Source organism: Dermacentor albipictus, unplaced genomic scaffold, assembly GCF_038994185.2.
Source record: "Dermacentor albipictus isolate Rhodes 1998 colony unplaced genomic scaffold, USDA_Dalb.pri_finalv2 scaffold_111, whole genome shotgun sequence".
Taxonomy (NCBI): domain Eukaryota; kingdom Metazoa; phylum Arthropoda; class Arachnida; order Ixodida; family Ixodidae; genus Dermacentor; species Dermacentor albipictus.
Window position 1 is genome coordinate 6,525 of NW_027225665.1, and position 144,179 is coordinate 150,703.

Consider the following 144,179-nt stretch of genomic DNA (forward strand, 5'->3'; position numbering starts at 1 on the left):
CCAAGATTTCTGTCTCCAGTGATAGCTGTCGCACCAACAGCGACCAAAACAACACTCTTTCTGAGAAGTGAGCGAAAAGTAATTATTTTAGTGAATATTTCTCAAATCACAGCACCTACCGGCCTCCTCCGAAAGCTCTGGCAAAACCGGATATCACGTCACGCTTACCCACCTCGAGGCCCATTGCGAGCGATCGTCCACACTGAGCGCGCGAAGGGGCGAGTTGACGTTTGCAACAACGCGCTTTTTTTTTGTTCGACCGTCCTATTCGTACCGCTTCTTCGTGTGAGCTGTTCGAAAACCTCGTCTTTCATCTCGTGGATTTGTGGTTTGATGTGTGGAGCAGCCGTGTCAACGCCGCAAAATGCCGAGGGTCTGCTGTGCGCATGTGAAAACGGCAGGCAGCGGTAGTCTTTTTCTCGCGTACGTGTTCACGCTGTAGTCTTGCGCACAGGTGCCCTTTGACCGTAATTTGTCGTTTGTACGACGTTCTGAGCCAGATGTTTGGCCAATTCTGCCAGAATGAATCGAAATCCGCATCGTCTAAAGCGACGGCTGACAAAAAAAAATTGCCGACATGAGACTGGTGGCGCCATCTCGTACGTACCAAGCGAAGGAGTGCTGGGCTACGATGAAACAACGGAACATGACGGAACGCCGAAACCGCTGCGCATGTACTGTGAACAAGACGCACCTGCTTACAGAGGCGCATTTCAGTCACTGCACATGCCTGGCTTCATAGTTCACCCGTTGCTTAATCGCATCTATTCTCAAAACAGCTACTTGCGCGCATCAAGCACCTGCCGCGCGAGAGTCGGCAGCCGACTGTTATGCTCACGCCAACACACCTGCTCCGATGGCGTAGGTACAGGGAGGTCTACACGCGTCAATATCTTCAACGATTTCTACGTTTTTTTTGTTTTGTTTTTTCACAGTGTGTACTCAGGGCACCTGTATTGTGCATTGGTGGCTTTCATGTTTTACGCGCTAGCAGCTACCCATCCAAGCGGGCGGAGCAAGCCGCTTTGCGCAGAACGCTGAGTAAATTCCTTACGTCGCCTGACATTGCATAGCCTGAGGCATAAGCGTCCTCGCTCTGTTGAAGCCAAACATGGCAAAGCGTTTGCGCGGGCGAATCACGCTGGGCGCACCGCCACGGATGCAACACTGTCAATGAGGCGTGCGCCTCTCGTCTCGCTAACTCATTCGTGACAGGTGCGAGCTTGCGATCCGAGCCGCAGGAACCGCGTTTATATTGCGCTAGCGCCATAGAACTGTTTCATGGTGGGCAAAAGAAGCACCAGAAGGGACTTGTCTTTTCGCACTTGTGTCTTTTCGTCCACCATGAAGCAGTCGTATGACGCTACCGCAAACGTGACTCAGATGCAACTGCTGGCCATGTCATGAACACAGCCATGAGTAGCTGTATTCTATATTTTACCCAGCGCGGCGCTATTTCATTGACGGTGCGCGCACCACAAAAGCCACCCGTGAAGATTGCGGCTACACTCACCTGCTTCTGGCCGTCAGTCGATCACGTGTACCACACACAATATGGGATATGTGACGTACCCGTGACGTAACTATGAAATCAAACACGCATTTGCCGTAACGTGTAACACAAGACGTGTACATAACGCTATAACGTAGGTTGCCTTGTTCATCGCATCTAGAAACGCATCTACTACAGAAAATATAGGATCAATACACCAAATGGCGCAAGAGAGCTTTAAATGTCAGTTTCTGTTGGATTCTGCTGCTACTCATGTAGGAATTCCCGCGAATTGCCGCGAGCAGCTTTTATGGCAGCCCATGCCAAAGATTTGGAGTTGCATGATGCTGGCCTACCTTGGCAAGATTATAAAGCCACTTTAGAAATAGCAGTTGAAAAATACTGGCAGAAATGAATGGAAACATATTATAAAACCTGTTTTACGAGAACGGCGGAGTTCTCGCCAAAGAAAAACATTTTACGAGGTTATTTTATGTTGCTTGAAAATTGGTCACACAACCTCATAGTTACTGAATATAACCAACCACAACGAACATGCGGCGAATTTTCATACGTGTTAGATTTTAATACCATGTGCCGGAAATAAAAATGGAGGCAAAGATATTTTACTATTTTCTTGTGAAAAAAATTGGAGGACGCTTAAGCTTCGCCTTCAAGAGTGGGACGCGACAGCGTTCCCGTCGACCCGCCAAGGGGTATAAGACAATGCGCTACGGCACAGCAATCACTTACGATGCGCCCCGCATCGGACTTAGCGCCCACCTATCACGCGGTGAGCGTCAAGCAACGTAGCGTTCGGCGCGGCGACGAAACGTGCGCCTGAGCGAACGAAACGAACCAAAGAACTCGGTGTCTCGGAGGGGAAACGATCTACGCCACGTCGTGATCGGCACGGGCAGAGAGATAGATAGTAATCTAAACCGGAAGCACGGCGAAGCGTCGTCAGGGGAGAGGGAGTCCCGCGACGCGCCTGGCAGCGGTCCCAATGCGCGCGCGGCGCTCCTCCTGTCGGGGCAGCGCCGTACATTGAGAGGAGGGGGTCTTCTGTGTTTGCCGCAAGATGGCTCTGCGTGTGCGGAAAGCGCAGAAGAAATGCAGCGGAAACGCACTTCGCAACTCGTGTAATTGTGACTTCTGTACGTTACATGTTCATAATTACCGATATACACCGCAGTATAACTTTCCACGGCTCGTTTCGAAGGCAACACCGCATTCACTAGAGGCGCGTTTGCACCGCTTGGAAGCATCGAACTCGTGGCTGAGTGGTAGCGTCTCCGTCTCACACTCCGGAGACCTGGGTTCGATTCCCACCGGGCCAATCTTGGAAGTTGCTTTTTATTTATGAAGCGCCTGCCGTGATTTATCGCTCACGGTCAACGCCGCCGACGCCGACACCCGACGCCGACGACACCGGCTTTTCTGCGACACGAGCTCCTTAACGCTATCGCGTTAAAATAATCCCTTTCCATGCCATGTTCTTATTGAGCGATGAACCACTTGTGCCATAAGGAGATACTTTGAACTTTTTAAAAGGCACAGGAAGGCACAGGAATTCTAACTGTAGCACATTCCATCTTCTATATTTTTACTTCCACTATTTTACCGCATTTGAACAAATAAGCTAATTTGAAAAACGGCTGCTGCATCATAATCCCAAATCATGTTGATTAGCTCTTACAAAAATCAAGCATCCGTACGGCCCGTCGGAATACGCCGTTTCGTTTTATAAGCCCCTCCTATGCGATCTGCATTTCTTCCACCATTCGCACATGTATAGCCGTTAAAGGTGGCTCGCTCATGCACAAACCGCCCCTTCCTGCAAATTGAACGAGCGTCCTCGCCTGCTGCAGATACCGCGGGAGCGCTCCCATCTTCGATGCTCGAACACGCAGGCGATGATGTAGTCGGCAGTTCGGCCAATAGCGTGATGCGGCCGATGCGATAGCAGAATTCGCATCAGCCTTGCCATCTTTCGTAAGGCGATTGCCATGCCGCGCCGTTAGCCGAGTGGTAGAGTGTCTAGCCGGCACTCGCAAGGACCCACGTTCGAATCCTGGAATCCTGCTCTGCAGCCAGCGACGAGCTGCAGAGCAGAAGGGGTTCGGCGTGGTCCGCCACTTGGACGGCGCAAGGGACAAGGGGATTCTTTGTGCTTTTAGCACAGTCTCCTCTAGCGTCCCCCGGGTACCCGAAAGGGCAGGTGCCCGGACTTTTTATTTCAAGGTCAAATTTTTATTTCCTGATCGCTTGGTTTTCGCGCTAGCGCCATACAGCTGTTTTATGGTGGACGAAAACATAGCGCGAAAAGACAAGCACCAGAACGAGGCTTGTCTTTTCGCGATGTTTTGTTTTTCGAAACACATGAAACACTTGTATAGCGCTAGCGCAAACGTATGAATCACACTGGCCATGTTTATGAACAGATCTGCGGTATTTAATTTTACCTAGCGCGACGGTGCACGCACCACGAAAGCCGCTCGTGAAGAACACGGCTGCACTCACCTGCTTCTGCTGGCGCCAGCAATCGCACTGAAAGCGATTCAAGGACAGAACTCCTGCACTGGTTGACATTAAATGTTTTGTACAGCTACGTTCGGGTGTTAGTTAAATACCCACATGTATGCTGGGAGTGGCCAGTGTTCACCAAACTAATTTACTTATTGGCGGAGTACCTTCTACTGACTGGGTTGTTTGGAACTTTCTTTATGAAGTGTCTGGGCAACATATTGTAACGCAGGAAACATTTATTTTGGCTCATATAAACAAGACGAGAATGGCAGACAAAGGGTGCTCCTTTATCCCTGAATTACTGAGATACAGTTGCAGAGGAAAGCCGTCGCCTGCTTCAGTACGACATTACGCTTAAATTATTGAACATAAGCATGCTGGCCCATTTCCTACAGATACTGTTGCAGCGACTTGCGCAATTTGTCCCACGCTAGCGACATTCAAGTACCAAGCACTAAGTAATGTTCATGGCTAACTTTACGGTATTCGCTTCGCTAGAGCTAAAAGAAACGCACCGCGAGACGTGACGCAGAAAGCCGCACATACCTGGCTGAGCTGGCGAGGGCGACATCTCGTAGTGCTGACACGGACTAGGGCTCGTTCCCACGACCCCATAACACGTCACTTGCCTGCACATTTTCTTTTCAGAATCGAACCTGCAATACACGGGATCCTCATGTGCGGCGTGTCCAGAGGGAAGCGAAATGCGAGCCTGGCTGCAACGCTTGGTTAGTCTTCATAAATAAGTTCGGTACGAATGTTCTCCCTTTTGTGCAACAGACCGCTGGCTGGCCGGTCAACCGGCGAAAACAGCACGAGTTCGACGTGGAAAGCGCTCATTCACGACAAGCCCAAGGTCGATTCAAATAGGTCGCGAAGCTTCGGGCGAAAAGCCGTTCAGTACAGATTGTCAACGACATCAGCATGGGGGGTTATGGGAGCAGCGATCGAAGCGCGACTATGTTTGGAGAAACAAACATTGGGAAAGAAAAACGCGTTATTTAATTCAAACAAGACACAGTTAGATTCATTCAACGAAAATAACATTTCTAGTCAATTTTGTATATTCGTGATGAGTTAAATAAATACGTTCAATTTTATTACTATTAATAAATGCATTTCTTTTCAGCGCCCATCGCTACAGGGGGCGTTGACGCCACTATCACTCGCAGTACAATGCACGTCTTGAAATGGGCAGAAAGGCGCACTCGTATCACCTGTTGAAATACGCCCCCCTCACAATTTGTGCTTTCTTGCTTGTCGAAGTTTGTCTGAATTTGGTGACGTGGGTAGCTTCATTGCTTCTTAATCTGTTCAGTCAAAAGTAGTGAGTTACGACCGCCAGATAATTAAGTAGTTGTTTTCGTGCGACTGCGCTGGCCGACGGACTTGGCATCCGACAATAGGATCAGCACTCTACACCTAAAGCTTTCGTCGGCCTCCAAAGAAAGTATGTTGTGCGCAGGGATGCGATTTCGACAACCGCACGGCTGGCCTTTTCCTGCATCGCTTTCCACGCTGAAAGCTCGAAACGCCCATCAAGTCGAATGGCGGGGCATTTGAATATGTAGCTCCAAAGGAAGAACAACAAAACAAATTTCGCGCCTTCGAAAACAAAATGACGTCACTTCAGCTTTTAACGGACATGGCGTCACGTTATTTTTTCTTCCGCCGGAAGTGTTCCCACCACATACAGATGGCGCTAAGCCCCATGAACCGGCGATGGACCGCCATGTTTTGAACGTATGGGCTCCTATGGAAGCTTCGCTACCAGGTATATTTACCTTGACAAGCCTTTCTTACTGTCAAAGTGGGCTCAAGCGATCTCCGTGATTCCATGAGTGGCGGTACTAATTTTCACTAGCGCAACGTGTCGACACGCTGACAAGCTACAGACTTGTCTGCGCCGGTCAACCGGCGTTGCCGCCGCAAGCCGTGCTGACGCTGCCACACGATGCGCCATTTCGCCAAAGCTGTTCTTTGTCAAGTACGACACCCGCCTCTCTGCTTTATTGAATAAGACATTCCCTTTTACCTTAAATGCTGCCATTTCATTCTCTCTTCTCAGCATAAACTTAATTGATTCATTTTAGGCTACATAAACGACATCATTCATAAACTCGATTAACATCAAAATGAGGGTTAGCTACATCTACATCACTGTTACTTTTGTCTTGAGATTCTGTAGTCATCAGCAGTAAGACTGATGGAAACGTGTTAATTCATGATGGGCAAGCCATTCATTAAAATGAGATTGAGCGGCGGGCTTATTACGGAGCCCTGGATCGGCTGACAAAAATGGAAGAGTCAATGGTTATCTGATGCAAATTGGTAACAATTCCTGAGAAAAGCTCGCAACTAAGAACTTCGCCATCCAGATCCAGACATTGAGTTTTTCCGCGACATTAGAATACGTAGTTGATAACGTCAGTGGGACAATTGCTTAATAAACTTTTCGCAAAAGTTGTACTTAACCCACGCGCATATAAATTTAAGCAGATATTTTCCATAGATGCGCGGCCATCGTTGCCAAGTCTAATTTTGGTTGCATTTGTAGTTGTGTCACGGTTGAATGCGGAATATCGCATCGCTGGTAAACATCAATCACATATAGTCTGAAGTGCTCCATTACATATTTTAAGGACATTATTCAGTTTAGCCTGCAAATGACTGATGACGTCAGCCTGATTTTTTACCAAAATGTGAAGTTCGTGTATCCTGCAGCTCGAGACGCTCAGCAACATAGCGCAAACATTCGCATGTTTAAGAATTGCCTTCTTTCTATACAAAAATTTAACTTCGCCATTGACATTTACCTTTTCACACTAATTTGCCATAGGTTTCCCTACATCTTTCATAAACTTGACCTTATCGGAGTCTACTTCGGTCAAGGCAGCGGGCTAAATTATGCACGTTTCGTAAAACAAAGAGTGCTTTGGAGCTCTTGCGTTTGTAATTTAATGCAAAGGCTACATATAACCCAGGCACTTTACAATTCGCGTGCGCATCATTTCAATCTCGCCAAATAAATGACGTACCCTTTCATTTCGCCCAGAACACCGGCAAAACATTGTATGACACCTGGAAAATATGACAAAAAGCGTGTTCGCGAATTACTTGTAAAGCTTCTATTGAAGACAGAAACGGTATATTTTCGCGAAGCATGGAAGTAGAGATGCCCACCATTTGTGTAATGCTATGTTCACACTACGGTCGTAACGCGCGTAACAGCTCTTTTGGCGTATCGAACGTAACGGCTGTAAAGAACGTTACGGCAGTTAAGCCGGCACCTTTGTTCACATTTACTGCTGCTTAAATTACGGCTTTTACAGCAGGCCAATCAAATTTGGAGCTGCAGAATGGACGTCACCAGCGGTCCAATATGGCTCCTGCCAACATGCGAGCGCTGGCCGAGATCGAAGAAATTCACGCTCAAAACAAACTTATAGTCATGTATTCAATCGCCCAAAGACGACGAAGGCGACGCAGAAGGGTTTGGGTGCAGCAAGTATTTCTCGACAGGGCCACGGACGGCGATTTTCACAACCTTTTCGCCAAGCTCCGAGTTGGTGACGCTGCGATGTTTCATATCATGCGCATGTCGCCCCAGCAGTTCCGCTTCCTTGAAAACCTAATGAGACCACTCATCGAAGTTCGGAGCACGCATTTGCGGCCATCGATTTCCTCGGCGGATAAACCAGATGAACTGAAAACAGTCTCACAAGGCGCACTGCAAAAATTTTCACAAACACAGGCAATCGTGCGCACGGAATGGCGGAATGGCACTTCCCGCGCCCGGAGCTGTCTGCAGACGGGAGGACGGAAGTGTCGTCACCGGTTGTTGAAAGCCGAAAGCTTATCGGTCATTGGCTGTGTCGCAACGGTCGTAACATAACAGTCGTAAATGTTGCCGACCCTTCAACACTCTCACCCACGATTTTTGCGAGAATTGCGCACGTTGGTACCTTTACGTTCGCAGTCTGAACTAGACGCATACGCTTGTTGCGCTTCCGCTTACGTATGTTACGAAAAATCGGCACCTTACGAACGTAGTCTGAACACAGCATAAAGCGGAGTTCCATCGTGACGTAGTAGCCGACGACGGCAATGCGTCACTTGCGAATACTTACGTTAACTTCTCCTTGGGGTAGTTTATTGATATTTCACAATGCGCACACACAAGGTCGCACAGCTGCACACCCCAAACACTACTTCAAGTATTCATTTTTTTGCAAAATATCCATGTGATGCACGCACTCAACTTCGCACAAATATTTGGAATACTGATCTCCCCAATTTACCGAAGTTCTTTGTTATTGATGATGTATGGTGTTTTTTTTTTTTGTCCCAACGGTCAGGGATGGCCAAAGAGTGCCAGAGGTGTGTAGAAGTCAATGATGCCATGAGTGATAAGTGTCAGATGTAACGAGGCTACATAAAGGCCGAAAATATTCCCTGTAAGGTACGTAAACTATGAAAGTGTTTAAATGGTGTCAAGGACGTGTAATATGACAGATGACCACCACATATACAGCGAAACACGGACATATCAAACCCACATATATCCAATTATTGTCTGTATCGAACTCGTAAATTATCCCCTTGAAAATTCTGTGTTAAAGTATGGAAATTCGTGCGTTTATATCGAACAATATCTTTACCCGCCATTGGATATAAGAACACCGCGCGATCTCTGCACTCGCTGCACCCGCGAGCTCCGCAACTCCCCCGGAAGGCTCGGAAAATGTGAGAGCGAGAGGGAGGGAGGCTCGGACTGTACTCCCGCTGCGCACGCTCTCCGACTTGCGGAACCGTTTTTTTTTTCTCTCTCTCTCTCTCTGCCAATGTCTCATCCTTCCCCCGCGTAACCATAGTGATCGGCTCGGAAGTGAGTGAGTGTCAACTTTATTATTAGAAGGGGTAAGGGATAAGGGAGGCTAAGCTACGTAGGCTTCCAGGTTGTGCTTCACGATGGAGTCTTCAGCTCGTGCCAGGACCCGTGTTTGGATGTCTCGGTCGGTGCTGGAGAGAAGAGCCTCCCATCGTTCGTCGGTGGGGGTGACGAGACGAGGTCGGCGGGCGGGGGATCTTCCGGGCAGCCCCAGAGGATGTGGTTCAAGGAGGCAACGTCGCCGCACAGGCAGCAGCGTGGATCAATGACACCAGGGTGGATGTGCGAATACACTAGGGGGCACGGAAAGGTGCGGGTCTGGAGGCGACGCCAGGCGATCTCGGACCGCTTGGGAAGACTGCCATGTGGAGGTGGGTAGGCGTACCGTTCCAGGCGATAGTGCTGGGTAATGTCGTGGTAGGTGACCAGGGGCTCCGGCACCGAGGCGTCCAAGGCGGAGGGGCCCACCGCTCGGTCGACGAATCCTCGAGCGTGTTGGTGAGCCGACTCGTTGCCGGGGTGACCCGAGTGGGCGGGGACCCAGACCAGTTCAATGTGACACGGCACGTCCTCCAGTAGAAGTGGGCGAAGGAGCCGTAAGGTGGAAGGCGAGACGAGACCTCGGGCGAAATTGGAGATGGCGTGCTTGGAGTCGGAGAGTATGACGCTGGCGTTGGTCGAGGTGGCGGCTAAAGCGATGGCTGCCTCCTCAGCCTCGACGACGTAGGGCGTTCGAACGGTGGCGGCCGTGATTGTCGGCCCCGAGGGTGCCGAGGGTACCGAGGAGGGCGAGACGGAGACGACTGCGAAGGCGTCCCCGGGCGAGGCGTATCTGGCCGCATCCACGTAGGCGATGGCCGGGTGGTTGGCGTACTTGGCGTGAAGCATGGCCGCACGGGCTTGGCGACGGGCGTCGTGGTGTCCCGGGAGCATATTCTTGGGTAGCGGCTTGATAGAAAAGGCTGCCCGAAGAGCATGCGGTAGTGAGACCAGGTCTGGTGGGTGAGAAGAGGTGTCATGACCGATGGAAGAGAGGATGTAGCGACCGGTCGGCGAACGATGAAGGCGTTGCACCTGAGCGGTGCGGTGAGCTTCGATCAGTTCGTCGAGCGTGTTGTGTACTCCCAGGCGGAGGAGACGTGCCGTGGACGCGTTGGGGGGAAGGCCGAGAGCAGTCTTGTATGCACGGCGGATGAGGACGTCGACCTTGTCGCGTTCCGATTTGAGAAGACGAGTATAAGGAAGGCCGTACGTGAGACGGGAAACGACGAAAGTGTCCACTAGGCGGAGGAGATCGTGTTCGCGCATGCCCATGCGCCGCGCTCTGACACGAGCAAGCATGCGTGCGGTTTGCTGAACCGAAAGCGAGAGCTGGTCGATGGTGTGAGCATTATGGCGGTTTGACTGTACTATCAGCCCGAGCACCCGGAGATGCGAGACGACGGGAACGGGAGTGGAATTGGCGTGAATCGTGATGGTGGGGTGAGGCGTCTTGTGGCGACGCCGGTCGGGGGGCCACATGAGGAGGAGGGCCAATTTGGCCGCCGAGCAAGCGAGACCGGCCGCGTGCACGTGACTTGTGACGACGTCAGTTGCGCGTTGCAACGTCTGCTCAATGTGCCCGTCGGAGCCAGACGTGAACCAAAGAGTTACGTCGTCCGCGTACAGGGTGTGTTTGAGATCGGGGATACGGTCGAGCTTGGCGGGAAGTGAGCGAAGGGCGAGATTAAAAAGGAAAGGCGACAAGACAGCGCCCTGAGGGGTACCACGAGATCCAAGCGCATACGTGGGAGACGAGAGATCTCCCACGATGATTTCGGCCGTGCGGGCCGTGAGGAAGGAGCGAATGTAGTGGTAGGTGCGAGAGCCGGGGTTGATGGTGGCGAGTTCGGTAAGAATAGCCGAATGGGAGACGTTGTCGAACGCCTTGTGAAGGTCGAGGCTAAGGAGAGCCTTAGTGTCCGAGAAGGTGGGCGGATCGAGAAGGTCGTGGTGGAGTTGCAAGAGGACGTCTTGTGTGGAGAGGTGGGGGCGGAAACCAATCATGGTGTGGGGAAGGAGGTGGTGAGCGTCGGTGTACGTTTGCAAGCGAGCTAGGACGACGTGCTCCATGAGCTTGCCGACGCACAATGTGAGTGAGATGGGCCGGAGGTTCTCGATTGTGAGTTTCTTGCCCGGCTTCGGGATGAAAGCCACGCGAGCGTGTTTCCACGACTGGGGGAGGTTGCCGGAGCGCCAGCACTCATTCAGGAACGAAGTGAGGGCAAGGACCGAAGGGGCATCAAGATTTCGGAGTAGTTTGTTGGGAATGCGATCTGGACCGGGGGCAGAGGTGGTGCGGAGCTTGTGTAGCGCCGCGTAGACTTCAGCTTCCGTGATATCGGCATCTAGTTCGGGGTTGGGGGCCCCGGAGTAGGACGGGAGAGGGGGAGAAGAGGTGCCAGGGGGTGTCAGCTGGAGGTATTTGGCGGCCAGGTCTGCTATCAGCGACGGTGTGTCGCCGGGGTAGGCCCGGACAATGCGTTGTAATTGTTGCCGAGCGACTGACTTGGCGGAAGCAGGGTCGAGGAGGTGGCGGAGGAGATGCCACGATTGCTTGCAGCCCAACTGACCGGAGATCCCTGAGCAAAGCTGCTCCCACTGTTGGCGGGCGAGTACAGTTGTGTGATGCTCGATCTCGCGATCGAGGTATGCGATGCGGCGGCGCAGGCGACGGTTGTGACGTTGCTTATGCCAACGGTTGGTGAGGCTCGTGCGAGCGGCTAAGAGGTGGGCAAGGCGGGAGTCATCGGCTCGGAAAAGATAGCCAGGAACGAAGGCGCCGGCGGCCTCCTCCTGCCTTTTTTTTTCTTGTTGCTTTTTCACGAGTTTTGCTCAGCCAACCACAGCTCGTGCCTTTCGTACGTCGCTGTCGCCCTTGGAGGGGGCCTTCGCGAGCGCTTTGTTGGCACAGGCTGCGCACGTGAATTCTTGTTTTGTTCGCGTTCTTGTGTTTCGTGTTCATTATTGTTTTGCATGCGTCTCACGACACGCATGACTGGATCGTGGTGGGCTGACGCGGAAGCAATGGCTGCAGCAAGCACAAGCAGCGTCAAGAAGCGCAAGAACCTGGACTTTGCGATAAAGCTCAAAGCCATGTTGAGGCGGGCGAGAAAAGTGTGACGGTGGCAGACGACTTCGGGATTCCTCTGAGCAATCCAAGCACCTTGTTAAAAAACAAGGTGGACATTGTCGAAATCGGCGGAGCAACGAACGTCCGGAGCTTGTCGTGTGCGCGCTCTTGCCCACGCGGAAGTTGAAAAGGCCCTCTATGCGTGGTTTTTAGAGGTGCGGGCTAAGAACATTCCGGTGCATGGCCCAATGCTAATGGCTAAATGGTTTGCCGCTGCACTCGGTGACGACAACTTCGCCGACAACACAGGGTGGCTGGAGAGGTTTAAGAACCGCCACAAGATAGTTGGCAAAACCATTTCTGGGGAAAGCGGAGCCGTCATCAGCCAGGATATCCAGCAGTGGATTTCGAAGAAATGGCTGGAAATTTGCGCGAAGTTTTCACCCGCGGAAATCTTCAACGCCGACGAGACCGGGTTGTTTTGGCAGATGCTGCCCATCAAGACGCTCAACGTCCGGGGCAGCACGTGTCACGGGGGCAAGATGAGCAAAGTCCGCGTGAGCGTTCTGCTCGCTGCAAGCATGGATGGCTCACAAAAGCTCCAGCCCTTTGTGATCGGCAAAGCAAGGGCACCGCGCTGCTTCAAAAACTGTAAGCAGCTCCCCGTTCGCTATGCCTTCAATAAGGCGTGGATGACGCGTCAGCTGTTTACAGAATGGCTGCAAGCGTGGGACGCTGAACTGGGCAAGTCGGGGCGTCACGCATGCCTTCTCGTCAATTGCTCGGCCCATCACACCACCTGCGAGCTCGAAAACATCGCGCTCAAGTTTCTGTCGGCGAACACGACAGCGAAGTGGCAGCTGCTCGACCACGGCATCATTAAGTCGTTCAAAGTCGGCTACAGGAGGCGACTCATTGATAGGCTTTTGGTGAACCTCCGCATGGGCACCGAGCTTAAGGCTGACCTGCTGGGGGCCATTCAAATGATGACGGGCACCTGGAGAGACGTGAAGCAGGATACCATGGCCAACTGCTTCCGGAAGGCAGGCCTCGTGACGGCCAAACTTCCCGAAACCTGCGAACACGGCGACAGCGACGAGTGCATGGACGACCCGTTTCACGAGTTGTCGTCCCTTTTCTTGGCTGCCGTTCCAGCCGAAGTGTCTGCTGACGATTTTGTGAACGTTGACAGCAATGTTCAGGCTGCTGCGAGCCTCGCCGACGAGAACATTGTAGCAGCAGTAGCTGGGACCCAGGTCGACAGCTCGAGTGACGACGAAGATTGTCTGGACGAGGGGGCGGCTACACGCTCGTACTCCACTGCTGAAGTGGCGGCCAGGTTCAGCTTGATTCACCGTTGTTGCGGCGACATGGAAGGAACCGGGCTTTCGCACCTGAACATCCTCGATAAGATCGAGGTTGGCGTCTTTAATTTCATTTGACGGCGAAGAAGCAGCCCAACATAAGCGATTTTTTTCAGGCAAATAAAGCATTACGTTGCGTCATGTGTGCGGAAATAGTTGTCATTTTTTAATGCGCCGATCGGTAGCTCATCGTCCGCCACAGGTAGCCTCTGGGCCTGTATTTTTTTATATCGAATTTTAAAATATCGAATTATTTCGTGATCCCCTTCGAGTTCGATATATCCGTGATCGACTGTATTTTGCAATGAAATACCATGAAAAAAAATGTGTCGATTCACTAGCACTACTACCTCACTAAGGCCCTTGAGCACGAGGGATTGGAAGCACGTGCTCTATCAAAAGTAAGCGTCTAGGGTATATACCCTCTGTCTAGGGTTATATACCCTAGACAGAGGGTATACGGCTGGTGTATTGCACTGCATATTAGCCCGAGGGCTACGGATCCCTCGGGCTAATAAAATGAAGCAGAACATCACTTAAAAAGTTAAGCACTGCCTTGGTTTCAAACAAAGGTTCTAGACAAAAAAAAAGTGCTGGAAAAGTGAAAAAGAAGAAAAATGCCCCACTCGCTCTGCTTCTGCTTCCCGGCATTCCAGCAAGACACAGAGTGCTAAATCATACACATCCTATTGTCACTGTCACTAGAATGCAATGTCAACACTGCCATGCCGCAGTAAACTCCTGCCAGTTCTAGTGTAATCTAGTGTTACCAACTCCTAGTGTAATTGCATTTCTCGGCAGCCAAGTTACCGGAAGTACCCACATACTCTCCGCCGCTCTTTCAATTGCAACACTTGTTGGCAGCACGCACAAACATGACTTGAATCTCATCAATTTCTGTCCATGCAAGCGTAGTTGTCGCAGCACGAAACGAAACCACCGATACGAGAACCAGTGGCATCCCATTTGCTTGAATATCCTTAAAAACTACCACATGTCCTTGCATAGTGCACGTTCCATATGAGCACAATGAGAGGCCGCCGTTAAAACACAAAAGCAGCCCTACAGGCATACGAGTGAAACGACCCTCTACCAATGTGATTCGTCTGTGTCGCGCGGGAATCGTACCAGGGTCGCCGGAGCGTGAGACAGAGACGCTACCACTGAGCCACGAGTACGATGCTTCAAAGCGATACAAAAGCGCCTCTAGCTCGTTGCCTTAGAAACGAGCTGTTTCTAAGGCTCAGGCGTGCGTCGCTTGCTCAGGCGCACATTTCGTTGCCGCGCCGAACGCTGTGTTGCTCGACGCTCACCGCGTCCAATGCGGGGCGCGTAGTCGCTGCGCCGTAGCCCATTGTCTTACACCCCTTGGCGGGTCGACGGGAACGCTGTCGTGTTCCACTCTTGCAGGCGAAGCAGAGTAACGCATGAGTTGTTTCTTTGTCTAGCCGAACCAAATATAGCCAAGCAACAGCAGTTCACCAGGCTAAACAGTGGTTCAACAACTAAAATAAAGGCTAGTATGCTTCACATCCTGGGCTTAACCTTAGCTATGCCACAGCCATTTTTTAGACCCACTCTTCTGCTTTGCCTCTCCAGGTCAGTGAGCGTGCATTGCAGTTGGTCCCCTGAGTTACTAAGCAAGGCGAATCGCAAGTTACTAAGGTATTCTCCATTAACTCTTATCCCCATTTCTTCCCAATCCAGGTTTCTGAATACCTCCTGTAAACACGCTGTGAATAGCATTGGAGAGATCGTATCTCCCTGCCTGACGCCTTTCTTTATTGGGATTTTGTTGCTTTCTTTATGGAGGACTACGGTGGCTGTGGAGCCGCTATAGATATCATTCAGTATTTTTACGTACGGCTTGTCTACACCCTGATTCCGTAATGCCTCCATGACTGCTGAGGTTTCGACAGAATCAAATGCTTTCTCGTAATCAATGAAAGCTATATATAAGGGTTGATTATATTCCGCACATTTCTCTATCACCTGATTGATAGTGTGAATATGATCTATTGTTGAGTAGCCTTTACGGAATCCTGCCTGGTCCTTTGCTTGACAGAAGTCTAAGGTGTTCCTGACTCTATTTGCGATTACCTTAGTAAATAGTTTGTAGGCAACGGACAGTAAGCTGATCGGTCTATAATTTTTCAAGTCTTTGGCATCCCTTTTCTTATGGATTAGGATAATGTTAGCGTTTTTCCAAGATTTCGGTACGCTCGACGTTATGAGGCATTGCGTATATAGGGTGGCCAGTTTCTCTAGAACAATCTGCCCACCATCCTTCAACAAATCTGCTGTTACCTGATTTTCCCCAGCTGCCTTCCCCCATTGCATATCTCCCAAGGCTTTCTTTACTTCTTCCGGCGTTACCTGTGGGATTTCGAATTCCTCTAGACTATTTTCTCTTCCATTATCGTCGTGGGTGCCACTGGTACTGTATAAATCTCTATAGAACTCCTCAGCCACTTGAACTATCTCATCCATATTAGTAATGATATTGCCGGCTTTGTCTCTTAACGCATACATCTGATTCTCGCCAATTCCTAGTTTCTTCTTCACTGTTTTTAGGCTTCCTCCATTCCTGAGAGCTAATGGGGATGATCAGATAAAAATTAACCAGTGTCTACAGGCGTGTGCTGGTGTGACTTGTCGTGTGAAACTTTGGGAATGGAAATAAACTCAATGTCAACAATTACTCGTTTCAAAAAAGGAGAGATAATTGCCTTTGAATATCACATCGAAAATTATGCCTGGTTGAATGTAGATACTTTCAAGTACCTTGGTGTTACAATTACACATAACTTGAAATAGCACGCACACATCGATAATGTATGCTCCAAAGCAACACAGATGCTATACTTTATAAAAAAAGAACTGCCAAGCACAAGTAGGAACATAAAGCTTATTGCTTTTCAGACGTTTCTATGACCGATACTTGAATACGCAAGTGTTGTATCGAGTTCTCATCAAGAAATATTGAAAAATAACTTATAAAGAATACGTCTTGCGACCCATTTTATATGTTCAAAGTATATAAAGGATGACTCAGTTAAAGGGATGTTAAGATTGTGCAATTTAGAATCGCTAAACAAACACACAAGTTTAAATATAGTTTAAGTTTCTTTTTCAATTGATGGAAGGCAATTTCAGAATTAACAAAAACGACTACTTGGGAAACAAAGTGCAGAGGAGTGTTTCGGCCTTCTTTCACTCGAATGAATGTGTTTCGGTATTCTTTTTTCCTGATGCAAGAGGCATGGAACAGCCTTCCAAAATATGTGGTCAATGCAAATGATGTTTCTGACTTCATGCATTTACTTCATGTGCATTTATGTCCCTGATTCTGATGATTAGCTTGAGGTTCAGCTATGGCCTTGCTGTTTGGTTGTATTACTTACTTTATAGATATACGTATATAAGTGTGTGCATATGTGTAAACATCTGCATGCACAATGTTCTCCCTCCCTGTAATGACCCTCAATATGGTTAACAGTATTTCTAAAAATAAAATAAAAAACAAGTTTTGTTGTAGTAGAAAATTCATTTCGTAATCCATGTTGATTTGATAAAACTGAGTGTTCTAAGAATTCATTTAATTCTTGAGCTGTTATGTGTTCAATAAGTTTACAACACGAAGATGTTAAGGAGATAGGGCGATAATTTTGTAGCCTTTCTTGAGTATTGGCACAACTCTGGCCGACATACAGTCATCTGTATCTGTAGTGGGCACGGCGGCAACGTGTGGGCTATGTGCTCAAACAAGTTTCTGCTTTTTCAACAGGCGCTTCTCATCTGTGCTTCCTTCCATGGGAGTGCACGGAGCATGCGCCTGACCGATCCGGCTACTGCTAATGATTCTGCCGAATTGGAACTTCGCCCGTGGATTATCAACAACCTCGACTCCAGGAACCAAGGTGCAACAGCGCCGTGGGAAGACAGTATAAAGCAAGCACCCTTGCCGGCAGCATCCAGTGGGCACGGCGGCAACGTGTGGGCTATGTGCTCAAACAAGTTTCTGCTTTTTCAACAGGCGCTTCTCATCTGTGCTTCCTTCCATGGGAGTGCACGGAGCATGCGCCTGACCGATCCGGCTACTGCTAATGATTCTGCCGAATTGGAACTTCGCCCGTGGATTATCAACAACCTCGACTCCAGGAACCAAGGTGCAACAGCGCCGTGGGAAGACAGTATAAAGCAAGCACCCTTGCCGGCAGCATCCAGTGGGCACGGCGGCAACGTGTGGGCTATGTGCTCAAACAAGTTTCTGCTTTTTCAACAGGTCAGTTCATATTCGAGCTATAGGAGCGACAATCGCTTTCTCGTAGTGCTGCCGTGCCCACGGTTGTTGTCTGCTGCTTTTGCATCACTGTGTCTGCTGTTGTCGGGGGACGTTGAGACGAATCCTGGACCTGAATTAAAAATACTTGTACAAGAGTTGTGTGAAGGCCAAAAGGCCATTCAGGCCAACCTTAGCGGCCTAGGCGAGAGACTTAAGGCGCTGGAAGAGATTGTACAGCTTTTCAAGGACCAAGCGGCAAGTCTTGCTGAGCTAAAAGAGACAAACGATAGGCTAAATTCAGCTTTGGAAAAACATGAAGAAAAACTGGCTGACTTAGAAGATAGAATGCGGCGAAACAATCTAATGGTGTTTGGGATATCGGAGAATGTCAATGAAACTTCAGAAGAACTTGAAAAAAAAGTTGTTGTAGAATTATTCAAGAAAAAGCTCGGTCTTAACTTGAAAACTATAGAGCGGATGCACAGAATCGGAAAGCCGCATAAGAACGAATCCGCAGAAGAAACCCTGAAGCCTCGTCCAGTAATACTGAAGCTTTATGATTCTAGAGAAAAAGAAAAGGTTTTTCAAAACTGCGCAAAATTGAAAGGAACTGGTATTTCTGTTGGCGACGACTATTCAAAAGAAACACTGAATAAGCGCAGGCTACTCTGGAAGTCTGCCTTGAAAGAAAAAGAACAAGGTTCGCGCGTGCGCCTGAACCGCGACAGGCTTACTGTAGATAATAATGTCTACGTATGGGATTATTCCAAGAACAGCCGTGTCAAGATACGGCGATTTCCGAAAGCCAAATTGACACACTCAAAGACTACACCGACAGATAGTAACCATTGAACCAATACCGTCTTCCAGGAAACAGTCTTTCGACTTATAAACCTTAATGCTCGAAGCCTCTCGAATAAAGTCGGCGATATAGAACATGTGCTAGCCAGTTATGACCCCCATGTAGTCATTGTTAGCGAAACATGGCTGCGACCAGAAATACAAGATAGCGAGTTGTTACCTCCAGGTTATAAGATAATACGTAATGATAGAAAAACTAGAGGAGGAGGAGTTGCAATAATAATACAGGAAAATATTGAATGTGTAAGGATGAACGGTATCCCAAATCACGAGAGCGCTTGGTGCCAAATCAAACTGGGAACTACTTCAGTCATAATAGGAGCAATCTATAGATCCCCTAACGCATCGATTGAATATTTAGAGGCCATCCAACACTACTTAGAAAAACAAAAAGAGCGAAACCAAAGGACCATAATTGCCGGGGACTTTAACTTGCCAGGGGTTGACTGGAACTCGATTACTATACAGTCACGGGAACGAGCTGACTGCGAAGTGTTGCTCGATATTGCTTTCGCTAACGATTTAACACAGGTAGTGCAGGAAAGCACTCGAAAAACGGGAACAATGCAGTCCATATTGGACTTAGTATTTCTTGATGGACGGTTTGAAAGTTATCAGGTAGCAGTTGAAGCTGGCATATCAGACCATCATCTTGTATTTGTACAAATCAAAACCAAGGTTCCGGCAACAAATCCTAAAGAATGCACTACGCAAGTTCCCAATTTCGATAAAGCTGACGACACGAGCATCATTGATTATTTGTCGTTTCATCTAGGCAGCTTGAGCTCTGACGATGACGTCAATGTGTTGTGGGCAAGATTGAAAACCATTATCTTGCACTGCGTAAGCTCATTCGTACCAATAAGGAAAAAGAGAACAAATAAAAGAAACCCGTGGATAACACGAGAGATCGTTTGCCTGAAGCGAAAAATAGGAAGACAAAGGAAAGTAAAAAATCGCGAAAAGATATCTAACCTATCAGCACAGCTTCGAATAAAGCTTTGGCAAGCAAAAAAGAAATACTACGAGGAAACCCTTCCTAACTTCATGGTATCTTCTCCGCAAAAGTTTTGGCGTCACTTGTCGCAAACCACTCAAAGCCAATACAACATTGTTGCTAACAACGAAATCATAACTGACTGTTCAACTATTGCGTCTTACCATAACCAGTTCTTCCAATCTGTCTTTTCAAATGTTTCTAATTCTACTGCTCCAACTACAGTAACATCATTCTCAGACGTGTCAGATATGCCAGATGTACGAATTAGCTATGAAGGATTACTATCGCTGCTGCTAAATATCAGAGAACATAAATCTGTAGGTCCGGATGGAATCCCAAATGCCTTTTTGCGAAGATACGCTGAATGGGTTGCTAGATACCTAGAAGTTATCTTTAACGCATCCTTACAACAAAAACAGGTCCCAGATGACTGGCTTGTGGCGAAAGTTATCCCGATACACAAAACCGGTGACAAGCAGAAAATTGAAAATTATCGGCCAATTTCATTAACCTGCGTCTGCTGCAAACTCCTCGAACATATAATATCGAAAGCAATATATAAGTACCTAGAAGATAAGAAAGCACTACATTCGAACCAACATGGCTTCCGGCAAAAACTGTCAACTATCACACAGCTGGTTGAAACCATCCACGACTTTTCAAAAGCAATAGATAACGGAAAACAGGTTGACGCAATATGCCTTGATTTCTCGAAAGCTTTTGATAGGGTCCCTCATAATGAATTAATTATCAAATTGAAACAGCTTGGAATAAATAACAATATAGTGGAATGGGTCAGGTCATATTTATCAGGTAGGACGCAGTACGTGGACGTAAACGGCTACCAGTCCGATCGTTTATCTGTCACTTCAGGCGTTCCTCAAGGGTCTGTCCTTGGACCGATATTATTTCTAGCTTATATTAATGATATTTGTTCAGATATTAATGAAAACGTAACTGTGCGACTGTTTGCCGACGACTGTTTAATTTATCGAGAGATATGTAACCACAAGGACCAAAAAATGCTCAGCGAGGCACTGGCGTCTGTTGAAGAATGGTGTGAAAGATGGAAAATGCAAGTAAATAAAGAAAAAACTGTTGTTTTACGTGTTACAAACAAGGTTAAGCACGTCCTAAATTTTGATTATCAACTAAGTTCCACTGTGCTAACTACCGTTAACAAATGTAAATACTTAGGAGTAATAATATCTGAAGACCTCAACTGGACTCAACATATCACTAATATTTGCTCTACCGCTGAAAAAAAGTTATGGTTCTTACGTCGCAAATTAAAACTCGCTCCAGCCCACGTAAAGCTAAAAGCGTATTTAACAATAGTAAGGCCTACACTGGAATATGCAAGCATTATATGGGACCCCTACCAAAAAGGATTAATTCATAAAATTGAGCGAGTGCAAAGAAGGGCGGCTAGATTCATTCTTTCAAGGTACTCCCGTACTGATTCTGTGACAGAGATGTTGGAAGAACTAAATTTACCCCCCCTCTTGGAACGCCGTCGCATAGCCAGACTTAAATTCTTGTTTTTGCTTTCTCGAAATTTATTTAACTTTGATGCAGCGCAGTACCTAATTCCGCGACAAGTCCGGAGCCTACGAGGTGACCACCACAACAACTTTCTAGTATGTCAATCTCGTGTGAATACATACACATACTCTTTTTTCCCTAGAACCATAAGAGACTGGAACGATTTACCGAACGCCATATGTGATTCTCAAACTGTAGAACATTTTGAAACCGAAGTTACAAAATATTTCCTAAATGGACCCTCATGATCTAACATTTCCCGTGTAAGTTGTAGAATCTAGTATTGTTATATGTATAATGTTTCGACGTATGTGATGTAATATGTATCATGTAAGTTGTAGTATGTAGTACGTGACGCGTTTTTCGGCTATACATTGCTGCTTTGTTTCACATAACGGTTGTTAAGTCAGATTTTGTATTATATTTATGTATAATGGCATAGCTATACATTAGCTATACAGTGCTGCGTTATATAAGCCGGGATGCGTTTTGTGCCAATATTGTACCCCACCCCTGTAACGGCCTAATCGGCCAACAGTACCTGCAAATAAATAAATAAATAAAAAATAAAAATCTGGCAATACCTCTGATAACAGAGACACGAAAAATAATAAGTATTTAGCAACGCACTTGGCAAAGCGACGAAAAAATATGTTGCGTATATTGTTGGCACCGCAAGAAATTTGTCTTGGAGTCAAGCAAGATAGCAAGGATACCAGGAAAAGAAATGAAGTTTACATTTTAAGCACTGTCCACAATTCTGGTGGGTAGAGAATCACAAGGGGCAGAAAATACACTGCGCAAATAGTCACTGAAGTATTTAACAACGGTAGACTGATCAGACGCCATTGAGCCATCAATAAAAACCTGTGATTTGGGGGGTTTTTTTGCTGATAATAACTTCTTTGGATCATTTTCTATTAAGTTTGGGAGTGGCGTATTGAAGTAGTATTGTTTGAAGGTGTGGACCGCATGTGCAAGGTTATTTAGAGTGTCGGATATAAGTTCAGGGTCACCATGCTTCTCGTTTCATTCTTTCGTTTTACGCTTTAGGTGAACGATGCTTCTCGTCATCCAGGGCATATACCGTATTTACACGATTGTAAGTCGACCCCTTTTTTTAAATTTGAAAGTCTGAAGTTGGGGGGTCGACTTACAATCGAAACCGAAACATGGCTCCGCCAAAAAAAAAGCGATACCAACGGGAGCTACAACGTAGTTAGAATTTTATGTTTGCTCTCTGGCCCTACCCGTATCTTTTCGCTATCCCGCGTGTTTGTTCGCTTTTCAGAACGGTTTTTCAACATTTTTGAGAGTTTTACAGTACCACATGCAACACTCATGGGGGGGGGGGGGGGGTGTCGATAGTTGATGGAAGCGCCGCTGTTCCCATTTGCGGCGGCACCCTCAGAACGGCGGCGCTTGCGGGGAGTATCGGTAGTTCATGGAAGAGCAGACACCGCTCGCTGGTTTCTCTTTCTCTGTTTGAAGGCATTGGTATTGACATGGTATTGGTTTGACGCGTTCTACTTGACTGCCGGCTACGTGCTACTTCTATGCTTCCCCAGTCATCATGAGTGCTCCAGGCCCACTAATCGTTCGGCACTCGTTCACAGCAGCGTTCAAGAGGGCTGCCATCCTTTACGCCGAAGAAATAAATCACTGCACAGCGGGCCGCAATTTCGATGTTTCTGAACGGGTGATGCGAGAGTGGCGACTGCAGCGAAGCGAAATTTTAACCTGAGATGACAAGTGAGAAATTTCCGACGTGCCAAAGTCTGGACGCTTTCCGGAGCTGTAGGCTAAGCTTGCGGCGTACATCGCTGAAATGCGTGATCGGTCCCTGCCAGTGAAGTGCGGAGTGGTCATGAAACAAGCCCGGACCTTCGCCTTAATTTTAAGGTTCTGCTCCGCCGTGAGTACGAGTGGCTGGCGGCAGAAGACTGCGAAATTACGCCAACCGGACCTGTCAAAAGAGCCTCCCTGACGGCTGCGTGTGGTAGAGTGCATTTGGCGTGGGCGGCTGTTCTGCAAGATGTCCTGGTGCGGTCGTTTGCCAAATTTGAAATTTCGCTGGACCACGACGCGCTGTGGCACCGCAGCAACGATGATGATGGCAGCACTAGTGAAGACGAGTAGTCCAGTGACCATGTCAGCTACTAATAAATTTTCGTTATTGAATGCGCCCTCGGGTATGCTCTCTTATTATTTTTTTTCTGGTCACGCGATATGGGGGGCTCGACTTACATTCGAGTCGACTTACAATCGTGTAAATACGGTATTTACGCACCTTGTTACGTTTGACCGGTATAACAATGAGTTTGAACTTGTCCTACAAACGGCAAACATGGGTATCAACAAAATCTATCAGACAAGTTTCTAGGTGGTCGATAATGTCTGCATCACGGGCACGTGTACAGTCTTTCACACAATAAAAGTACAGGCTCAGTTTGCGAAAGTGGCACCAAAGGAATAGAAACTGAGACAAGGTAGTGATCTCGCAGGACTTGATCAATTATCATAATGGATGTGCCAAAATCATGAGAAATACAAAACCTAAAGCATATTTAGAGGCACCTTGATAATGCATTGGTTCACAAGGTAATTGTATCGAATTGTGTGTGAGCATTATGTTAAACACAATATTGACACGTGTACTTATCTTTATCGGGCGACCACGTTTCGCCGCTTAACAACTGTAATCGCACTGCGAGGGACGCGCCTGAATGTATCCGATGTTTCTGGAAAGTTATCGATGCTTCTACCCGGCTGTCTGTTGTCGCCGAACCTTGTGTTATCTGATTTCATCGCGTAACGCGAATGGTGTAGAACTTTGTGGAAGGCAGGCGGGTCCGAACGATTAGTCTGGAACATTCGACGACTGCTCTATAAAAGCTGACGCGCTTGACCCGCTGATCAGATTTTCGACGATCGCCGACTGTGTTCGCCGCTATCGTTGTGCTTTAAGTGTAGCCTGTTTTGTGGGCACAGGTTCGCCCAATAAAAGCTAGTTTTGTCTTTCCCAGTACTGCTACTGTTTTCTTTCTTCACCGTCACTACCACGTGACATCTGGTGGAGGTGCTAGTGCGTTCATGTACCGAACGCCCCCGCAAAGCCGCGATCCAAGCCCGAAGCCCGAGGACAAAACCGACACCACCCAAGACCAGCGTGCTAGCCGCAGACTGCAAGGACTGCCCCCAGAGCACGGACTTCTACCTGAGGCGACAAAGAAGATCACGGTCAAGACAACCTCAATGGCTGCCCCAGCGTCCCCCGTTATCCTACAACAACCCCGGGACCCACCGACCTTCCATGGAGCAGCGACTGAAGACCCGGAATCCTGGCTGGAGACATACGAGCGAATCGCGACATTCAACAACTGGGACTCCGACGACAAGCTGCGGCATGTCTACTTCGCCTTAGAAGACACCGCCAGAACATGGTTTGAGAACAAGGAGTCGACCTTGACTACGTGGGACCTGTTCCGTAGCGGCTTTCTGCGCACCTTTACAAGTGTCGTGCGCAAGGAGAGGGCCGAAGCTATGCTGGACGCCCGAGTGCAGCTACCAAACGAGAACGTTGCCATTTTTACGGAAGAAATGAGCCGTCTGTTCCGCCACGCCGACCCGGATATGGCCGAGGAAAAGAAAGTTCGCCTGCTCATGCGTGGTATGAAGGAGGAACTTTTTGCCGGGATGGTACGAAGCCCACCGAAGACCGTCGACGAGTTTCTTCGCGAGGCCACCAGCATCGAGAAGACACTCGAGATGCGAAACCGGCAATTCGACCGCCGCACGAACGCGACAAACTACGCCGGACTTCAGTCACTGGCCACCGACGACCTACGCGAGACTATCCGCGCTGTCGTGCGGGAGGAGCTACAAAAGCTGTTCCCATCATCACAGCCTCAAGTGGCTTCGATTGCCGATGCCGTGCATGAGGAACTCCAACAACAACTTGGAGTAGCCCCTGAATCGCCGCAGCCCGAGCCGCAAGCAATGACCTACGCCGCCGTCGCATGCCGTCAAGGCCCCCCTCCGCGACCGCGCCAGGGCCCTGTCACGCCGCAGTTTCGTCGTCCGCCGCCGCCGCCAGCACGACCACCCGTCGCCCAGCGCACCTACCCGAGGAAGACAGACGTTTGGCGCGCTCCTGACCACCACCCGCTCTGCTACCACTGCGGGGAAGCCGGCCATGTGTACCGCCGATGCCCATACCGGGAGATGGGACTGCGAGGTTTCGCCGTTAACGCGCCGCGGCCACAGATTGGCGAACGACCTCGCGATATCGCCTACTACCTCGCCGCCACTCAGTGGAGCCATCGACGAGCTTCCCGTTCGCCGTCACCAGGCCGCTACCTGTCGCCGCAGCGCCGACCATACACTGGCCCAGCCCGCGGCCGGTCCGTCAGCCCATATCCGGAAAACTAAAAGCAGCAACCGATGGAGGTGCGGTTGCTGTTCGTCGAACTGACGAAGACCCTCCGCCGCCGAGGAAGACGACGAAGCAACCATCTCGACGACCTAATGACGACACGCCGCCGTCCCGACGAAGTCAGGAAGCCAAGACTACACCGACCAAAGACGACTTGACGACGCGACGTTCAAGCTTCAGTTCAACACGACGCAGCCGTGATCCGACGCCAAGACCCAACTGCAACGCCAGGCAAAGAACCACCGACCTCGACGTGCTTCTCGACGGACACGCGGTTACCGCCTTAGTGGACACAGGGGCTGATTACTCCGTCATGAGTGGACACATCGCCGCCCAGCTGAACCTTCTTCAGCTGGGCTGCTGAAGACTGCATGGGAAGGCCCTCAAATTCGCACCGCAGGAGGACACCTCATCACGCCGACTGGAATCTGCACGGCAAGAATAACCATTCATGACCGAACTTACCCTGCCACTTTCGTTATCCTCCAACGGTGTTCACGAGACGTCATTCTCGGTATGGACTTCCTGAACCAACACGGCGCAATCATCGACCTGAAGTCACAGTCAATAACACTGTCGGAAGATAAAGCGATACCGCCGGAGAGCCCTCGTAGTCAGCATGCCTTGAGTGTGCTCGAAGATCAAGTGAGCATCCCGCCTCACTCCAGCATTGTTATTTTGGTCGGCACCGAAACACCCGCTGACGTAGAAGGCGTCATCGAAGGCGACCAACGTCTTCTGCTCGACCGTGAAATTTGCGTCGCAAGAGGGATCGCTCGACTGCACGGAGGAAACACGAAAGTGTTGCTGACAAACTTTAGCAAGGAGTTCAAGCACATCAACAAGGGCACAACCATTGCATACATCGAGGAAATTGTGGAAACCAGCGATGCCTTTGTGCTCTCGGATTCTGTCGCATCTACCCCGACGACTGTGGTTCCCGAGCCAGACTTCGACATAAGTCCAAGTCTCCCCGTGATTAAGCAGCAACAGCTCAGAAGTCTGCTTCGACGATACAAAGGCTGCTTTTCGACGTCATCGAGGATTCGACAAACACCAGTCGCAAAGCATCGCATAATAACCGAAGAATGCGCTCGACTACTACGCCAGAGCCCTTACCGAGTTTCGACGCGGGAACGTGAAGCTATAAGAGAACAAGTCGACGAAATGCTGCGCGACAACATCATCCAGCCGTCGAAAAGCCCGTGGGCATCCCCTGTTGTCCTGGTAAAGAAAAAGGACGGAACCCTGCGTTTCTGTGTCGATTATCGTCGACTGAACAAGATCACGAAGAAGGATGTATACCCCCTCCCACGGATAGACGACACATTGGATCGGCTCTGCAACGCTAAATACTTCTCGTCGATGGACCTCAAGTCTGGCTATTGGCAAATAGAAGTCGACGAAAGAGATCACGAAAAGACCGCCTTCATCACCCCAGACGGCCTCTACGAGTTCAAGGTTATGCCATTTGGACTGTGCTCGGCGCCTGCAACGTTCCAGCGCGTGATGGACACGATTTTAGCAGGATTGAAGTGGCAGACCTGTCTCGTTTACTTGGATGACGTCGTTGTCTTCGCCGAAAATTTCAGCGATCACCTTAGGCGGCTTGCAACAGTACTCGAGGCCATCAAGTCATCAGGGCTCACTCTGAAGCCAGAAAAGTGCCGCTTCGCCTACGATGAGCTTCTGTTCCTAGGCCACGTCATCAGCAAGTCTGGAGTCCGCCCCGACCCGCAGAAGACAGCTGCCATCGCAAAGTTCCCGCAGCCCACCGACAAGAAGGCAGTGCGTAGATTTCTTGGCATGTGTGCCTACTACAGGCGATTTGTCAAGGACTTTTCACGCATCGCGGAGCCGCTAACACATCTAACCAAATGTGATGTCGCGTTCAAGTGGGAAACGCCTCAGGCCAAGGCATTTCAAGAACTCAAACGATGCATGCAGTCGCCGCCGGTACTTGCGCACTTCGACGAGGACGCCGATACCGAAATCCACACTGACGCCAGTAGCCTAGGCCTCGGTGCCGTCCTAGTCCAGAGAAAAGATGGGCATGAACACGTGATAGCTTACGCTAGCCGGTCGTTGTCAAAAGCGGAAGGCAATTATTCCACAACGGAAAAGGAATGCCTCGCCATCGTTTGGGCTACAGCGAAATTTCGCCCCTACCTATATGGCAGGCCTTTCAGAGTAGTCAGCGACCATCACGCGTTGTGTTGGCTAGCTAACTTAAAGGACCCTTCAGGACGGCTGGCACGGTGGAGCCTCAGACTACAAGAATACGACATTACTGTAACATACAAGTCCGGACGAAAGCACTCAGATGCCGATTGCCTATCACGCGCCCCCATTGACCCGCCGCCGCAAGATAACGAGGATGACGACGCCTTCCTTGGAATAATAAGCGCGCAAGACTTCGCTGATCAACAACGAGGGGACCCGGAGCTAAAAGCCCTTGTCGAGTATTTGGAAGGGCACACCGACGCTGTCCCTAAGGCATTTAAGCGTGGACTATCTTCGTTCACGCTTCAAAACAACCTACTCGTGAAGAAAAACTTTTCACCAGTCCGCGCCAACTACCTTCTTGTTGTTCCGTCGGCGCTGCGTCCAGAAGTACTGCACGCCTTACACGACGATCCGACTGCTGGGCACCTCAGATTCTCCCGGACGCTGTCGAGAATACAGGAAAGGTATTACTGGCCGCGTCTGACCGCCGACATCGCCCGTTACGTCAAGACATGCCGAGACTGTCAACGACGCAAGACACCACCGACAAGGCCAGCAGGGTTACTACAACCGATCGAACCTCCTCGTCGACCATTCGAGCAGATTGGGATGGATTTGTTGGGGCCGTTTCCGACGTCAACATCCGGGAATAAGTGGATCGTCGTGGCGACGGACTATCTCACCCGCTTCGCTGAAACAAAAGCTTTACCGAAAGGCAGCGCAGCCGAGGTGGCGAAATTTTTCGTCGAGAACATCCTGCTGCGACATGGCGCCCCAAAAGTCCTCATCACCGACAGAGGAACGGCTTTTACAGCAGAGCTCACCCAAGCCATTCTGCAATATAGCCAGACACGCCACAGGAGGACAACTGCCTACCATCCACAAACAAATGGTCTCACGGAGCGCCTGAATAAAACCCTCGCCGACATGCTAGCGATGTACGTCGACGTTGAGCACAAGACGTGGGATGCGGTCCTGCCGTACGTAACCTTCACTTACAACACGGCGGTGCAAGAAACAACACAGATCACGCCGTTTAAGCTGGTTTACGGCAGGAACCCGACGACGACGCTCGACGCCATGCTGCCCCACGTCATTGACGAAGAGAATGTTGACGTCGCTAGCTATCTCCAGCGCGCCGAAGAAGCCCGACAGCTCGCCCGCCTGCGGATCAAGGACGAACAGAGGACCGACAGACGATACTACAACCTCCGACGACGCTTCGTCGAGTACCAGCCTGGCGACCGTGTTTGGGTCTGGACACCGATACGCCGACGAGGACTCAGTGAGAAACTACTCCGACGCTATTTCGGACCCTACAAGGTCATCCGACGTATTGGCCCTCTGGACTATGACGTCGTGCCAGACGGCATTTCGCATTCACAGCGGCGCCGCGCACGATCTGAAGTGGTGCACGTGGTGCGCCTTAAACCCTTTTACGGACGCTGACGAACTTCGTCATTTTTGTTCTTTTCTTTGCTACAAGTGCTTTTGTTTATTACCTTCGTTTGTTTGCAGCATCGGGTCGATGCTTTTTAAGAGGGGGGTAATGACACGTGTACTTATCTTTATCGGGCGACCACGTTTCGCCGCTTAACAACTGTAATCGCACTGCGAGGGACGCGCCTGAATGTATCCGATGTTTCTGGAAAGTTATCGATGCTTCTACCCGGCTGTCAGTTGTCGCCGAACCTTGTGTTATCTGATTTCATCGCGTAACGCGAATGGTGTAGAACTTTGTGGAAGGCACGCGGGTCCGAACGATTAGTCTGGAACATTTGACGACTGCTCTATAAAAGCTGACGCGCTTGACCCGCTGATCAGATTTTCGACGATCGCCGACTGTGTTCGCCGCTATCGTTGTGCTTTAAGTGTAGCCTGTTTTGTGGGCACAGGTTCGCCCAATAAAAGCTAGTTTTGTCTTTCCCAGTACTGCTACTGTTTTCTTTCTTCACCGTCACTACCACATGACAATATTTGCATGACTGGTATTGGTTGATAATGTCTCAAAACATTCCCAGTCTACTCAGTCCCAGTCTACGGCAGATTAAGATAGCCAATCAAAAGAACTTTATTGTCCTGGTATTTAGACACTTGCACTTTTAATTTTAGTAAGAATTCAAGAGTTCAGTCAGGCGGTCTATATAATGCACGTAAGACGAAAGAGTTGTCCCACAAGGTTATGTTAATGCAGATACATTAAAGTTCCAATACGTCCACCAGCAAGACAGCGTCAAATTTGTGTTGGATCAGAAAGGCCACACCACCTCCCCTTGATTGCCTGTCCTTATGAAAAGCCGTATAGGAAGGCAGAACAATATCACTACTCACTCGTTCATGTAACCACACCTCAGTCATTACGGTAATGTGAGGATGGTACTGCAGCAATAAAATTTCAAGGCGCTCCGTTTTATTCCTAACGCTACGAGCTTTCAAATTAAGGAGTCGAAGTTGATCGTCGTGCGCATGGACATTACGTCAAGTTCTGGACAGTTCAGGGGTGGTTTTTGTAGCTGGTCATTTTCACCCACCTGTGTTGCACTTCGTCCCAAAAATACATATTCTAATCGATCTTTAATTTGTCAAGTGTCAGGTTGATTATTTGGCCTTGTTCTATCTCAGCATTTGTGCTGTTGCAGAGCAGAATGCGTTTTCTTAATGTTGATTTAGAATGATCATTCTTAATACAGATATTTAAGCCCTTCAGTTTGCCTGTGTTTTTCAGTATTTTTTTTCCTTACACTCTTGCAGGTGTAATTACAGGCCACTCTCCCACCTGCTTACTAAGTCAATGGATATGCACAACAGATTCGCATTTAACCTCAAGTTTGACGTGGAAAATACCCTTCACAACCTTTTTCTTTCCTTTTCTGAATAGAGTGAGGTCTCAGGTATACCATGAACAATTAAATTAGAGCATCTGCCATGGTCTTCGAGGTCTGTTACCTTTTTAGTTTGATATGACATTGCATGTTCAAATGATTTCAAAGTGGCTTGCAATTTAACAGTATTTTCATGCTGCACTAATCTCTCAGACGCCATATTTTCCAAAATACGCCTAAAGTCATGCATCTGCGGTTTCAGTTCAACAGATTGAGTTTATATTTCTAATAGTTCCTTACGAATTTCTGTCTGACCTTCAGGTAAGTGCTCATACAGTTCCTTCTGGGTAAGTCCCGAGTTTTCCTCCACGTGGCCGAAAATGAGTAGTTTGCAAACGAGAAAGCAGTCATACTCTGTTACAAAACATTGCCGTGGGCAAGCCAGAACCACTAAGTAGCTTGGAAGAACTTCTTGTTGGGCGAGTTGGTGCATATTAGCAAACAGTTCTATATCTGCGCAAACAACCACAGAGAGGGCACACAAAGACAGGCGCAGACTTGCAGCTAATCTTTGTTCAACAAAGACCACACATAAGTACATCTCAGAAATACACCACTTCATGTGCACGGAGAAACAGTAATCACTCAAAACTTTCTGTTCAAGGAACACGCATCCTATTACGTTCATCACTAAACCTCATCCCATTGTACAGATAAACTGAAGTGTTGGTGACACAATCAACGCCCTTCTTCGTAATCTGATACGCCTCGTGTATTTATCACTCAGCTATCTTGGCACCAGCACAATATCTTAACTTCAGGATCGGTTTACACTGGCATACCAAGCAATGAATAGGAAGGTGCCCACTCACTCTATTATTGACAATTCATGCCAACGCAAGCGTATGTTCACACACCTTCCTGTTTGGCTTACGTAGACTTCGCCGCATGATAGAGGAATCTGATAGACTACCCCAACACTGCAATGTACGTAGGAATTGGGGCGCTTTATTCCGTACCTTTGGGACCTATTCGTATTTCTTCCTATGCGCGAGCATAATCCAACAAGCTGGCCAGGAGCCGAAAATGCAAGTTGGCACCTGTCCTTGTATGCTCTCTGTGGTTGTTTGTTTGCACAGTTATAAAACTGTTTGCAGAACCATTAAGCTTTGACAATCACTACGTATTGAACTAAAGCGGAGACTAACCTGCAGTAAGCAGAGAAGCGTTCCGTCTAGCGACATGGCGGCTTTGGATCCGCCATGCCCACAGAAGATGAAATCATGCCGGTCTTTTATAGCGGCACCAAGTCATGACGTTAGACTGAGATACTTGAAAGGGTAGGCCAGTAGAATTGCGTCGCCAGATGACGAAAGCGTTGATCACGAACTGCCGTTGATCAACTGGTTCTTGCCATGTAGATTAAAACAGTAATGGACCCAAGACGCTGCCCTGGGGAACACCAGAGGAGACATCAGTTAAATCGGATTCATATCCGTCGACGACGGTGAACTGCTTACGAAATGACAGGAAATTACGCAACCATGAGATAGTTGAAGAATGTAAGTGCAACAACGATAGTTTAGCTATTAAGCGGGAGTGTGGAACATGATCAAATGCCTTGGAGTAGTCCAAAAAATGCAGTCAGTCTGGAAACCTTCATCCATGTTAGAAAAAAAGTTCACTGGTGAATTCTATTAACTGCATGTCACACGAATATCCCTTCCTAAATCCATGCTGGCTTGGGAAAAAAGTTATTGCATTCAAGGTAATGTGCGATGCCTGATGCGACGATGTGCTCAAGAAGTTTGCATGCGATACAGGTTAGATATTGGGCGATAGTTACTGACATGATTTCTATCACCAGCTTTAAAAATGGGAATAACTTTAGCGATTTTCCAATCATCAGGTATTTCCCCGGTAGACAATGATTGCTCGAATATGTTACAGAGGATAACGCTGGAATGATTTACGGTGTTCTTAAGTATTTTAGAATTTATGCCGTGAACGCCACAGCAAGTTGATAACTTGAGGTTATTGATTAAAGATGCAATACCAGTATCAGTTAGGTTTATAGGTTCCATGTACTGATAGAGGACATCGGTTAGCTGTGGGATACTGGAATGGTCTTCATGAGCAAAGACAGATCTAAAGAAAGTGTTAAAAACAAATGGACACTCTTGTTTACTTATGGGTGCCCCGATGTTGTCTTGAAGTAATATATTAGCATCCTTGTTTTTCGGTGATATGGTCTTCCAGAATTTTGACAGGTTATTCTTGATAACAGATTGAAGATGACGTGAATAGAATGTGTGTTTAGCTTTGCGTACAGCTTGACAGTATTTTTGATCAGCTGCTTTGTGGTTAAGCCGTGATTGTGAGGTTCTTAATTGTTTAGTTTTCCTAAATAAACATTTCTTTTTGTTCTTTAGCGTGCACAAAGACCAGTGAAACCAAGGCTTTCATATATTAACCCGGAAGGAAATTCACGGTATGTATGAGTGAACAAGGTCAGTTAATTTTTCTTTAAATAAAGTCCAGTTTTTGTTGACCGGTGTGCCAGGAAAAGTAGGAATATATGTGCGGCAAAAGTTTTCTAAACCGAGGTTGATGGCATCGTAGTCTCCTTTTTTATGATCTAAGATTTGTTTGGGCCATGTGATACGCTGATAAAAAGATGTAGTAATTGTAAATTCGAGAAGCAGATGGTCACTAAATTCTTCACAAAAAGGCACTGGGCTGATAAACTCGGGAGCACTTGTAAGGATCAAATCCAAGATGTTATCACCGCGGTTAGGTTGATTTATTATCTGGACAAATGGAAAATCTAGACTAAACTCTATGAATTCATTAGAGTCGGTAGTTTAATTACAAAAACAGCGCCGAATAAAACAACACACGAAGAAGGGAAACACGAGACAGCACATAGGCGCTAACCAACTGCTTAACCAACTAGCCCACCAACACATGCTCAGAGTCGGTAGAACAAGATGCTAGGTTTTTTCAGTTTATGTCAGGATAGTTGAAGTCACCCAAAAGGAAGATATGAGCTGTTTGGAATTTCTGTTTAATTGCACTAAGGTTATCGGTCAAGTCTGAAGTGAACGAGGTCGTATGATCTGGTGCTTTGTAACATACCCTAAGCAGGCACTTGTGCGCCTGTGAAGGAATACAAACCCACAAGATTTCCAGTGGGGAGGAAACATTAACATAAAAATGTACGATCTGTTTTTTCATGGCGACTAGGACGCCACCACCCCTTCTATTGGTCCGATCATTCCGGTGAATGATGTAATCCTCAGCGTCAAATAAAACTTCGTGATCAGCAACATTTGAGTTAAGCCACGTTTCTGCTAATAATAAGATGTCAGTACCATCGCTTTCTAAGCGAGAGCATAGTTCAGTGCGCTTGGGGAGAATGCTACGAATATTAGTGAAAGATACTTTAAGCTCCCTCCGATGGTCGACTACAAGCATTTGAAGCTAACGTACTAATATCTTGTGGACGTGTTGCCGGGGCGCAGTTCAGCTATCTGGAAGACTGTATCACAGTATTTGAAGCAGAATCATACGTGTATACCCGTTTATCAATACTCAACTTTTCAACGTTAAGCCTGAATGGCATCTTTTTAGATTTAGCATAGTCAAGAAGATTTTTTCTCGCAATGCGTGTTTGAAGAGAAAAATCCTCAAGCACGGCAAAGCCAGTGTCCTTGAATTTATAGCCCTGTTCGAAAACACGTTGCCCGTCTTTAAAGGAGGTAAATTTAGCTATGATACGCCTACGTTTATCTTCATGATACTGGCCGAGGCGTTGGGCGCGTTCAATTTGTGAAGACTGCAGATTGATACAAGATGATTCGTCCAGAGTGCTATAACTTTTTCTTAGGCTGTACACCATGACTCTGAAGCATCTTCAGAAATACCGAAGAAAAGCAAATTTGATCGTCGCATTCGGTTTTCTGCGTCTTCACAGCGGGAGTGTGGTATCCTTAGTTTGTCCGGTAAATTACAAGCCGAAATAGATGAGCTGAATTCCAAAGTGCTATGGGCGTTTTTAATCTCTGCAGAGTCAACTTCAATTGCACGGATTCTTGCAGACAGCTGCCTCAACTCGACATCTACAGATGCCTGCCAGTTCTTTATTGCGAGCAGGTCATCCTTAATTTCATCTTGTCCGGATATAATCTGCTGAACTGTTGCTAAGACCTTCGCCAAAACGTCATCATGCCCAGGGCCTGGATTTGTTTCAATATCACCAGACAGAATTCTGCCAAAACATGTACACCCAAAAATGAAACAGGAAGTGTGGCTCGGGTATTAATGCCAGTGTCTTGGTGTACTACTCGATTCAGCCGCTGGGCTCTGTGAAAGTATCCACTCTTGTTGCATTTCTTTCTCCATGTTCAACTGCCGGCCGCAATTGGTTGTAATGCTGCGGCATCCACAGCACGAAATCCAGCCATTGACAAACATAGGTCTACATAAGGTCTACACAAGTGAGTGTAGCGAATGCCTTGGAGGGTAGCGAGAGCGGGCGAACAATGTACATGTCAAAGTGATAGAAACAGGCATCACAGAGACGAAAGGAGTGCATTGGCGACTTCGTGTGTTGCGTCCTCTTGGAGCGCTGACAGTGAAGGCATTCGCGTGCCCAGCGGCGCATATCAGAGTACACTCAGGTGGCATGCTGGGTGGCATGAACCTGGGGATGACTTGCATGGTGTAGGTTATCAAACACTTGATGAAAGAGTCGGAATGGAATGAATGGCAGTGTTCGACTCCTTGACATGTTGCAAGTGGTAGCGACTGAAGAAAATGGAAAGGGGACGTCTGGAAGCACTAATGACGTTGCAGAGGACCGGAGGTCCCGAAGCACGACGTCTAAGTGCTGCACCGTAGCAATTTCTTCGATGTCAAGTGTTGCCGTGGATATTGCGTCGATACAGAAGGCATCTGCAGCTGCGTTGACCAGGCTTTCAATGTATTGTATGTCCACGGTGAACTCGGACATGAAATTGAGGTGCCACCAAAGGTTGCGAGTCCAGCTCAATGTTAACAATGGCAACCGGAATCCAGCTTGGAGTTCTGGCTGGTTTGCCCATATCTTCAAGTGGGTACGACGGCCACCAAATGTTGTGGGTTCGAGTGTCTTAACTTCTCATGGGCAGTGCCGATTCTACCTCCAAGGAAGAATGGCAGAAAAAGCTAGTTACAGCATGGGATTCCTTTCAAGGATCCGCTGAGCGAGCTGGCGCACGTGTCCACGCACACGCTGACATATGCTGTTAAGTACATTGTTAGTGCACACATCAACAATGACGTCAAATCTAGCTAACACCGAGACATTTAAACTGATCAACTATCTCTATTTGTTTGGAGTTAAATATGATGCTATTGCGTGGACAAACTGGTTTATATTTCAGCTGGAAAATTACTGCTCTTGTGTGTTTTTTTTTTCATTACCACGCATATGATTAGATTGCGACCATTTTCCCAGCGAAGTCATCGTCATATTGCACCCTTGTATGAGTTCATGAATGTTATGTCCAGATAAGAAAATGCTTGTACCATATATTATGAATCTGGCATTCGGGTTAATGTTTACAATGTCATTAACATAAATGTTGAAAAGTAGTGGCCCTAATATACTGCCTTGTGGGACACCAGAATTAATTGGTTTTATTTCTGAGTATGATTATGTATGTTGACAAGTTAATATTTTATTAGTTTTACAGCCTGGCTTCATATTCTGAAGTACCGTAGCTTCTCTAGAAGTAACTCTTCATTAACAAGATCAAAATCTTTTGAAAAGTCAAGGAATATTCCCATCACAAAAGCTGTTTTCAAATTGTGACAGAATATATCCTTTTTTTTAACAGCACTAGTTCAGTAGATTTGTTTTTCTGGAATCCGAATTTACATTTGGTGAGCAAATTGTATTTATTTATAAATTTTGTAAATCTAGAATGCCGAATTTTCTCTACGAATCCCGAGAAATTTCCCACCCCCAAAAGATATCCCACCCCTAACTAAGGTCCCAGCTTAGGCATGATAAGGCACCAGTCAGGCATGATAAGGCACCAGTTGTTATCTTGGTAAGTGTTTGGAATGCACTCATAAAATCATTAGAGTGCAACACCATCTCAAATTCGTTTAAATTCTTGAAACCTTAAATTCTTAAAACCTCGTTAAACCGTACCTCCTTAAACAGTAGTTTCGTTTTAAATGTAGTAAAGTGAAATCCCTGACTCAGTGGCCATTTAACATAATGCATTTTGTATCTGCATAAACCGTACCAGCTTATTACGTATGTATCGGTTAACACGCAGTGGTTCCACTTTTATTTATTTATTTATTTATTTATTTATTTCCAGATACTGCTGTCTCAATACATGAGACATAGCAGGAGTGGATACACCAGAGATTAGATCAACACAACATACAATGAACTTGAAACGTAATTACAAAATATGGTTAGACAATTCTTCACAAACTCACAAACTTGATTGCACAACCACAGCAGTTTGTCCCCATCGGGCAGCCTGTCAGAACAAACCTCACAGATCAAAACAACAGCCTTCAATCGCATTGTCTGTTTGTGAGTGAAGCCACATCAACATCATTTCGGTGTCGTACAGGCAAAGACTCGGGCCATGCCGAAGCTCGGAAAAAAAGCACCAGGTGCTCAGCACAGAAGAAAAATTACGACATTCGACCCACTAAAGCATATTCTAGTACTGTCAAACCCCGTTACAACGAACACCACATTAACGAACATTTCAGATTAACGAACTTTTATGAAATCCCGTGCCGACTGCTTATAGTTTCAATGTAAAAATATTTCACTACTACAAACTTCAGAATAACGAACATTTCAGAATAACGATCGTTATTTAATTTCCGTGTCATCTTAACAACACCTCAGTACTACGAACTCATATCGCGAAATGCGATGATGATGATGAAGCAACATTCACTGGGCCCGAAATAAATCGGTGGTGCACGCAGGCACCAGACGGGGTGGTTCCCTAGTTATGGGACCCATATGTTTCCAGCAGCTCCTGGCCCCTGTCCGTCAGTGCGAGCTGAATCGGTAGGGCGGGGCTGGATAACAAGGTCTCCCATCGCTCAAGGGATTGGGGATTAGGGGTATTTGGTGGGAAGGGGAGGAGGGGGGGTCTTGAGTTTTGTGCACTCTGCCAAGACGTGCGGCAGGGTGCCCTTTTCTCTTCTGCAAAAAGGACAGAGCATATCGTATTCCGCAGGGTACATGCGGTTCATCAGTACGGGATGCGCAAGCGATCCCGCCTGCGCTCGACGCAGGATCGTCTGTTGTTGCCTGGTGAGTTTGGGGTGCGGTTCTGGCAGTCTGCACCTTTCTTCTCGGTACATCCGGGTAATGTCCCGAAAGCTGGTAACCGGGTGCGGTAGCTCTTCCGGCTCGTGCTCGGCCCGGATTGACATTTCTCGGGCATGGTAGTCGGCGATGGTGTTGCCTGCTACCTGCGAGTGAGCCGGGACCCACACGAGCTCTATGGCTCTTCCCGGAGGCTTGTGCTTGGCTAGAATGGCTCGGGTCGCGGAGGAGATTACCCCCCTGCGGAAGCTTCTGTAGGCTGTCTTTGAGTCGGTGACTACGGTGTCCACGCTCGACTGTGCGAGTGCAAGGGCTACGGCCGCTTCTTCGGCAACTGCGGGGTCTGTTGTCTTCAGGGACGCGCTGACGATCAGCTTCTCTTTTGAAGTAACCACCACGGCTGCACGGTCACTGCGAGGATTCTTAGATTTCAGTGTATCCGTCACGGCAGTCGGAGCTCTAAGCTAGCAGACGGTGCAGCGCGAAGAGCGGGCCGCCTTGCAACTTGCTTCCCGCAAAAACCTGAGATGGCGCGGAAGGAGAAAGATGCGGGCGGAGACTTTTTTTTCCTTCTCCGTTGTGGAGGCAACGATGCACCAGGTTTTGTGAGTGGAGAGGCGGGAAGCATGGGCTCGTAAAACCTGAGACGGTGCGGCAGAAGAAAAAAAAAAGTAGTAATTAACGCTGAAGTGGGCCTTTTTTTTTTTTCCTGATGCGGAGGTGACAACTCTAAACCACGGCGAAGAAGCGAAAGCAGTTTTCTTTGAGCGAGAGAGTAGAGATTCTTCGCGAGATAGAAGACGGGAAGAAACAATCCGTCGTGGCTAAAGAACATGGAGTGGCGCGGTCGACGATCGCCACGATTCTCAAAGATAAGGAGAAAATCTTTAAGCACCAGCAAGAATCTTGCTGCACGTTACGGCAGCACCCGAAGACCGCGACGAGTCCGTGTCGGCCACAGATGCGTTGGACTGCTTGCGAAAACTCCGCATATTTATAGTCAAAAGCGGCACAGCGACCGAAGGCGTGCATAAGAATGCGGACGGTCTGGAATCGTTCGTGCTGCAGAGTCTGTGCTGCACCCGTCAGAATACGATTACGGACTGTTTCAAATAAATGTGCCTTGCCTGACGATCACGTGTGCATTGTGTGAGAAACGAGTTCAAGGAGGTACCGTTTCAAAGGTAGGACGCTTGCGTTACTGAAATGCTATTGTTATGGCTAATTTTTGGGCTTTCACTATAACGACCTTTCAGAATAACGAACATTTTCCCGCGGTCCCCTGAAGTTCGTTGTACCGAGATTTCACTGTACACTGTAAATACAGCTGCCCTGGCCATTCCGACAGCGGTGACAACAGCCAAGAGTGGAACCAGGGGCACCGGCCACTTACCAGGAGCATGGAAAAGTCCAGTGTAAAGAGCATGAAAATTATAAACTGTGCCCTCGCACGGCGTGCGAAATGTGAACGGCTGAACTCTCTTTATGAGAAGAATCCGCTCGCTGTTCGCAGCCAGCACTGGAGCACACATGCCAAAGGCGCTCTGGCACAGCGTACGGAGATTTCAGTCAATTTTCCGTGTTTGGCACAGGAATTGGCGTTTGTATCAAAACGGCACCATTGGCGCAGGAGTCCCACCTCTGCGTTTTCAATGCCTTGCACTGCGAAGGCTACGGTACAGTGGGGCATGCCCACAATGATCCCCCTTCTAACTGTCACCTTTGCATAAAGCTCAAGTTTAAATTTTGATGTTAACGTTGACACCACGACTTTCAATTTTGGTGCCTATGACGCAGTAAACATAAGCAAAACGTGGTTGTCCTCGAGAAGCCACAGCGCTTTTAGCCAGTGGACTCGTAACTGAAGCCTGCGGTGGTCGCTGTATCTACGCTACGTAGCCGCCCACAACAACCAATAGCAGTCGCATGTGGGAATCTGCTTTATTATGAAATAAAGTGTAAGCCTGCCTCCTTAAGAGAGTAAGGAGGCAGGTTTCTGTTGAAAAGAGTGTTCGAGAGAAAGGCGACTTCGTGGTCTGCTTGCAAGCTCCACGCACCACATACGACAGTAAAACTTGGCTGATACGTTCACAGCAGCATATGCTACCAACGGAGTATGTTATTTCACCAAGCTCGACGCGTGGTTCAGAGCCCCTTTAATCTATGTGCTACTGCTGCTATGAAGCTTGATTGTGAGACACTATTAAACACTCACTCATGTCAGAATGTAATAATGTACCGACAAGGGTAACAGAAAAGACAGGTACCATATTGAACCATTTCATAACCAAGTATGATAGGTGTTGCATAAAGGCAGGTGTCATTTTTTTTTGCGATAAGTGATCACTCGCCCATTTTAAGTGTCCCAGGTTAACATTTTAAAGAAGCAGGACTAATCTTACTTGTAGCGAGACATAAATCCTGCTACACTGTCGCAATTCTGGGACTGGTGCAATGTTGTAAATGAAAATGGCCCTGACGCAGCTTATGAGCAGTTTCTGCGCAAAGTTAAGTGGATTATGACAATTGTCTTCCTTAAGAAACCTCTAGTAAGTGCAGGAAACATACAAATCTGTCAACGAATTATGAACTGCTCAACAACATAAGAAAAAGTGACTAGATTTAGAGAGCATTTCTTCAAGTAAGATGCACCGACGGACTGAAAACTTGTACAGCATTTAGAAACCCCGTGAATGAGGATAGTGACATAGCAGAGAAAAATTATTATACTCACCTATCCAGCTCTTCTGCAGGAAGATCTGAAGAACTCTGGAAAAAATTAAAATCAGCAATTGGTCACATACCTCCACTTACTGAATTATAAAGGATGGGGCGTAGTTCAAAGGTCTCGAACTCTGATGCATTTAATGATAATTTTGTCTATTTCACCCGCTTGTCTATGAATAGCAACATACCGGCAATAAAATTTCCTAATGAGCAGACCATTTTCTTAGACTGTGTTAATGAAAGTGAAGTAGTTTCGTCTTTTATGAAACCAAATAACAGCAAGCCTATCGACGCGTCAGGCATACAATTAACACGAGTTACGTATATTATTCTTGAAACTTATTGTGCGCAACAAACAGGGACGAAGAATAGAAGAAACACAAGGACGAGCGCTTTCTAACAACTGGTTTTATTTTTGAAGATCCACCTGCTTATATACCCACAGATCTGCGCAATCTAGTCATCCATAGCACGCCTATAGCGCATATAATACACACAGATCTGCGCGAACAAGTGCTCTGGATGACTGGATCGCGCAGATCTGTGGGTATACAAGCAGGTGGATCTTCAAAAATAAAACCAGTTGTTAGAAAGCGCTCGTCCTTGTGTTTCTTCTATTCTTCGTCCCTGTTTGTTGCGCACAATAAGTTTCAAGATGAATTTGTTCCAACTAGGCCGACTAGCAGTCTTGCGTATATTATTGACATTAATTATCATGCGCTAGTTCATATCTTTAATACGTCTTGCAACAGGAAGCTTTCCACGTAAAATGCATTATGCAAGAGTCGCCGTAATATACAAGAAAGGTGACAGAAACGAACCTCCCAATTACCGTCCGATTTCTTTTTGGCAGTTGTTTCAAAAAGATTAGAGAAAATTTTACTTAAATGTTTCACATCCTTTACTGAACATAAAATTTAATTCATTTATTTATTTAAAGTACCTCACAGGCCCATTTAAGGGCATTGGGTAAGGGGGACAACAAAGTGTTTCAACAGGAGTAAACAACATAAATATCAATACAGGAATTCACAAGATAAGTAAAGCAACGTTCAATAAATGTTTGTCTACGCTAAGCTTTAGATAGCGTAAAAACAGTAATATCCTCATACACACAAAAAATACAAAAATTCAAGTGTGAAAAACAGGGAAGGAAAGCAGGTCAATAACATCCTTATACAATGTTCCTACAGGAAGCTTTGCAATTCTTCGCGAAAAGCGCCCCAATTTAAGCATGCTATGTTATCAGGAAGACTGTTCCATACAGTTATGACACATGGCAGTGCTGATGCGTTAAATGACAGTGTATTGCCAAATATGCGCATGAAGCTATGGCTATTGTTAAGGCAGCATGACGTGCGCGCTGGTACTTCAAGCGGCAACAGATGAGTTCATTAACATTCGTTAACAATTTCCTCTCGCTGCCCCAGGATGTGTGAAGATAAAATTGTCAGTAAGTTTGTTGTTTTTATGCATTTCGCTTTGAGATATCTTATGTGTAGAATGAAAGTAAGTTTAGAGTCAAGTATGATGCCTAAAATCTTCTGCTCTTTGTTCGCAGGTATTTGTTGCCCATGCATTTCCATATTGGGATCCGCAGCAAGAACTTTCTTCCTGGTGAAAAGAGTGCAAGAACTTGGGGGGTTCACTCTAAACTTATTTTCGTCTGGCCACTTAGAAACTCTGTTCAAGCACTGTTGTACTTGTCTCTAACACACTGTAAGGTTGCAGGATTTGAAACCTATCTGTATGTCTTCTACATAGATGGAATGTATGTATGCTTGTGTCGGTTGATTTGCCATTGTGGCGGCAGGTAGGTGACGTCCGCTGCGAAGTTTCGTGATTGTACCCCGCACCTTCCACCAAAATGTTGCAGGAGAAAGCAGGCCCACGAATGTAAAATAATGTATATTTACAAGTGAGGTTAATGGCGTTCAGGCAAGTGCCAGACTTCGTCTTCCTCTCGACCAATCCAACTTCTTCCTTCACTTCACCGTAACAATATTGTAGAGATAGGACAGCCTCCTGCAAAGCTCAAACTGGTTGCAGGTGATTGTTTAATTTAGACACAAATAGCTAATCATCATCATCAGCCTGGTTACGCCCACTGCAGGGCAAAGGCCTCTCCCATATTTCTCCAACAACCCCGGTCATGTACTAATTGTGGCCATGCCATCCCTGCAAACTTCTTAATTTCATCCACCCACCTAACTTTCTGCCGTCCCCTGCTACGCTTCCCTTCCCTTGGAATCCAGTCCGTAACCCTTAATGACCATCGGTTATCTTCCCTCCTCATTAAATGTCCTGCCCATGCCCATTTCTTTTTCTTGATTTCAACTAAGATGTCATTAACTCGCGTTTGTTCCCTCACCCAATCTGCTCTTTTCTTATCCCTTAACGTTACACCTATCATTCTTCTTTCCATAGCTCGTTGCGTCGTCCTCAATTTGAGCAGAACCCTTTTCGTAAGCCTCCAGGTTTCTGCCCCGTAGGTGAGTACTGGTAGGACACAGCTATTATATACTTTTCTCTTGAGGGATAATGGCAACCTGCTGTTCATTATCTCAGAATGCCTGCCAAATGCACCCCAGCCCATTCTTATTCTTCTGATTATTTCCGTCTCATGATCCGGATCCGCCGTCACTACCTGCCCTAAGTAGATGTATTCCCTTATGACTTCCAGTGCCTCGCTGCCTATTGTAAATTGCTGTTCTCTTCCGAGACTGTTAAGCATTACTTTAGTTTTCTGCAGATTAATTTTTAGACCCACTCTTCTGCTTTGCCTCTCCAGGTCAGTGAGCATGCATTGTAATTGGTCCCCTGAGTTACTAAGCAAGGCAATATCATCCGCGAATCGCAAGTTACTAAGGTATTCTCCATTAACTTTTATCCCCAATTCTTCCCAATCCAGGTCTCTGAATACCTCCTGTAAAGACGCTGTGAATAGCATTGGAGATATCGTATCTCCCTGCCTGACGCCTTTCTTTATTGGGATTTTATTGCTTGCTTTATGGAGGACTACGGTGGCTGTGGAGCCGCTATAGATATCTTTCAGTATTTTTACATACGGCTCGTCTACACCCCGATTCCGCAATGCCTCCATGACTGCCGAGATTTCGACAGAATCAAACGCTTTCTCATAATCAATGAAAGCTATATATAAGGGTTGGTTATATTCCTCACATTTCTCTATCACCTGATTGATAGTGTGAATATGATCTATTGTTGAGTAGCCTTTACGGAATCCTGCCTGGTCCTTTGCTTGACAGAAGTCTAAGGTGCTCCTGATTCTATTTGCGATTACCTTAGTAAATAGTTTGTAGGCAACGGACAGTAAGCTGATCGGTCTATAATTTTTCAAGTCTTTGGCGTCCCCTTTCTTATGGATTAGGATTATGTTAGCGTTCTTCCAAGATACTGGGCACGGTGGCACTGTCGACATGCGGTTCACAAATTGCCCGTTCGTCTACATTTTGCAGTTCGTCTTCGGCCTGCTACTCGACGCAGGCGATATGCGGCTCGGAACTACCGGGAGCACTGCGACTGCGCTGGACCGGCATGCAAGGAATGACTACGCACCGACGCTGCCGACATGGATCTTCGACTATCAGCTACATCACCTTACCGGCACATGCGCCTACCCATCTGCTGTAGAGCGCCACCAGGAGTCTGCACAATCTGCGGCTATATATGCGTTCCACAAGGGACCCCCTGTCACTGGGCACGGTGGCACTGTCGACATGCGGTTCACAAATTGCCCGTTCGTCTACATTTTGCAGGTGAGAAAACGGTTTGGGAAATGCCTCCGTTCAAGTGACCGTTTCTTGCTGGTGTTGCCGTGCCCATGGCAGTATATGGCTGTGTGTGAATCATGCATGACATACTTTAAGAAGCTATTGTTGATGGGCGGAGATATTGAAAGCAACCCCAGCCCTGGCCTCAAGCAAATCGCCAAACAACTTACCGAAATTGCTTCCGACATTAAAGATATCAAAGAAAAGCGACTAGCAGATATAGAGAGCAAGGTTGACCTCATTACGAAACTCGAAGCTGAAGTGACCACGTGTCATACTGAAATGGCTTCTATGAATAAGATAATTAAGAGTCTTGAAGAAAAAATAGACGACATCGAAAACCGTAGCAGAAGGTCAAACTTAATTGTTATTGGCCTACCAGAAATGGAAGAAGAAACAAGCGAAGCGCTAGAAGAGGCCGTAAATGAGGAAATAATCGCAAAAATCCTTGAACTCGAACCTGTGGCCATTGAGCGCATACATCGTTTAGGAAGACGAGGACCGAACAAGACGAGGCCAGTGATATTTAAATTACTAGACGCAAGAGATAAAAGTGTCATACTAAAAAACTGCTTTAAACTAAAGAAATCAGACCTCTCAATAGGGGAAGATTTTTCGCGAAAAGTTAGAGAGACCCGAAAGAAACTCTGGAACAGTGCACAGGCAAACCGCGAAAATAAAGACAAGGTGTCGTTAGCGTACAACAAACTATTCATTAACAACCGTATTTTCATCTGGGATGACGAAAAGAATGACAGGGTAGAGATAAAGAAGCATGACAAAATGGAGCAAAAAAAGAACGCGAACGTGGAAAAAGGAAAAAACGAAGTAAACCGCCCGGCAAGACGCCAATACCAGCGCAAGAAAAAATAACGTTGTTAAACGTCAACACTCGAAGTATCTTAAAGGGAAGCTGAAGCGGTTTTCAATTTCCATGAATTGCTGGGATTGGGAAGAACAGACCTAATTATTTACGGTTCCGAATTTTTTTTCTTCGTTTTGTTAATATAAGGGGCGGAAATCGCTTTCTAAATCACCCCCGCGGACACGCCCCCATCGCTTCCCGGAGCGCCGGGTGAGGAGGTTACCAGAGGAGAGAACCGGCGAGAGTGACGTCACTGGTGGGGACCGAGCTGCCGGACCAGCGTGCTGGCATGCGCTGGCATGCCTCTTTCCGTCCTGCGCTTTACTGAACGACGCTACGAGAGATTTGCCGCCGCCGCCGCTCACGTTTGTTTTGCGATTTTCGTAAACTGTTCTTTCCTTCTGTGCTGCGTGAGTGCCTACAGCCAAGGGCGCCCAACATGCCCTCGTTCTGTGCAGCAATCGGCTGCGCGAACACACGCGGGCGAGACGATGTGGTGTTTCACAGGTTCCCGAAGCACAAGAAGCTTGCAGCGCAGTGCAGTGAGGAGAGATAAGTTCGTGCCGACGAAATCAACTGTGCTGTGCTCGGACCATTTCCGCGATAGCCGGATAGCCTTACGACAAATGCGGAAACGCGTTGTTGCTAGCGTTGCTATACTCCGTTTCATACATCAGGTGCAACGCTGTGGAGGCTTGAGATACTTCTTGCAGTAGCTGTGTTCGCACTTAGAAAAAGTTCGGTGTTTCTTGACCCGATTTTTGAGAAAACTTTTCATATATAAGCTCAGTTCTGAATGAAAAAAAAAAAGAATTTACCCATAGAAACAATCCGTGCACTTATACGGCTGCTAGCACGTTCTTTTAAATCAATTTTCTTTTCGGCATTCTTTAATTGCAGCCCGTCGCGGCAGCTTCACGTGCATGCTCGCGCGAGCAAATGCCGCTGGCACGCTGCGAACCATAGACGGAAACGCGCGCAGTAATAAATTTTGGTAACCGGACTTCGTGCGTAGCTTCCACAGCGTTGCACCTGAGGTATAAATTGGAGTATAGGCTTGCCTAGTGACATTCGACGTACGGTTGCAGTTATCATGTTTAACACACGGCGGTGCTAAAACTGCCTAATATCTTTATGTCAACACTAGCATGGAGCGCGCATACCGATTCTTGATCGAGCCACAATCGCAAAGTCGTCGAACCATATTCTGAATATTGCACATATAATCCCCCTGACCATCTCGATCTGTATGTGTATGATAAGCAACTTCCATGACTGTACCTCGCAGCACTGCATGTGCGCGCTTTGAAACGCGGCACTTATGTTCGCGATCGTGTATCAACGCTCAGAAAACCACGGGACTTCAGACAAGCAGCGGCAAGGTGCTTGACATCGCGGAATTGTACCCGTGTTTACAATCTAATGAGAAGTTAGTGCTTCGGCATTCTTCCAGCAGCAAGTTCGCAGTGACACTTTAGCGCATTTTTTCTCCCGTCATTGGAACGTGCAGCTACATGAAAAAAAAAAAGCATACGTAACAGCTAAGATTTCCAGCGCGCGAGAAGGTGTACACATCGCTCTCGCTTTTGGCACACTCAACATCGTCGTTGCCGCCGTTGCCGCCATCGTTTTCCGTATCGGCTGTCGGTTCGAACATGTGCGGCGAAAATACAAGCTGTCCGAGACAGCGAGAACATTCCATAATGCTTACAACTCAGCTATGCAGCCAGAACAGAACAGCGTGCTACGCTCTCAAACGGCGGCGCCGACCGGCGACTGCCGCCACTGACGTCACAGCGGCTCCGACCAATCATGGGCAACAGCGGCGTTCGCGCGATACCCTGAGGCGCTGGTGCGCGTTTTCATGAAAAAACAGCCGCTTTCGCTTGTTTCCGCCCTTTTTGAACGAGATATTCGTGTTCAGGGGACTCAAAACTGTAGAATGCCGCAGAGAACTCATTTTTTTCGAAAAGTGTTTCAGCTTCCCTTTAAATAAGGTGCAGCCATTTGAAAACTTATTGCTCGATCGTGAGCCAGATATAGTGGCAGTCACCGAAACATGGTTATCATTGTCTGTCTCAAGTCATGAAGTCACTCCCCCAAACTACGTACTGGTTCGCAAAGATAGGCAATCATGTGGTGGAGGCGTGGCGCTAGCAATAAAGAAATCAATCCCACTGGTCATTCTTCCAGAGGTAGCTGATGCCGAGGCAATCTTTTGTAAGATTAACACTAAAGGCACAAGTATAGTTGTTGGTGGCCTATATCGAAGCCCCGTATGTGGACACGAATGCATAATTGCCATACAAGAATATTTGCAGCAACATGCTCGAAATTGTCGTGTTATTCTTATGGGTGATTTTAACCTTGCCGACCTTAACTGGTCTACCATGCAGTACACAACAAAGGCTTCAGAAGCCCTTCTCGATATGATGTTAAATTTCAACTTACGCCAAATTGTGGAATACCCCACAAGGGTGCAGAACGAGTCTCGGAGTATACTTGACCTGATCTTACTAAGTAGTAACTTTCTCTTAGAACAAGTGAAGTTAGAAGTAATAGAAGGAATATCCGATCACACTATTCCGATGTGTATCTTACCACTAGATTACAAACTATCAGTGCAAACCACAGCCCAAACTATAATCAATTTCGACAAAGCAGATGATGCCCACATACAAACCTATTTATCTCACGAATTCCAAGAGTTTTCAGCATTGGCCTCAGATCCTTTGTCTGATATAAATGTTGTCTGGATGCGTTTTAAAGACATAGTGTCCCACTGTGTAACCCATTTTATTCCTGTTAAGTCGAAAATACCCTTGAAAAATAACCCATGGATTACTCGGGAAGTAATACATGCAAAACGCCAACTCAAAAGGTTACGCAAAGCTAGCAAGGCAACAGGCAATACTCCATCTAAGACCCCTAGGCTAGCGCTTGCAGCAAAAAATTTCAAACAGAAATCCAAAGAAGCGAAACACCATTACTTCAACACCGTACTCCCCAGCTTTATAAAGAACCATCCACATAGATTCTGGAACCACTTTCGCCAAAAAAACACACTCGTAACTCAGCTCTCGTCAAGTGAAAAAGCGGATAAAGCCAACAGATATAACCAATTCTTTCGTTCGGTCTTCACAAACGATAATGGCGTCATGCCGGACTTAGTTCCACGGACTGTTTCCACTATCGACCCACTCGTTATCACAGACGCTGGTATTCTTAACCTTCTTCTTGCCCTAGACACTAAAAAAGCATGTGGTCCGGACAATATACCCAACCAATTTCTTAAAAGGTACGCACAGTGGTGCAGCAGATACCTCGGCCTTATTTTCCGTAAATCCCTATCGACATCAAAACTACCCAAAGATTGGAAAATAGCTAAAATTATTCCGATCTAGAAGTCAGAGATAAATCCGGTGAATCAAATTTCAGACCAATATCGTTAACGAGCACGGCATGCACACTACTCGAACATATAATTCTAAAACATTTAACAATTTTTTTTGAAAACGAAGGCATCCTGTCCCCTAACCAGCATGGCTTTCGCAGGGGTTTATCGACCATAACTCAATTAACAGAAGTCATACACGATCTCGCGTTGGGTATTGACAATCATGGCCAAACGGACCTAATCCTACTTGATTTTTCTAAAGCGTTTGATTGTGTTTGTCACACCAAACTAATAAATAAACTAAAAAGCATTATCGGAGACACAGAAATTGTTGCTTGGGTTCGTGGGTTTTTGTTTAATAGGTGTCAGTTTGTTATTTTCGAACATACAACATCACATATAGTATCCGTTACGTCAGGAGTACCACAGGGCTCCGTGCTTGCGCCCTTGTTATTTCTCATGTATATTAATGATATAACCTCTAACATAGACTGTAAAATAAAGTTATTCGCAGATGACTGTATCATTTATAGAGAAATTAAAAATTATCAAGATCACTACTCCCTTAACAAATCACTTAGTAGTATTGCGGAATGGTGCTCAGACTGGCAGATGATAATCAATGTAAAAAAATCGGCATGTATGACCATAACGAGGAAAAAAGAATCTTCAGACTTTTGCTACACCATAAATGGCACAGTTTTGACTAAAGTACAAAAATATAAACATCTAGGCTTAACAATAACGTCAGACGTAAGGTGGGACGAGCATATTCACCACATTGCCTCATCTGCTATGCAAAAGTTATTTTTCCTTCGCAGATCACTTCAACTCACACCCTTGTCAACCAAACTCCTAGCATACAAAACATTCGTTAGGCTGATCCTCGAATACGGCAACACTGTATGGTTCCCTCATACCCAAACTAACATGAAGAAAATAGAAACAATACAAAGGAAAGCCATTCGATTTATCCATAAGAAATTTAGATGTGAAGACTCTCCCTCTAATCTTCTAGCAATTTCTGGGCTCCTTACGCTCGAAGAACGAGCGAAACAGGCACGTTTGAAATTTCTTTATCAACTTTTGCATAATTCTTTCAAAATTGACATTTCAAATTACATTTCTTATTACAAATCTGCTGTTACCTGATCCTCCCCAGCTGCCTTCCCCCTTTGCATATCTCCCACGGCTTTCTTTACTTCTTCAGGCGTTACCTTTGGGATTTCGAATTCGTCTAGACTATTTTCTCTTCCATTATCGTCGTGGGTGTCACTGGTACTGTATAAATCTCTATAGAACTCCTCAGCCACTTGAACTATCTCATCCATATTAGTAATGATATTGCCGGCTTTGTCTCTTAACGCATACATCTGATTCTTGCCAATTCCTAGTTTCTTCTTCACTGCCTTCTCTAAAACCGCACTGATATGGATAAAGAATTATTTGACTGAAAAAAGTGTAAAAGGTGACGGTTTAACATTTTTTTCAAAAAGTTTGCAAGTACAAATTGTGAGGGCAATTAGGCAGTAACTTGTTTCTAATGTGGGGTCTTCACCTTGTTTTAAAATCAGGTCAAAGGATTCTTTACCATCTTACCGTATGCATGAGCAGTGTTTGTAATTAACCTTATGGTAAAATCCAGTATATTGTTGCGAAAATAGTATAGCACAGGCCCCTTTCTTTCCACAAATGTGGGTTCCTCGATGCGGGGGAAGTGTTTGTGTGGAAATAACCACAACAGTGCCTCGGGTATGTTCTCCCGCCCGGCCAATGCTGCCATACCTGACGGTCACTTCATGCACGTGTCGCACCCTCTTCTCACGCTCGGCTGTACGGGACGTGAAAAATTGATTACTTTTGGGCAAATTTATTTTTTATGCGGAGTATTTTCCCAACCATTCTTGGACTCTTAAACTCTGGCCCTTATTGGATCCTGTCGGCCAGCCCGATGGGTCGAAATAGGCCATTGGTGGAGAAGCCTGCACCTCCCGCCAACCCGCAGGTCCCTTGAATGCTGCGGAAACTAGTTTAAGGAATGGTCCGAGAAGTTTTGGAGAGAGCAAGGAGACAGCAGCACACAGGCGGGACTTCACCACCTGCCGGTCAGGCATGCCGTCGACGATCGGTGTGTCATCGTTTTGTTTTTGATATGAGTAGAGCATAAATCTAAATTCTAAGTTAATAAACCTAGTTATTCAAATGGGACTTCTCGTCTTCGTATCTGCGGATCTGGCCTTGCCCCTGCCTGAACTCATCCCCTCTCATTGTTGTCTCCCTGGTGAGCTGATACGTCAGAAAAGTAACAACTGCGTCACTTCGCTACAACATTCCCTAGATGTCTAAGAAAGCTAAGGTAGTTCCTCTTCACAAAAAGGGTGCCAACGCTGGTCTCTAACTATCATCCTATATGTATTTTATCTTCAATTAGTGAAGTTGTAGAAGAGTTATTGCTTTACCGTATTAACAACTACCTTAAATTTAGCTTGCTGAAACCTAGTCATTTCAGTATAAGTTCAGGAAGTTCACCTAACTTGGCTTTGCTAACATCAACTGATTATATTATTATTCACTTGATCTCGGGTACATGTGGGCTCAGCCTTTTAAGACTACTAAAACCTCTGATACAATGAACCATAATGTTCATCATCAGCAGCAGCAGCCTATTTTGTGTCGACCCCAGGATGAAGGCCTCTCCCTGCGATCTCCAATTACACCTGTCCTGCACCAACCAATTCCAACTAGCGCCCGTGAATTTCCCAATTTCATCGCCCACCCCTCTTCTGCCGTCCTCGACTGTGCTTCCCCTCTCTTCGCACCCATCCTGTAACCCTAATGGTCCGCCGGTTATCTAACCTGCACATTAAGAGACCTCTTTCTGTCTCATAACGTTATGCCTAGAATTCTTCGTTACATTGCTCTTTGCGCAGTCGTTAACTTGTTTTCAAGCTTCATTGTCAGTCTGCAAATTTCCACCCGATATGTCAGCAGTAGATAAAATGCACTGATTGCACACCTTCCTTATCAATGATAATGGTAAGTTTCCAGTCAGGAAATGACAATGTCTGCCGCATGTGCTCCAACCCATTTTCATTGTGTGAATTACGTTCTCATGATCAGGGTTCCCTGTGATTAATTGTCCAAGGTAAATGCACTCGTTCACAGACTCCAGAGGCTGACTGACGATCCTGAACTCTTGTTCCCTTGTCCGGCTATTCATGAGTATCTTTGTTTTGCACATATTAATCTTCAACCCAATTCTTACTCTCTCTGTTCAGGTCCTCAATCATTTGTTCTAACTCAACTCCAGTGTTGCTGAACAAAATGTCATCTGCAAACCAAAGGTTGCCGAGATATTCACAGCCGATCCTTACTCCTGAATCGTCCCAAATTACCGTATTTACTCGCATAATGATCGCACTCGCGTAATGATCGCACCCCTAAGTTTTGTCGTCAAAATTCGATTTTTTTTATTTCCCGCGTAATGATCGCACCCCGAACTTGCCGCAGCGATATGTCGTGTGCTAAGTCTAGCGAATAATGATCGCGCTTACCACCTGTCGAATGCTACGCGAACGACTCTTTAAGACAAGCCAAGCGGCCTGCACGCACTAAACATTCTTAAGTAGATGCCTCATTTCATTACTTTCATCACTTTCCGCACTTCTGTGACAAAATGAGGTACAACCAAACTTGCCTTTATTATGGGTTGGCTTTATAATGGCTGATGTCAACAAAAACAATAAAGGCGCATTTCGATTCTTTTCATCTGCTTTTGCACTCGTGAGCACGCAACAAATCGCGCGCGGCAATGATATTAGCCACGTTTACTCTGATACGTTAAAAGTGTACCCTATTCATACGCCGACGCTTGTAACACAGCTAAGATATTCGCCCACCCTTAGCGGAAACGTGCCGTATTAGGATAGTAGTGAAGACAGATGCCGCAGTTCCCGCAGCATGCCCGTCATGTGTTTATATGTCACTGGCAGCTAAGCGCGTCCACCTGTTTCTGTCCACTCAAAGTGGACATGGCTACGTTATTGCCGCAAACTTGCCGATATTAACGATATTATTCATCACTGATACGGAAGAAACTGTTTCAATGCACGTAATGTACTCACGAGAAGAAAAAAACATCGCGTTCGGCTTGCTCCGCCAGCCGCCATTTTTGTTTTGGTGTCCCGCACCCGCAATCTCGCATCTCGCAGCAAACGCGGGACGAAAAAAAAAAAAATTTTTTTTCGCGGGAAATTTAACCCGCGTAATGATCGCACCCCTGAATTTGCGTCAATTTTTCTGACAAAAAAAGTGCGATCATTATGCGAGTAAATACGGTAATAGCTTGGATACTTCTTCTAAGGACGCAGTGAACAGCATTGGAGAGATTGCGTCTCCTTGTCTGGCCTCTTCCTTTATAGGTATCTCCCTGCTTTTCTTGTGGAGAATAAAGGCACCTATAGAGTTTCCGATATATTTACGTAAGCGTTCAGTACTCCTTGATTACGTAATGCCTCTATGGCTGCTGTTATCTCTACTGAATCAAATGCCTTTTCGTAATTTATGAAAGCCATATAGAGAAGTTGATCATACTCTGCGGATTTCTCAATTACCTGATCGATGACATGGATGTTATCCATTGTAGAGTATCCCTTCCTGAAGCTAGCCTTTTCCCTTGGCTGGGAAAAGCTTAGTGTTGCCTTTATTTTATTGCGAGTTATCTTGGTGAATATTTTATATAAAACTGGGAGTAAGCTAATGGGCCTATGGTTTTTCAATTCTTTAAAGTCTCCCTTTTTGTGGATTAGTATGTTTGCATTCTTCCAGTTTTCTGGGACCCTTGAAGTTTGATCTCTATAGATACGAGTATCGCTTCTGCTGTGTAAACAGGAAGCTCCCCCATCGGTAACGATCTTCACAGCACAGCCGTATCTGAGTAAAGTGAATGGAGGGACACACACTAGATAAGAAAGGATTGGGAGACCTGCGTGATGCACTATAGTACTGTGCATGCACATTTCCCGAGCGTCACCACATTTTTGGATCTGATTTGATTGCAGATTACGCAGCTGAAACAAGACTTACTACAAAAGGTAAATTCGGCTAGAGATGAGTTTTACAGCTTGAATCTTGAAGAATTTATTTCTAGCGATCCTAAAAAATTCTGGCAGCATCTAAGCCAGAGAAGACAACAGATACAAAGCATTAATGTCAACGGAATTGAAATAGAAGATGCGCACTGCATTGCTGAATACTTCAATGTATATTTTCAAAGTGTGTTTACAGAACGTGATGAGTGTGAACTTTCCAGTGCAAGTAGCCCATCGGTAGATAATATTTTAATCAGTCGCGAAGGTGTCCTGGCATTGCTTCTAAATATAAACACTATTAAGAAGTCAGCTGGGCCGATAACATTCCTAATGCTTTCTTGAGGCAATATTCTGAGTAATTATCTGAATTCATTTCTAATCTTTTCCAGTTATCCTTAAAGTTAGGTGCAGTACCATCAGTCTGGAGTAAAGCACATGTTGTGCCGGTACACAAGAAAGGAGACCGCCAATCTGTTTCAAATTACCATCCTATATCTATTACTAGCTCGTGTTGTAAGCTATTGGAACATATTTATTTATTTATTTATTTCAGAATACTGCAGGCCATTGCTTGACCCAAGCAGGAGTGAATTTACATTGTTACATAACCAAGAGCATAAAATGTATACAATGTTAGCAGCACACATATATCAAAAGAATAAACCAAAAGAATAAAATTGAACAATATTAGCAGCATACGGATACCAAAAGAATAAAATTATACAATATTAGCAGCACAAGGATACAAAACATACAAAACTTAAAAAGATAGTTTCGACAGCCTCAAAAAGACTATGGTTACTGCGGCAACGTCTGAAGCACTGTACAAGCAAGACGAAACTAGTTGGTTATACTTCACTGGTGCATCCTCTACTTGAATATGGTGATGTCGTTTGGGACCCGCACACTAAAACTGATACAGAAAAGCTGGAAAAAGTACAAAAAAAGCACTCAGGTTTATTTATAATGCGTACGGAAGACAAGTATCACTATCTGATCTCCGTTCAAGGTCTGGCCTTCCAATACTGGAGGAACGCCGTAAGCTACACCGTCTGAAGATGCTTTACACGATAGTGAACGGCCAAACTAAAATGAATTTTGACGAATACTTACAGTTTAACACGTGTAGAAGTACCCGCGGAAAACACGAACTTACCCTTATTGTACCCCAGGCTAGAACTATCGCTTATCAATTTTCATTTTTTCCTAGAACGATAAGAGAATGGAACAGGCTTCCACAAGAGGCAACGAACAAACGTACTGTTGACTCTTTCTTATCGGCTATTTCTCAGTTGTGAGCGAAGTACGCAATTCCTTTCGTACCGAATTTTTATTCAACTCATGTCATTAGTTTCAGAGATATTGTTCTGCGCAGTAGCGTACAAGTATGATCTGTGAAACACTGTGTGTGAGCTTGCTGTGTTCGAATTTTATTTTGACATTTTCTTTGCTTGTACAGTATCCCTTTGAATTTTCTATGTACCACTCCTGCTATGGCTGCTAAAAAGCAGCTGGCAGTATTTCCAAATAAATAAATAAATAAATAAATATCAGGTAAGTAGATGATGTAACGCATCAGAAAAATTTTGTGAGGAAAAAACAGATGCCGGTAACGAATTCCAATCTTGTACTGTTCTAGGGAAAAAACTGTACTTAAAGCTGTTAGTTTTGGCGAAGATGGGAGCAAGTGAATGCTCATGAACGCTCCGAGTCCTTCTCACTAGAGGACGCTTAATGCACTCTGGAAGCTGGAGCTTATTTTTTCCTGTTAAACTATTGTTCAAGAATATCAATCTATTAATCTTTCTGCGGGTTTCTAGTGTATGAATGCTATTTGAGATCATTAACTGCGAAGGAGAGTCTTCCCTTTTGTATTTTCCGTTTATAAACCTAACCGCTTTCCTATTGGCTTTTTCAAGGATCATTATATCTTTTTTTGTGTATGGGTCCCACACTACTGAAGCATATTCAAGTAAAGACCGCACACAAGTTTCGTAAGCCAATTTTTTTATGTGTGCAGGGGCAGTTTTTAGCTTTCTTCGTAAAACCTATAGCTTTCGAAGTGCAGATGTAGAAATTTTATTTATTTTTATTTTATTTAATAATACTGTCAGCCCATGAAGGGCCGTTACAGGAGTGGAAAATACAAACACATACAAGGATACAGTATGACAACAAAAGCAAGTAAATGAACAGCAGAAGACATTTCAGCAGGGACGCGAATCGGTTTCGATTTTATGCACCTACAAACTTCCCCAAAATAAGAAACAAAATGAGCAGATACACCTTTGACAAAGTTATGATATACATATTAGTTAGCGGCAAAAAGAATAACATGTACACATTGCAAAAACTCCTCAACGCATGAGGCCGACATGACAGAGTCGGGGAGCGCATTCCATTCCGTAATGCCTCTCGGGACAAAGCTGTACTTGAAACAGTCATTTCTGACCTGAGGGGGTGTGATGTACTGGCTATGACGATGTCTGGATGTTTCATTTGTCGAGATTTTGAAGTACTTGTGTTTGTCGACAAGCAAGTGACCATTAATGATAAGGTAAATTAGTTTCAGTCGCTCATACTTGGTACGTAAGTCTAGCGGAGGTAAGTCGGCAAGCTTAAAAAGTTCAGTGGGGGATTGGCAGTAGCGATACTTGTTAAAAATGAACCTTGATGCTAACCTCTGGATTCTGTCAATCTTTTGTTGGTTGGATTTAGTGTGGGGATCCCATACAGCTTTAGCATACTCCAAGATAGGACGTATTAAGGATTTATAGGCAAAAATTTTGACCTCAGGTGTCGACGCACTTATATTCCGTCTTAGGCTCCAGAGCACTTTGCTGGCCTTACCACATACAGCATGAATGTGTTGATTCCATCTGAGGTCAGAAGTTAACGTTACTCCTAGATACTTACCGTAAAAACCGGAATATAGGTCGAACTTTTTTTCAAAAAACCATCGCGAAAAGTCGACCCTCGACTTATATACCGGACATTGGCGGAAAAACTACGGAAGTTTTGCAACAATGGGCGCATGAAGTAAACAGCCGCCGTCGCCATCAGCAGCAGCGCGGCGCGGCGTGGCGACGTGGTAGCATCGTCATTTTGCGTTTGCATTGTTTCATTTTGTTTAAAAATGAGCGGAAGCCGACGGCAATTTAACGTCGCCTTCAAAAAAAAGGCGATCGAGTACGCGGAAGCTAACGGCAACCTGGCGGCACAGCGCGAATTTGGAGTGTCGGAAAAAAGCATTCGCTACTGGCGGAAGCAGAAGCAGCTTTTGGTTGCTTGCAGCAACCAAAAGAAAACTTCATTTCGTGGGCGGACTGCAGCGCATCCAGAACTGGAAAACAAGGTTGCGGATTTCATCCGGGAGCTTCGTGCAAGATCGCTGCCTGTGACGGCTGAATCCATCCGTTTTAAAGCGGTAGAGATCGCGCGCGCCTCTGGACTGACGAGGGCGCAATTCAAGGGCTCGCCATCCTGGGTGCGGCGTTTCATGAAGAGGAAGGGCTTTGCACTACGGCGCCGTACTTCTGTGTGCCAGAAAGTGCCCGCAGAATTCGAGGACAAACTAATCGAGTTTCAGCGATATGTAATTGCGCTTCGGCAGCAACGCGACTACATGATCGGACAGATAGGAAACGCCGACGAAACGCCAGTGTGGTTTGACATGCCCTCAAGCCGGACTGTTTCCGAGAAAGGAGCCAAGCAAATCAAGCTTCTGACAACGGGCAACGAGCACTCGCGGTTCACTGTGATGCTCGCATGTACAGCTGATGGGAAGAAGCTGCCCCCTTTCATCATTTTTAAAAGAAAAACATTGCCGAAAGAGGAATTCCCACGCGACGTCATCGTCCGGGTAAATGAAAACTGTTTTATGAACGAATCTGATGCAGGAGTGGGTCCGGCTCGTCTGGAAGCGGCGACCTGGTGCCCTCTTTGAGCGAGCGAACATGCTCGTTCTGGACTCATTTCGAGGCCACCTCACAGCCAACGTCAAGCGGGCCCTGTGCGACGGCAAGACGGACCTCGTGGTCATCCCTGGTGGACTGACATCTGTGCTGCAGCCACTAGACGTTGTGCTCAATAAGCCGTTTAAAGATAGAGTGCGCGAACTCTATAATGAATGGATGCAGGGCGATAACCCGACTACCCCCGCCGGCCGCCTGCGACGTCCACCGCTTGCGACTGTTTGTGGCTGGGTGTCGTCGGCGTGGAAATCTCTCCCCGAAGAGATGGTGCGCAAGTCTTTCAGAAAATGCTGCATAAGCAACGCGCTGGACGGCACAGAGGACGATGCTCTATGGGACGTGGGCAGCGAGAAGCACTCGACATCGGACTCTAGTTCGGACGACTCCGATTCGGAGTAGCGCTTGCGCACTTTGTGTCCTTCTGTGTACTGCACACCCAGCCAATTTTTAACAGCATCGCGCGACCATCGACCCGCGTGTGTGTCAGCACCTTATCATCACGGCACGGAGCGGCGAAATAGCGAAAGTAAGCGCATGTGTACACATGCGCTATCTCGTTTGTTTCGCCGCTTAGAGCCGTTAATAAGGTGCTGACAAGCACGCGGGTCGATGGTCGCGCGATGCTGTTAAAAACTTAGCCAGGTGCACATGCGAGCAGCATTTAAATAAATACTGTCACCATTGTGCAACCGGCTGAGTCGCATTTGTTTCAAGGTAAGGGTGTCTTTCAGTACTTTTGCCATTGAAAAATATTTTTTTCATTTTTAGGACTGGTTAGTTGGGGGGTCGACCTATATTCCGGTCCGACCTATAGTCCGGTTTTTACGGTATGTTTATCGACTCTGCTAATAGTTATACTATTTATATTGTAAGGGTAACGCAAAATGTTTTTCTTTCTCGTTATGGACATAACAACAGACTTAGCTGCGTTTAGTTCCATCTGCCAATCGTCACACCATTTTTATGCGAAGCATATTACGAGAGCTCAACCCAGCTCCTCAGGCGCGGCGGTGTCGCCTTGAATACCACGTGACACCGTGACGTCACGACAGAGGAGAAGTGACTTTGGCTCAACTCTTGCAAGATGGGCTGGGTGGGAATCGAACCAGGGTCTCCGGAGTGTGAGACGGAGACGCTACCACTGAGCCACGAGTACGATGCTTCAAAGCGGTACAAAAGCGCCTCTAGTGAATGCGGCGTTGCCTTAGAAACGAGCTGTTTCTAAGGCTCAGGCGTGCGTCGCTTGCTCAGGCACACATTTCGTTGCCGCGCCGAACGATGCGTTGCTCGACGCTCACCACGTGCAATGCGGGGCGTCCAAGGCGAAGCAGAGTAACGCATGAGTTGTTTCTTCGTCTAGCCGAACCAAATATAGCCAAGCAACAGCAGTTCACCAAGCTAAACAGTGGTTCAACAACTAAAATAAATGCTAGTATGCTTCGCATCCTGGGCTTAACCTTAGCTAAGCCACTGCCATTTTTTAATTATTTGCAGACTAGACTGTAAATTGGCCTGATCATTACTATCCCGAATTTTATTATACATCACACAATCATCAGCAAACAGTCTGACAGGGACACTAATATTACTGGGCAAGTCATTTATAAAGATCAGAAATAAAAGAGGACCTAGGACACTTCCTTGCGGACTCCGGACACAACACGGGAAGGGCGTGATGTGCACCCCCCGAATTCAACGTATTGTTCTCTAGAAGAAAGGTCAGATGAAAACCACTGAGTGATTGCGGGGCTCTGAAATACAGAATCAATTTTTATGATTAACTTCGGATGGGACACTTTGTCGAATACTTTCGCAAAGTCGAGGAAGATTATGTCTGTTTGACCATGGGAGTTTAACGTTTCAGAGAGGTCATGTACGATTTCAATGAGCTGGGTGGTTGTTGAGAGCCGTTTTCGGAAACCGTGCTGTCCAGGAAAAAACAAGTTGTATTTGTCCAAGTAAGAAACTAATTGTTTATTAACAATGTGCTCAAGGAGCTTAGAACATGCGCTTATAATAGAAATTGGTCTGTAATTTGCCACTTCCACTGTACTGCCACTTTTGTGTATAGGTATGATTTTTGCGCATTTCCATGCTACCGGGAAGCAACCACTATCAACAGAGGACTGAAAAATTTTAGTTAGGTATTTAGAGTTCCATTCTGCATATCTACGTAAAGATTCATTTGGAATGCCGTCAGGACCAGGGCTCTTCTTAACATCAATATACAGGAGAAGATTTAAAACACCTTGTTCATTGATTTCAATGTCTGCAATGGGTGGTCTAGCAGCTGTGTAGGCTACATGAGGTGTATGACCATTATCTTTAGTAAAAATGGATGCAAAGTAAGCATTAAAATTATCAGCTTGCATTGCAGCAGTACTGCAGGATTCTGAGGATAACGGTTTTGTGGATGGGTTGACGTACCGCCGGAACTTCTGCGGCGCCTCTTTAAGGAACTTCGTAAGTGTCACATTATAAAACTTGTCTTTAGATTGTTTTATAAGGCATTTCACGTCATGGCTCATGTGTTGAATTGAGATTTTCTTATCGGGGGTTGGATTCCTCGAACAGTCCCCACGTTTTCGCCTTAATCTTCTCTTTAGATGTATAACTTCCCTTGTAATCCAAGGATTTTTCCTTTTAATTCTTTTATAGCACTTTGGTATGTAGTTTTTAATACAATCCATGACCGTTGCAAAGTAGTAGTCCCATAAATTATCTGTACTAGTATTTGACTCAAAGAGATGAACAAAATGGTCGAAAGAACGCTCTAAAAGGTCTAACACACCAACATCACTGGCAGAGGAAAACTTCAAAAATGTTTTGTGAAGAGCACATGGGTATGGTACAGGTCCTAAGTTTAGAAATGCTTGCACCATTTTATGGTCTGAAAGACCATCCTCGGTTTTACATATTTCTAGATATGGTATTAAGGAATTTGACAGAAAAATTACATCAAGTATTGATGACTTAGTCTCACAGATTCTTGTATAATCTGTCACTACCTGGGTTAGGCCTAAACTGAAAGCTAGCTCCAAAAGCTGGTCACAACTTGAAACCTCAGTCTGTCCCGGTGAAAGTGTCGGCCAATCAATGCCGGCCAAGTTAAAATCACCTAAAAGTATAATGTTATTGCCTTGATGCATGTTCGACTCCATAAATTTTCTTAAATGCAAAATAACATCTACGGGTGAGTTAGGAGCCCTGTAAATACAACCAATAAGGACTTGATGTGCACTCAACTTTGTTTTGATTCAGACCGTTTCCATCACTTTCTCGGTCTCGAGAATATCATATGGTACACCATTCTTTATCAAGAATGCTACGCCACCACCTCGACCTTCCCGATCTCTTCTGACAATTGAATACCCAGCGGGTGTGACCTCCGAATCATTTACATCCTTACGTAGCCATGTCTCTGTAATACCCATAACATCTGGTTCATGCTCCAAGACAATGCTCTCTAGGGATTCCAACTTATTTAGGATACTTCGGGCGTTGACATTAATAATACTAAACTTTGCCTCTTTTGTACGGGGATGTCAGGTAATATTAGTAATGTCAGGAAATATTAGTAATGTGAGCCGACCATTTTAACTTATTGTCGAGTGTTATGCCTAAATATTTATATTTGTCAACTTCCAAAATCATGTTGCCGCGAAGAAAGTAAGGAAGCAAAATGGGAGACTTTTTTCTAGTTCCGTAAGAGAACAGTTTTTTCACTATTAAGTTCCATAGCCCATTTCAGACACCATTCTTCAATGGCAAAAACAGCTTTTTGAACAGAGATGTGGTCATGTTCAGATGAAATTTGTTTAAACACAACACAGTCGTCTGCAAACTACTTAACAGAGACATCTTTAGAAACAACCGCAACTAAATCATTTACATATATTAAAAACAAAGGTCCCAGCACACTTCCCTGAGGAACTCCTGAATGAACATTAACAACACTAGAAGCGGTCTTATTAATTTCCACATCTTGCCGTCTGTCTGTAAGGTAGTCTTGAATCCATCGAATAATAAAAAATGGTATTGGCAGCGAGGAGTTACGGAGTCGCCATCTATCGGAAGCGCCTCGCTGGCGTAGTATGAGGGATCACGTGGCGCGTTCCTCATAGGTTTTGCTGTCAGTGCTCACTGAAAACACCACGCGCGAGCTCTCCCGGACATTTCTGTAAGTACTTTCGAAACGAGAGAAGTTTCTTACTGTCAAATAATAAGCTTGGGCAAACTGAAAGCACACAATCGTTTACAGACACTATCTCTTTACCGAATACGTACAGCGAACGTGACTGCGCGCGGTCGCCGCGATGGAGTCTCCCGAACCGGCTTCTTGCGTGAAAGGTAGGTAAACGCTGGGAGCAAACTATGTGAAATATCTTCTTATAGTGTTTGTATAACTACCGTATTTACTCGCATAATGATCGCACTTTTTTTGTCAGAAAAATTGAAGCAAATTCAGGGCTGCGATCATTACGCGGGTTAAATTTCCCGGGAAAAAAAAATTTTTTTTTTCGTCCGCGTTTGCTGCGGGATGCGAGATTGCGGGTGCGGGACACCAAAACAAAAATGGCGGCTAGCGGAGCAAGCCGAACGCGCCGAACGCGATTTTTTTTTTCTTCTCGTGAGTACATTACGTGCATTGAAACAGTTTCTTCCGTATTAGTGATGAATAATATCGTTAATATCGGCAAGTTTGCGGCAATAACGTAGCCATGTCCACTTTGAGGGGACAGTAATAGGTGGGCGCGCTTAGCTGCCAGTGACAGAAACACATGACGGGCATGCTGCGGAAACTGCGGCATCTGTCTTCACTACTTTCCGCTAAGGGTGGGCGAATATCTTAGCTGTGTTACAAGCGTCGGCGTATGAATAGGGCACACTTTTAATGTATCAGAGTAAACGTGGCTACTATCATTGCCGCGCGCGATTTGTTGCGTGCTCACGAGTGCAAAAGCAGATGAAAAGAATCGAAATGCGCCTTTATTGTTTTTGTTGACATCAGCCATTATAAAGCCAACCCATAATAAAGGCAAGTTTGGTTGTACCTCATTTTGTCATGGAAGTGCGGAAAGTGATGAAAGTAATGAAATGAGGCATCTACTTAAGAATGTTTAGTGCGTGCAGGCCGCTTGGCTTGTCTTGAAGAGTCGTTCGCGTAGCATTCGACAGGTGGTAAGCGCGATCATTATTCGCTAGACTTAGCATACGACATATCGCTGCGGCAAGTTCGGAGTGCGATCATTACGCGGGAAATAAAAAAAATCAAATTTTGACGACAAATTTTAGGGGTGCGATCATTACGCGAGTGCGATCATTATGCGAGTAAATACGGTAAATGGAGTGTAATAGAACGAAGCCTCAATGCAGCGATCGCGCAGATTCGCAGCGACCGACTGCGCGTCTGCATGCTTGTGCGCACACTGTGTCGCTTTCTCCGCGCGCGCGTTTTCACACCGTGCCATGAGCTTTAGGCCGCAGAATATGAGCATTTGACAGTATACAAGCAACCATTGTTGCGTGGGCGCTATCAGAGCTGTTAAAAAATAATTTCATTGTAGAGACTTCGACGCCTACGGGGACTGTGATGTGCCGTCGCAACGATTCAATCTTTTTTTTTTCTTCTAAATTCTTCGACCTTTCAATACTATTTCTCGAGTTGCGTCGCACTGTATGTTTATCGGTGTTCTCAGCGTGCAATTTCCCGCTGCTCCTTTTTTGTAATCCAGTGCATTAATTCATAACACAAACATAACCATATGCCATGCTTTTATAAATGTGCTTCTTACCGCTCCCTTTCCACTCCACTGAACTTGCCAGTATCTATAGCATCGACAAGTTCATCGACAAGCATCGACAGCGGACTCGGGCAAGCGTCTCAGTGCGCGTTTTCAGAACATCGCAGACCGGGCGCCGTAGCAGAAATCTTCCTCGCGTCTGTGCTTGCTGCATACCCGAGTTGTAGCCGATGACTGTTTGCCGGTTTTATGTTTCGCGAGCCAATCTTCACGCAGCTTCTTGTCCTGCGGCTACGTGTGAATAAGCCTGACACCGGCCTCCGTTACGTGCGTCCGGCCCTGCGGCACCGAGCAGTAGCCTACCATGTTGCGCGCCTTCAAAGGCAGCCACTACCTATTGTAGTGCTTTCAAGCGTTGTAAAGGAGACACTCGAAGCGGGAAAATTTCGCCACTAAACGACCGCAGCGTACGAGGGAATTTAAACTCGTTTTCAGCTCGCTTCGGCGCGCCCGAAGCAGCCGACGCGGCCGCTATATCCACGTGATCTCTCCTAGCACGTCACGCCGACGGTGGCGCCAGCTTTTCGAGTGGTGGAGCTCGAGGCCAATACCCATACATTCCATCTTATAGAGAAGTTTGCCATGTGGCACCTTATCGAATACCTTGCTAAAATGAAAGAAAACCACGTCCGTTTGCCCAGGCATATCAAGCACCCGCGCAAATTCATGTACAGACAAAACAGTCTGAGTAACTGTGGATAACCCCTGCCGAAACCCGTGCTGATTATCCGACAAAAGATTATGATCGCTCAGGAACTTTCGCAGGTAACCGGCTACAATATGCTCCAACATCTTACAGCAACTGGATGTTATGGAAACAGGCCGATAATTTGAAACAGACAATCGATCACTTTTTTTATATACGGGAACCACCCGTGCTATTTTCCATTGTGAAGCAATTTTTCCGTTTGCTAATGAGAGTTTAAAGATGTCTGTGAGGCAGCCCGATATTTGTTCTGCGTAACACCTCAAAAATACATTCGGAAGACCATCGGGTCCAGCGGATTTTTTAGTGTCCAGTTTCAAGAGCATCGCCAGAACACCCTCACGAGTTACTTCAATGCCATCCTCTGGTGCAGCCACTGCTTTTATTTCATATTCATCTAATTCTGAAAACACCTCGTAGACATACTGATTAAAATTCTCAGCTATTTCGGCAGCATCAGTGATAATCTTGTCCCTAACTTTTATTTTAGTAAGTGCATCTTTGGGTTTGCTCAAATGCTGCCAAAATTTCTGCGGATCAGTCTTTAGAAACTCTGCTAATGTGTGTGTAAAATATTTAGTCCTGGCGCAGCTCACCTTTGATAATAGGTCACGTTTGATTTCTATAAAAAGTGGCGTTGACGTCCCCTGCTTCTTACGATATCTCTTAAGGGGGGACATGGCGATTAAAAGTATCATTATTTATTTATGAACCAAACTTGATAAAAATTGGCATGCTTATTTAGTTCCTTCTCCTGATTCTAAAAATGCAGTTATTTTTTTTGTAGGTTCATTATTTCATTACATAATTAAGAAAACAATGTATTTTACAATGCCTTTTTTCTTACTACAATAGACAAATAACCGCTGCACAAAAATAGACAAATGACATATGGTCCAATAGAAGAAAGCACAAGCTTCACAACATAGGAAGAACTTTTATGATTGGATCAGTATTTCCTACTTTATAGTGCACTGAACTCCATTGTTCTGAACATGGCCTTGCATTAGTCAGACAAAAGACAAATTTTAAAAACTTTAAACAAAGAAACTTGAAAAACTGCTTCCTATGTTTGGTGCTCCAAACATCTAGCTTCATGATGCAAAAAAAATTAATACTATAACTATGATAGCTACTGATATATCACAGTAAATGTCTTGCTGGGTGGGTAAAATTAGTATTTCGAGAAAATCAAGAAAACAAATAAATGTCACATTTAATTGTGAAGGGTCACAAATGTGTGCACATACACATTCCCAAAACATTAGTAGGCTCCTGGGGCATAGTCAGTTTGGGCATTTGTGTCTCTGTGGCGCTTTTTGAAGAAGCACTGCACATTTTCTGCCGATGCATGCTTGTGTTCAGATGCGGCTGATCGGCGCCGATCTTTTTCCGCCATGCGCTGCATACACTTTTCGCCAGGATTCATCGAGAGTTCTTGCAAAATGCTTGCCGAGGTTCTCCTGCAGCCAGCATTGAACTTCATGACTGCTTCCGCCACTGCAGCCTCAACGCTGAAGAGTGATGCGTGCTGCTCCTTCGGTGCGAGCGCCCATATTAGCGAGTGCAGGCTTTCATTGTTGTTCTGTGTTTTGCCTCGCTGGCAACGTTCAAGCAGCATCTTGTCAGAGAGCCGTTGGTAGATTGGCAGTAATGCCTTGCTTACATGAGCAGGTAAATTGTAGCGGTGCTTCGGCACAGGTTGGCCTTTGGCCTTTGCAGCATTTTGCCGGCACCAGGAATCGGGACCTTCTGGGCAAAGGCTATGATTCGAGGTGACGTCATTTGATGTTACGTGATAGTAGCTTGCCATCACGGCCTTCTCCATGGCTTCAATGTCACCAGTGTGGGACTTCAGAGCCCATCCATAATAAGAGCTCAGTTTGTTGACCAAATCTCCAGTCAACCTTCCTCTTCCACCAAGTGGCTCTGAGCCAGGCCCCTTGTGCTTTGACAGGGCATTACGTAGTGCTGTCCCCATCCTCTTATGGACATGGTTGACACAATCCTCTTTGTCAACTTCTATAAAGCCATATACTTTGGCCTCCTTTAGGGCCAAGAAAGTACGGCTGTCACCGTCCGACAGCACAGTTGTGTATCTTAGGCTGTACTTTTCCAGCGATCTTTTGAATAAAATGAGGCCAGCCTCCACCTCCATTTCACCAGCCTTCTTATCCGTATTTTTTTGACACTCATGACTGGCTTTCCATTCTTCGTATGAAGGGTCACCAACTTTTGGTCCACGCTGACAACCGGCACAAAAGTTGCTCAGCACAACGTAGTCCAGGACAAGTCCCGTGAAAAGTTCAATGACGGCGCCGACACCGATGTGCGAACTGTGCCCGCGAGTCATCCAAGACCCGTCGTACGATACAGCAACGTTGCCCGGGTTGCCGAAGTTTAATTGGCTGTAAAGCTGCCGGACCGACTTCGCGCATTCTGTTGTAAGCGTCTCAGCTGCCCGGGTCGCGGCGGGCGTCAACTTCGTTTTGACGTACCCCTGCCACGTTTTCGTATGCAGCCCGCGGTGCGATATATTCATTGTTGCGAAAATATCATTGAACGCAGTTTGCCGATTGCCGGTGCTTTGCATCGCGCGCGCAGCCAGAATGTTGACGGTAAACGGATTCACTTTCTGAGTCCCATTCACACGCGGCGAGCTCCACGCTGACGCTTTGTCGCCGCATTTCGAGCATATGAGCACCAGACTTACTGCAAGGCCATATTCGCGCTCCTTCCGGCTGATTTTCGCGCTACCGCCGCATGTATTACAGTTCATATGCTCCAGAAGTGCGTTCACCGATTCCAGGCACACCACGGTGAAAACTGTGTCGTCAATCGGGCCGGCCGCGACATCGCCAGCGGACAAGATCTCCGACTTACGGCTCACTGCTGCGGTTGATGCGAGCTCTTGTAGTTTCTCGTCGGATCTCATGTCGATTACCTCCAAATCTGAAGGCGTCAGCATAACGGTGTCACGACGGACGCGGCTGGCGTTTTCGTCGCAGCTACTCGTTGTCGCACCACCTAGGCCTAGCACTCGGTCGGCTCCATCAGTTCCGTCGCTTGACGCCGTTGGTGGCTCGTCCTCAACCACTTGCGACGCGGTGGGGCGTTTTTTGAAGTTGTTGAGCATGGACTTCTTCCTTTTCTTTCCATACTTGTGCTTGGAGTCAAACTTTCGGAGCGGAGGAGGCATCGTCGCGCGTACTCACACAACGATCGTATCGAACATGGCGTCTCGCCTGCGCCTCTGCTGCGGCTAGCAGACAGCTCGGGAGTGCGCCCAGCCAATCACGTGGCGTTATCTCGTCACGTGCATGCGACAGCGAATGAGAACGCGCGTTTCACCTATTTTTGCCGCCGGTTTTTGTATTGAACCAGCAAGCCTAACGAAGCGGCAGCGCACGATATTTGAAGCCGAAACCGCGTTCTTTCAAACGAGACCAAGATGGCCGCCCTCAAGGCACTAGTACGCGAGCGCGGCGTCATTGAATGTGTGTCGTTTTCGCGTCGACACACGCGAAAAATCAGGTGCCCTATCTGTTTTTAAATTGTTCGTATGGCTGAAATATGACCTTACGAGATTGGAAACTTGGCAGATAGGGAGAATAATAGATGAATATTAGAGAAATGCTATTTTCCAAAATTCGTTTTTTTATGATATTTTGGGTCTAAAGACCCGTGTCCCCCCTTAAGTCTACGCTTAATGTGTATAATTTCACGAGTAATCCATGGATGTTTCCGCTTTTTATGTATTTTTCTGTTTGGAACGTATTTTTTAATGCAATGCCTAAGCACATTAGCGAAACTTTGCCAAGAGCTTTCCACATCATCACATGTAATCCCAACATTTTCTTCAATATAGTCAATAATCGCCACATCGTCAGCTCTACTAAATTCCTTCACTGTAGCGACATCAAGCCCACGTGTTTTTGATTTGCCGACCTTCCAGGAAAAAGAAATTAACATATGGTCAGATATGCCGGGTTCAATTGTAACAGTTCCTTGTCTGAATCCTTCACTAATGAACAGCAAGTCAAGAATTGATGTTCCGCGAGTACATTCAGTAACTATTTGGTCAAGACCAAGAGCAAACATAACATCAAGGATTCTATCGCTCGTATGCGATAATCCAAAAGATAGATTGTTCCAATTTAATAAAGGCATATTAAGGTCACCCGTTACAATAACATTCTTATTTCGCAACAACAACAAACGGTCATACAATTTACTCAGAAAGCTTTCATCAGTGTCTGGAGCACGATAAACTGCACACAAATAAAACGCCATTTCCTTCACTTTGATTTTCAAAAAAAGGCTTTCATGCTCAGCAATCTGGCTTTCTACGTCAACATCGACAAAGGATTTAGCAACCCCAGCAACACCACCCCCTCTAGATCCTCGGTCCCGCCGATATAACCGATAACCTGGTGGGACTATGTCATCGTCACTTATTTGGTCGTGTAGCCAGGTTTCAGTTATGACACACACGTGCGGATCCAAAGAGTGCAAACAATCTTCCAGTTTATCTTTTTTGTTCACAATGCTTCTTGCATTGAAAGAAACTAACCGCACATTGGACGTATCTGGCCGTTTGCTTTCAAATAAGGATCTGGTGTTGCGCTCTATCAATGTTCTAGAGTTTAGAGCAGCATCCCATTTATAGTACCGCCCATCGATCTTCAACTTGTCATAACCCAAGGAAATCTTACTTCCAGCCTTTTTTTCAAGTTTTGCACTTTGCCAAAGATGCTTTCATTTGCACAATGTTTCCGCGCAGTAGTCATTATCGATTCTACTGTTTTTTCCCTTTAGTTTAGATACATTGCTCCAGACCGCTTGCTTTTCTCTATAGTCCTGAAAGTACATTATGACAGGGCGATTAGAAGAACTTTTCCCCAGTCTGGATTCGAGCTACAGATGAACACTGCACTCCCAATTTAGCAGAAAAGAGATCATCGATAACTTTTCTGCGCAAGTCTGACTCTGATTCAATAAGATCTTCCTTTACGCCAAAAACATTTAAATTTGACCTCCGACTTCTATCTTCTAAATCATCGAGTCTGGCTTGATGCCGTGTAAGTGCATCCTGCACACCATTTAAAGCTATGCTTATGTTGTCAATCCCATCTGTTTTCATCTGTAGATCTTTTATGTTTGCCTCTATCTTATTCAAGCGATCACCAAAGTTCCCCAGTGCCCTTTCCGTTGCCTCTAAACGAGACCTAATGTCTTTCTGCCCCTCAATGAGTCTCTGAAACATTTCATCAACCGTTGGGCCTGGATTCATTTCTATATCTCCACAAACAAGCAGCATACATGAGCAATAGCAGCTATAGGCACAGCCTAGACATGTGCGTGGGCACGGTAGGAGAACAAGAAACCTATCGTCAGATCGTATGGTGCACACATAACTAACCTGTACCAGGAAAAGACGCAGCATTTTGAGCACCTTGCCCGCAGCGCTTTCGCCGTGCCCACTGAAGACGGACGGGTGTGGTGCCAAATTTATAGGGCCAAGGGCTGATGACGTCACGGTCGATGTCGTCCGATATCCATGTACCTGTGGCGTCCCCACGGAGACGGCGCTGCCAGATGTGCTATCTTTTGTGACGAATTCTTCTGTTGAAACTTGATGAAGCTCGGCGATAGTCTGCGAAGATGCATGCGCACTTGACAGCAGCAGCACCTGTGGCATGCCCACGGTGACGGCGCTGCCAGATGTGCTATCTTTGGCGACGAATTCTTCTGTTCAAACTTGATGAAGCTCGGCGATAGTCTGCGAAGATGCATGCGCACTTGACAGCAGCAGGACCTGTACCAGGAAAAGAGGTAGCATTTTGAGCACCTTGTCCGCAGCGCTTTCGCCGTGCCCACTGGGCACGGCGAAAGTCGTTGGTTTTATACAAGAGTTTTTGAAAGATCATAGCATACTATCACCTTTTCAGCATGGTTTCAGGAAAGGACTCTCCACTGTAACTCAACTCGTAACAACCGTACATGAGCTATCCCGCATACTTGATTTATCTGGACAAATAGATGTGCTCTTTCTGGACTTCAGCAAAGTTTTTGATAAAGTTCCCCATGCAAAGCGATTACATAAATTAGATAAAATTGGACTCCCATTTCGTATCATACAGTTGATATGTGCTTATCTCAAAAACAGAGAACAGTTTGTTGATATTAGGAATTGTACTTCCAGTGCCCGTCAGGTCAGCTCAGGAGTCCCTCAGGGCAGTGTACTAGGACCATTGTTATTTTTAATCTATGTTAATGACTTGATTGATGTTATTCCTGGTAATGTGTCCATACGGTTATACGCGGATGATTGTGTTATCTCCAAGGAAATTGTGTCCTATGATGATCATTTTGTGCTGCAAAGATGCCTTGTAGAAATCACTGACTGGTGTTCCAATTGGGGAATGGAGCTCAATGCGGAAAAAACTGTACTTTTACGCGTAACAAGAAAAAAATCTGCTAGCATTTTTCCGTACCAACTTGGAAATAGAACTGTCCTCGAAGTCGACAAATACAAATACCTTGGCGTTACCCTCAACAATAAGCTTACATGGTCAACTCATATCTCGGATGTTTGCTCAGCTGCGCTAAAAAAATTGTGGTTCATAAAAAGAAAGCTTAAAAATGCGCCTGTAAGGACTAAAATGTTAGCCTACAATGCAATAGTGAGATCAAAGTTAGAATATGCTTCCGAACTCTGGGACCCGCATACCATGAAAGACACAAAAGATCTTTGCGACAGTGGAAACGCAAAATGCCGGTGCCACGCCATAGAATAAAGAACCAACGCCGCGCTGCTGATGATGGCGATGGTGGCTGTTTACTTTATCCGCCCATTGTTGCAAGACTTCGCAGTTTTTCCGCCAATGTCCGGCATATAAGTCGAGGGTCGACTTTTCGCTATGGCTTTTTGAAAAAAAGTTCGACCTATATTCCGGTTTTTACGGTAGATTTTCGCAATGCCACCGGGTTATCTTCGGAAAGTTTCATGTCCCTTCTTGAATTTTATTTAAGTGCAACTTTTATCCTGTTCGAAAATAACCGTTTTATCCAGAAAAATGGTGTGTGTATTGGTTCATGTGTGGCGCCTGCTCTTTGTAATATTTTTTTATCTTTTGTCGACCGCGCTCTTAAGAGTGCCTTAAACAATGATTCGGTTCAAATTTTTAGATATGTTGACGATTTTCTTGTTGTGATAAAACAGACTAACAACGAATGCTCCGTGACAGTAGCTGATATTTTAACACTGTTCAATGACAATGGCAAAGGTTTCACTTTCACATATGAGCTATCTAGGGACGGTAAACTCCAGTTTTTAGATTTGCAGCTATCCTTACAACAGGCCACGCCTGTTGGATGTACTCGCCACGCGCACGTAAGGAACTTTTACCTTACGCATCTGCGCACTCAAAGACTGTGAAACGCGCCATTGCTTTGATGTGTTTAGAATCTTCCTTAATGAAATCTTGTCATCACTCTGCGAACATGAGTTTCATTGCACAGTTAAATAGGCTGCAGGCTGCTGGTTACCCAAGTGTGGTGGTGACGTCAGTCTCGGAGGTATTGCTTCAGAAACTGAAAGGGAAGCGGCACAAAAGTAACTGCATCACACAAAAGAAGAGGCCTGAAGTTGTGCCGTATTGCCACAGAGTGGCGCACAATCTAAAGAATGTCGCAACTAAATACCAAATTCTGGTAGTGTTTCCCGCTCCTCAGAAACTGTCAATGTTGTGCAGTTGTATTTCTAAAACAAGTAAAAAACCTGATTCTGAAAAGAATCACGTGAAGTTGTAGAATGCAGCGTCGGTGTCGTTTATAAGATTCCTTTGTCATGTGGCAAAGTGTATGTAGGGCAGTCAGGCCGCTGTGTTAACGAGTGCCTTAGAGAACATGAGCGATCCATACCAACAGGCACAGGTTCCCATTTGGCTCAGCATTGTAAAACATGCAAATGCAAACCCATGTTTTGTGATACCACGATTTTGAAAAAGAGCCGTGACACCACCGCCCGAGAGTTATAGGAAGCATTTTTCATTAAGTCATTGGAGTCACAGTGCATTAGTGTGCCTTCCTTAACCTTGTACAGCGCTGAATTTGGTTTTTTGGATTCTGTCGCATGAGTGCGCTCTTTGGATCGGATGTTGTTGGTGGCTCCACCGCATGGTGCTCACTGTGCATGTTCCTCTAGTTTGAGCGGTCTAGAAAGGAGTGACGCAATAAAATGATGTCAGTTGAGAGTAGTGCCTTGTGCTGTCGTCTTTCTTGTGTGTGTCGCTTTGCGCTAAACAAAGTATTCATGAAGTATAACCAGCTCATGCAAGTGAATACACAGATTTCACAGCTTTTTGCTACCGCACTGCGGAATATGCAAATGGAAAACACTGCATAGATGCCAGTGCAGAATTGTTTATAGGAAAGATTAATGCACCTTTAATACCACTACAGAAACTAAATGACAGTTTTTGTTAGCGTGTTAAGGGGGGACGCGGGTTTCAAAAGTCGAAAAATCGCGAAAAAAACGATTTTTCAAAAAGTATATATTTCGGCTATACGTGTTGTAAACTACCTTTCCTGTAATTATTAACGCCTAATTCACCGTGGAAATGCTTCTAATTCGATATACAACAGGCCACGGCAGCCCCCGAGCCGCGAGCGAACGGCGAAAATAACCAAACATCGCGCGCGCGCCATTTCCATGCCGCTGAACCGAGCGCCGCCATCTTGGTCTTGTTTTGCTTGTGAATGCTTGCCCTTTCCCGTGTTGCCTTCGCCGGCGGCGGCCGCGGCATGGTAGAAGCATGGCTTGCACGAGATTGGAGGCCTCGAAGCAGTGTTTGAGGTTCCCGCGTCTCGAATTCGAGCTGTGATTGGACGAAGCGCGCGCTCCTGGAGAACGCGGGAGAGAGCGTGGCTGCTATTGGCTGCTCGGCATGCTGACACGTGGTCTCTCCCCCGGCGCGTCGTCTGCCGCTGCTCGCTCCGTTGACGGCGTTCTCTGTGCGCTCGCTTTACTCTTCACCATTTTCGAGATCGCTGTCTTCGCTACCGTCGGGATTCTTGTGGCGTGTTTTGAACGGTTTTGTGCACCCTACGGATCGTCGCGCGTCCGTTCACGATGGTCCCTAAGCGGAAATTCAAAACGCAACATGCGTTCGGTGCGCGGTGTCGTTCTATGAATGCCGTCCGCATGGCGAAGTTGGCAAAGCGCGTTGCCGGCGATTGCGGAGACGCTTCCTGCAGTGCTGCCTCTGCTACACCGCTAGAAGAAGTCTGCGTTGCCACTTCCAGCGCCGTACCTTCCGAGTCAGCAATGCAAGGAGACGGCGTTTCAAGTGTGCCTGCTGTCCTGACCGCATCAACCTCGGCGACCGCGGCACCCTCTCTCGCGTCTGTCGCCGTGAGCAAAGACGCATCGTCGACCGTGCGCGTGAAAACGCACTTTCTGACGCCGGAGGAGATAGAGGCGGCGGAGGCACAACGTAATGCTGTGAAAAACAAACTTGGTGCCACGCCCGCGACGCTACGAAAATTTCAAGCGATGTCGCCCGATCCCGCACCTGCCACTGCTACTACCGTAGATGAGGTATTTTGCCTTGTGCAAATGTGTGTGTTCGGCCACCTGCTCTCCAAAACCTTGTGCCAGCGCTGCCTTTCAACTGGACTGACAATTCAACAAGGTACCCAGTTCGGACTGGCTACAAAGCTTGAGTTGGTATGCCCACATTGTGGGATTATTGCTAATTCTTGGAGTTCACCACGCCAGAACGCAGGAAATGCTTTTGAGGTGAACATCCGAGCCATTATGGCTATGAAGCAAATTGGTAAGGGGCAGACAGCTGTAAATGACTTTTGGGCTGCTATGAATGTATCTCACAGAGGACTTCATCACAAGACGTACCAGGAACATCTGAAGAAGACATTCAGGGGCCCAGAGACTCAACGCATGGAGAGTTTCTATTCAGAATCAGCAGCTGCTGTGAAAAAGGTTTACCAGGGAATGGACCCAGGATTTACCAGAGACATTACTGTGGTCTATGATGGCACCTGGCACAAGCGTGGACACACATCCCACATTGGAGTTGGGGCAGTGATAGAGTATCACACTGGCCTCATCTTGGATGCAGTTGTCCTCTCAAACCAGTGCCTCGGGTGTCAAACAGGACCCAAACCAGAAGACTCCGAGTACTCAAGCTGGCGTGAGCAGCACATCTGCCAAAGAAACACTGATGCGAAGTCTGGAAGGATGGAGGTCGAGGCAGCCTTGATCCTTTTCGCCCGTTCACTGACAAAGCACAACCTCCGTTACACAACGATTGTGTCCGATGGAGACAGTGCCACCTACTCTGCCCTTGTGAAGGAGAATGTTTATGGGCTAGTCCCAGTTGTCAAAGAAAAATGCCTCAATCACGTGCAGAAAAGGATGGGGGCTGCACTGCGCAACCTAGTGCAAAAGAGTGATAAGGCATTGGGAGGGAAAGGAAGGCTGACAAAGGCTCTGATCGACAAGCTGACGGATTACTATGGCTGGGCTTTGAGAAACAACTCGAATGACGCGGCAGCAATGCAGCGTGCAGTGATGGCGTCCTACCATCACATCACATCCACCGATGCGGAGCCTCACCATGACCTATGCCCAGAGGGCGCTGGCTCATGGTGCCGCCACAAGGCTGCTGAGGCAAATGGCTTACCACAACCAAGGCACAGGTACAATCTGCCAGGCTATGTCGCCGAGGCTATGCTGCCTGTTTATCAGCGCCTCTCCGAGCCTTCCCTTCTTCAGCGGTGCCTTGGAGCGAAGACTCAAAATGCATCGGGATCATTTCATTCTGTTCTGTGGTCACTGATGCCCAAGGAGCAGCATGCATCCCTGATTGCAGTGGAGTCAGCACTGAATGATGCAGTGATGCGGTATAATGCTGGAAACCAAAGGGCCACCAAAGAAATTTCTCTGTCTGCGGGGCTCACACCTGGCCACCTAGCCATCCATCGAGCCGTGGAAAAAGATGCCCTGCGCATGGGAAAGGCTGAGAAGCGAGATCAAGCGAAGACTGAGAGGCGGCAGAGAAAGAAAGCCTGCAAAGACACCGCAAACTATTCTGCGGGGTCATTTTAGACCCAGAAATGTTGTGTCAAAACTTCAAGGGCCGTTTTCTCGAAATGAATTTTTTTCATGGTGTGGCTGCTTATGCAAGCAGTATCTCTGGAACCGCTAATCAGATTCCCACCAGGTTTTTTTTATTGTGTGCCTGAATAAATTTATGAGGGCAAGACAGGCCCACTTTTACAAGTTATTGAGTCTGGAATTTATTATAAGCAATCAAAATTAGGCTAATGCAAGTCTAATTAGTAACACTAAATTCAATGTTGTGCTAAAACTTTTCAGCAAGGAAATTAATAAAAGGGCTCTGTCTTGCCCTGTGGTACCTATTCAGGAATCTTCATATTGAATTTGACAGTGCTAACACATTTTGCAAGTTCTCCAGGCATGTCATAAGGAACCTATGTGAACCATTCTGATATACTCCTGTAACTTGAGTACCAATGTACGTAGCTCCATGAAACTTTGTAGTTATTCATATGTCTATGCCATGAGTGTACCCTGAAAATTTCATTCAGTTATCTCAAGAAACAAAAATGTTGGTGTTCGAAGGTAGCCTCCTCCCTTAAAGCACTGAATATGAACAGCTTCTATTACATAACATTTCAGCTGCTGTCTGGCCCTGCCCCCGATACTGCACTGGTCAAACAAAGGTGCAACCACACTTTCTACAATGGCTTTTCGTACTATTGCATCAGCTTTTTAAGGCTAATTTTAGCCCCCCCCCCCAAGTTATCTGGGAGCCGTTGCATCACAGTGACGACAGCTCAGACAAGGATCTGTTTGTACGACAAGGTTAATCTTCCTCTTTCGCTTACTTAAACCTCCCCTCACTTTACTAATTATGTGGCACAGCAACACAATTGTTATATGCCGCCTCTTTAAAAATGCCTAATTTATTGTACAGGCAGAAATAGCTTCGCTAACCGCAGCACTACTCAATTTTCACTAAAAATAATATCTTACTCCTGAAGTAGTGCAACAACTACAGCTACCAAACTGGTTGTTTGCTGGTGCAAAATATTAATTAGTTTACCGGCTAATGTAAAAACTACAATATTTTTATCGTCATATTAGCATTCATAGTAGCCATGCCATGTGTCGCATTCGCAGTTGTGCAAGCAACATGCATTGCCGATTTATCTGTTCTTGCCCTTTCGCTTCTCACTTGATATTACTGGGCAAGCAGTCAAACTGGATAGTTAGACACTGGCTGTCACCTCCTTACCTTCCTTATTAATTGTGCGTTAAATGAGGATTTTTTCTTGGTGAAAGAGTTCTAGTTTGAGGCCTAAACAAGCTCCATGGCAGTTTGCATTTAACGAGTGTAAACATCCTCTGAAAACATGTACATGAGGAACACTGCGGAAAGAGCACTTTAAAAAAGAACACAAGTGTATTTATCACCAAGGCCAACCTTTGTGTCTTCTTAAATATTTATCAAGTCAAACTCAAAACTGATACTGAGGTGCAAGGTGTCCACAACATATATTACCTTGTGAAAGCACAGAGGTGCCTGGATGTTGTGGGACCAGCTTGGACGTGGAGATCAGCACTGATCAGCAACACTGCAGTCTGCTTACAGCTTTTCTGCAGGCCCAGCCACACCTGCAATAAAACAAGTGAGCTTGGTGCCACAAGAGTACTGTATTTACTCGCATAATGATCGCACTTTCTTGTAAAAATAATGGTCGCAAAATCAGGTGTGTGATCATTAGGCCGGTTAAATTTCCTGCAAAAAGAATTTTTTTCATCCCGCATTTGCTGGGGGATGGCAACAGGGCAACAAATAGGTGGCTGCCACTGTATGTAGTGCGGGACACGGAAACAAAAGTGGCGGCCGGCGTAACAAGCTGAACACACCAAATGCGCCAAACGCGATTTTTTTTTTCTCTCGAGTACATTACTTGCATTGAAAGTTTCTTCCATATCAGTAATGAATAATATCGTTAATATCGGTAAGTTTGTGGCAATAACGTCGCCATGTCCACTATGAGGGGGCAGAAACAGATGGGCACGCTTAGCTGCCAGTGACATAGAAAGACACGGCGGGCATGCTGCGGAAACTACGGCATTTGTCTTCACTACTATCCTAATACAGCACATTTCTGCTAAGGGTGGGCAAATATCTTAGCTGTGTTACAAGTGTCGGCGTATGGATAGGGTACACTTCTAACGTATCAGTATAAACGTGGCTGCTATCGTTGCCGCTTGTGATTTCTTGCGTGCCCACGAGTGCAGATGAGAAGAATCGAAAGGCATCTTTTTTGTTGTTGTTGACCACAACCATTACAAAGCCTACACATAATAAAGGCAATTTTGGTTGTAGCTTTTTTGTCATGGAAGTGCGGAAAGTGATGAAAGGAATGAAAACGAGCATCTGCTTAAAAATGTTTAGTGCATGCAGACCGCTTGGTTTATCTTGAAGAGTTGTTCGCGTAGCATTCGACAAATGGTAAACGCGATCATCAATAGCTATAGCTATTGATGATCTCATCAATAGCCCCCACCTTGTGCCTCTATCATCAATAGAGGCACAAGGTGGGGGCGCGAGATTAGTGAGGCATATCACATAGACAGGGAGGGTGATAACTGTGTCAGCACCGCTTCACTTGCCTTGTCCAGAAAAGAAAAAATGTACTTACAGAACAGTCTGCCACATTTTCATTAGAATGAGTTTGTACTATTTTAACACTGTGTGCGCATGCACCAACGAAATGTATATATGTACCTTCTCTCGCTGTGAAAACCCAGTTGATGTTTAGCGCTCGTCCTGTCGTCCTCTCTGTCTTTGTCCCTGCTATATTGCGCTAGTCTTTTGAATAATGATGATACACCAACTAGCCCAGCTTTCTGCTTTGATTGCTTTGATCAATAGCTAGACTTGGCACATGACATATCGCTGCAGCAAGTTAGGGGTGCAATCATTACACAGGAAATAAAAAAAATCGAATTTGGACGACAAAATTCAGGGTTGCGATCATTACGTGAATGCGATCATTATGAGAGTAAATACGGTAAATATAGAAAGTGACACTGTGAATAAAGCAATACATATTAGGTATGAAATGCTGATATTCGCCTGTAGAAAGCTTTAAGTAACAAAGCCTGCAAGACAAGAAAAATGCAATGTATGGGCCATCTGTACAAGAACATTAATCAAAGGTCCCTTCATTTTTTAGTCCCTTCTCCTCCTCATGCATAGATGGCAGTCATGTTAAGTAAACTGGACCAGATTTCCACATAGTGTAAGCAAATGTGGTAACTTTGTGGGCCAATTATGATACCATAGCACGACATGCATCCCAACAGTTGTTTTAATGTGTTCCGTAATGCTAGCCATCTTGTAGGCCCTACAGTGTAAAAGCATCCATAACCCTAACAGCGTTACCCAGTAGGGATAACCAATAAGTGTCCACAGCAGCACAACTCAGCATATCTATCAGAAGGCTTTCGTTACACTTTTACAATTCTCCTCTTATGGCTTCATCCCAATTTCTGTCAATACAAGCTTGAAGCCTCTGCACAATCTGAATGCACCAGGGCACTATAAAAAATACCACATCTTCCTACCCAATTCCATGTTTAATATAAGACTGGAAAGTTCACCATCATGTGCAGAACAAACCAAATTGTTCTGGAATCAAGTAATCTTCCACTACCTGTGAAAAAAAAGCATGCAAGAAAGAGTACGTAGAGCACAAGGGTGTTGTTGGATAATAAATACCACTGCCGTGCAGTAGACACCACGTCGGCAAAACAGGCCAATGTATAAATGACTGGATCTGCAACCATGTTAACTGAATGCTCAGGTCATTTGGTGGTCACTGGGTAGTGCAAAGCTCACTTGCATTATTTTGTTTGAAAACTATGCAACTGTGGCAATGTGTTACGAGCATAAGGCTGGCAAGATTTGTGAGCCTTTCCTTATATGTGTGACAGAGAATCTGCAAGTTGGCTCGCCCTCCAGTAGATTATCAGATAGCAAGACTGCTTATTTATCATTGTAAAACAAGTGTCATAGTAGCCATGCTCCTTTTTGCAGTTGTGTGAGCAACATACATTGTCGATTTATCTGTTCTTGCCCTTTCACCTCTCACTTTATATTGCTGTGCAAGCAGTAAAATTGGATGGCTGTTAGACTGTTATGTCCTGTCACCTCCTCACCTTTCTTATCAATTGTGCATTAAATAAGGCTTTTTTCTTGGTGAAAGAGTGCTACTTTAAGGCATAAACAAGTTCCATGCAGTTTGCATTTAAGCATCCTCTGAAAACATGTAAATGAGGAACACTGCAAGAAGAACGCTTAAAAAAAAGAACACGAGTGTATTTATCCCCAAGGCCGACCCTTGTGTCTTAGCATATTTCTCAAAACTGATACTGAGGTGCAAGGTGTCTATATCATATTACCTTGTCAATGAAGCAAAGCACAGTGGTGCCTGGATGTTGTGGGACCAGCTTGGACGTGGAGATCAGCACTGATCAGCAACACAGTAATCTGCTTACTCTTTCTGCAGGCCCAGCCACACTTGCATTAAAACAAGTGAGCTTAGTCTCACGAAAGTATAATATAAAAAGTGACACTGTGAACAAAGTAATTCTTATTAGGTATAAATAGGAATGAAATGCTGATATTCGCCCATAGAAAGCTTTGAGTTAACAAAGCCTGCGAGATAAGAAAAGTGCAATGTATCAGCCATCTGTGCAAAAACATAAATCGAAGGTCCCTTTTTTTGCTTCTCTCCTCCTCCTCGAGCATAGATGGCAGACAGGTTAAGTAAACCGGACCAGACTGCCACGTAGCGTAAGCAAAGGTGGTCACTTCTTCGGGGAGCAGCCTATAGGCTGCTTCTTGAAAGAGTATTAGAAAATGCTAATAATGCATATATGCATTATTCACAAAAGGCCTTGTTTCTCTCAGAATGCCACAGCCAATCACATATGTCAAATTGACCATTTTAAAATGCATGAAAAGTACAGCATAGCTTTGAGGCTACCCCAAACTACTGAAATTCACATCAGCCAAGTTCAGCAGACAACACCAAAAAGCCTCTAAAAGTTGTGCATATTATTGCAAGTTGACAGAATAGTGAGGAAGAGAAGGTGAGGGAGATGGTGCCACTATAGCATAGTTCAAACTCTATCCCACATCGTGTGCAGAAGGGCAAAGAATGCGCAGCTTTCAGTTGTACTCTCACCTGTGACAACTGCGCCAGGTTGACTGACATGCGTAACAAGCAGTTTGTGATACCACATTATTGCATCCTGCAACTGATGTGACATCAGAGATCAGCTTCAAGCTTGACGCTAAGCTATACTAGGGACACATAATGAACTGGCTACATTAAAATCTAAAGCAAAAGTGCTGAACATTGTTTGCCAGCCTGTGCACTTCATATTTTACAAAAATTCTAGACAGAAATCCTGTGTTGGAAAGACGGCACGCACTTTCCTAAAGCTTTCTCTCAGCATCCACACTTTTCTATGCATACATTATTAACCATTATTTACCTTGACACGCTGTACACAAGCAGCACACTTGGAAAAGCAGTTTTTAGATCAGTGAGTTTTTCTCAGTGCTTTTGTTGCTGCAAACTTAGCCTGCTTCTGGAATGTATCTTAATAAACTTACCTAAAGCAAGTGTCCCTCTGCTATTTTTATTAGGGATTTTTCATTGCTAGCAATTAAGAAAGCAAAGCGCCAGGACTATTTTTTTCGTGCATTTTCGCAATTCTATGCCACCCCATTTCTCAACAGCTTTAGAACATCTTCACTAATAGAACTTCATTCTCATTACTTAATGGAACATTAGTAAAATTGTAGAATAGCACGAATTTCTAAATTGCATGAGAGACTCAGAAAATTTGACAGGTACCAAATACATGAACAGAACCTAGAACACATAAATGGCTGTGACCGTTTAGTACGTAACTTGTCAAAGCAGGCAGATCAGATGCTTTGTCGTGCTGTTCAAGCTGCATAGTGCCGCAGCCTATGTGGTGCAGAGATGCCTCCGTCTCAGGAAATTGTGACATCCCTAAACAATAAATGTTCAGCTTATTGTAATCACTGCTGAAACTGCAAACTTGTGATTTGACAACATCGCGTCAAATTGTGGAAAGCTCTCGTACAGCCAGCTACAGAAGCTGCATCCGCTTAGAGAAATTAAATATTTCATTCTTACATCACAGGCGGTTATTCAACGTGTCAAAGGCACGAAAACAAACAGGACACTAAACACAAGAAATACAGTTTGCCTTGGCGACAATCTATAAGCATCAAAGTTTGCATACAAGCTAAAATCTTCTCACGATTCAGATCATTTGGATGCCGTCGCGCGTTAACGTTAGCTGTGAAAGCATTTGCGCAAAACATCAACGTACTTATAGAATTGTCTATACGATTTCTTGCTAAGAAATTACGTACAGAAGCAGTGACATTTCCTGCTTGAATTTTTGTGCCCGTTCAGACCAAGCGATGACCCGGCGCTAGCATACTTCATAACAAAAAGAAAAACAATAGATGAAGCTCTTAGCAACATTAATCTCGGGGTAATTTTCGTGAAACCTTTTGCTAAATGTGCACTCCGATATCGAACGAACATTTGGGAATCACTGTTATTGTTCTTGTAGCTGTACTAATCATCTTCTGCTGCGCATGACAAGGTACACTACATGAACCATAACAATGCGCCAGGCGCCGAACTTACCTTCCGAGGCGAGCGCTCCTTCGTGTCCGTTCACGCCGCATCGACTGCACCAACAGTTCGTCCAGCGAACTACAGCACGCGATAGCACAACTATCAACACATTCTTCCGTGCACTGTGACCCGATGCGGGAGCGACGAGAGCATACAACAGCTTCCCTTCTCATGAGCCGGGGACAAAGAAGCGTGAATTGACCGCACTACGATAATCAACAACGGCGCACCGCAAGAAACATACAGCGAGCTAATAGCGTTGCACAGGCCCCAGGGCTTAGTGATCGTTAATTCACACAAAAAAGGAGCACATGTTCTCTAAGCACCGCGTAAATATCATCAAACGATCAGCACCACATCGACCGCCCGGCGCAACAACGTCTATAGACCCTCTTTCACCATGCAGCCCGCTGCCGTTCCCGCCACCGCGGCACTGCCATCGACCTCCGCGCCAAGCATCCGAGCGTCGTCTGCTATAGCCTGGCACAGTTATGGTTGTTAGTCGCGGCACTCGGCATTTACATGGTGCTCGCTGAATAAAGCAGCCGTTATTTCTTTCTGTTGTTGTTTAAGCTGAAGTATAATATTCTACAGACACCATACCTGAGGGTGCACGTCCGAAGAAAGGAGTGAGATGGAAAAGAAGGTGGGCCTACAAACCAAAGTGCACACGACGCTTGGTGACCCACACGTCGCCGGTACTGGCGTCTCCATGAGCGCAAAACTTGGACCGGACGCAAAAGACCTCGACCGCCAGCCACGTGCCCGAGGACAGTGACAAGGCACACGCAATGAGAAAATAAAATCGGCTACAGCAGAAGAAGCGCAAACACCCGCAAGTAACGTGCACATGTCAGCAGAGCAGCGCCGCTCACTTGGTGCAGAGCTCGACCGCAGCGCCCTCACAGTCCCCGGAACAAGTCGCGCCCTGCTCGAAAGGAAGAGTCGCGCAATTTAGAAACTACTTATATCTCGGTCCGAAATGAAGGGAAATGACGTCTTTACTGTTTACTTTGCCGTCTGTGGTTCCGGTAACTGTGAACGCATGGGTAGCGTGGGTAGTAGACAACGTTCTTAGACATACTTCAGTTTCGCAGCTCCGCTTGGGAGATGGCCGAAGTGGTGGTCACGCGAACTAGCGGCGCTGCGATCGCGTCTTTCGTCACTTTTTGTTTCGTTTCTGATAGAAGTTGCGTCATTTCTGGTAGTTTCTGTTTTATATTTTGAGAAGTAGTTATTTCACAGTTCTTAATTTTGAACCTCTTTGTGAAATATTGTGATATTTGAGCTATGTATTGTAAGTGCGTTTCTGGTAAGGAACTTGAAACTTGACTTCTGCTTTCACTTCTGGTTTCATATTTGTTGCGCTGCACCGTCAGTCGCTATCCTTCTCCGTTTTGTAGGTGTTGTGTGATGTGTCGCGATTTGCTCTCTTGAAAAGCTTCTTGAAGAAGCGTTTCCGCATCTCATGACAGCAAGAAGTTCCCTATGCCGTGCTGTTTTGCCCCCGGCTGCACGAGCGGCCTTGGACACGATGCCGCTGGTCACCATTTTTTCGCACAGCCGCAAGACGCTGGATAGTTTAAAAGTTGGGAGCGCATGCTACACCGAAAAGACAAACGCCTCACAAACAAATCAAAAGTGTGTGAACGCCACTTTGAGGACGACGACATTTTGAAATACTGCAAGCATGTTGTGGGTAACAAAGAAATAATGATTCCTCGCGGGAAATGGATGCTTGCTCCCGGCGCACTTCCTCGGCTCTTTCCTGGGCTGCCTGAGCACATCTCAAAGCCAAAAAATGTGAAGCGAAAGCGACGTCCACCAAAAGAACGAGTGCAAGTGCCGGCAACTACATCGGGCGAAGCTTGTAGTGACAGCGCTTCAACTTCAAACCTGCTATTGGGCTTGGAAGAAGGAACTTCAGAAATATGCGCTACACACTTTGCGCTCAACGATCTCACGTACGTGACACTGCCTTCTGCGCTCTGGAAGTTCGAAATTGTTGAGGACGACGCAACACAGAAGTGATGTGGAGTATTTTATATGAGGCAACTGGTAGCCGGGCATCTGCGAGTAATGAAAACTGTTGTGCTTGAAGAGGATGGTACCTAAACGGCTACAGCAAAATTCACAAGAGGCTATTTCGAGCTGCGACTAGCATTGCAAGTGTGGAAAGAATCCTGAGAGAAGCAGAGAGCTTGAACATGTGTGCGGGTGTGAAAGCAGCCCAGCGTGACACGGCGACATCAGATAATATGCATCACAAGCAGTGCAATGTACTTACAAAGCAACTAGTCTGCGCGCGTTGTCTTCGTCTACAGAGGAAACTTCGACTGAGCATTACGGCTCCGAGCGCAACGCTCAAGCGATATCAGAAACTACGCAATGTGAAGAAGCGGCTGCTTAGGGCGGCTGCTGCGCATCAAAAGCAAAAGAAGGAAATTTTGGCTCTGAAGAAAAGGCTTTCTGAAATGCCCGATAACAGAATCGAGGAAGCGTTGGCCGAACTTCCGCCTTTGCAGCGACTTGCATTTATGACATCGTTTAAACAGTTGAAAGCAAAGTCTCCGTGTGGCGCGCGGTACAATGCGGACTGGCTTCTGAATTGTTTAATGCTGAGGATAGCGAGCCCTCGAGCATATAAGCTTCTGTCTGACATGAAGATGCTGCCCTTGCCCTCCCTGAGCCGTCTCACACAAATACTGAAAGGAATACCATGCTTCAATCCTCTCTGTATGGAAGCTATATATTGGAAAACAGCTGGGCAACAGAGCAGATGGGAAGAAATTCGGCACACTGATTTTGGATGAAATTAAGTTACGCCAGGCGTACGATTTCAACAAGTCAACCTTCAAACTTGATGGTTTTGTGGACTACGGTGGTATTTCAAATGAAGGAACTGACCAACTTGCAGATCATGCGCTCGTGCTGATGTTCGTACCACTTCTGGAGAGCTGGGTGCAACCGATTGCCACCTTTGCCACGAAAGGTGCTGCACCTGGCAAGATTTTAGCAGAGCGGTGTTGCAAGCAGTAATGCAATTGCATAAACATGGTGCTATGGTGATCGCCGTAGTCAGTGACGGGGCTGGGAACAATCGCTCGATGTGGCAGCAGATGGGAATCAGCGGCAGCGTAACCTCACCTTCTCACAAGATTCCACATCCATGCCTGCCTGAGAGCGCGTACCTTTATTTCCTGTGTGATGTGCCACATGCACTGAAGTGTGTACGCAACCATTTGCTCAAGCACAAATATGGACAGGTGAGCTAGCGTAGTTTATTTCATATATAACCTGTGCTGATTGGCGTCGATAACTCGCTGACAGAGCAGGTGCAAGCAGCCAGAAAGAGGGCAAAATTGCTTTGAGCAAAAGTAGCTCAAAATTACTTTTTTGTGCACAAAGTAAATAAAAAGTGTCACTGTGTTTGTTGTTTGTTTTGTTCGTCAAAAAGAAAATGAATTAAGCTCTGACATAAATATGTTCATAGTATTTAACTTCGTCCTTGTCACTGCTCACAGATCACTTCCAACTCATTTGCACGTCCCATAATATCCGCGGACAACTATAAAAAATACATGTGTCAATTAAATTTATTAGGCGAAGCGTTGACGGGGGTGGATCAATTCACCGCAGCGTTGTCTCAAGCGACTGCTGGGCGTGATGCGTTAATGTCCCTATGTCTGCACAGGCGCTCGCCGTCTTTAATGAATACACATCTTAAGAATAAGCAGCAAAAAACAAAGCCCCCGCTGAAGGGAGCACCGTGGCGCTTTTATAGGGAAAAAGTTGGTTGAAAAGCGGAATCGCAGTGCACGACCTCTTATTTGCGGTGTAGTTGCAGCTTCTAAAGACTAGCCAGACATGTCATTCAAAGGTCCTTGGCATAAAATATTGTTAGAGCAGCCAAAACACAGTCGTCAAAGAGCAAACGGCACAGGCCAGTTGGGGAAAACGACCCACCGCAGAGATGACATCGCAGGAGTAGACGATGCGCGCTGCGTGAGAGATGTGTCACTGCAGCGCCGATAGTGCACAGACACCGAGAAGTCTCCGTTACTTACGCGCGGCAGGTTTGTCACAAAACTCAGACTGCGTATCTAAACTACATTTACCCACGGATAAGCGTTTACAGGCCTGTTGGTGCAAACGACGCGTCGCAGCAGGAGCAGACGACGCGCGGCGCATGACGAAAGACGCGACTGCAGCGCCGGTGGTTTCAGTGACACCCGTTTCGGCCACGTCGGCCAATGGGCTCGCATAGGGAGCTGCGAAACTGAAGTATGTCTAAGAACGTTGGGTAGTAGAGGCGTATTATTTCCATGTTTTTGCGTGTTTTAGGCGGCCTTTTTCAACAACTTTGCTGACATTGCTTTCAACAGCGAGGACAGCCTGTGGAGCAGCCCTATCAAGCGGACAGGGCCGTAAAATCTGTTTGAAGTTCGCAGCACATCGTCGTTTGGTTTGTGAATGTTAGAAGGTGTTCGTGTTTCTCAGCGGCGTAATCGACGACGGATTCGGCGTCGATTGGTGTGCGCTTTGTTCCGGCTTGCTGTGCGCCGTTCTACGGATGTGTACTGTTAATGAGTGGTGCTGTTTGTGCATCGGGAAATGGTGCCACGCCGGCGGGATTTGCTTTTTTGTAAAAACATCCGTGCCGTCTTTGGCGAGTGCTTCCGGAAACTGCTCGCCTTTTGTGCGTGTGCGTGTGTGTGTGTGCGCGTGTGCGCGCGCGCTTCTGATATGCGTGGAACGCGTAGGAACGTCCGTACAGTCTTTCGCGAGTGCTTTCGGAAACTGCTCGCATTCTGTCTGTGTGCGCACGCGTGTGACATTCGTCGTTATTGCGATTTGCAAAGGTGTTTTTCATTTGGTGACTGCGTCCGCGAATGCCAGGATGTGATACACTTTAGCAAGGAAGAAGTTAGGGCGTGTTGGTGGGATGCATTCAGACTGGGACACATAGCGCAAAAAAATTACACAGGGACAAGCAGAACACAGGACGAGCGCTAACTTTCAACAATTGATTTATTGCAGCTGGTGAGTATATATATACTCAGATGTTTAAACGTGCGTCTGGCGGAGCATAGTAACAAAGTGGAGAGCATCGCAATAGATGCGCATCTGGCTGCCCATTGTAGAAAATGTGACGCGAAGGCTCCATGCTTCCCGCTATTAGAACGAACTGTTGTTGTCTATCGCCACAAGAATAAGATTACGAGGGAAATTGTGGAAGCAGCTGAGATAGCCAGAGCAGGTGACGAGTGCGTTAGCACGCCGTCTATATTTTTATCAAGAAAAGAGCTTGAATTTTTGGGCATAATAGTCACATGACTGTCTTTTCCCCCTTCCCTTCAGTGTGTTCTATTGTAGTGGCGTCCCAGTGAGTATATATATACTCACCAGCTGCAATAAATCAATTGTTGAAAGTTAGCGCTCGTCCTGTGTTCTGCTTGTCCCTGTGTAATTTTCTGCGCTATGTATCGCAGTCTGAATGTGATACACATTCGTCATTTAGAGACGCTGCTTCAATGTAGGGTAACTTACATTTTGGTTGCTTGGAGGTCAGCTTTCAACGCATGGCAAGGCATTGCAGTGCGCTTAACCATCATTGGCACACGAACTGCTTTGTAATTTCTCCTTTAAATTCAAATTCAGTTTTGTGTAGTACGTAGGGAGATAATGGTCACCAAGATGCGACGCTCATCTCGTTTTTTGCCACTGCTGTGCACATATGAGGATTTTTTACTAGGTCAAGCTCTCTCATCAAGTTGGGAAACACTTAGTGCAAATAATTTTTCACAGCAGTAACTGTGATCATTACCACAATTGATCACATGGCATTTTTAGGGATTGTTCTTTAATTACAATATTTATTTATTTATTTGTGACAAAGTGCGATGAATTTTGACTGCTATTTTGGCTATCTGTTCACCAACCTATTTACACTGTCTTGTGGTTCTGCTTTTTATTTTTATATGTGGGCATGCATGGCCAATCGCATGCCTGCCTTCTACAATTGGACATAAACAGGCACTAACATGCTCTTAGCAGATTTGTATCTGACAGTATTGTGATTGACGCACTTGGCTATTTGGAAAATATGCAGGTTCAAGTTTGCCCTTATACTACCTCTTACTGATATCTCTGATGCAAGCAATATTATTAGGATGTGACAAAGTGCATACATAATTTATCACTGATCAAACTGCTTGCAATAAACTTTGCCAACTCGTCCTTGTTTGAAGCATCTCCAATGTGCTATAATCAAATTGCCAGATTATTTTATTGCGTGCACAAACAAACATGTAACATTTTATTATGAAACTTTTATGGTACCTGACTCCTATATTGCAATAAAATCTTAGGCAGATCTACTCTGAACAAAGGATTCAAACTCTGCTGATAGCTTTTGACAATATCATTGTGCTATCCAGTGCACACTGGCTGCCCACGAGGGTTGCAATGTGGGCTTGTTGGTAATGCATCTTCAAGGGGAGAATCCTCAAAGACGGGACAAGAGAAGACACAAAGGGGCACACACAGCGCTAACTTCCAACACTGTTTATTGTCGAAAACCAGGTCGTACTTATACACTCGGAGAACATGAGTCACAGCCACGTGAACAGATTAAGAATCAGAGCGATACATTTTGTGATAAGTTAAGCCATGCGCAAAAATTTCAGTTCTTTTTCAGAGAGAGCCAATGATGGTTTGCTGATACATGTCTGGCTGGTCGAGGAATGCGTCATGCAAAGGCAGTAGCATCGCCATAAGTGTTCATCTGAGAATATGTCCCCAAGTGAAAATCATTGCATCAAAAGTACCGACACCAGCTTTGATGGGGATGAAATTCCAGAAGTTGAGCTCTGAACCTCTTATTTGCTCTGTAGTTTATGCTGGTATATATGTGTCACAATGATTCAATGTGATCATACAGCACATTGATCACGCTCTTGCATTTACTACGAACAACTCATAAATCTGACTGTCATTAATGAGCTTTTGTATGCACTACGACTTAAGTGCACACACTTTTTATGCAATTCATAGTCATCTACAAAGATCAAGTTGCTCATACGACTACAGTGCGTACACATCACACGCCACCTCACACACGTCATACATAATCTCGTCAGGTCTACACAACTCATCGCACACATGTCATACAAGTTCTATGCATTCTTATCGCATATCGTATAAATCTCGTGCACTTCGTAAAAGTCTGCGTAGCACATCATACAGATCTCGCCCATAATCTATGAGAGGTCGTTCAATATGCATTTCATATCGTTCATTTCTCGTCAAATCTGTGCGACATGCATACATCTCGTTCAATTTCTCGTCAAATCTGCGCGACATGCATACATCTCGTTCAATTTCTCATACAAATTTTTCAATAGGGATGCCATGCTTTTTTTAAATGTGCTTCTTACCGCTGCCTTTCCACTCCACTGAACTTGCCAGTATCTATAGCATCGACAAGTTCATAGACCAAACCGTCATGACATTAGTCGGGCAGCGGACTCGGGCGAGCGTCTCAGTGCGCGTTTTCAGAACATCGCAGACCGGGCGCCGTAGCAGAAATCTTCCTCGCGTCTGTGCTTGCTGCATACCCGAGTTGTAGCCGATGACTGTTTGCCGGTTTTATGTTTCGCGAGCCAAGCTTCACGCAGCTCCTTGTCCTGCGGCTACGTGTGAATAAGGCTGACACCGGTCTCCGTTGCGTACGTCCGGCACTGCGGCACCGAGCATACCATGTTGCGCGCCTTCAAAGGCAGCCACTACCTATTGTAGTGCTTTCAAGCGTTGTTAAGGAGACACTCGAAGCGGGAAAATTTCGCCACTAAATGAGGACCGCAGCGTACGAGGGAATTTAAACTCGTTTTCAGCTAGCTTCGGCGCGCCCGAAGCAGCCGACGCGGCCGCTATGTCCACGTGATCCCTCCTAGCACGTCACGCCGACGGTGGCGCCAGCTTTTCCAGTGGTGGAGCTCGAGGCCAATACTTTTAACATCGACGAATTGGGGTCGCGAGCATCGAAAAAAAGAAGAATGTGAAATGAGAGTAACAGAAATTGTTTTATTTTTTTATTCTTTCCCGGAAATATTAAAGATATCTGCGTATAAATTCAATTAAACTTTGCGGCTTACTTCCGTTGCCTAGCGACAGGCGAACCGGCGAATGACGAGCCAGACATGAGCCAGATGTTTGCGTCATTCGGCAGACCATAGAGTTACTATACTGACTCTAGAGGACAAGCTACCCATAGGGCCCATGCATTAAAATCGGGAACCTCAAGAGCGCCGCCATGTTGCTACGCGCCGAGGTTGCCAGCTCCTGAGACGCTTGCTAGACTTGGTGACAGTAGTCAGTTTTAATCCGGCAACAGTAGCAGCGTAGCAGCATGGCGTCTCGCTTGTTATGTTGTGATGTGTGCGTGCAGCCGTGTGTTTGGGCTTTATAAGTCGGTTCTTTATTCTATGTTGCGGGATGGTGTGGGTGTGGTCCATGTTGGCCGTACAGCTGGCAGTTATGCAACCGAGGGATGATCCTGTTCAAGTTTCTGGCGGTATGCGGTTTTCAGCGGTCACGCCTGTTGCAGGAGTGTCACTCGACGACGTTACGAGCTCGAAGCTGTGGTCAGATTCCTCGTTGGCGTTCCGTAATTATCTTTGCACGGGCGCGGTATGTTGCAATAGCCGCTTTCGCGATCTATCGTCGTGACGATAGATCGGGTTTTTTATTATTATAAGTAATGATCCAGCTGTAGGGCACATGTAACCGACAAACGGAAGTCTCAGGAGAGCATCTGAGATGATAGTAGAGCAGGCGGCGCAGGAACTCCAGGGCACCCGAGGGACAGTGGGGGGATCAAAGCTCGAAGCAGAACGGTACGTAGGTTGGGGCCGCCGAGGCAGGTGTGTGCCAGGGAGTGTTCGCACGGACAGCTCCCCAGGCACGCGCAGCCGTGCCTCGCAAGGTCGAGATACTTTAAAGGCACCTGCGCCCATTGTCTTTCTTTTGCCTCGGCGCAGTGAGCACGATTAACGAGAATAATGTGGAGGGCATCCGGTGCAGTCGCGAATGCATCATGACAAATGTAGCTCGCGTCGCCTGGCGTCTGTAGTAATATCAGAGTTGGTTGTATGAACTTTATGCATAATACGTTTTGTTACGGTAGCTCAACGGAATGGGTCTAGAGGACGGTGTTGGTACATTTTTTCGTACCGCCCTAATCCTATACCCCCACTACAAACACACACATACCCCCTTTTTTTATGTATACATACAATTCCTTGCCATGACGGATCATAGCCTCCTTTATTTTTGAAAAATAGAGGCGGCTATGGACCGATTGACCAGTTCAAGTTGTCAACTTGTCAGTAACTGTCGTAGGAATCACTGTAATAAACATAATTCCACGATCGGATTGTTTACTTTCATTTTTTGTTGTAACACTGAGGACTACATAGAACTTTATTTTGTATATGTGAGAGAAGTATGTGGATATCACGAGCTTAAGCCAATGTGCGATACACAGACAAAGCAGCTGCTACAACATGAACTGCATTGAGGGCCACACAACACACGTAATCAAAGGTGCAAAATATAGGGGGAAGCTTCAAAATACGCTCTGTAGCACTGCAAAGTATAACATATATTGTATGTGTACAATAAATGTTCAAAAATACAATGCATCAATGTCCCATTTGCCTTCAAGTTTATTATGAAGTTCAAGTTTACTGAAGTTTATTATGAGCATATGTACAACAGGAATCAACTAACACACCCGCAGTCAAGGTGGCTGTTCGAGGTGTGCTGGCTGCCTCAGTGTAAGAAAAAGAAATTGGGTAAATGTTGACACCAGTGCCACTGCTTCTTGCCTCTGACCTGCACATGCCTCTGCGGCATCTTTGTGCACAAGTGTGCTGGCGTGGTGAGGCGTAGGAGTCATCCGAGAGAAAGAGTATTGTTTACATGGAGAAGTGGCTGTTCACATTGCCTGTCACTTTCCCTCAAATGTTTCCTTCGCGACTAAGGTGACACACCCGCAGTCAAGGTGGCTGTTTGAGGTGTGCTGGCTGCCTAAATGAAATAAAAAGAAATTAGATGAATGTCGATACCAGTGCTATTGCTTATTGTCTCTTACCTGCATTTGCCTCCACGGCCTCTTGGTTTGTGGAGTCTGTATGAGGGAGCTGCTGTGGCTAGGCGTAGGCATTGTCTAAGCAAAAAGAAAAGGCCATTTAAATAGGGAATTATGGAAATAAATGCAGTTATGTCTGCTTCTTGCACTCTTCTTGCCTAAAAGTTTTCAAACATAGTGTCCAGAACACACCAGCACTTTGACTGCTTCTGCTTTTTACCTGCAGGTGTTGTTGCGAGATCCTTAGTATGGCTGCATGCAGCATTGTAACACTTGGTGGAGGCATTTGAAGTGGTAGCCAAAAATATAAAGAATCATCCTTGTCTGCACGAATGCTTTCAATTTCTAAATGCAGTGGTAACTATCACTATTGGTGCAAGGCCCCCCCACATCTATGCGGCAAGTGCCATAGCTCGAAACTGAATTGTTCCTTTAGTGTTTCACAAGGCATCTGATACGTCCACATTAGATGTGATGTGTTTGTTTTTATTTATCCCAGTGTGGAGAGAGCATCATTAAATGGCTGAAGTACTATAGCGCCAAACAGACGACACAAGAAGAAGAGACACGGACGAGCGCTTATGTCCGTGTCTCTTCTTCTTGTGTCGTCTGTTTGGCGCTATAGTACTTCAGTAATATGCACCAACTAGCCCAACAAAAAGTTCTGCTGAAATATCATTAAATGTTTTGTTTATTTTTGCGTGTCTTGTTTTTTGGTTTATTCCTGAATTTATCATGATGCTAAAGTGACTTATGTAATGGCAATCAGCTTTTGTTTTGCAGAAAAACAATGCATTTCCTGACCCATTGTTTGACATCCCCTCACTCGCATAATTTTGCAGAGTATTCTACCTATATTGACTTGCTTGACCTCCACTAAAGGGTCTTGCATTTTTAAATACGACTCTTTCCTTAAAACCATTCGACACTTCTCATAATTTCTGTACCTTGGGCTTCTGATGCTCTGCATTCACTATTTGTGCTTGTTTCTGACTAGAAATGTCTTCTTCAATTTAGAGCTTAAATTTTACCTTTGGAACACACGGAAGGGCTTGCCATTGCATATCTGCATAAAAGGGAAACATGTTTCATTAAGCATTTGCAAAATCCCATTGAAGATTGATGAATGCAGCTTGCAGTGTGATATGACTGAATGAGCCATAAAAGTAACTCATCTTACTTGGTAAATGAAAGCACATATTAGTGTGATGCACAAGATACGTTACACTAACGTGGTGGGTTCTCTTGCTTATACAGCAAAATAATCGGTGCGCGAGAAAAAAAATTATTTTTGCATAACCCTTGTACACACTGACTTAAGGAAAATGAGCTGGAGCTGTCCACATGATGTACTTATTTTACCTGCGAGTATGGTCAACAAAAATGTGTCCCAGCTGCTTAGTGGTATTCCAGATTATGTCAGTATTGCATATGTGCCTGTTGTCGAAAATAATTGAATTTTGAAAGTGCTCGCAGGGATCTGATGTGCATATCTGCAGTTTATGGATACATGTAAAAGACTCAGCATCAAGTGCAAGTGAACGGTCCCACAGGCCCGGAGTCGATCATGCAAATAGATTCGCTGCACAAATTTGTGACATGAAATGGCATGCAAGGAAGTGTTGAAAATATTCCACAGTTAATAAAACGCCTAAGCTATTAATATGTGGGTTGATGCACTCGTTATGCAAAACGGAGGTGAGGCGTGCAGACAGGAAACAAGAGTAGAGTATTTACAAGCAAACAACACGCGCGCCGCCCACTTCTCTACTCTTGTGTCCTGTCTGCACGCCTCACCTCTGTTTTGCATAATGAATCCTTACGAACTAGCTCAGCTTTCTGTCGTTCTAAGTCTCCATGCACTCTATTTCGTCCGCATTAGGCACTCGCCTCTTGATTACTTCGTGGCACAGAAATACTCGGTCATCAGGCTGTTTTTCTGCTGTGGCCTTTGTAGAAGCATGATTGTTCAAAGTGCAACAATTAAACAGATTCTTTGAGTTGCTTGTGGCTTCGCCAATACAATTCCGGTGCGCTGGTCCGCCTGTCCAGCAATTTCCTACTGAAGGGAAACCTGCAAATAAAAACAGCGCTCCGCATGCAGAAAAATGCTCTACTGTGACGCTTCTCGAACGATTGTGATGTACCACAAGAGCTGCCTACTCGCGTGATATTCTCAACAAGGAGATACATTCGTTTACTTACATGTGAAGGTATATGCCAGACCACTTCGGGGCTTCGGTGGCACATAAGGCACGAGTGTGTCATAGCGTCCGATGTCGACGCGCGATCGCATGTCAAACGAAACTACTACGCATCCAAAAAACAGATTCGAAACCGAAATTCGCGTCATCCTTTATTGCATGAATGCGTACATCGTGATTTACATAAGTCACGGACTTAGCGATCGCTTTCTGTAAACTTAATATTAACGTACCACCTTCATAAAGCCATCAGGTATGCGTTTTTAGGTGACAAAGCATAAGGTGACCTGTACTTGTTCTCAGCTCTTTCAATAGTAATTGCGCTGGCCACATTGACCAGTAGCAACAGGGCGGCGCCCTAGAGGTTCCCACTTTTCCGGCCCAGCTTTTCCTCTAGAGTTGTTCTACTAACTCTATGCGGCAGACACACCGGCCCCGCACACTGGGCCTCTTCGATTTTCACAGTTCTGGCAGCCCGCTGGTAGCCAGACGGCAGCCAGCTAGTTCCGGTTCTGACAGGAAGTCACGTGGGCTGGGATCCCAAGACAACCCGAACCTGCCCGAAGTTTGCAAAATCGAACGCCGGTACAGCTGGCCAAATGTAAACATGCTACCAGCATGGCAGCGCCCGTCGAGGCCGACGCGCGCTCGGCGTAGTCAGCTCATTTATGCGTTACCACCTTGAAAATGTATAGTTGCATTCAGGAATACGATCGCATTCGCGCGACTCGTCGCAGGACGCGTACTGGGACAACCTCGCCTTGCGCAGCGCAACAGATGGCCTCCGACGCGGCAGATGACAAGACGCGAAATCGTGATTGTATACTCGAAAGCGATAGCTGGAAGATCCCTGTTCGCAGCGATCACGTCGCCCACCGGCGACATTGATGAGTTGGCGCTGTATCATCACAAGACATGAGAAAGCAGGTTATCGGGTACGTCTCATACGCATAAAATTTCGCGCCGACCTGCTTGGGCTTCGATTTCAGAAAGTTTGTTGTGGCTGATGGTGCTTCTCATTAGCTGGGCGCGGCTGGCGCGTGAAAATGCACGTCGCCTGTGACCAGCGAAACGTTTTACACGAAAAACAACATTGGTCGCAATCATTAGAGCAATAAGCCAATGTACGTGTGTCTAAATGTACCAAGTGCAATCAGTGTATTCTTAGATCAACGGCCTGCAGTTCGAACACATATCGGTTTCGAGCTGCCACCTAAGCATACGACGGAGAGACGGAAGCATACGACGGAGAGACGGAGCGAACACGGGCTAACTGCAAAGCCTTCGCTAACTGCAGAGAAAGGAGAGATATACATACACGAAATATGTGAAAAGGAACGCCACCAGAGAAAGACGAAACTAAGATGTACCGCAATGTGTGAATGAGCGTCTACAACTTGCGTGGAACACGATGCAGATAACATGCACGCATGAGAGCGCGGCGCGCTGTTCACCGCCGCGAAGAAGCAATCAGGGGACACACACACACAAAAGCTTCAAACGGTTCACCACGGCTCGCATCACACCGCTTCGGGATGCGGAACGGAGCGTTAGCACCTAAAAAGATAACGCTAGAAGTAAGGAAATCCGGAGATGACCGTATACAGTTGGCTGAGCGAGATAAATTTAAGTCCTCAAGCGCCCGCGTTGAAATCCGTGAAGTCCCCGTAAAGATGGCGGCGAGCGCCCATCGCCTCTTTTAGTCGTCTGCTAGCCAGAGAACTTCCAGAGAGCAGCCAGACCAAAATCGTCCTGGCAGGTTCTGGCAGCCCGCGGGTAGCCAGAACCGTCCAGCGCGAGCAAAACGAACGCCCGGCGGAAGTGCGTAGCGCGGTGGGTGGAGCAACCCGAGAAAAACGAAGACGCTCTGGCTGGCTCTGGCAGCCCGCGGGTAGCCAGAAGTGGAAAATCGAAGAAGCCCACTCTCAAGTTCAACAAATGGCCACAGAGGGCGAGAAATCAATCGAGGCGTTGTGGCTCGCGGACGCTCCTGTGGACGAGGCTTCAGCGACTTCGCTCGTAGCTAAGTACTCTTTTATCTTTATTAGCTAGTGTTTTGAAGTGTTTTCTTTTGCATGGAGTAGGGGCGCAAATTTTGAATTTTTGGTAGGAGTAGGAAACGTACCGGCTTTGTCTAGGTCTGGCGGCTCCCCCGTTAGGCCTAGGGGGTAGTTCTTTCAGCTAGCTCTTCGGATTCTTACATGGAGTAGGGAGTGATAATTCTTTGTTTTTGTTTGGGATAGCGGTCGAGGTCGGGTTTGCGTGAGTGATTTGGCGAACTTGCTCGATGGGCCTAGGGACGTAGGCCTAGCGATGAAATCGAAAAACCTGAAGGCCGCGGGGGACGGGGAGCAAGTGCAGTGCGACGAGTGCCTGCGCTGGTGCTTCCTCGACGAGACTGAATTCCAGAATTTAGCAGAAGCGGTGGGGTCTAGCTTCACGTGCAGGTCGTGCGAGGGCGTCAGGGAAGCCGTCCAAAAACTGGAAGGGAATTGGGCGGCTAAGTTTGAAGAGCTTAAGGCAAACCTGAGGGAGGAGCAGGAGAAGCGGGCAGCACTGCAGGCGAAGGTTGAAAATTTCGTCAAGGTGGAGGCGGCCCATGCCGCGCAGTTAGTGAGGACTGCTTGGGGAGGCGAAAGAAAGGAGCGCCGAACTGCAAAGGCGGCTCGACGCTCTTGAGACTCGGGCAGCGGATAATGTCGGGTCAGGACACCAAAGCGAGGGCGAAGTGGGAGGCTGGGAGCCTATAGCGGTCGCCAGCTCGCCGCCGGTGAATCGGCGTAGCTATAGCGAAGCAGCGCAACACGCCCCGAGTGAGGCGACGCTGCAGCCACAGGAAGCCGGGAAGCAGGGAGAGGTAGGAGAGAGTGAAAGGGTGATTATCGCTGGCGACTCAAACATGGCTGGGTGCTCAAAAGCAATTGTGGAGAGGGTGAAAGGCGACAAAAGAGTGGCGGTAGGGACATTTCCAGGGCAGACACTGGGTTCTGTCATGGAGCGAGCAAAAGAAAAGCTCACGGAAAATGCCCACGTGCGCAACCTTGTCGTAGTAGCAGGTGGGCTAAATGACGTCCTGAACAGGAAAGGGCCAGGACTGGCCCAGCGCTTGGCGAAGGGGGTGGACGACTTGCGCGAGCTATCCCCTCAGGTGCAGATCGTGGTGTGCACGGTGCCGGAGGTGCCTGTGCGTGACAGTCACGTACAAAGAGCCGTAATGGCTGCCAATGAGGCAATATGGAAAATGAGCCGAGAGAAAGGCTTCGAGGTTGTCGAAGTAAACAGGGAAGTGAGAAGTTGTGGTGGTTTTAAACGAGATGGGATCCACTTCAATTACAGGCTAGCATGAGAAGTGGGCTGGCGACTTGGGGGTCGCGCTGTTGCTTTTTTAGGGGGCCCGCGGGCGCTCGGGAGGTCAGAGTAGGTAGTAATAAAGAAGGTCCCCTAGGGGAACAGCAGAAGAGCATCGCCGTCGATAAGAGAAAAAGGAGGAAAGCAAGAACAAGAGCTCGCCATGCAATAGGCTACATAAACATGCAGGGCGGCAGAAGAAAGGAAAAGTGGGCAGAGATTGAGGAGCAGTTACATAGAGAACAAATAGGGGTGTATGCGGTTACAGAAACGCACCTTAGAGACTCAGAAGAGCCGCCAGTTATTGAGAATTATGTATGGGAAGGGTGCAACAGAACTAAGTCGGAAAGAAAGGGAGGGGGAGTCGGAATGCTCATCCATCAGGGAGCCAAATGGAAAAGAGTAAATTCACAATGTCAAGAGCATCTTTGGTTATCAGGTACAATGAGTGGGAAAGAAACTTGGCTTGGAGTTACGTATTTGTGGACCGGAATAAATTGCACAGAGAAGAATAAAGAGTTAGTGGAATGCATAAGCGCTGATATTAGGGGTTTCGGGAATGGTGCTGAGATAGTCCTATTAGGTGACATGAATGCCCACATACAGGATTTAGATGGCTGTACCGACAATAACGGGAAGTCAATGCTAGACCTTTGCGAGCAACATAACCTCGTGATCGTGAATACAGGGCCTAAGTGTGAAGGACAGATCACGTGGGAAGTGGGAAACCGGCAATCGACCATTGATTACTGTCTGATGACAGAAGGAATTCATGATAAGTTGAGAGAAATGGTCATCGATGAGGAAGGGTTTAGCAGCATAGGGAGGGACCATAAACGCATCATTTTGAAAATGGGATATTTAGTTGGGAAAGAGAGCAACGAAAGCAAAATGGCCAGTCCAAATTTGAACGCTGAACAAATAGCAAATATAGTCACTAGAGTGGAGGAAGAAATTGGCAAGTCGCCAAGTAAGGGGTGGGAATATGGTGAGCTTCTAAGTGTAGTAACGACAGAAATACGGAAAGAGAAACAACATGTTCATTGGAAAGGAAAAAAGAAACCGAAAAGCTGGTGGAACAAGGAGATACGAGAAGCGATCGCCGAACGACAGAAAGCATCTCGAGAGCACAGGCAGGCAAAGAAGGCGCAGTTGCCACAGGATGAAGTAACCAGTAAATGGGAAATATACCGGGAGAAAAAGTCTATGGTTCAAATACTGGTGCAAGCAAAATTAAAAGGTGAAAGTGAAAGTTGGTTGTCAGAAATACGTGAGAAAAAGAAGACCGCACCTAGAATATTTTGGAATCACATAATATTATTAGGCAGGAAGTCAACAACAATACAACAACATATCCGAGACGAAGATGAAAACAGGCTGGAAGGAGAAGCAGCAATAAATTACATCCAAAAAGTAACAGTCGAATCTTTCCAAGGCAAGGACGAGGTTGTATTTGAAGAAAAAAAGAGCATGAAAGAGACCCAAGGGGGAAAGGAGCTAGCGCTTACAAATTTAAACTGGAAGAAAGCGGAAGAGAAAATTCCTAAGCGCACAGCCACAGGGCTAGACGATGTTCCCGTTAGGCTGATAAATGAACTGGGACCAAAAAGTAAGGAAGCTCTCGTGAAAGCAGTTGAAAAAACTTTAAAAGATAGACGAATACCAGACAGTTGGCGACAAAGTAGAATGAATTTAATTTATAAAGGTAAGGGGGAGAAAGACAGAATTCACTCGTATAGACCGTTGACCATTACATCGGTAATATACAGGCTAGCAATGCAGGCAATCAAATTAAAGCTTCAAGCATGGGCAGAAAATAATGGCATTTTGGGAGAGCTACAGAATGGCTTTAGAATAGGTAGGCGTTTGGATGATAACTTGTTTGTTCTTACTCAGTGTATTGAAATATCAAAAGCAGAAAGCAGACCGTTGTATGTGGCCTTTTTGGACATTACAGGAGCATACGACAACGTAGACCACAGCATTTTGTGGGATATTCTGGAAGGGGAAGGCTTAGGGAACGATTGTATACAGCTTTTGAGAGAGATTTACCTAGAAAATACTGTTTGCGTTGAATGGGAAGGGATGAGGAGCGCGGAGAAAGTTCATATCAACAAGGGACTGAGGCAGGGGTGCCCTTTATCCCCGCTGCTGTTTATGATGTACATGGTGAGGATGGAGAGGGCGCTAGAAGGAAGTAATATCGGGTTTAATCTCTCATACAAACAGGCAGGTACAGTAATAGAGCAGCAACTCCCAGGTTTATTTTATGCGGACGACATTGTGTTGCTCGCAAACAAGCAAAGTGATTTGCAATGTCTGGCTCATATCTGTGGACAGGAAGGCAACAATTTAGGTTTGAAATTTAGTGTTAGAAAATCAGGTGTTATTGTATTCAATGAAAACAGTGAACAGACAGTGGAGATACAGGGCCAAGAAATACCTCGGGTAACAGAATATAAATACCTTGGTATATGGATAAACGAAGGCAACGGATATATGAAAACACAGGAAAAAACCATAACAGTCAAGGGGAAGAGAAATGCAGCCATAATGAAGCACAGAGCGCTATGGGGATACAATAGGTACGAGGTCCTCCGAGGTATGTGGAAAGGGGTAATGGTTCAAGGACTTACTTTTGGAAATGCGGTTGTTTGCTTTAAATCGGGGGTACAATCAGGACTCGACGGGAACCAAAGGTCAGTGGGTCGCCTCGCATTGGGCGCTCACGGGAAGACTACAAATGAAGCTGTGCAAGGGGATATGGGCTGGACTAGTTTTGAAGTGAGGGAAGCTCGCAGTAAAATTGAGTATGAAGAACGGCTGAGGAATATGGAGGAAAGTAAATGGGCTGGGAGAGTGTTCAGGTATCTGTACAGGCAAAACATTGATTCACAGTGGAGGAAAAGAACTAGGAAGCTTACCAGCAAGTATGCGGCCTGTGGGGTGGGCAACACAGCAACAAAGAAGGTCAAGCGGAAAGTCAGAGAGGCTGAATTAATCTCATGGGTGGCGGCAATGGAAAAGAAACCTGCCATGAGTAACTACTTAAGGGGAAAAAACGAAATTAGGAAAGAAACCATTTATGATAACTCAAAGGGAAGCTCATTACTTTTCGAAGCGAGATCGGGATGCCTTAGAACACGTACCTATAAAGCGAGATATAAGAAGGAAGAAGAAGCATGTGCTTGCTGCAGTAAAGCTAGGGAAACGACGGAGCATATTTTATTAGAATGTGAAGAGGTCTATCCAGCGGTCGATTTAGGCACCACTGGCCTCCTTGAAGCCCTTGGGTTCAGCGGGAGCAGTGGTAAAGCAAACAGGTCCGCAATAGACATCAGTAAGAGGCGATTGGAGAATTGGTGGAAGAAAAGTAGGGAAACGACAAAGGACGGATACGTACAAAAGCACACTTCGCAATAGGGTATCAGAAAATTTGGACGTGGTAGTTCATAGTGTTTTTTTAGAGCGCAGCTCTTTGGCGTCCGTTCCTGGGTTTCGCGTCGTCGTCGGCGTTGTCGTCGGCCTCGTAACCAGCTCCGCCCCCCTTTCATCCCCCCAGCGCTAGCAGCGACCGACTGATACCGCTGGATGCCGCTGACGCCGCTAGAGAGTCAAGATAACGTGACTGCATAGAACACCGTCGCCGCCATGCAGAAAGAGGAGGAAAGGGTCCCCCTCCCCCTGTTCTTGTGTGGCGGATAGGGTGCTCTTCAGTTGCCGACGCGCCGGTTATTTCACGTAGGCCCCGGCACGTCGACGAATACGTGACCACCTTCCCACGGCTAGACCTGGTTCTTAGCGCTGCGGAAGCGAGGGTATATTGTTTGTGTCGGCATCGGCGGCGTTGTCCCTGAAACCAACTCCGCAGCTGGGGTTGACTCACTATCGGCGTCAGCGGCATCAGTCAGTCGCTGCTATCTCTTCCCTCCTCCCTTTATCGTGTTGTCCGCTTGCTGCGCGCGCTTCTGCCCCCATCGTTTGCCGCTGGGTGTACATGCCGCCCCCCTCCCCCCTCTTCCTGCGAGTCTCCGGTTGTCAAAGCGCCGGCTCGAACTTAATTCCTTTCTTCGCTCCTCCTCCAATGCAACCCCTGTGCGGTGGCAATCAGAGAGCCAGATCGGTGGCGGCGGATCTGTATATGTGCACCGCCCGAGCCGAAATTGCCGCTGCCGTTCGCCACTGCGAAATTATCTGCCAGTTCTTTCTGAGCCATGAGCGAGACGACCGATGGAAGTCCTCCGTCTGCTGCTGCTGCTGCTAAACGAGCTGCCAGAGCAGAGGCCCAGCGCCGTCGCCGTCAGAATCCAGAGGTGCGTGCCGCCGAAGCAGAAGCTTACCGTCGCCGCCGTCGAGATGATCCAGGAGTACGCGTCGCCGAAGCAGAGGGTCCCGTTCCTCTCGCTCGTAACGCGTCCCACGGCTGTGACAACCTCGCGAGGCACTTGTATAGATCTCGTCTTTGAGAATCAAGCATTTGTGTACCAAGTCGAACATATATCAGTCTATTTCTCCGACCACAATGCTTCCTTCATGACTGTCAAGAACTGTTAGTGGAGTCTTTGTTAAAGGAATACGTGTGAAAAATAAAAAAAAATTCTGTGATAGCGCATACATGTGTTGCTCGATTTCTTTGCCTCAATCTATCGAAAAGGTGAAACAGCTTATATGCTGCGCTCAAATTTCGCATTAGGAAGTAACGTAATCGTCGGTAATTTTTTTTTTCATTGGTTAACCTAGGTACGATATTAGGCAGCATAGTAGGAAGAGCTTGGTGGCGCAAGCCACCGCCCCGTTCCAAAGGGGACGCTCATAACATCCATCCATCCATCCATCCATCCATCCATCCATCCATCCATCCATCCATCCATCCATCCATCCATCCATCCATCCATCCATCCATCCATCCATCCATCCGTGTTTCAGCGTAAGCGCGCAAGTGGAGATACTGCATTTTGGTCGAATACTTTTTTTATGCTTTTTCTGCTAGGGGCGCTGAACATGCTGAATTTTTTACTTTACACAAACCATTGACATAAACAATCGAGGTGTCTAAGGATGTTTTGTTACCTCAGGCAAATAGGCAGTTGATTTTTTTAAAATTTGATTGTTGAAGCTGCTTTTTAGTCATAGCGTCAAGGTTTTTGTACTTGATTAACCACCGACAGCCTATTGGCATCGATGTGTTTCCTGGCCGTTGGCGTTCGAATACTACGGCGGTAAAACATTTTCGAAAGCCTGCTGGTTTCGTCTGCGAGTCATTACATAGACTTGCTGTAAAGAGGTCTACTCTTGGCAAAAAATAGTGCCTCATTTTGTTTAGGCGTTGATTATCATAATGAATGCGGCGGAGGTTGAGGGAGTACGCTTGAAGGTACGTTTTTATGCCGTTGATCTCCATAACACCGTAAATACGCAAAGCGATGTCACAGAACACCCGATCATTGTGTGTTCTCCGTCATCGCTTGTTTGCTGTACGCCTACTAATTCTTCATTTCTTCAAGTGTTGTATCCTCCTTTTGTCCTTGTTCTCTTGTGCTTCACTTACAGTATGTCGTTCCGTCAGCTGTAATGCGCATTTGCAAAACCATTACGTTTGATAAGACGCAGTGGTTGTCATAATTTCACTACACATGTATTAAGCTGGCACATATATGGTTCAGATACAGATGCCTGTATGCGGACTTGCACGACGTTGATGCGGAGATTAGGATAATTATGACAGAGGCAGCTGACGGCCGTAAGTTGTTGCGTTCTTTCCGCCAAACTACCCGGCCTGGTAGTGCTGTAAAGATGCTGTATAAAAGTGACACGCGGTGACAGGGAAATTATTATACTTAGCAGCCGACCGTACGTTTTGTAGCTTAGGTCTTCTTTCTTGTGCGTTTGTGCTACCCTTATTAATGAGCCATATCTTGCCTATGTTCTTGACTATGTAACCGCGTTTGTGTCGATGCGTAGACGTGTGCTTTATGTTGTACTTGTAAAATGCAAATAAAATATTTTCAGGCTTACTCAATCTTTGGTGTCGTGTGCGTTTATTCCAGTCGAGGCCATAGTGCCACCTGGAAACCGCATTTTGTCAGTAGCCCTACACGAAATGCAACAGCTGGAGCGCGGCGGCACAACTCGGCGTAACGGCGGCGTAATAAACGAAAAACCGCTCGGGATGCCCTTAAAAGTCAGTTCAGAGTGTGCCTTAACTCGATATGACTCAGCGCTACATGTATTCTGCGCCTCGATCGTGCTCCCGCCAGTTTGGTTGCTGTGTGGCAAACGTAGCGCCTACTTAATATAGGCGCTACGTTTGCTACACAGAAACTAAACTGGCGGGAGCACGACAGAGGCGCAGCAACCAGAAACCCAGTCCACAGAACACCTGGTAAAGCGTGTGCAAAACCCCGTTTCCGTTTCTTGTTGTACAGCGCCACCTGTGGTCACATACTTTAGTTCACGACGCCACTGCTACGCTTATTTCAGTAGCACTGTTGAAGGTACAGTTTCCCTTCTCTAAATAGGTAGTGACTACAGTGACGGGGCCCGGCACTTTAACACCTGTACTACAGTGACGGGGCCCGGTACTTTAACATCTGTACTACAGTGACGGGGCCCGGTACTTTAACATATGCACTACAGTGACGGGGCCCGGCACTTTAACGTATACACTACAGTGACGGGGCCCGGCGCTTTAACCTCAGCCCTGCAGTGACGGAGCCCGTCTCCTTAACCACAGACGGGACCGGCACTTTACATCAACACTGTAGCGACGTCAATGGCCGCACTTCTTTCAAACATTCTATGCAAACAACTTCGAGCTCTTCACGGCAGGCAGTGAACTTTATTAAGGTCCTGAGGAGCGACTCCGAAACCCCCCTTAAGAGGAAGGGGGCCGCCGCGAGCCGTTCCGACGTTGGGACGGGCAGGCCGTGCCTGACCGCCTCCTCCCACTCTTCTTCCGTGGTGAGATGAGCGTGGTCCCGTAACGAGGGACACCGCCAGAGCATGTGTTCTAAAGTGCAGAATGGATCTCCGCAATCCGGACACCTGCCCCCTCACGGACGCGGCGTTAGGTTGCCCCCTGAGATCCACCACGGCCGCCGCAAACCGGTCGGGCGAACCGTATTGGGCGACGTCGACGAACGCGACCGATCGTGGATCGTCGGCGACGGATCCGAGAAGTGCGGCCGCTCGGGCCCGGCGTGTGCCTACATCGCGTTGCGCGTGCACGTTGCGCGGGAACGGCGAGACCGTGACGGCCTCCCGCGACCACGCGTCGAGCACCCACCGCCTTTCCCTGACGGGTTAAAGTCCAGCGCCTCCAGGATCCGCCTCCCCGCAGGCGAGGAAGCGAGCCTGACAACCTGGACTAACTTCTGTGACCCAACCTCATCGAAGGTGTTGTGGACCCCCAGCTGCATGAGCTTCTCGGTGCTGGCGCCTATGGGGATGCCAAGCGCTTCACGGACCACGGTATTTTATTCCAGTACTGTCCACAACACCACGTGTATTTGCACGATGTCAGCAACTTCCGTGCAGTAATGGAATACATTGATTGCACACATACGGATCGAACGACCGCAATGGGTACTTGTCCACGAATGTACAATCTTTTGCGTATGCACTGTAACACCTATGATGATTATAATAAAGAAAGAAAGTTCACTCTAATGGAAGGGGAACGGTAAAAACACATTAAAAAAGGCACGGCACATGTTCCTGCTTGTGTAGCACCAGACAATGAATATTCTACTGAATTAGGAAAAAGAAGCAGCGGGTAATTGATCGCTTACAAGACCGATAAACATGCAATTCGATGAAATTTGAGAAATAATGATATTGAAGCTTCCAAGACTTTAGAAGAAAAGAAAAAGAAAATTAAGACTGAATCATCGCGACGGAACATATCACAAGCCGCTGTAGGCGTCGAAGACCCTAGCTATAACGAAATTATTTTTGAACAGCTCCGATAGTGTCCATGCAACAATGGTTGCTTGCGTGCTGTCAAATGTTCATATGCTGCGGCATAAAGCTCACGGCACGGTGCGAAAATGTGCTCGGAGCGAAAGCGATCGACATGCATGCAGACGCGAAGTCGGTCACCGCGAACCCGTGCGATCGCTGCATTGCAGCTTCATTCTGTTATGCTATATTTAGTTACACAGACAGCCATCCCACTATAAGATCATATTCCACATAGTTTTCTCAGCGATTGCTTACGTTTCACGCAAACCGGTTCGGTGAAATCGATTGCGGCGACCGCTCGCAGTGTCCCAGCTTACTGTACGTAGTAGGTAAAGAGATAGCGTTTGTAAACCGTTCTGTGCTTTCTGTTTGTCCAACATGATTATTTTAAAGGTAAAATACTGCCATTTCGAGAGTACTTGCAACATTGTTCAGGAGGGCTGCCGCGTAGTATGTTTATTTAGCCTTTATTTAACGCCGACGCATGTGAGGCGCTTCCGACAGATGGCGACTCCGTAAGTCGTCCTCGCCATAGAATTTCCTACAAGAATTTTGTAGGAAACTCTATGGTCCTCGCCCCCAATACCGACATCCTTATATAGTGATGGCCCCGTCGGTGTAGTGTTGTTGTTAAAGCGACGGGCCCCGTCACCGTAGTGTGGATGTTAATGTGCCGGGCCCCGTCACTGTAGTGCAGATGTTAATGTGCCGGGCCCCGTCAACGTAGTCACTACCCTCTAAATAAGTGTTCTGTGGACACACCGCCGAAGCGGGAGAGACCGGCCGCGCATCTGAGCATTGGCCTGTTCGGGCACCCGTCTGCCTGTTTTTCTATTTTGGGATTTAGCCTGGTTTGGTGGGCTCCCGGCGAATTATTGCGTTCATTCGGAACTTCGACATGGCAGCACTGCACTATTGGACTGTGCGACGTCTGTGCGACGCATTTCAAGCAATTAGGCTTACTGCCCGGCCACAGGCTAGAGTTGTGACGCAGTTAAGGAAAAACAGCGTGGCCGTCATGGAGCAGTTAATTTGAATTAAAGAATCGTACTGGGAGATGTTTGCGACGCTTCCTATAAGCCCCAATATTGTTTTAACTAATTTCGGTAGTTTTTGGGCACGCTAGTCGCACAGGGTGCTGTGACGCAGTTTCGCGTGTACGGAATTTTACTGCGACAAATTTTGGCGCTTTCTCTGACTGCCAACATTATTGAAACTAATTTAATTACTTTTTGGACTACCTTTCGAGTGCAGTGGGCGCGCCTGGCGCTGTGACTCGGTTAGCGAAAATCAGCTCGGCCGTGGGGCGCGGTTACTCGCTTTAATGCACTGACAAGTTCATGGCGCTTTTCTTTCTCTGACGCCCAATAGTGTTGAAAATTATTTTCGATACTTTTATGTTATGAGGCCCGCTCGCCGCGCCTGTTGTGACGCAGCGAAAAGCAGCTCGGCCGTGGTGAGTTAGTTCGGCGCGCACTGAATCTTACTGCGACAAATTTGTCGCAATTTTTATGTCCCCGCAACAATTTAAGCCTTCTTTCGGTACCCACGCTTGTCGAAAACACGACGAACAATCGTCAAGTGTGATAACACGGGAGTGCGTTGCTTGCGCCTGCAGAACGTACAAGTGATAAGCCAAGGAGATCAAACGCCAGGAACTAGTAACTCGAAAATTCTGTCTTCTGAACGGCACCCACACATGTTCTCTTGAGTGCGAGTAGGAGGAATTCTGCGAGCGTCCAGCATGCTCTGGTGCTCTGGTTGAGAGCCTGTGTTGTGGCCACCTCTGTGTATTCGTAGCGTACTACCGCGTCGGTTGTAGCCAAGTTCGCTAAACGCGCCGTTGCCCGCGCATTCGTGCTATTAAAGTGCAGGAAATAAGTATTGGGAAGAAGGGAATGCTTGGAATTAGAATGTGTTTGTGGTATGCACGGTATTGCTTGGGACGAGTCGGTTATTTCCTACGCCCTGTGTGTAAATACGAACTGCTTTTGTTTGTAATGCCGCCCACTCACCACTTTCGCACGCTTCGCCTCTACAGGCATTATTCTTAAATGTTAATACCAAAATAACGCTTGTAATTTTTTCAGCTCACGTCGTCTGGTGGAGCTTCCTGCGGAAACTACTGCTGCTTACCTGGTGCCACAACACTGGATGAAATCACAAAAGCCCGCGACGAGCATTTACAAAGAATAAAATAAACGTTAATTTTTCTACATTTCACAAGGTGTCTTGCGTCTTTATGAAATTGCACGTGGCACATATTCAATAGAGGCTTGTGAAGATCGTTCGCAATCAATTTTACTTAATAAAATAATTTGCAAATAAATATTTAATAAATCAGAAATAAATACGGAAATAAATATTTGCTGCAAAAGCAAAAAAAAAGGAAACGGAGCCGGCGTGACGCGCACCAGCTAAAATTCAAAACGCGCGCGCACGAAACCGAAACCGGAAGTGTGCTTCAGGTTTTAACGTCGACGGCTTGGTGCGCTGCAGTCAGTTCGGCCGCTGGGCTCTATGGGAGTGTCCGCTCTTGTTGTATTCCTTTCTCTATGGTCGGACTATAAACGGGCCTTCAGTGGAGCCCTCGACGACCGTCGCATTCGCCGTCACCAGGGGCGCGATCGGAGATATTTTGTTCGATACGCGTTCTGTTCAGTTGCTGCAACGTCACAAAGTTGCAGTATGCAAAATTTGTGACAGCGGGGCGGACAGAGCAGTCAATCAGGAAGCGGTGACCTCCCCGTAAGTTTACCTCCGTCATTTGTCGTCTGCTTGCAAACAGTATACTACAAAGCCAAATGTTTCTCGTCTTCCAATTGAATGAAATCTTTATCTAAAAAATGTATTTTTTCTTCTCAAGCCCAAACACGTTTTCAAATAGTAGTACGTGTCACTATACACCACGGCTTCTGTGCACTCCACAAAATGATTCTGGTGATTCTGGTGCCCATGGCGAGCCAGGTGGCGAGAAGCCAAAAATGAAAGCAAAGCGACGGACCGTGGCCCTGCCATACGTGCACAACTTATCTCACCGCTTGAAAAAGATTGGGCGCAAAGCTGTGGTTAATGTAGTGCTTACTGCCCCCAAAAAACTAAAAAGCCTCTGCCGACGCGTCAATGCTGAAGAGCCGATAAACCAGGAAGGGTGCACGATTAATCACTAGCATCGCTTTGTGGAGTGCACAGAAGCCGTGGTGTATTTAATACCTCTGAAATGTGGAAAAAAGTATATAGGGCAAACTTCTAGATGCACAAATGAAAGACTGAAGGAACACAAACTTAGCGTCGAGCAGGCAAGCAGGAATCTAGGCATACATATCAGGGATTGCCCCTCAAAAGATTGCGCCGTAGAATTCAGACGCTGTAATGTGCTGAAAAAACACAATGACCAGCTGGTCCGGGAGATAATTGTAGAAGGGCAGCGGATTGGGCGAGTTGGTGTTGCATGGTAACAATAATTGTGGCAGCCGAGATCACCAGACTTCGTGACCAATGCGTTCGCAAGCCGTCCTTGTTACTGACAAAAAAGAACTTGAGTTTTTGCACGTGCAACCACTATCTTGAGTGCAAAAAAGAAAAAAGTGCATGTTTCACATGATGTGCGATCACGTGACTGCGACACGTGTGGGCAATGGTGCAGTGGTGGGCAATGGTGCTGGTGATAAGTTATAAGAAGCCGTGTTTCTTTCGGAATAAACGTTGTTGAAAGTCAGCGCTTGTGGTGTCTTCTTGTCTCGTCTCTTGTCTACATTTTGCGCTGTTACTAGCAGGACGCACTTACCGCCTTAGTCGACACAGGGGCCGATTACTCCATAATGAGTAGACACATCGCCGCCCAGTTGAAGAAAGTTAAAACTGGGTGGGAAGGCCCTCAAATTCGAACCGCTGGAGGACACCTCATTACGCCGACTGGAATCTGCACGGCAAGAATAACCGTTCATGACCGGACTTACCCTGCCACCTTCGTTATCCTCCAACAGTGTTCACGAGACATCATTCTTGGCATGGACTTCCTGAACCAACACGGCACAATCATAGACCTGAAGTCAAAATCAATAACGCTGTCGGAAGATCAAGCGATACCGCTGGAGAGCCTTCCTAGTCACCGCGCCTTGACTGTGCTCGAAGATCAAGTGAGCATCCCACCTGGCTCCAACATTGTTATTTCGGTCGGCACCGAAACACCTGCTGACGTAAGAGGCGTCATCGAAGGCGACCAACGTCTACTGCTCGATCGCGAAATTTGCGTCGCAAGAGGAATCACTCGACTGCACGGAGGAAACACGAAAATGTTGCTGACAAACTTCAACCAGGAGTTCAAGCACATCAACAAGAACACGACAATCGCGTACATCGAGGAAATTGTGGAAACCACAATGCCTTTGTACTTTCGGATTCTGCCGCATCTACCCCGATGAGCATAGTCCCCGAACCAGACTTCGACCTAAATCGAAGTCTTCATATGAGTAAGCAGCAACAGATCAGAAGTCTTCAGCGACGATACAAAGACTGCATTTCGACGTCATCGAGATTTCGACAAAGACCAGTTGCAAAGCATCGCATAGTAACCGAAGAGCGCGCTCGACCACTCTGCCAGAGCCCTTACCGAGTTTCGACGCGAGAACGTGAGTCTATTGGGCATCAAGTCGAAGAAATGCTGCGCGACGACATCATCCAGCTGTCGAAAAGCCCGTGCGCATCTACAGTAGTCCTGGTTAAGAAAAAGGACGGAACCCTACGCTTCTGCATCGATTATCACCGACTAAACAAGATCGCGAAGGACGTGTACCCCCTTCCACCGATAGAGGACTCATTGGATCGGCTCTGCAACGCTAAATACTTTTGTCAGTGGACCTCAAGTCTGGCTACTGGCAAATAGAAGTCGACGAGAGAGATCGCGAAAAGACCGCTTTCATCACGCCAGACGGCCTCTACGAGTTCAAGGTCATGCCATTCGGACTGTGCTCGGCGCCTGCAACGTTTCAGCGCGTCATGGACACCGTGTTAGCAGGTTTGAAGTGGCAGACGTGTCTTGTTTATTTGGATGACGTTGTTGTCTTCAACGGAAATTTCGACGATCACCTTAGGCGGCTTGCGACTGTATTAGAGGCCATCAAGTCATCAGGGCTCACTCTGAAGCCGGAAACGTGCCGCGTCGCTTACGATGAGCTTTTGTTCCTAGGCCACGTCAACAGCAAATCCGGAGTACGTTCCGACGCGCAGAAGACAGCTGCCGTCGCAAAATTCCCGCAGCCAGTCGACAAGAAGCCAGTGCGCAAATTCCTTGGCATGTGTGCCTACTATATATAGGCGCTTTGTCAAGGGCTTTTCACGCATCGCGGAGCCGCTAACACATCTAACCAAATGTGATGTGTAGTTCAAGTGGGAAACGCCACAGGCCGACGCATTTCAAGACGTCAAACGACGCATGTAGTCGCCGCCGGTACTTGCACACTTCGACGAGGACGCCGATAACGAAATCCACACTGACGCCAGTAGCTTAGGCCTCGGTGTCGTCCTAGTCCAGAGGAAAGACGTACTTGAACGGGTAGTATCTTATGCTAGCCGGTCCGCTGTCAAAAGCGGAAGGCAATTATTCTACGACTGAAAAGGAATGCCTCGCCATTATTTGGGCTACAGCGAAATTCCGCCCTTACCTCTACGGCAGGCCATTCAATGTCGTCAGCGACCATCACGCTTGGTGTTGGCTAGCTAACTTAAAGGACCCTTCAGGACGGCTAGCGCGGCGGAGCCTCAGACTGCAACAATATGACGTCACCGTAATACACAAGTCCGGAAGAAAACACTCTGACGCCGACTGCTTATCACGCGCCCCCTTCGATCCCCCGCTGCAAGACGACGAGGACGACGACGCCTTCCTTGGAATAATAAGCGCGGAAGACTTCACTAAACAGCAACGAGCAGACCCGGAACTAGAAGGCCTCGTCGAGTATTTATAAGGGAATTATATTTATAGCGCGGGTTGTCTTCGTTCACGCTACAAAACAACCTGCTCGTAAAGAAGAACTTCTCAATAGTCCGCGCCAGCTACCTTCTCGTAGTACCGTTAGCGCTGCGTCCTGATATACTGCACGGCCTACGCGGCGATTCAACCGCTGGCCACCTCGGATTCTCCCGGACGCTGACGAGGATACATGAAAGGTAATGCTGGCCGCGTTTGACCGCCGACGTCGCCCGTTACGTCAAGACATGCCGAGACTGTCAGCGGCGCAAGACACCACCAACAAGGCCAGCGGGATTACTACGGCCGATCAAGCCTCCTTACCGACCTTTTCAGCAGATCGGGATGGACTTGTTGGGACCGTTTCCGACATCAACTTCCGGAAATAAGTGCATCGTCGTGGCGACGGACTATCTCACCCGCTTCGCTGAAACTAAAGCTCTACCGAAAGGCAGCGCATCCGAAGTGGCGAAATTTTTCGTCGAGAACATCCTGCTGCGACATGGTGCTCCAGAAGTCCTCATCACCGACAGAGGAACGGCTTTTACAGCAGAGCTCACGCAAGCCATTTTGCAATAGAGCTAGACAAGTCACAGGAGGACAACTGCCTACCATCCGCAGACGAATGGTCTCACGGGGCGCCGGAACAAGACCCTCGCCGACATGGTAGCAATGTACGTCGATGTCGAGCAGAAGACGTGGGATGCGGTCCTGCCGTACGTAACATTCGCTTACAACACGGCAGTGCAAGAAACAACACAGATCACGCCATTTAAGCTGGTTTACGGCAGGAACCCGACGACGACACTCGACGCCATGCTGCAGCACATAACTGACGAGGAAAATCTTGGCGTCACTACCTATCTCCAGCGCGCCGAAGAAGCCCGACAGCTCGCCCGCCTGCGGATCAAGAACCAGCAGAGGACCGACAGCCGACACTACAACCTCCGACGACGCTTCATCGAGTACCAGCCCGGCGACCGTGTTTGGGTATGGACTCCGATACGCCGACGAGGACTCAGTGAGAAACTACTGCGACGCTATTTCGGGCCCTACAAGGTGATCCGACGTATTGGCGCATTGGACTATGAGGTCGTGCCAGACGGCATTTCGCATTCACAGCGGCGCCGCACACTATCTGAAGTCGTCCATGTGGTGCGCCTTAAACCCTTTTACGGACGCTGACGAACTTCCTGATTTTGTTGTTTTCTTTGCTACGAGTGCTTTTCTTTATTACTTTTGTTTGTTTGCAGCATCGGGTCGGTGCTTTTTAAGAGGGGGCTAATGACACGTGAACGTCGAGCGCGATTTGAAGGTTATCGCGCGAGCGTCAACCAGCCCAGCACTCCAGGCACCTGGCGGCCGGTTTCGGGACAGGAAAAATCATGATTTCGCACTCTTCTCTCCCTCGTTCGCTGCTACATACAACAACCATCACCCCGCGACAAACTCACCGCCCTTTCTCTCTATTCTACGCTTTCCATTTGTTGCGATAAAGCGTGGACTTGGTTACCTCGTATCTTCGCGGGCTTAAGCTAATGTTCTTGGTCACCCATTCTTCCTGGCTCAGCAGCAATGACGTTACATAGGCTAGATACAGCTTCGTAACGTCCAATTTCAGATAATACCGAAGAATACGTCGTGCGCACTGCGATCACTGCCTGTTCGCAGAACCAAAAAAAAGAAAAAGAAAGAAACTGATAGCCCAGCAGGGAGTGACGGCTGCTGAAGGAACAGCAAAAAGAGTGAGGGAAGCAGGCCTGATACCGCCCTCGCCTCGGCAGAGAATTCTGGGCCATGGCGCGGTTCGCGTTCCCGGTCGACGCTCGCGCGATAACTTTCAAATCGCGCTCGACTATACTTATCTTTATCGGGCGACCATGTTTCACCGCCTAACAAATGTTATCGGCAAAAGAGTACGCATTTGGGCTGGTTGGTTCATGATTACGAGCAATAAAAACAGCGCTAAACGACGGGACGAGTCTGTGTCCCTTCACTCGTCCCGTCGTTTAGCGCTGTTTTTATTGCTCGTAAATGTTATCGCACAGCGCGGGATACGCCTGCATGTATCCGAAGTTTTTGGAAAGTTATCGATGCTTCTATCCGCTGTATGTTGTCGCAGAACGGTATGTTATCTGATTTCATCGCCTGACGCGAAGGGTGTAGAACTTTGTGGAAGGCACGCGGGTCCCAACGATTAGTCTGGAACATTCGACGATTGATGTATAAAAGCCGACGCGCTTGACCCGTTGATCAGATTTTCGACGATCGCCGACTGTGTTCGCCGCTATCGTTGTGCTTTAAGTGTAGCCTGCCTTTGTGGGCATAGGTTCGCCCAATAAAACTAGTTTTGTCTTTCACAGTATTGCTACTGTGTTCTTTAACGTCACTACCACGTGACAGGCGTTTACATCAAGTTTTGACCTGTCTCCAGAATGCTGGTCTCCAGCTTAACTTAAAAAAGTGCCGATTTGCAGCTCGAGAACTGACTATATTAGGCCACGTTGTCTCCAAAGAAGGCATTCTTCCTGATCCTGCTAAACTTCGCGCCGTATCCGAATTTCCAAAGCCCACTAACTTGAAAGCACTACGCAGCTTCCTTGGCCTATGCTCTTATTGTCGACGTTTCGTTCGAAATTTCGCTACTGTGATCGCACCACTAAATCAACTTCTCCAAGGCGACAATGAACTTTCTGCTCGGTCGGAAGCCTCTGATGATGCCTTTACGACTCTTCGTCACCTACTCACGTCTCCGCCAATCTTGCGCCATTTTGATCCAAGCGCACCTACAGAACTTCACACCGACGCCAGTAGTGTCGGCCTTGGTGCTGTGCTCGCACAACGCGCGAACACTAATGCCGAATACGTAGTGGCCTACGCCAGTCGTGCCCTTACGAAACCTGAGGCCAATTACTCAGTAACAGAAAAAGAGTGCCTGGCTATCGTATGGGCTCTTCAAAAATTTCGTCCATATCTCTATGGTCGACGCTTTGACGCGGTGACGGATCATCACGCTCTTTGCTGGTTGTCCAACCTAAATGACCTGTTGGGCCACCTCGCTCGGTGGGCCCTCCGAATCCAGGAATATGATATCCGTGTCGTCTATCGCTCTGGACGCAAACACGCTAACGCCGATGCCCTCTCGCACTCCCCAGTTACTTCAGACAGCAGCACTTCTACCGAAAGGCATGACATCTCACCACCTGACATCCTGGACATGGCATCGGAGCAACGAATGGGTCGTCATGATATTCGACTTTTGTCAAATCCTCCGGCAACTTCGGCACCTCGAGCGTTACGCCGACCGGCGCAGCATTTCACAATCCAGGACGGACTTTTATTCCGCCGCAACTACCACAACGACGGCCGCAAATGGCTCTTAGTAGTGCCTCGCCACCTACGACAAGAGTTCTGCTCCACTTTTCATTCTGACCCGCAGTGTGGTCATGGCGGAGTGTCCAAAACTTACACACGGCTTCGCCTACCATATTATTGGCGAGGGATGTACATCTTCGTCCACAAATACGTACGCTCCTGCATTGCTTGCCAGCGACGCAAATGTGTCCCGCATCTCTCCACCGCACCTCTCCAACCACTTCCCTGCCCAGCTCAGCCATTTGACCGTGTCGGCATTGATATATACATGTACGGGCCTCTTCCATCTACTGGCGCTGGCAAGCGATGGATTGTTGTCACCGTAGATCATTTGACACGGTATGCTGAAACCGCCGCCTTGCCTGCCGCATCAGCAAAAGACATCGCCTCGTTCATTCTAAACAACTTCGTTCTCCGCCATGGCGCACCTCGTGAACTGTTGAGCGATCGGGGCCGCGTATTCCTCTCGGATATGTCCTGCAGGCACTCCTATCTCAATGCCAAATTATTCACCGCACTACTACTGCTTATCATCCACAGACCAATGGCTTAACAGAACGATTCAACAGAACTCTTGGTGACATGCTATCAATGTATGTTGCATCTGACTACTACAACTGGGACCTTGTACTTCCGTTCGTCACTTACGCATATAACACTGCCTCTCAAGCCACTACAGGATTCTCGCCATTATTTCTGCTTTACGGCCGCCATCCCTCCAGCACCAGTGACACAGTTCTCCCGTACCGGCCGGACCCTGCTGAATGCTCACCTGTTTCTGCGCTTGCTCAGCACGCCGAGAAATGCCGACAACTGGCCCGTTCTTTGACGTCTGCTCAACAGTGCCGCCAAAAAGAACGCCATTACCTGAATCCTCCCCCTCACCCCTTCCCGGTAGACTCACTCGTGTGGCTTTGGGTCCCGCCTGTTGCTGCTCCTCGCCTTTCGTCCAAGCTCCTCCAGAAGTACCACGGGCCCTACCACATGGTTGCACAAACATCACCAGTGAACTACGTGTCGAACACGTACTGCCATCTTCCGATCTGCACTCGTGTGGCTTTGGGTCCCGCCTGTTGCTGCTCCTGGCCTTTCGTCCAAGCTCCTCCCGAAGTACCATGGGCCCTACCGCGTGGTTGCACAAACATCACCAGTGAACTACGTGTCGAACACGTACTGCCATCTTCCAATCTGCGTCGTCGGGGGCGAGAGACTGTGCACATTGACCGGCTGAAGCAGTATTACGATCCGCCCACCTCTTCCTAGGTTGTCAGGATGGCTACTCTTCAATTCCGGGGGTGACTGTGACGAAGAAGATCGGCAGGCTGAAAAGCCCCATTGCCATCGCGTGGCACGTACCCTGTTCGTTCGCTGGCTGCGCCCTACCTGCTGGTGCTGAGTTTGTCGCTGGTGCTCTACGAGCCCAATAAACCACCCTTTACAGTTCCAAAAAAAGACGTAATTACAACATGACAAATATACAGACGAGGGTACCAAAGTGAAAGAACTGTAGTGGGACCCTCGGTTAATAATAACAACATTGATGGTGATATCAATAGTCAGCAAATTAGCGTTATTATTGTACTGGAGAAGAACGCGCAGCAGGCATTGCTTCGAGAAAGACGACGACAACGTGTGGTTGGAAGCCTTGTGTCTGTGTTGCCGAAGCTCTGTGTCCTCTCGCTACGTGCTCTGCTATCTGAGCGTCCAATCAATCGAACTATAACGCATCTTAACATTTGGTGGACGTGCTGGGCCCTTCCCAAACCTGGAACTCCGCAGCCGGACGCTCCCTACCGTTTCTGCTATGCCTCAGGACGCTGCGCAGCCCGATCCTCCCATGGCATCGCCTGTCGTTTGCTCCGGTGCTCTACGCCAACGAGATCCTCCGGTCTTCAGCGGCAACGACGACCATGACGTGGAGGATTGGCTCTCGTCATACGATCGCGTGAGTGCGCATAACAAGTGGGATGACAAAGCTAAACTGTCTAACGTCATCGTCTACCTTCCTGGAGTCGCGAATCTCTGGTTCCGGAATCATGAATCCAACCTTTCCACCTGTACAGAATTTACCCATTGTTTCAAAGAAGTCTTCGGTCGCCCTGCTGTACGCAAGCTTCGCGCAGAACAACGCATGCGTGGTCGCGTTCAGCAAAAGGGGGAAACTTCACCAGCTACATTGAAGACGCAGTTGACCTTTGCCGGCGCATTAATCCCGCCATGCCCGACTCCGACAAGATCAAGAATGTCATGAAGGGCATAGAGGATGACGCCTTTCAAATGCTCTTGGCGAAAAATCCTCAAACGATCGACGAGGTCATTACACTGTGCCAGAGCTACGATGAGCTCCGCAAACAACGCCTTACACACTAAGAAAAAAAAGAGTATCCCTTACTCTTTTCGAAGGGTCTGGACTCGTCACGTATACGACTCACTTTGTGGGAGACACCCGAACACTGTTTTGGCAAAGAGTCCCGAGACTATCTGTGCTCAATACAAGGTGTTTGCGTGACTCCGCACACAATAGTCATGCATACTCTGTTGTAATAGTCACCTATACCCTCTCAAAAGGGTCACAAGACTAGTGCTGAGGGAGTCCGTTAACAATTCTAAATGAGTCCAACGACTCAAGATAAAGTGTCACATGAACACTGCAAGAATGATTCACCTAACTATTCTAGATGAGTCTGATGACTCCAGCAGTGTGTCAAGTTACCCTTAGTGCGTGGTGCCGGCCTCTTGCAAATAAAGTAAGGTAACTAATCTATGTAAGTCGTTTCACTCTTGGATGGCAGTGTCGAGCCGCTTTTCAAAATGTGTCAACAACTCTTGCTGTAAGTACACACGACTACGGCTAGTTCTCAAGAAGACTACTATGAAAAGACAACATAGGATAACAAAGAATCCACAGTAAACTTGACAAAAAGCACATGGCAGGTTAGCAAGAAAAAGTTCATATTTCATCAATCTTTGTTATTGTCTTCTGGAAAATTCAAATGTATAAGTCAGCACAGAATCACTATGAAAGCAAGACAGTTCTCTTTGCCATTAAACTGGAATCAATAGCCAACTAAGCAAAACAGTCTTAAATAAATATCCAATATGTAGCCTGCAGCTGCATATGCATGACACTGCAATGCCACTCAGAACCATAATGAGACCCCAAAATATTATGTAACTCATGTAGAAGGTTAATTCACCACCGCACAAGTCTCTTATAATATGTCAAAAGATTCATAAGTTACACCTATTTCCCTGTTCTAAAAGACTTATCTTACGACTTAACATTCTAAGCAAGTAAGCTACACATAACAAATAAGAGAGGCTGCACTTATGTATAAAGGAGACCCATATAATGAAGTGCAATAAAAACAATATTCCAACTTAGATTACATTATCTATGCATTATGCTATGCTTGCTGAAAACAACTGGTTGGCAATTGATAATCCAGTCTAACAGTAAAAACAGCTGTCTTACCTTATGGTACTCTTGTTGGCACTTTTTCCCACACAATTTGTGCATGTTAGCGTGAGATGAAAATTGATCTGAAAAACACCACATTAAAAAGTTGTGCATCAATTTTATTCTGTCATACAACATGCAACAGTGTATAAAAATCTCATAACTGACAAAATTACAAAAATAAATACAGCAACACTTATACTGACCATTTATTTATGTTGAGAAACATATTTTTGCAAGACTAAGTAAAATAGCTGACACAGACAATTTCACAGGTCGAAATAACCGCTAATACAAAACTTCCCATAATGCAAACACGTTGACAAAATAAGTAGCACAGGCAGCTGTATTTTGTTACGGCAAAGATAGCGCATGAATGATGAGGACAAGAGAGGAAGCAGAACACATAAACAAACTATACCCAGCTGCATGCACGCAGCTGTAACAATACACATGTAGCGTTCCTAACTAGAACGGCAACAGAAATGACATCATCTAAGTGATGTTGTTGTTGTTGTTGTCCTTAGTGGCCGTGGCACATACCCACAGTGGGGGATTGGCCAAGAATCGGGCGGTTTAATTAGGTGCCTAAAAATAATAATGGAAACAAGGGAGTTAACAATTTGGGCGTGTGAGTTTAAAAGTAAACGTTTTGTGTTTGGAGAAAAAAGGAAATAATCAGATGAAAACCGGGTATAAGATAATAATAATAATAATAACAATAATAATTAATAAAAGATAAGAAAAAAAAAACTATGGTTGGGAGGGAGAACGATAAATCTAACATGGAAATCGATTGGTTTCAATGAGGTAATTTTGCATCGCCAAGCAAACATTTCTGTTGCTGAACCCAACAATGGAGGCTCCAAAAGATAGGATCACAGGCACTGATAAAGTTAGACCAATAGAGCGAAGCGGGATTTCGAGTAGTCGTTTTCTTATAATAGAAAAACGTCTGCAAGACAACAAGAAATGGTCGATTGTCTCCGGTTCGCCACAGAATGAGCATAATGGTGAGGGGACCAGACCAGACCTGTGGAGGTAGAAGTTCAATGCAGGTATACGGCAGCGCAGCTTCGTGATGGCCACTTCAATTTTCCGTGTTCGGCAAAAATCTCTGTTCCAAGGGTGCAGGAGATGTCCGTAATCCGCAGAGTTAGTAATTGCGGAGCCTGATACTGACTGTATAATGATACTCCTGCGAAATCTAGCTGCAGTAACATAAGCAGTCAAAGGGCAGCAAGGAAGAATCGGGCCACTTATCGATGCCTTGGCTAGAGAGTCTGCAATTTCATTAATGATTAGTCCTTTATGGCCAGGCACCCAAATCAAACGCACGCTTCTCAAGTAACCAGGTACCAATGATTGAAATGTCCTCATCACGCGAGAATCACTAGAATCAGTAAGGGATGAGCACAATGATAAAGAATCAGTGACTATCACGGCTGACGTAATTGTTGGTCCTAATTTGCGTAATGCCAGCACCACGGCCATGAATTCGGCTAAAAAAATCGGTATGAAATCTGGCAGCCGAAGAGAAAATGTCCAATCGAGAATCGGGGAAAAAATTCCTACACCTGACTTTTCTTCACATTGTGAAGCATCTGTAGCAATTATAACGTTTGTTTGAAGGTTTTTCAGGTGATCTTGTAATATATCGTCTAGAATACGGTGTGGAAGTAATTTTGCATTATTGCATTTGCATCTAAGTGAGACGGGTGTCGTCCGCCATTTTTTTCCAACTTCTTCCTTCTCACTTCTCCCCTAGCACCTTCCTTCGTCTTCTTTCATGCGTCCAGCGCAGACCGCTTCACTCTTCCGGATTTCTTTTAATTACACCTCCTGGGGTAATACTTGAATACGTTTCCAATAGCGGCGCACTCCGTTTGGCCCGAGGCTCCGGTGTACCAGACATTCTTCAATATTCCATGCTGGCATGCAGTCTTAATAACTTGAAATGGTCCGCAATATTTTGAATTTGAGGGCACAGCTCCTTTCCTTACAAGGACATAGTCTCCAGGCTGTATGTCCGGTATCCCGCTACTGTGCCGTTTATCAAAGTTTCGCTTCACGCGGCGCTTGTAGATCTCCTGTTCTTTGACAGTTTTCCTTACTTCCGCAAGTTCGAGGTTCTCTAGGAGACCTAGCTCACGATCTGCAGGAAGTATGGGCGCTGTACCTGAAGTTGCAAAATGAGGGCTGCAGCCTAAACTCGTGGTGTATGATCTGTTGTGATGCTTCACAGCGGCCTCGAGACAGCACTTCCAGCCACCGGCAAAGTCTGGATACATCTTCAGATACTGTTTGATGTCTCGTATGGCACGTTCCGCTAGGCCGTTTGCTGCCGGGTGGTATGGAGAAGAATACTTTATCATGATGCCTTGCTCCTGGGCCCACTTTGATAATTTGGCACTCCGAAAAGCCGGCCCGTTGTCGCAGACGAGCGTCTTTGTGTGTTTAAAACACTCAGCTTTGAGGAGGTCTATTACGCTGTTTGCGTCTTCTTTGCCAGCTTTAGCCGCAATCGTCCGTGTGCACTCATCTATGGAGAGCAAGAAAGCTTGCGTTCGCTTGACTCCTTCCCCCTTCTTTTTGAGCTCCGCGAAGTCCAAATGAATTACTTCGAACGGGATGCTTGAATATTCAGGGTTTGTCATAACGTCTGTCGATTGCTTGAATTTAACTTTGTTCACCTGGCAGAGGTGGCATGTGCGGATGTAATGGCTGATGTCGTTTTTCATGCCCGGCCATGTGAATCTCATGAGCAATTTCTTATAAGTGCGCCAGAAGCCATCATGTCCACCCGATTCAGGGGTGTCGTGGTATAGATGAAGAATCCTTGGAATCATAGTTGGTGGTACGTGATACCTTCCATTGATAAACTGGAGCTCTTCTGTACCTTCCCATAGCTTAATATGATTGATTGTATCTGGATTATTGCTTGATTCCTGTACAAGTAATCTTGATAGTGCGTCAGCGTCAGCGAGGAGTGGGCCAGGACGGTGCGAAATTACGAAATCAAATTGTTGCAGATAGTTCACCCATCTAGCAATGCGGCCTCTTGGCTGGGCCATGCTCAGAAGTTGAGTCAATGCTTGATGGTCCGTGAAAAGTATGAATTTGGCACCTTCCAGGTAAGTACGAAAGTACTGCACAGCTTTTAAGACGGCCAGAGCTTCCTTTTCTGTGGTACAGTAATTGATTTCGGCGGGTTTCAGGGTATAGCTGTAGTACCCCACGACGTAGTGTTTGGTTTGATCAGCTTGTTTGGATGGCTTCTGGTATAGAACTGCACCGGTAGCATAATGTGATGCGTCCGTGTCCAGCACGAAAGGCAAGGAAAAATCCGGTATTCGTAAGATGGGGTCCGACGATATTAGTTTTACAAGTTCACGATAGACAGCTTCGCACTTCTCGTCCCAATGAAAAGGCACGTCTTTCTGAGTTAAACGTGTGAGGCACCTTGTTCTCAGTGCGTAGTCTTTGATAAACGCCCGGAAGTGTCCTGCAAGGCCAAGAAAAACGCGCAGGGAGTGCACATCATAAGGCTTTACCAGCTTGGAGATTCTCTCTACCGATTCTTGCTTGGTGCTTTTAGTCTGTTCATCAAACACCCTGCCAAGAAATACTACGGTATCTTGAAAGAACGCACTTTTCTTGAAGTTGACTTTGAGTTGGGCAAGACTGAGGGCATGAAGAACTTTTGAAAGATGACTACGGTGTTCGTCCTTTGTCTTTGAGTAGATGATGATGTCGTCGATGTACACATTGCAAAATGTGCCCAGGTAAGGTTTCAGAATGTCCGTCATAATCTTCTGAAACCACGCAGGGGAGTTTTTCCAACCAAATGGTAGGCGGTTGTACTCAAACAAGTCAAATGGGGTTATGAACGCGGTGTACTTCTTCGTTTCTTCACTTAGTGGAATCTGCCAAAAGCCCTTGCAGAGATCTATTCGTGAAAACCAATGGCAACCACCGGTTTCGTCAATGATGTCGTCGATTCTCGGCATTGGATAAGGTATCAATTCAGTTTGACGATTGAGAGCCCGGTAGTCTGTGCAGAGGCGGAATGTCCCGTCTTCTTTAGGTGCAATAGTGATAGGAGAAGCAAATGGGGATACAGAAGGCCGGATGATACCTGCGTCTAACATTTCTTGCAACTCCTTTTTCAGCCACACCTTTTTATCTCTGGACATATTATAGGGGGTTCTACGAACCACTGTTTTATCTGCGAGCTCGAAAGGAACGACATGGGATTTCATTGCTGGAGGGTAGCTTCCTATGCATATAAGCTCTGGGTACTTAGTCTTGATGTCTTCGTGGTGAAAAATTAGCCTTGATACACTAGGTTCTTCACCAGGGTCTTCTGTTCTTATCGTGTTTTCGGCCATTACCTTGTCATCCCAATAGAGGTTCATCTTAAGTTTTTTCATGTCTGACGGGACAAAAGAAAATCGTAGGTGACATTGGGAATGGCCAATACGTCACTGGTAATAGCATTTCCTTGAAATTCAATAGCCAGGGTTACTCATTCGCTATGCATGGTCACTGACCCATCGTAGGCTTGGACACGCAATGTTCTACCAGCGTGCAGACGACTGGCATCCACTCGAGTCTTGTTGATAATAGATACCGAAGCTCCACTGTCAACGAGAGCCTTCACTTCAATGCCATCTACCTTAATGGGGGCGTACAATAAGCTTGACGACACCAAATATACTGTCTCACTGAAGCTCTTTTTCTGGGGCTTGTGATGCACGGTAGACAGATTATGTGGAAGTAGGTTGCCGTGAACTGCGGTAATTGGTTCTTCACCATCCTCACAGTCATGATCTACGCTTCCCAGAGATTTGTTTATGAAGCTGTGTTCACATTCAGTTGACGGCAACGACTCTAGATTGGAATCAAGTTGCTCTGTTCTACCATCTGGCTGTCTTCTCGATGTAATTCTTGGCACTGAGGTCTGTAGAAAGTTCAGAAAGTCATCAAACGTTCTTGGACCTTTGAGCTGGACATGACTACGGATCTCGATACACAACCCTTGCGTTATCAAAGCTACAACAGCAGAAGACGACAGCTTCGGTTCTGCAGAATACAACAGGCGACGCTTCTCAAGACAGTACTCGAGCAGAGAGCCACCTGTATAACTGAACCGCAGTGCCGCATCCCATCTTTCTACTGCGTTGCCTTCGAAAGCCCCTAAAAAGTTGCTTTTCCACAGTTCCCAACATGTTGTTCCATAATCCATGAGTTGCACGTCATACCATTTTCTGGCTATACCGCCCAAATAGCGGCGCATATGCAAAATCTTTGTGTCGTCGGAGTGCCACAGATTCTTGTCACAGGCGTACTCGAAAAAACACAGCCAGTAGTGTGCATTTTGCGATTTTCGTTCAAAAACATCTGGTTCAACAATACTTCGTGCTGACTGCTCTCGACTAAGCGCTTGGACGAAAGTTCTCATTATTTCGATCTGTTGTATAATGTTCCTTTGCAGTTCCATAACACTCAAGTCTAGGCTCACCTTCCCGGCAGGCGTTTCCTCTTTGAGGGTGCCACGTCGTATGGGTTCCAGAACGAGTTCGCTCAGTGTCTGCAGTTGTAGATTCACTGTCACCGATCCTGTTTGCACGAGGGCTTGGCGGCTGATTGCAGCTTGTTGCAGTACCACGTTGATCAGCGCGGTAGAACTAACTTCAAGAGGAAGGTCCGTCGCTGGCTCACCGTGCACTTGGTATCGGGTGAACACAACCGACTCTGATGACGCCTTGTTACGTCCTTTATTGCCGGAGGCTGGGTACAGACTGACGGGAAGCCGCCGTCACGTGACACAGGATAACACAGGGTTGCTTAGCCCCAAGATTGTCCCGCTATAACACTCCTCCCCCCTACGTCACGTAGTCCTTCAGATACGCAGGACGGTTGCGTTGGCGCTGTGGTCGCTGGACTTGAAGGGGTGCGCTCACTTCACTGTCCTCACCACAGGAAACAGGTTCGGCACTGGGTGTTGCAGCCTCTTCTCGTATTTCTCTCTGGTCCCGGGATGCGCTGACTTCACTGTCCTCACCACAGGAAACAGGTTTGGTACTGGATACTTCTCTTGGGTTCCGTCTTCCAGGGTCCTCTGGGCTTGAAGGAATGCCGCTTTCGGAACACCCTGCCGGGAAAGCAACCAACGATTCCTCCTCCTCGCGCATTCCAGTGTCCAATGCGTAGCTGGCAAAACGACTTCTGAGTTGGTCAACATGCCGTCTCCACCGACGTCCATCCTTGGTGACGACCAAGTACGACACTGGTCCAGTGACAGAATCCACAATGCCCGGCAACCACTTGGGCCCATAGAGATAGTTGCGCACAAACACTCGATCCCCCACTTCAAACAGTCGCACTGCCTGGTTACGGCGCTGCATCACCTGCTCCTGTTTCTGCTGCACACTGGACTGCAGGTCAGGATGCAGACGCTCTAACACAGTTGAAAGTTTTCTGCCCATTAGCAATTCGGCTGGGCTTTTGCCTGTTGTAGCATGAGGCAGGATATGCTGGGTCATTAAAAACCTAGCCAGACGTGTGTCGATATTGCCTCCAACCATGCGCTTGAGTACTTCTTTGGTTTCGCGCACCATCCGCTCTGCTTGACCATTTGAAGAAGGGTTATATGGGGCAACGGTCACATGTCGGATTTGATTTCGGCACATGAAGTCTCTGAATTCTTCCGAACAAAATGCAGTTCCATTATCCGAAACAACAGTCTCTGGAATGCCATGGGTAGCAAAAAGAAAACGAAGCTTCGCACAAACTGCCGCTGCCGACATGGAAGTCATTCGGCACACTTCCAACCACTTCGAGTGAGAGTCCACCACAATGAGGAAGACGTTGCCTTGGAATGGCCCAGCAAAATCGACATGTAGTCTTGTCCAAGGACGCTTGGTGAATTCCCAAGGGTGAATTTTTGCAGCTGCTGGCGCAGACCTGGATTCTTGACAACGTGCACAGTCCCTCACTTTCTGCTCAACGTCTCTGTCAATTCCTGGCCACCACACGGCTCCTCTGGCGAGCCCCTTCATCTTGATAATTCCTGGATGAGCTGTGTGAAGAATGTCCATGACATATGGTCGAGCTGGCTCTGGAATGACGACACGACTGCCCCACAGCAAACAACCTTGGTACACTGACAGTTCATGCTTGCGGATCACAAATGCGGCAAATTCTTCCGGTAGCTTGCCCTCTGGCCACCCATGCTGCACCCAATTGCAGACTCTAGCCAACAGCTTGTCCCTTGACGTAAAACTGGCCACCTTCCGAGAGTTCCACGTTACTTCTGGTGCCATTTCTAGCATTCCTACTTCCCAAAGACGCTGCTCCTCTTCCTCCGCCTTACTGGCCCTCAGTGGTAAACGACTGAATGCATCAGCATTGGAAAGCTTCTCTGCTGGTCGATACTCAATTTCATAGTCATATGCTGATAACATGAGGGTCCACCGCAGCATCCGTGGTGATAGCACCTGGGGAATGGGTTTTGCATGGTGCAACAGTCCTAAGAGGGGTTTGTGGTCCGTCACAATTTTGAAATGCCTCCCATACAGAAACTGATGGTATTTCTTAACGCCAAAGCCAATGGCGAGCGCTTCTCGGTCTGTTTGGGCGTACTTTCGTTCTGCCGCGCTCATAGTCCTCGATGCATATGCAACCGGTCTCTCGCTACCATCTTCCCCCACATGACTTAACACAGCACCCAGTCCATACGGGGAAGCGTCACAGGCAAGCACTAGGGGCCTGTTGACATCATAGTGCACAAGAACATGCGATGATTGCAGCAGATCCTTCGCCTGGCGAAATGCGTCTGCCTCTGCTCCCGTCCAACGCCACTCGCGACCCTTGTCCAACAGCCGGTACAGTGGCTCCAAGGTATGTGCTGCTCCCTTAAGAAACTTGTTGTAAAAGTTCAGAGCTCCCAAAAAGGCTTGAAGCTCCTTTTTGCATGTTGGCTCCGGGGCCTCGTGAATAGCACTCACCTTGTCTTCTGTCGGCTGCACACCTGCAGAGTTCACGATGAATCCCAAGTAACGCACTTCCTCAACACAAAATTGACATTTGTCAAATTTCAGTCGCAGACCGTCTTCGTGGATTCTTTTGAGCACCTCTTGCAAACGAGCATAATGCTGTGCCTCATTCCTTCCACCGATCAAGATGTCATCCAAGAACACCAGCACACCATCAATTCCATGCAACAGTTCTTCCACGTACCTCTGAAAAATAGCCACTGCCACTGCCACGCCAAATTGAAGACGGGTTACGCGGAAGAGTCCCCGATGTGTTGTCACCGTCAACAAGTCAGCTGTTTCTTCATCAACAGTTTTCTGTTGATACGCTTGTCCGAGGTCTAGCTTTGAAAACTTCGAGCAACCTGCCAGCCTGGCAAACAGCTGCTCTGGTGTTGGCAGAGGATACGTTTCCCACTGCACCACACGATTGACGGTGCTCTTGTAGTCCCCGCAGATCCTTATCGATCCATCTTTTTTGACAACTGGAACGACCGGTGTTGCCCACTTCGAGTGCCGTACAGGCTGGAAAATGCCTTGGATCACCAACCTGTCCAGTGCTTCGTCGACCTTCGGTCTCAATGCAAACGGTACTTGCCGTGGCTTCAAAAATCGCGGCGGAGCTGTCGGGTTCACCTCTATGTGTACAGAAGGCCCTCTACTTGTCCCAAGTCCAGGCTCAAAGACTGAAGAATACTTCTTGAGCAAGGCCGTTGTTCCTTTACTGCCAGTTCTACTCGGCTCGCACACACTGTGAACGCCACTCAGACTTATTCCCAAGGACTTGAACCAGTCTCGACCGATAAGTCCGATACTAGCACCCTTAACCACCACCAATCGCAGGCGATGTTCCTGCCCCCTAAATTCCACCGTCACGGTCAATTCACCCAACACTCGTAGTTCCTTGTTATTGTAAGCTCGGAGGTGAAGGCTACTTGGGCGCAACGCCCTTTTCGATATTCGCAGCTTCCGCATAGTCCGGTCGTTGATGACTGAACACACTGCACCCGAGTCCACCTCCATCTCTAGGGGACTTCCGTTGACGCGCACTTCCACTCTCACGGCTGGCTCCTCACCAGACAGTACGAACACGTCGTATACGTCCGACGCAGCATTCTTGTGACGGCCTCCATTGGCCCGTTTTCCGTTCGGAGAGTTCGGTTCAGCCGAAGCGCGAGCTGTAGCCTTCCTCCTGCATGCTCTTACTATGTGCCCTCGTTGCTTGCAGAAGTGGCACTGCACATTAATGAATGGGCAACTGCTTGGCGAATGCGCACCTTTGCAGCGGAAACATCCACTTGTGCTCCCAGGCGAACCCGCCTGCTTCTGGGTACCCTCCTTGGCTGTCCCCGGCGCCGAGACCTTCGTAACACATGGGTCGAAACGCTTCCCGCTCACGCTGCATACTTCAGACGATGTGGCACTGCCGCGAATTTGCTCAGTCTGTCGCTGCGCAGATTCCATGGCAATGGCTTTCTCCCGAGCTGTCGCAAACGTAAGCTCCGGCTCCGCCAGCAACCGACGCTGAAGAGTCTCGCTTCGCACCCCACACACCAGTCGGTCGCGCAACATGTCGTCGAGCGACGCACCGAAATCACAATGTTCCGAGAGACGTCGCAGTTCTGCGATGTAGTCGGCAATTGACTCACCGGGCTGCTGCTGACGCGTGCCAAACTTGAAACGCTGAACCGTCACCGACGGTCGCGGCGAGAAGTGGTTTGAGAGACGCCTGACGATCTCATCGTAGGCCACCGCCGACGGCGCGTCCGGAGAACAAAGGGAACGCACGATGGCATACGTTGCTGGGCCGCAAACGCTGCAGAGCGTTGCTCGCTTCTTCTCGTTACCGTCGATGTCGTTTGCTTGAAAGAAAAATTCGAGGCGCTCCGTCGCGTGCGGCGGAGCAAGTGGCCATTGCCTTGGCCCTCCTGGATGACGGACATGCCAACATCTTCAGCGACTCCAGGGCAGCCATCCGCGCCTTCAGCGTTGGCGCCGTGTGTAAGGAAGCCTGTCGCATCCTCGACGGCAAAATCATCACCACCCACACTCTCACGTGGTTCCCCGCTCACATGGGATCCATCACGGGAGGCCCCAGAAACCTCAACGAGCTGGCCCACTCCAAGGCGCGAGGTCTCACTTTCCGCGACCATGGAGAACTCCAACGCCGGCCCGCAGCGGTGGAGAATAGAGATCAACCGACCACATATAACGAAATTGCGCAGCACTTTTATCTCGGCAGGAGAGAGTTTCCCCTTCCACACAAGAAGTTAAATAGAGCGCAGGCATTGACCCTCAGATTACTGCAAACAGGCTCTTATCCCAGCCCGGCTTTATTCCACAAAATTTATCCCGACACCTATGCCACTAGTTCTTGCAGGCATTGCAATGACATCGCTAGCCTAGATCATATGCTCTGGCGTTGCCCCTCGTTACGAGGCACAGAAGAAATCAATGAAGAAAAGTGGCTCTCCGCTATCAAGAGCCCTGATGCTGGGGTGCAACTATGGGCTGTCCAGAGGGCCCACGATGCGGCGGTCGGGCAAGGCCTGGCTGTCCCAACGTGGGAGCGGCCCGCAGCGCGCTGAGTCGCGTACCTCAGGACCTTATTAAAGTTTCGCATCCATCCATCCATCCATCCAAATACAAGGGCCAAGACGGCGCCTCCGTCGGAACGAATTCCCCAATCGTGCCCAGTGCAGCTGCCATTTCGGCTAGCCCTACGCCTAATCAGGCCTATCTTTTGATCCTCGTCGCCAATTATGTTACGTCCTTTATTGCCGGAGGCTGGGTACAGACTGACGGGAAGCCGCCGTCACGTGACACAGGATAACACAGGGTTGCTTAGCCCCAAGATTGTCCCGCTATAACACGCCTGGTCGACGAAAAACGTCACCCGCATCGCTGGTCTTCGAAAACTGTCGACTGCGCCAAAATGTAGCGTTCCTAACTAGAACGGCAACAGAAATGACATCATCTAAGTGAGACGGGTGTCGTCCGCCATTTTTTTCCAACTTCTTCCTTCTCACTTCTCCCCTAGCACCTTCCTTCGTCTTCTTTCATGCGTCCAGCGCAGACCGCTTCAACACATAGTGCACAAAGATCCAAAAGAAACAAAGAGGAAGATGTGAGGAAGGCTTCTTTTACTCATCACAAGTCATCCTGTAAGAGCACATTATGCACTGGCTGTAATCTATCCTCAGGACATATATGAATAAGTTACTTTAGGTGCCACATCTATAAATCACTCATACAATGTTCTTGTGATTTTCCTTATTCCAATCTTTAGCTTAGCAAGCATGACTGAGTTACGTAAAGCCTCCCTACGGCTTGGCACATATACACAAAGAAGTGTTTCTATAAACACTGTAAGTCATGGACGGATGACTGACACATACCTCTTTTAATTCTTTTGTCTTTGTCATTATGATTACCTACCACAGTAGTCTTTTGTAGAGTGAAACACATCCAAATAACACACTGTGGGCAACCAAGTGTGAATACCTGTTCTCGATTTCTACCTTTCTCTGGTGTCCCGCTAAGGTAACAATGGTGCGAAGGATTGTCTTCCCAACGTATGCATTCCCATACAACAGGAGCAGATGATAAGCCACATTAATGGTGCGTGAAATAAAGCATCTGTGCTTGACTTTCCACTGCCGTTCCAATCTGGAGTGACCTTTTTTTTTGCTTTGTATACACTAGTACAGGTGCTACGTAGTCCCCTTGGCACCCAGAGCAATTCTCACACCACAGCAGGATGTCAATTTTTTTTTAAAATTCTAAGCAGAACTCTTGTTATGGGGGACAATTGCGAACTTATATTTTTGCTTTGTATCTTAATTATGTTGTTGACCTTTAAATTTAGCCACTTTACTACTTTTCTGCAGACAGGCCATTGCACCAATGCTAGGTTTTGAAAACACCAGAGCAGGGTAGAAAGCAAGAACAGATATTTATAATTTGGGTGCCCTCTCTGCACTGCATGGATATGTTTCAATGCACGATAAGACTACTTGGTAGCTAAACATATAAAAGATAAGAGAATTAAGCTCAAAGCCTACCAAATTAGTAACTGGGAATTTCATATGTAAATTAAATTTCCTGATTCCCAGTGATGAAACAGTTTTGAGAATATATGCGAAGGCAACCAAGTCACTCATGCTCACAAAGGAAATAACATAAAAACAAGCAAGATTACAAGAACTTCGAACTTGCAACCTAAAGTAAGACACCTGACATGACTGATTTATGTATTTACTGAGCATAAATTACAGCTAGCGCATAATCTGCTTGAACAAGATGACAAACAATGAGTTACTGTTGCTTTCTTTCTGGGGCATTTGGCTCTTCTGAACACATGCACATTGTATGGCACAGCTGCGTGGATGTAGCTGGGCATAGTTATGAGTCAGCATCACTTTGTTATTATGGTCCTTCACTATTATTGTTATGATTTATATTTGGCAAGCAGCCTAACTATCAGGTTGATCAGCTGTATTTTAAACAAAACATACTGACAGATTTCCTTTTCTAGCTAACATAAGGAGGCGGGTACATCCTTTCAGATTTCAAGAAACAGCTGTGCAACAGAAAGTCTACAATGACCAGTACCTTTATTATTAAGTGCCAAGTACTAGATCTTTCTGCAATGAATACCTCTATTACCAAAAATTGTAGTCTGAAAAACTAATTGGAAAATATTTACAAAAGTGACAGATACTAGAACTGCATTACAATTGCAAATTTTTTCGTAAACAATATCACAATAATTGAAGTTTTATTAATTTCAGCAAAATGGCTGACATCCTATTATTGAGGCTAGTCAGTGCTGAAGGTATTTTAGTTTGTAGGAGTCCTCAGACTGACAGCTCTGAAATATTTATCGCCATACTTGGTGGAACATGCTTTGCTGTTGCAGATATTACTTAGCCACAGAACATTTCGTAAGCCTTATGGGACAATTCTGTGTGGAAGATAAACCTATCTGATCATGTCTTTTTGGGTTGTGTATCTCGGAACTGGTGCTAGTCTGAGTTCTTACAAACTAGACGTTATTGAGTACTGTAATTATAATGCCTGCCCCTGCTATAAATTTCTGTTAGCGAAAATTGTCGCATTGTCATGAAGCAGTTATGTTCAATTTTTAGCGGCAGTCACTGCTGAAACACTTAGTACAAAGCACAAAACAAAGATATGGAGTCAAAATGTAAATGTCGAACAAAGGTACAGTCAATTCTTCATTTCACAGAACTGTCTTTTTTTCTGTTAGTTTGCCAATACCAATTGCACATCCACAAACATTTTAGTATTGCACTTCTGGTAAATGCAGGAAATTTCAGTGTTTAACAGAAGCCCTTGGGAAGACAGCCCAGAGTCGTTTTAACAAAAAGACTTGCATTCAATTTGCGTTTCTATGTTGTAGGTCACTATAGCAAGGGGCATGTTTTGCTGATTGAATATTACTCGAAACAGTCTTATTATTCGTACTAGAGGCTTTGAAAGAGAGCAAATTGTAGAGTTCTTCATGCAGATTTCATATATGTCATTAGTATTTCTTTAGCTGCTTATTGAGTTATGTCCTACACAATGGGAAAATACACTGATCTTTCGGGCACTTTCTTGTGTACTAAATTTTCACAAAAAGCAGTGTGCTGTAGCTACCTCAGCTCTTCGTAGACTACAAAGCACCGATATCTATTCAAACAGCATGTAAAGTTACTAGAAGTATGGAAGATTAGTAGGCATGCAGAGAGGCCTGCCTACTAATCTTGCATACTTCTCATGATATTGTGAAAAAAAGCTATTGAATATACTTCAAAAACATTTTCTCACAATAGCATGAGAATAACCTTATGCACTTATAGTTGTCCTATACTAACGAAATTTGGCATACGTACTCTTCAAGATATGCAGAATGCTGATATCTAATTGAAATTGCAATCTGTAAAATTATTTAATGTGGCCTAATATATTTTTGCATAGTTCCAGTAATTGTACAAGCCGTTTGGATAGGTATCACCACTTTGCAGTATACGAATAGCTAAATAAGATACAGCATGAAGCTATTTCTGATAATTTTATACACAGGAAAGTGCCCCCAAAAATATTTTGCCACTGTGTAGGACATAACTAAAAAACAGCAGGTAGACAAAAATAAATGACAATTCAAATCTAATAAAGCCCTTTATGAATGACAGTATATTCAAATCTCTAGTACAAATATATAAAAAAGTTGTTTCGAGGAGTTAATAAGTGGGTGTCAGTGTATTCTACCAAAGTGTTAGAAAATGCCTTCAGGCATTTTCTAACACTTTGGGGAATACATGGGGACACATGGGGAGCTTTATAAATAGCACACGCACGCATCTGCCTAAAAAGCCCCATGCCCTGCTTGAATTCATTAGTCATTTTTGCATTCTGTTGTATGTCACCATTTGCATCCCTTAACATAGAGTGCACAAAACCAAAAACAGCCTATTACCGTATTTACTCGCATAATGATTGCACTCGCGTAATGATCGCACCCCTAAATTTTGTCGTTTTAATTCGATTTTTTTTATTTCCCACGTAATGATTTCACCCCGAACTTGCCGCAGCGATGTGTCACGTGCCAAATCTAGCTAATAATGATCGCGCTTACCATCTGTCGACTGCTATGCGAACGACTCTTCAAGACAAACCAAGCAGTCTGCACGCAAAAAAGTTCCTTAAGCAGATGCCCCATTTCATTGCTTTCATCACTTTCCGCACTTCTACGACAAAAAAAAGGTACAACCAAACTTTCCATTAATATGTGTAGGCTTTATAATGGTTGTGGTCAACAAAAACAACAAAAAAAGGGGTCTTTCGATTCTTCTCATCTGCACTTGTGGGCACGCAACAAATCGCGAGCGGCAATGATAGCAGCCACGTTTACACTGATACGTTAGAAGTGTACCCTATTCATTCGCCGACGTTTGTAACGCAGCTAAGATATTCACCCACCCTTAGCGGAAACGTGCCACGTTAGGATAGTGGTGAAGACAAATGCCGCAGTTTCCGCAGCATGTGTTCCTATGTCACTGGCAGCTAAGCACGCCCATCTGTTTCTGTCCCCTCAAATGGGGCATGGCTATGTTATTGTCGCAAACTTGCCAATATTATTCATTACTAATATGGAAGAAACTGTTTGAATGCACTGTAATGTACTCACGAGAAGAAAAATGCATTCGGCGCGTTCAGCTTGCTCTGCCGGCCACCATTTTTTTTCGTGTCCTGCACTACATACAGCAGCAGCCGCCTATTTGTTGACCTGTTGTCATCCCGTAGTAAATGCTAGATAATATATTTTTTTCTTTTTGCGGGAAAATTAACCAGTGTAATGACCGCACCCCTGAAATTGAGTCAATTTTTTTTGCAAAAAAGTGCGATCATTATGCGAGTAAATAGGGTAACACACTGAATTTTTAGCCTGTAAAGGGGTTGTATACAAATGGGGGCAGCCAACTCTAGTGTGACAATAAACAAATATTTGTTCTCACAATATTGAAACCAGTCATAACATATATCCTCACAAATTTGGAAATGAATAACCAAAGAACCTTGCTGATTGTCTTATTAGTGTCCTAAACAAGATCTTTTGATGTTTATAATTTCTAGTTTAATTCACTTTCTCTAGTAAATGGACTCTGACCTAGACTACTCAGTGTAGGAGACTAACCCAGACCTGGAAGCCAATATTTAAATCTGAAATAAAGACATTCATCCCATGACCACGTCACTGCTATGTCATCAGAAGCGTGCATCCATGGACATATAGTCTGTAAAATAATTTTTACATGATCTGTACTGTTACTCTTGCACTAATAAATTAGGAAATGCACTTGCTATTTAAAGCACTGCTGTAAACCTTTGTGTTTGAGAAACGAAATACTCAAAAGTGTAACACAACCAATGTGTGCATATAACCTACGATGCCTTTGACATTCGTCAGTGTGGCAAATAGGCACCGAGAAATGCAAAGGGCATCATAGCTTTCTTGTTTGAAACCTTGTATGCGAGTATATTACTGGTATCTTTGCAGTGAAAGGAAGTCACATTATTATCAGACTTATGAGGGGAACTCATGTTTCTCTAGTTTAATATTTTATTTTTTGTGCTCCTATATTCTTGACTTTTCCAAGAATAATGGGTGTTTGATATAAGTACTCTATATTGCTCTTAAATTTTTCCTGCACAATAGCCCACGTTAGGTTACATTTCTTGAACACTTTGCAGTGCTGTAGATTATCAAAAGAAAGAAAAAAATGCTGTAAGTTTGCATTTTAGCTTTCTGTATAACAAGTATGAACCTATCGATTACATACACAAGTACAAAATAACTACGAAAAACTGGGCATAAAGACATACATTATAGTAATAGCAGGAATCGATGGTGAGAATTCTAATAGAAAGGAACCATTAAAAACTAGGCACTAAAGACACATATTAATTATAATAACACAAGTATTTGCTAAGAATTTGAAGAGACAAATAGAATGTCTCTTCAAATCACTCCACCCTAACATTCATCCATGGTTCGATGAGTGACCACAGTTGGTGATGCTGTTTGGATAAGTTGCAGCTGAGGTGCAGCTGTGAAATAGGTGGAACATGTAGAGGGGTCACCAAAGGTTGCACGCTGGTTGCACAGCAGGTTGCCTTGATCTCCGGACTCACTCGACACTCATGCGTTGAGCCTGGTTATACGCCATTTGCAAGAGGCCTGGCCCGAGTGTGTGGTACGGCTTTGGTAAATTTTCGAGGCAACCTGAAAAACACAGATCGATATCTATAAGCACCACAATATTCTTCACCATAGGGCAAACCTGAAGTTTACCATCGGCACATAGCAGATAATGAAAACAGACACAAGCCACCAGACTACAGGTATAAAAATGTGCAAAAGTGTAAATGAGTGTGAAGAGCTGTTTATAGGATGGAATGTTTCATTTTGTCTTTTGTAGATCAATAATAGTATCTTAACATAAAGTCAAGTGTACTTGGCCCTCCCTAAAAAAATTTAAATTATGGGGTTTTACTTGCTAAAACCACTTTCTTATCATGAGGCACGCCGTAGTGGAGGACTCCGGAAAGTTCGACCACCTGGGGTTCTTTAATGTGCACCTAAATCTAAGTACACGGGTGTTTTCGCATTTCGCCCCTCTCAGGAATCCAGCTATCGCTTAAGCGTATGAGGTATCAACAAACATGGTCAAGGAAAATCAATATATAGAGTTCGAAGTAATTGCAGAACATGACAAGGATGAAAGAATGATACACGGCATTACAACCAGGACAGGAACCCGAGGGCCTGCCTAAAACAGAAGAGTTTATCTGGTATTTCTTCTGCTGCATTAAAATCTTTCTCTCGCCAGACTCATCTCGAATATCAGAGGAATGGCGATCTTCCATGACTCTTAGCGTGCTATTGAGAGTCAAACGACCCATGCGGGAATGTTGACTCTTCTTTCTGACTCTACTCGCGCAAAAGTGGGTCTTCGGAAGAAAAAAGAGAGTCAAGTTGCTGTGACTCACTTTTTACTCTCTTTTTTCTTAGAGTGTACCACGCGCCGAGCTGTCGTGCCGGACGACACGGTTTCGGCTTTAACTGACAGTTCTGGTGCTGCTTCCGCCCACTCTTCGTTCCTCGACCAAATCAAGCAATTTGTTCGCGAAGAAGTCGCGCGCCAACTGTCACTGCTGCCTCCTACCCAGTCGTCTGAGTCCTCTTTGTCCCCGGACCTGCGACACGTTATCCATGAACAAATCAGCGACGCACTACGTCTCGCTAACCACCCACCTTCAGCGACAGTCCCGCTCACTTACGCTGCCGTCGTTGCCAGGCCCAGACCTCAGCCTGAAGTTGCGCATTACACGCCCACAAGCGGCTTCTACGCCTCGCCTTCTGCAGCTGCGAACTACGTGCCCAGAAGCGGCTTCTGCGCGCCTCCGCAGCCCCTACGCCCAGCTCCAAGCTGTGCTCCGCTACCTAGACCCCCTGTTAATAATCCGTGGCGTACCCAAGACAATCGGCCGATCTGCTTCGCGTGTGCCTTTGCTGGAGACGTGGCACGGTTCTGCCGCCGGCGAGGTTGGTATCCTCCCGATACTGCGAGACTTCAAGGGAATGGTCCTGACTCCCAGTCCCGCTATTCACCACCAGCTCCGCACTTCGCTCCTTGATCTCCTGTTCCCCAAAGCTTCAACACTCGTCGATCTCCATCTCCCCGTCGACGTTCCCTGTTCCCCATCGTCCGCCGCCCTCCGGCTGTGGAGGAAAACTAAAAGGCGCAGTTCCGGAGGCAAGAACTGTGACCTCTTCGAACTGCTCAAGCCCTCGTTTATTCCCAACGAACCTCATTGAAGTTTTTGCCGAAGGTATCGCCGTTCACGCGCTTGTCGACACGGGTGCCGCAGTGTCCGTGATTGCCGACCAGCTTCGCCGTAGGCTCCGAAAACTCGCCATGCCGTTTTCTGCCATTTCGCTGCGCACAGCAAGCGCTGATCCTATTGAGCCCTTAGGAACATGTACCGTCCGTGTCGCCATACAAGACAGTTTATACCACATTGAATTTGTTGTTCTTCCCCGCTGCTCTCACGCCATCATTCTAGGATGGGACTTCCTCTCATCTCATCACGCTATTATTGATTGTGCCCGTGCAGAACTTGCGCTGACTCCATTCTGCGGCAGTCTTTCTGAAGATTTGCCTCCGCCTCCTCGAGTGTTCGTTGCCACCGCCACTGATATGCCTCCTTTTTCTTCCGCCCTTGTACCCGTTTCCTGTGTTGCTTTCTACGATTCCACCGTTCTTTTCACGCCATCTCAACTGGCTGCACGCTGTCATCTCTTTTTGCTTCCCTTTGGCCTCCTCCCCTTTCGCCAGGGCTCCAGTGCACTTTACGTTTCGAATCCATTTTCGTGTCCATCAAGCTTACATCATGGCGAGTGCCTCGGTTTTGCTGATGAATTCGACACGAGCTCTGTCTACGATGTGCCTGATGACTCGACTCCTCTTCACGTTGACGCCATGGCTCTTCCTGTCTCTGCGCCTCCGCCTGCATGTGACCGAGAGTTTGCTCCGTCTATTGACCCCAACCTCACTCCGAGTCAGCGCACGCAGATCGTCGACCTTCTTAATCGATTTCGATCTTCTTTCGACCTCCAGAAACAATGTTTAGGCCGTACCTCCACAGTCGTTCATCACATCGACACCGGCAGCCACGCGCCGCTACGCCAACGTCCCTACCGTGTGTCCGCGACGGAGCGCCGTGTCATCGATGAGCACGTAGGAGACATGCTCCGACGCGGCGTGATACAGCCATCACACAGTCCTCGGGCTTCTCCGGTAGTGCTGGTCAAAAAGAAAGATGGGACAATTCGTTTTTGTGTGGACTATCGACGACTCAACAAGATACCCGGAAAGATGTATATCCTCTTCCCCGTATCGACGACGCACTGGACTGCCTCCAAGGCGCTGAATTGTTTTCGTCCTTAGACTTGCGATCCGGTTATTGGCAGGTCCCGGTAGCTGATGCAGACCGTCCGAAAACGGCATTTGTTACGCCTGACGGCTTATTTAAATTTACCGTGATGCCCTTTGGCCTCTGTAATGCACCTGCAACTTTTGAAAGAATGATGGATAACATCCTCAGGGGCCTCAAATGGCAGACATGCCTTTGTTATCTCGATGACATTGTCATCTTTTCCCCGGGCTTTTCTTCTCACCTGTCCCGACTCAAACGCGTGCTCACTTGCCTTGCCGATGCTGGACTACAGCTCAACTTGAAGAAGTGTCGATTCGCCGCCCGGCGGCTAGTCATCCTTGGCCACGTTGCTTCGAAAGATGGTGTGCTCCCAGATCCAACCAAACTCCAAGCCGTTGCCGAATTTCCAAGACCAAAGACCACAAAAGAACTCCGCAGCTTCATCGGATTATGCTCCTATTTTCGTCGTTTCATCCGCAACTTCGCCACCATAATAGCGCCTTTAACGCAGCTTCTCGCGGGTAACCACGACCTCGTGGCTGGGCCGCCAGCTTGCGATGCCGCATTCACGACGCTGCGACGTCTTCTAACCTCACCCCCCATACTCCGACATTTTGACCCAAGCGCACCGACAGAAATACACACGGATGCCAGTGGCGTCGGTATTGGCGCTGTTCTTGCACAGCGAAAGACTGGATTCGATGAATACGTTACCTTCGCTAGCCGCGCACTAACGAAAGCGGAAGCAAACTATTTCGTTACAGAAAAAGAATGCCTGGCTATCATTTGGGCCATAAATAAGTTCCGTCCTTAGCTCTACGGTCGCCCGTTCGACGTCATCACGGACCACTATGCACTCTGCTGGCTGTCGTCCTTGAAAGATCCTTCAGGTCGCCTCGCTCGATGGGCGCTTCAGCTCCAAGAGTATGCTATTCGAGTGCTGTACCGCTCAGGCCGTAAACATTCAGACGCGGATGCCTTGTCTCGCTCTCCAGTGTCAGGCCAGCCCAATTATCAGAAAGTACGAATATGCGAGTCCTCCCTCACCGCTACGGATATGCTTTCGGAGCAGCAGAAGGAACCATGGATTGTTGCTATGCTGGCTTTTCTGTCAGACCCATCAGCGCCTTCTACTGGATGTGCGTTGCGTCGTCAAGCACACCACTTCGCTGTTCATGACGGGCTCCTATACCGCCGTAACTACCTCTCGGACGGGCGCAAATGATTACTCGTGGTTCCTCGGCATCTACGTTCAGACGTATGTGCAGTGTTTCACGATGACCCGCAATGCGCACATGCAGGAGTACTAAAAACGTACGCGCGCCTACGAATTCGTTGTTACTGGCGCGGGATGTACCGATTCGTCCGCCAATATGTCCGCTCCTGCCTCGCATGCCAACGCCGTAAGAACACCCCTCATGCCTTAGCTGCTCCACTGCAACCCTTGCCTTGACCAGGACGGGCCTTTGACCGGGTCGGAGTTGATCTTTATGGGCCCCTTCCTGGTACTTCAGATGGCAACCGCTCGGTGATAGTGGCGATAGACCATCTCACGCGTTACGCGGAAACTTCGCCTCTGCCCAATGCATCTGCGCGGGATGTTGCCGGGTTCCTTCTGCGTAACACCATACTTCGCCATGGAGCCCCCAGAGAGTTGCTGAGCGACAGAGGCCGCGTCTTTCTGTCTGATGTTATAGAAGCCCTGCTCAAGGAATGCAACGTAATTCACCGTACTACTACTGCATACCACCCATAAACTAATGGCATGAATGAGCGCTTTAACCGCACTCTTGGCGGTATGTTAGCCATGTACGTCGCATCTGAGCAAACTAATTGGGACTAAATTCTACCCTTCGTGACGTACGCTTATAATACCACCACACAGATCACTACAGGATTTTCCCCGTTCTTTCTTCTTTACGGACGCGAGCCTTCCTGTACAATGGACACCATCCTTCCGTATCGCCCTGACACGATGGAGGCTACTACCCTGTCCGAAGCTGCTGCACACGCGGAAGAGTGCCGAAAGCTCGCCCGCACATTTACTTCGGCCAATCAGCAGTGACAGAAGCACCTTCGGGAGATTCCCTCCTCTCTGGCACCCTATGCCCCTGACTCACTAGTCTGGCTTTGGGTTCCCGCTACCAGCCCTGGACTTTCACCAAAGCTTGTTTCCAAGTAACAGGGTCCCTGCCGTGTCGTCAGTCAAACGTCTCCTGTGAACTACTTGGTAGAACCCCTTGAGCCACCTTCCCATAAGCGCCGCCGAGGGCGCGAAATCGTGCACGTTCAGCGGCTCAAGCCCTACTTTGATCCACCTGTGCTATCTTGCCCGTAGGTCGCCGAGACGGCTCCTCTTTTCCGGGGAGGCAATTGTACTGGAGAAGAACGCGCAGCAGGCATTGTTTCGAGAAAGACGACGACAACGTGTGGTTGGAAGCCTTGTGTCTGTGTTGCCGAAGCTCTGTGTCCTCTCGCTACGTGCTCTCCTATCTGTGCGTCCAATCAATCGAACTATAACGCATCTTATAAACAACATCTACAGATCAAATACATCATTAGACATGTCATTTACAATAAACACGAAAAAGAACATTATAAAAGAAAGTCGGAAAAAAGCATGGATGAAATACATGAAATGACATGTGAGAGAAAAGTCAAAAGTACACCGCCAGATCGTAGTTAGTTATCACAGGAAATGATGTTTAAGGTGATTTTTAAAGATTTCAAGAGAATTACAGGATTTTATAGTTGATGGTAATTTATTCCAAAGAGAAATCGCAGCGAAGGAAGATTTTTTTGCCGTAAGTGGTATGAACCATGGTTAACAAGAAATTGTTGTTAGTCACAAATCTGGTTATAGTTTTATTCTGCATAAGGTCAACTGCAATTAACGCCAACGTAAGATTATTATGAAGCAACTTGTGGAGTAAGACGAGTATGTTAAAATGGAACAAATTATTAATAGGCAAGATATTATACGTGCGAAGTAACAATGAGACATTGGATTGCTTGAAGCTGGAAGTGATAATACGTATTGACTGATTTTGGATGTATTGAATTGATAAGTGAAAAGCGTATATGTTGCCCCATGAAACAATGCCGTAAATAATGCGACTATGAATGAACGCATAATACAGCACTAGCAGAGCCTCACGAAAAAAATAAAATAAAGGACGAGCTTTCATTTAAGCACATACACCAAACGCAGTCTTGTACTTGAGATGTTGGAAGTGAAAGCGAAATTTAAGGTTTGGGTCAAGATGTATGCCAAGAAAAGTGACATCGGTGCTAACGGGAATTGAATGAATTCCAAGCTTTACTTCAGGAATAGAAATTAAGACCCTTTGAGCACGTGTCCATATATTCAGTTTTTAGAGGATTAAAAACTAAGTAATTGTTGCTACACCATTTTATAATGTTACTTAATGCAATGTTTAACTTTAACTTTAATCATATAGTTCAACACTATGCATCTTTTCCATTAAATTTATCCAATTTTACTTTCCGCGTTTTTAACCTGCCGTTTAATGCTCTGTGTTTCTCCATCCTCGTGTCTGGTATACTTACTGGTTAGCTTTCTAGTTCTTTTCCGCCATTGTGAGCCAACGCTCTTTCTGTATAGGTATTTAAGTACCTTAGCTGCCCACCTGTTATCTTCCAATTTGCTCAGGTGTTTTTCATGTAGGATTTTACACTCAGCTTCCTGTGTTTTAAACGATTTAAGACGGCAAGCTGGGCGAGTTGGTGGTTGAACATATTCCTGTGGGTGGGCAGCGCAACCCGGACGAAGGACGAAAGGAAGAACACAACACGAGCGCAGCAAACCTTGCCTTAATCCTGCGCTCGTGTTGTGTTCTTCCTTTCGTCCTTCGTCCGGGTTGCGCTGCCCACCCACAGGAATATTTTAAACGATGCCCAGCCCATATCTCCCTGTACTGCTTCGTTTCTGGTTTTCCCTTGGGCACCTAGTGCTAATCGTCCAGCAGCTCTCCGATTTACTTCTAGTCTCGACTGAACTTCTGCCCTTTAGCACAGGACCGCATTTGCTAAAGTAAGCCCCGGCACCATTACTCGCTTCCAAATACCTCTCAGTACCGCATACTTGTTGTACCCCCACAATGCCCTATGTTTCATTATACTGGCATCTCTTCGCCCTTTTGTTATGAGAGACTGTTCGTGCTTTTCCGCGTACACCTGCCCTTTGTTTATCCATACCCCAAGATATTCGTATTCGGCCATTATGTGTATTTCATGGCCTTGTATTGTAAGCTCCTGATCAGTTGTATCGTTGAAAAACATCCCACAAGACTTAGCTGCACTATAACTGAAACCTAAACCGTCTCCTTCGTCTCCACAGTAATTAACCAGAGTCTGCAAATCTTCGTGGCTATCTGCTAACAGTACAATATTGTTCGCATACATTAACCCCGGAAGTCGTTGCTCAACAATTTTTCCGCCTAATCTGTATGACAGATTATACCCTAGGTTGCTCCCTTGTAGCCTTCTTTCCATACTTATCATATAAAGCATGAACTGCAGTGGTGACGGAGGACAACCTTGCCTTAATCCTTTGTGTACCTCGACAGTTGTCGTACTCTTATTCCTTTCCATGTTATTTCAACATTATTTTCTCAATATATTTCCTGTAGAAAATCAATTAACTCATGACCGATACCTTCATCCTTTAATATGTTCCACAGGAGTTCCCTGTTCATGTTGTCGTATGCACCGCCTATGTCTAGGAAGGCTAAATACAGTGGTCTATTTTCTACCTTAGCTATTTCTATGCAGTGGGTAAGCACAAACAGGCTATCATCTAAGCGCCTACCACTTCTGAACCCGTTCTGAAGTTCTCCGAGTATTCCATTACTTTCTACTCATGACTGCATGTTTAATTTCACCGCCTGCATTGCCAGCCTATATATAACTGATGTTACCGTAATTGGTTGGAAGGATTTTATGTTCTTCTTATCACCTTTCCCTTTATAAATCAAATTCATTTTACTCTGTTTCCAGCTGTGCGAAATTTGCTTATTTGTTATGACTGCCTCCAATGCTTTTATCAGCGTTTCCTTGCTTCTTGGGCCAAGTTCATTAATTAACTTTATAGGAATTTCGTCTATACCCGCGGACGTGCATTTTGGAACATTTGCTTCCGCCTTTTTACACTTAAGATTGGTCAGTTCTAAGCTGTTTTCTATTTTGTTATCCTGTGTTGCTCCCTAATTCGGGGCGATTACCCTATCATCTTTCCTAAATGACTATAACTGAACCAATGTAGTTCACAGCGACATCTCCCTCTAAACAATTTCCTTCGGCATCGTGAATCTGTTCCTGTTTTCTGTGATGAGCTTTACCCAGCCAGGGGTGCTATGCAGGATGCGCCGAGTTTCTCGTTCACCCGAGTTGGCTCGACGGCAGTCAGTGAACGGAGATAGCGCGGAACGCGCCGAAGGTGCAGGCAAAAAAATATGTAGACAAAAAGCTGCATATGACAACATGAGCGCACCCTGCGCGGCACGCTGCTTCCACGTTTCAAGCGCAGAAGGCTGCACAACGAAACGCGCCAGCGCCGCGTATTGTTATCAACGGATTATCGCAACTTAGCGATACCGTGACTGCCCCGCTGTCCGTCTGCACACTTGCCGTGAGCCGCTTGCCACGCCTTTCCCGGGCGCGTCAAGGGCGTGCCTCATCTTTCGGCCACTGTCATTTCTATCCTACATCGAATGCGAACAGGGTACATGCGGCGCATTCTTGCACCTACACTTTCACTCAAACGAATACGTTAAAACACAACAAATAAAATAACGAACATTTTTATTTCTTTAGGTATCTGTTTTTCGTTTTCAACGCTAGAAATTTGTGATGACAAACGGAGATCGAGCAAATTATTAAATTTTGCACTTCTTGCCGCGAGTGGCGACAGGGAAGCGAAAGCTTAGAAGCGGCACATTGAAGCGGGTCGCACGCACGAGGGCGTTCATACGGTGATAAGTTGCCTAGGGGCGCTGCAGTGCTATTCTCAATAAAGTTGGTCATGATCCACGGAGAGTCATA

The 144,179-nt window shown here is 46.7% G+C and overlaps 3 protein-coding genes and 1 long non-coding RNA gene across 5 annotated transcripts; 2 read left to right on the forward strand and 2 right to left on the reverse strand.

Annotated features, from left to right (window-relative positions):
- The first annotated feature begins 12,512 nt into the window (after positions 1-12,512).
- Positions 12,513-13,466, forward strand: LOC139053399 (tigger transposable element-derived protein 6-like). The gene is made up of 2 exons (XM_070530417.1): positions 12,513-12,953; positions 13,068-13,466. The coding sequence occupies exons 1-2, from the start codon at positions 12,513-12,515 to the stop codon at positions 13,464-13,466; spliced, it is 840 nt and encodes a 279-aa protein (XP_070386518.1).
- Positions 13,467-31,799: 18,333 nt separating this feature from the next.
- LOC139053401 (uncharacterized) lies at positions 31,800-82,456 on the reverse strand. 2 transcript variants are annotated; one of them, XM_070530418.1, is made up of 6 exons: positions 82,109-82,456; positions 79,809-79,926; positions 76,894-77,006; positions 69,702-70,097; positions 40,657-40,691; positions 31,800-32,014 (listed from the first exon to the last, which is right to left on the reverse strand). In XM_070530418.1, the coding sequence occupies exons 4-6, from the start codon at positions 69,978-69,980 to the stop codon at positions 31,945-31,947; spliced, it is 384 nt and encodes a 127-aa protein (XP_070386519.1). In that variant the 5' UTR covers positions 69,981-70,097; positions 76,894-77,006; positions 79,809-79,926; positions 82,109-82,456; the 3' UTR covers positions 31,800-31,944. The 2 variants fall into 2 exon arrangements, 1 of the variants encoding a protein (XP_070386519.1); XR_011510454.1 differs by lacking the exon at positions 31,800-32,014 and adding an exon at positions 37,771-38,563.
- On the forward strand, positions 73,406-75,464 carry LOC139053402 (uncharacterized). The gene has a single exon (XM_070530419.1). It carries the CDS (start codon positions 73,416-73,418, stop codon positions 75,411-75,413), a length of 1,998 nt encoding a protein of 665 aa, XP_070386520.1. The 5' UTR covers positions 73,406-73,415; the 3' UTR covers positions 75,414-75,464.
- Positions 82,457-91,838: 9,382 nt separating the features above from the next.
- Positions 91,839-94,541, reverse strand: LOC139053400 (uncharacterized). Its single transcript, XR_011510453.1, has 3 exons — positions 94,458-94,541; positions 93,284-93,318; positions 91,839-92,330 (listed from the first exon to the last, which is right to left on the reverse strand). It is a non-coding gene; the product is annotated as an uncharacterized lncRNA (long non-coding RNA).
- Between the last annotated feature and the right edge of the window lie 49,638 nt (positions 94,542-144,179).

Bases quoted from the DNA above. Each gene is read 5' to 3' on its own strand.
- LOC139053399 (XM_070530417.1), top strand. From the start codon at position 12,513: ATGCTGCCCATCAAGACGCTCAACGTCCGGGGCAGCACGTGTCACGGG. The intron at 12,954-13,067 runs GTGAACCTCCGC...TGCTTCCGGAAG, and splicing joins GACTCATTGATAGGCTTTTG to GCAGGCCTCGTGACGGCCAA.
- LOC139053401 (XM_070530418.1), bottom strand. From the start codon at position 69,980: ATGCCACAGGTGCTGCTGCTGTCAAGTGCGCATGCATCTTCGCAGACT. The intron at 40,692-69,701 runs GTTAGTTATGTG...AATTTTTTCCAG, and splicing joins TGCGTCTTTTCCTGGTACAG to AGTTCTTCAGATCTTCCTGC. The intron at 32,015-40,656 runs GTGAGTATAATA...GGTGTTCCCCAG, and splicing joins CCTGCAGAAGAGCTGGATAG to GGCAGCGTCTTGGGTCCATT.
- LOC139053402 (XM_070530419.1), top strand. From the start codon at position 73,416: ATGGTCCCTAAGCGGAAATTCAAAACGCAACATGCGTTCGGTGCGCGG.